Below are 144179 nucleotides of genomic sequence, written 5' to 3'. Positions count from 1 at the left end.
CATGCACCTCAAACCCCCTGCTTTATATATTTTTGAAGGTGCATTAGTAACATGACATGGATGTTTTTCTACAGGTGAAGTTGAAGTGACATCAGCATTTGATACATCTGTTTTCGTCAGCCATTCCTGTATCTTCTCTTTTGTGGTATGCCAACTTGTATGCAACCTTTCAGTTACAACAACAAGGCCCCTTGTGAAACATAGATTCACAAAATTGCTGATTCCTGAAGACTGAAACCATGTAATTGAAGATTATTTGAGTTTTCAAACGTATCTTTACTTGACTGTGTTTTCCCCCAAAAAGTTTTGAAAGCCAAAATCAAGAGAAAAAGATACATTTTAATAGCAAACATTGTCTAACCCGCTAACCCCCTCTCCCCTTCCTCTCTGCAGCAACTCTCCCCTCCCTACAACACTCTCCTGTTGATGGGAGTGATCTTGCATGTGGTGAGTGAAGAGAGCAAGGACACCATGTGGTTTTCTCTTGTGTAACACACACACACACACCAACTGCACATACACACATTTATGTACACACGACCCCATTACCCACCACCTCCACCTCCGCAACTGCCCCACATGACCCTTCATGCTCCTCTGAGCTGTAGCAGAGCGCCCATACACATCAGCAGGCTTCTGATTGACAGGCCGTGAAGATACACCAACATGGTCTCCATTTAGCTCAAGTACCGCACCGCCATCACCTCAGAAACCCCCACCCACCCTCCTCTCGTGTCCCAGGAGAAAACACACTTGAGCCAAAGTGTTTCAGAGCAGGATGTTTCCTGGGGAGAAAAGGTTTCGTCTCGGGTCAGCGTACACTGCTGTGATGGAGGGTGCTTTTTCACGAGGGTGTGGGAGGGGGGCGGTCAGCTTATGGTGAGAGGGGGGGAGGGAGGGAGGAGGGGTTGTGAGAAATGGAAACAAGGAGTGTGGATGTTTGAAGAAGCAAACCATGGCGTGTGTGTGTGTGTGTGTGTGTGTGTGTGTGTGTGTGTGTGTGTGTGTGTGTGTGTGTGTGTGTGTGTGTGTGTGTGTGTGTGTGTGTGTGTGTGTGTGTGTGTGTGTGTGTGTGTGTGTGTGTGTGTGGAAGTTGGGTGAGTGGGGTAGCTGCTGGGTGTCTGGGGGTTAGAGAGTTTGGAGAGGTGATGTGGTGGAGGGGGTGTTTAGTCCTGAGAGGAAACATTAGCAAAGCGAGGAGGAAAAGCTGCCAAATTAACTTCTCACCCTTTCAATCACACCCCTGAGAGTTCCTGCCCCACTTTACTTCTGTCGATCTGGCTCCACTCTTGAAGGATGAAGGAGTTGTAGTTCTTGCTGTCCATTTTTTCTCTTTTAAAAAAAAAAACCCCTGCAGCGTAGAGAAACATGGCACCCTCCAAGTTCACCCTTACGACCCTCTACACCCTTCACCATGCATCTTGTTCTCCCTGTTGAACCCCCGTTTCATCCACCGGCCAAAACGCACTACAAACACCAGCACCACAGCCAATCAGCTTGCAGGATCTCCCCCTGCCTCCGCGCCTTGTTCTGCAGCAGCGGAAGGGCTTCAAACATGCCTGTCCCAAATAACAGCAATGTGTGAGAAATCAAACTCATACCTTGTTAAACATTCACTCTCAACACTGGCCAACACAATTAATCGAGCCCCAGAGAAAATAAAAAATCGCTCAATCTATCACATTATCCTGGGAAGAGAGTAAACTGCATTTATGTGGGTTTAAAAGATCACCAGAGGAGTGGAGCAGATGGTCTTTCATGACTGGTGCTTTTGTAAAGCCATCCATGTGCATTCGGCTCAACCCGCTCCAGCCTGAGAAACATGGTCTGAAGTGTGTGGTAATACAGTTCAGACCTCTCTCCTCCTCTCTATCGTTCTCCACCGCCCTCCCTGACATTCCTACACAGAGACGTTCTGCCCTAATTTGTTTGTATTTGTGCATTTTTTCAATGTTCTGCTTTGCCTTCCTTCTTTCCTCGCTCCCTCTCTATCATGTACCAGATTAGGTGGTTGGTCCCTCCTCTTTAGGGCCCTTTCAATCTAAAATAGATGATTAGAGTCATTCTGCAAGACAAATGTAACTTTTCTGGACGCTCTAAATCTGTTTAGGCACATTTAATAGTGTCAATTATTGTGGGGCCAGACGGGGGACTTGGGCCTTTCTGTAGTCAGGGCCCTTAATAACATTGGCTACAATGAGAAGCAGATGCTGACCCGCTTGGTCCCTTTGAAAAAAGACATTTGAGTAGCTCTGCTTCTAATTTATGAGCCCCCCTCCACATCTGGAATTCTTTATAATTAAAACATAAACCCCAAAGTTCTACTTCCACCTGTCAAACGTTGAGAAGATGAACATAGTAATGGGCTTCTCCTGCATTGGTGGAGATGGAGAGACTGGTTTTGCTTTTTAAAGGAGGGAAAGGGGCAATAGGGGGGTGCAAAGAGAGGCCTTATTTTGTGATTGTTTTGCTTTATGGCAAGGTCTAGTGCACTGCATGATTCTCAGCTCTGCAAGTTTAACCCAAGCCACTACAAATACACCCACGAAAGTGAGCCGGAAGTCACATGTTCATTGTAGAAGTATACAAGTCAAACCATTTCTGGGTGTATCGGGAAACGAAAACATGAACAAAAATGCTATCATTTTGTATTTCTTTCTCTCAAGAACCAGGTTAAATCAGTGAGAAACAAAAGCAATATAGCGAGAGGGAAATAAAGATTTCCGATCTCACACTCGAACAGGACGCATTACGTTCAAGCAGATTTCCTTTCCATGTATTAGCAAGTTATCAAAGCAAAGAAATGGATTTGCCATGGCTGCTGAATAACATAATTGCCTATAATAGGGTTTGTTCCAACAGATCAATAGGACCTATACATGTGTGTGTGTGTGTGTGTGTGTGTGTGTGTGTGTGTGTGTGTGTGTGTGTGTGTGTGTGTGTGTGTGTGTGTGTGTGTGTGTGTGTGTGTGTGTGTGTGTGTGTGTGTGTGTGTGTGTGTGTGTGTGTGTGTGTGTGTGTGTGTGTGTGTGTACTTGCTTGTGTAGGTGTGTGAGTGTAAAGCCCCTCAGACTTAAAGCTCCCTTCATTAAATCGAATTAAGATCCTGCACCCAGCAGATTAATTTTTTTTGTCTTTCTTCTTCTCTTTTCTTCCTCTCCTCCCTCCTCCTCACACCCTTCTTCCAAGACAAAAGCAGCTGTGAGAGGGGTCGAACTTGTGGAGGTTGGAGAGTGCAGCTCTTGCAGTTAATCCTGCTGTGAGTATGGCCATGAGGACGGCATTCCTTCCTCTTTCTCCACTACTGCCAGACCACTCTTATTAAACCTTTAGTATTAACATCCATAGAAGTCTATGCAGAGACCTGATCTACAGCGGCTTCCTGTGGCTTCTGCTAGAAATGAAGAGGGGGTCCCACATGCTGAGCACTGGTGGAACGGGGTGTCTGAGAATTCACTCCCAAATGCACACCTGTAACACCTGCAAAAAGACTCATGGACATATGAGCCAACATGAAAACACAGACATAGTTTGTATTCCCAAAGTGAAAGTCAGCATCCTGTAGGTATCATGCTCCTGATGGGGTCCTCGCAAATCTTCCTCATCACCCGCCTACAGACAACTGCCCTCCGCTGCTACTGTCAGCTGTGATGGAGAGAGACAACATTGTCTGCAGGTGTGAGGCCGTTAAAACCAGACCAAAGAAGTTCCCAACAACGACATAAAATGCACGTGGAGGCGGAGAGGTTTTAAAAAGGAGGAGGTTTTGCTGTTGTCCTGGGGGAGAGAAATGAGCACAGTGTGTGAGTGGGGCAGCAGGGAGGAGAAAATGAGCTAAACAAGGTGGATGGAGAAAGAGAGGGCAGGCTGTGAGCTGCACAAGATAAAAGGGGGAAAAGTGGCATAAAAATAGGGTGAAAGGAGGGGAAGGGGAAGCAGGGTGAGCTACTACGCAGGGAGGGAGAGAGAGAGAGAGGAGGGCCTCTTTGTGGATCATTGACAGATAATGGGCTCATTAGGCCAAACGTAGCTTAAAAAGGCTGTGGCTCTCTAAACAAACAGAACAGGCGCTGAGGAGACGGACTTAAGGGCCCGACATGGATAGAGATATAATGAGGCCCTCCGCCCCCGCCCGGCAGAGCAAAGGGAACCAACTGCCCGCCCGCTCAAATTCCCCAACCATCAGCCAACCTGCCTCAACCCCAGTTGCCCTCAGCTCCCTCACAAATGAACCTCTATGATTCTCTGTTACGCTTTGTCTCTATGCCTCTAGTTTTTTTCTTATTCTTTTTATTCATGACAATTAGAGTAAATAGAAATATTTTCTTTCAAGTAAACATTTAAAAAATGCAAACTTTTGTCTCACAGTTTGGCACTCTTTCCACATTTAGCTTTTGAAAAATCTCCAAAGTAAATCTTTGCGAAAACGCACCCTTGCTCTCGTGGTTTGGGTAAGGCCTTTGGTTCGTTTAGAGTTGCATTGCAGAGATAACTGGTTAAGCACCACAGAAAATACCTTGTCGGTTTTAGAGTAAAATGTAGCCTCAAGGAAGAGGAATACAGAAATCTATTGGGAAAACATATTTTAAATGTTTAACTCCACTCTTGTGTCATCAATTATTCTACACTTGAATATGCCTCTGTATTTGTGATTAATAGCTTCACAATAATAGAGCTTTGATGCGATCTTATCAAAGCAGTGCAAAAAATACTTTTCACCTGCTTAACAGCCGCATCAAACATACTCTTTTTTTGACACCAAATAAATTATTCAAGTGGAACAAAATCAACCTTTTTTACCTGTTGTTTTTGATATTGGGGTGGATTTTCCATAAAACCTGGAAAAACTATTGTGGATTTGAGTTTGTTTTGACACACAAAATATGTTTTTGGGTAAAGCCTGCTCAGTGTGGACAACGTCATGATCTCACACAAACAAAACTACACTTCTCAACTCCCCTTGCTCCACTTAATGGGCTTGCCCACACATCAGCCACCCAAGTCTTACTCACTGCGAGCAAGCTTGTTTGTTGACTGTAGTGGGATACTCATTTTGACTCATGCATTAGATGGGTCCTTCTTTAGAAAACACCTGGCGTTGTTTATTTTCCATCACCTTGTAAACAGCAGCAGTCAACATCATACAGTTTGCCATTGTGCTGTATTATTCACTCATTAGTCTAAGCAACCCAGCACTGTCCTCATCCCCAGCTCTCCCAGAGGAGCAATATTGCAGAGAAAGCCTCTCAGCTCATGCAAAGAAAATGTTACTGTGAAGGCAGAAGAAATGTGAGCCGCAGTATTAAACGCTTGTGGTAAAAGGATGCTGCTCCAACAAAGAAGTTTGTGGGAAACTTGAATTCCCATTAAGCAATTTGGATGTGATTTGCCAAGCCAGAAGGGAATTGGCCTTCAGTTGTGTTCACTCAGAAGCCATTACTGTAAAGAATAATCTCTACGCAGCAATAGTTTTGGTGAATAACAAATTCCTTTAGAGATCCAAATTGATATTGTATGACAGCGCATGCGATTGAAGTGCTCCACTGTAGCATACTATAAGGTACGATGACTGTAAGCAATAACAGAGCCGTTTGCCTTGAACTCCTTTGTAATCAACTCAGGGAAACGTTAACACAGTGCATGGTCATCCAACCATTGAAACTGCCACGAGATTTATAGTGAGAAAAAGTTAAGAGGCTGCAGTCTCCAGGAAACAAAAACATCTTCCTCTCTTCTCCCATTACAGAATGTTTGCCTTGGTTTCCCTTTATTAATACCAATATATTACACTGGGAAAAGCAGGAGAGCATTACTTAAAAAGGACAGAAGGAAAAAATGGAGGTATTGTAAAGGAGGCCGGGGCAGTTTCTGTTCATCTCCAGCTGCTTCCCTGCTCATCACGCTGAGAACTAACATGAAACACACTCACGCTACGGCCTCCTCTCACACACATCTGACATCCATTAAGGATACTGATGGAGGACCAAGCCTCTGAGGGGACTTGCGGTCCCATCTCCCAGCTCCTCTCCTAGAAAATAAATGATAGGAAGGGGGAGAGGAAAGAGATTGAAAAAAGGGGATATATCTATACATTGATCCAAATAGGCTATATAAATCATTTTTTTTCCAATTGTTCTGGCAACCAGAATGTTCAGAAGTATATATGAGCATACACTTTTTAGCAAAGGGCAACACTTTCCATGCAAAACACCACATTTGACGTGTTTGACTCCCAGGGAGATTGAAGGAATACTATCACAGTCAATCAATTTAACAAAACACAGCTAAGTGTCCACTACACAGGAGGAAGCATTACCAGGAAAGGTTGTGAAAAGGAAATATGTACAGATGGGGCCCTAGAAGAGCAACATAAAATGACTTAAGTGCCACAGGGTTTTGTGGTATGTCTTTCTACTTTACCAGCCATCACGGTATATAACCAAACACCACAGAGGCCCCTACTCTACTTGGGAATAAAAGTACAAAATATGAAATGGTCATTAAAACAAATAGATTAATAGAAAATAAAAAGTAATTGCAATTCCGACAGTACTTACACAACAAACAAGAAGATATGAATATGTCTTGCTCTACTTACCACAGAGGCAGTTTTGCAGAGTATACCCGTCTTTAAGGGTCCCCGCGCTGTTCTGTAAAAACATTCCAAAGCTGTCTGTGGGATAAGTCTATTCCCTGGGAACTTTTCCCCACTCAGATAAGTCAACCCTGACAGTGTGAAACATCATCTGAAAACATTGAGAATCGGCCGAACACATGTAGGTCTCCATGCAGGGCCACAGGGGTCCTGAGGGCAGAACACTCACCTTGTAAATGACAGGCAGATCTAAAAGAGAAGAAGTTCTCAGGGACAATGGAATAGACATGATCCTTCTGCTTATATAGGGATTTGAAATCTGTACTAGAAGAAAGGCTAAAAGGCAGAACTTCTGAAAGCAGTGCAGCAAAGACTTTCTTGCAAGAGAGAATGGAAAATAATGTTTGTTTTTTTGCTGATCTGTCTGTTAAATTACTTAAATAGCTTGACTTACTGGAAGCAGTTAGCCAGTAACCAAACCCACATACAATCTCTAAAGCTCATCGATTAATGTTATATCTCATTTGCTTAATCCCTACCAGTCCCTATCTTCAGACAGATCCATGCTAGTGTTCCCCTGATTCCAAGTGTTATCCTAAGCTAAACTACCAGCCTATTTTCTGTAGCCCTTCCATTAATAGACATATTATAGGCTATACACACAGTATGTGAGATTGGCCTCTCATCAAGAAAGCAAAGTTCTGCTGGGAAAAACGAATGATGAATACCAAGTGTGTATTAAAGTGGCTAGCATTGGGATAAAATGAGCTGGAGAAGGTGTCTGTCCAAACAAGCCAACACTAGCTCCCTGTTTGATGTGTATAGAGCTGAGTGAGAGGAACGTCACCCTGCTGTCTACTTTACTTGTTTACCTCAGCATGTTACCCAATCGGGCCACCCCACATGGACCCCCACACATGGACCCACAGCCCACACAGGCAAACAGAGGGATAAAGAGAGGGATGGTGTGAAAGAGGAAAGACACACCTCATTAATCTTCCTGGGTCTTTCCACTCCACGGCTGTCTGTTTCCCCAGCAAGTTTACTTTTACATGGAGGTGAAAGTGACTGATACCCGAACAGCCGACTTAAAAGGCTAAATGTTCAACGTCACCCACAAGTCATCATTTACACAGTCTATAATTTGAACTCTGTGCTATTTTCTGAACTCGCTCATGCTTTCTGCACTGCTCATCTCTTAACATGGAATTCCAAAATGTGTTTTGACAAATACTTTCTTCTCCTGCCTGGCATGTTAAGAAGTGGGGCTGCTCTATTATGACGGGTCGAAGAGAGCACATCAAAACTTACATGTACAGTTACTGAGTTCTCCTGATAAGGTTTATGGTCTAAAGATGGCCCTCGTGAAGTGCTCTGATTCACTCACACCAAGTTTTTTTACTAAAATGAAAGACTACTACCTGCCGACAGAAACCAGGCAGGCAGACTTGTCCACCTTTTGAAACATTGCAGCATCCTTTTGTTCTATTAAAGCAGTCAACAATACATTTTTCACGGAAGACGAGAAGTTCACAGTGACCCTTTCTTGTCTTCACTGTGAGGCCGCGGTAACCATCGGAAACTGCAGGAAATCACTGTTTCTGGCCAACAAATACTCTGGAACCTAACACTGAAACCAAAATATGTAATTTTCAAACTTTGTTTTTTCAATGGAATGAATGATGAAAATGCAGCATGATAGCGAAGTTTAAAGGTGAAGTGGACTTAGAAAAGCCAAGCTAGCTGTTTCCATTAGTTGTAAGTCTTAATGCTAAGCTAAGCTAATGATCTCCTGGACCCAACTTCAAATTAAATACTCAAATATGACAGTAGTATCAATCCTCATTTAAATCTTCCAAAATGTCCCGCTATTTATTAAGGTTACTTGAATGCTTGAACTGTAACCTGTTTCAGGTCAAAAAGCAAAAGAGACGGCAACACACACAACCCTAACCCTAACCCCAATAACAAACAATAGACTCCATTATTAGGTCTCACCCATTGTAATGAAAAACCACCACATATAAAGACTTGTTATTCTTGTCAAACTCAAATTCTCTCACACAAACAAACATGGGGAAAGCAGTCAGGCAGCCCATCCCAGGCCAGGCTCCAGCGCGGAGGGAGACTTGAGAATTGTAGCAGGGAGTCTGAATGACAATGGGTCTGGGAGCCCTGGAGGAGATCGTTACGGGCAACAGGACCAGGCAGCGGCTGCCGTATGCTGAAGTCAACAGCCCCAATCACCCACCTGGAACCTGGAGCCCAGACAGCCGGGGGGAGGTGGAGCCGCTGGCCTGACCCCGGCTACAGGCTGCAGGGACAGAGGAGCCCCAGCCCAGACTGATCAACCACGACTGTGACGTCTCTCTGCTCTTAGTCCCGCCCTGTTGGTGACCTGCATGCACCCCTCCCTTCCATTATATTTGCCCAAAACCAGCCTTGTTAAATTCCCCTCCATTTCCCTACCTCTTTTATGACCACACCCAGCTATCCCCACCTAAAACTGCTGTGCTACAGTTTAATCACCTCTGGATGTGGGTGGAGGTGGCTGGTGGGGGCTTTGGGGGGGTGGAGGCGAAAACCACACATTACATCATGTATTTACTTATCCAGGGTTGCTAGCAAGTGACATGGAGAGTGGAGCTGGGGGTGAAAGGTGAAGGATTCGGGAGTAAATGAGTCATGACCAAAACCAAAGGGTCGGATCCTGAGGGCAAGGTTGCTTAAACACCAAAAGGTACACAACACCTCCACAAAGACACTCACATATCTGTGGTTGGAGCGTAAAAGTCCTTAAACCTTCACATGAACACCTGGGGTTCGTGTGATTGCTACAGACAAATGTCCAACCTAATCCTCAGAGGCTTCCCAGATGTACATGTCTTGAACATAACACCATAATGTTTCCCAGCATACCGAGTAAGCACTTTGAGATTATTTGCTATTAATGAAAACAATTAGGGGCTCAGGCTTTTGGTAGCCTGCCAACTACTGTTTCAACAATTTTCCTTCCTTGAAAGTGGAATTTGAACTCCCTAAATTGCTTCCCTTTAGTAACAATGCCGTAAACACCCTCCAATCCCCTCTCAAGCATCTGCCCATGGTCAACATCACCTCGGTAACTGCTAGTGACATGTGCCGCAGATCGGCCTTGTAGTGCGTCCAACCACCCAACCTTAGCGAGGTGGTGCAGCTCAGAGAGACCAAACAGACCCAGGGAAGTCAATCAGCAGACTGTTCCATTTACTGTGAGTGTGGGATTTCTTTATTTCAATTCAGGGATCCTCCAGCCTGAGAAAATGGACCACTGAGAGGGTGAAACAGAGGTAAAAAGCATGATAGAGGAGGTAAGGAAGAAAAGGAAAGCAAAATAAAACAGAATAAGGGTGTTGGATGGACTTCCACTAATTCATCTCCCGTCCCAGAAACCCCTTGCCTGTCTGTTGGAGCGGCAATGGCCCGCGCGGAGACATCAAGCGCATTCCAAGAGTCGGCCCAATTACGGGCAGATGAGGGGCAGTTCTCTTTGTTTAAGAACAAAGCCAGAAGTGACACAACTGGTCTTTAAAGGGAGCTCTCACAGCCGTGGCTGAGGAGAGGGGGCCCAGTGGGTGGGGGAGGTGACCAGCTGGTTATAAATATCTATTTGGTCAGTTACTGGAAGGAAAATGTGCAGTTTGTTTGTCATCCACTCATCCAGGTGGTGGGCCTATAGTGGTTGCAAAACATCAGAGCAGAGAGAGAGAAGCCAACCTGTTTCAATTTGACTGCCAGAGATGAGGAATTTGACTAATTCTTATATGAAAGCCACATGTCATTCTCCTGTGTAAACCTGCAGTGAGAGAAAGCTCCCATTGCATTTAACCCAGTAATTATTCTGGCCATTCAAATGAGATATTACAGCAATATGAATTAGTCTTGAACTCATAATTATGCAACGCTTCAGCATGTTTTAATGACTCTCATCTGGAAAATACCAATATTGGAACGTCTGTGTTGAGTTGAGTGGGATTGCGGAACACTCCTGGTTAGGCAATTTATAACTAATCAGGGAAAAACAAGTGCTGCTTCTTTTTTCAGGTTTTGTCCGCAGTGTTTGGTACTAAAACTATGAGATGCTGTTATAGGACTCTGTGTGCTATGGACACAGTGAGATTGTCTCAATATGTCCTGTTCTAATCATTGAACATTACAAACTAAATCCCCATTGGCTAGAAAGGTGCCTGTAAAAAGTTTCTATGTTGATGATGGTTGTTTTCAAAAGTATTCAAGGATGGCAAAAACTCAGAAGCTGTGTTTTACTACAACCTTCAAAGCCAATAGGGGTGTGAATTTGATACTAAAAAGCCTTATCTTTGATGGGGAAACACTTTGATTATGCACATTGTGCAAGTGGTTGTTTATGGCCAGGAGCATGCAGAACTGGACTGCAGAGGGGCGGGATGAGTTTAAAGTTTAATTCCCACTCTTCAGTAAATTAGAACACAGCAGGGTAATGTCTGTTTATCCCAAATACAGCTGCCTGGGCCTCTCTGCGATCCCTCTCCTTCTCTCCCCACAGACCACACCACGGCCCCAGGATCACCTGGACAGGCAGAACACACACAAATGGCACTACACAAAACACACTTTATGCAAACATATGCACTTGCATAAACAAACAAACCAGCACATGCATGCATGCACACAGATACAAACACAGGCTCACACTGTACTCATGCAAGCACACACAGAAATGTAAACACGTTGGTGCTCTATAACAGATACATTACAAATAGATTTTGGAGTTCAATGACACCAGTGGCTAGTGGGCTGAACCTTATTACTTTGTGACTACATGCCTTTTTATTTTGATTATTGATTTTAATTTGAAATGTTGTGGCTGCTGCAAAGTTTGCAGTGATTTTATTTTGTACAACCACGTCATTGCAAACGCGACAAACGTGGTAGTTTATAATTATGTTTAAAGGGAGTCAAATGCACTGTAATCCTTCCAAAAGTGCAAGACTGATGCGATTTGCTTTATTATGAGTAGGTATTTGCTGCTCTCTAGTGGAAGGTCAAGTCATTGCATGTTGTAAGCCATACGTCTATGGCCATACATTCAGACTAAACAAACATTACTGGGCGTTTGTCTCCAACTAGTGGGCCAGTTTTAATATTGCATGTTGTGAAAAAGGATAACAAGAGTTATATTGGTAGCTTAAGGTATGGAGAACCTATTAAATTAGTTGTGTAAGTGCAGCCTTGACATGTTCATAATTTAACTGTAATGTGTATTTTCTAAGTGTAATAATAATTATTGTTGTAATGTTTCATGCGTGCAATATTTCGTCTTTTATTTTGAAGTCCAAGCTCACGTCTCGTTATGCTGTTCTCGCGTGAGTTAGAGAGCGAGTACATGAGAAGCACCCTCAGAGTAAGATGCACGGATACTTAAAGCTCCGTTAGTTTTGTATTCTTATACATATAAGTTGTGAAGAGAACTGAAGAATACTTCCCTCTGTTTACAGAGCATGCAGCGCAACGAGGTATGTTGTTGTGTTTGTATTACTTTTATGTTTATTATCTCACATGCTGTGCATGTTATTGTGTGTCTAACACGGAACTATGTTTGTCATTTATACTGTTTGTTTGTGTAGTTTTCACGGTGGATTCGGAGGAATAAACCCGTTATGAGAAAGCCACTTGTGTCTGCCTGTGCTTCGAGGGAATTACAGTGAAAACTCGACTGTCCATCGACGCGAGTGTGTCTTAATTGACGAAGCGGCAACTTCAGAGGATCACGGACTGAGCACTAGGCTGTCTTCAAATGGCCGCCGGAGGAGGAGAAACTACGCATGCACACACAGAAGTGGACGACGCGCGCAGTTCTTAAAAGAGCAACGCTTCAAGACAGAGCCATAAAGAACTTGGACACTAAGAAATCAATAGTGATCCGAATAAAGGGCTTCTGTAAAGGTTTGCTAAACCATTATTACCGTGAGTGCCAACTATAGTAGCGTGTGTGGTTAGCGTTTTGACTTATTTGCTCATGTCATTTTATTAAGGCTTGTTAATTAAGGCGTAAAGTTAAAGGGAACACAAGTGTTTTTATTTCCAATTTCTAATTCAAAGTGTGTTTTTGGGGATAATAAGTGAAAGTTATTTCATTGAAGTTCTGAAGTCTTATTTTTGAGTCTATTTTTGAAAGGTGTAAAGTTCAATTAAGCTGTTTTTTGCACATTTTCTATTTTAAGTGCATTTCTACCTCTATTGAAGTCTTATAGGGTACATTTAAGTCACACTTACATTTGAGTAAGTGTTGAAAGTTCATTAAAAGGTTTAACTGCATTTTGCTGTTTATAAAAGTGAGTCACTTTAAAGTAGTGATTACTAATGTCTAAGTCTAGTGAGCCTACAATTCAGGTTAGGGAAAGTGCAGAGTCCCAATACGAAGCTGTGGATAACACTGAAGCACAGCAGCTAAGAAGAGGTCAAAGAACTAAAACTCCTACAGAAAAGGGTAGAGAAATGCAAGAAGAACAAATGAAAACGCTCCTACAAAAGTTCAACTACAATTATGAGAAATGGAGAACACAAGTGAAAACAGCTAAGCGGCCATTATCTCAAACAACAGAGTCTTTGTCTGAGGATTTGCTTAATGACATAATTCATGATGTCACAAGTTTGTCAGAAGATGTCAAACATGTTTATGAGGATCTGCGTACAATCTCAACTCCAGACCAGGACACGCGTCGAAGAGTGGATCTGTGTGCAGAGATTTCTAAGTTTGTCATCATCAGAGCCTCAAGTCTCCTCGATGGAAAGGTTCCAGAAGGAGAAAAGAAAGATTGGCCTGAAGCAGGTTCTCTCTTTAACTCAAGCACCTACACTTCTTCTTCGAAAAGCAACTCCAAGCAATCGAACCAGTCTTCTGTGAAACGACAAGAAGCTGCTGCTGAGGCTGCTGCAAGCCAAGCTGTTCTGAAAGTGTTACAAGAACAAGAAAGAGAACATTTGGAGATTCAGTGCCTGGAAGCAGAAGCTAAAAGAAAGATAGCTGATCAAGAGACTGCAGCCATGAGGCGTCGTTCAGAAAGAGAATCAGAAGAGTTAAGACATCGTTCAGAAAGAGAATCAGAAGAGTTAAGACATCGTTCAGAAAGCGAGGAAGAGAAAGCTAAAATTAAAGCTTGTCTAGAAGAAGAGCATGTAGCTCTACAACAGACTCTGGATGACAAACGGAGAAAAATACAGCATTTGGAAGCAGTAAAAGATTTAAATGCAGCACGAGCAAGAATGCAAGTGTATGACCAAGAAGAGTCCATTAAAGAAGAATGGAAAGACGTGCTAGAGAGGGATCTGGTAAGTAACCCAGTGCCTGCTCCCACAAGTCCTCAACGACAGGTTATCACTACTTCCTCAAGTGAAAGTACAGCAGAGCTTGTTAAGGTGCTAGCTGGTGCCTTAACTGCCAACAGAATTCCAGTTCCTGAACCCTCAGTATTCAGTGGGGATGCATTGAAATACAATTACTGGAAACTTTCATTTGAAATACTGATTGACCAGAAGAACATCCAAGACAAAGAAAATATATACTACTTAAGGAGATATGTTGGTGGACAAGCTAAGAAAGCACTTGATGGTTATTTCCTGCTCGGAACCAAATCTGCCTATGTTGCAGCATGGGAGATTTTGGAGGAGAGATATGGGAATCCATTTACAATTGCAAAAGCCTATAGAGACAAGCTTCAATCGTGGCCCAAGATAGGATCTAAGGACAGCTTTGAGCTCAGAGATTTTGCAGACTTTCTCCGTAGTTGCGAGGCTGCCATGGTCCATATCAAGGCATTAGAGATCTTGAATGACTGTAATGAAAACAGGCAAATACTTTCAAAATTACCAGATTGGCTAACTGCAAGCTGGAATCGGAAGGTTACTGAAGTCCAAGAAGACAGTAAACAATTTCCCTCCTTCAGCCAATTTGTAAAGTTTTTGACAAGAGAAGCAAAGATTGCCTGTAACCCTGTCACATCATTGCAATCACTGAAGCAAGGTGAAGCTGAAAACACCAAATCTCAAAGACAACAAAGCTTTGCAGCAAAGACACTGACCACAAGTTCAGACGAAAACACTGTCTTAACATGTATTCTCTGTAAGAAGAATTGGCATTCCTTGCACAATTGCAGGAAGTTCATGGAGCAAGCTGTCCCAGACAGAATCAAGTACATTCAAGCTCAGAAGCTATGCTTTGGATGTCTCGAGACTGGCCATCAGTCAAGGAGCTGCCACAGTAGGAGTGTATGTGAAGTGTGCAAGAAGCAACATCCTACCTGTCTGCATGAAGAGCGTACAAATCGAGAAAGATACAAAGAAAGACTTCAACCAACACAACAAGAAGAAAGAACCACAGCGGCTATTTCCAACAGAGTAATACTTGGTGAAGGTAATACACAAACAGCTGCTATAATTCCAGTCTGGCTTTCATCCACATGTCAACCAGCAGAAGAAATCCTTGTATACGCTCTGTTGGATTCTCAAAGTGACACAACATTTGTGCTAAGTGAAGTAGCTGAGGCTTTGGAAGCAAGTAAACAACAAGTCAAGCTCAAGCTATATAAGCCAAACGACTCGTTGCGCCCTCGCTGCGAGGGGGACCCAAGTTCCCATCGGCGAAAACACGTGGGTTTGCTGTCCTGGCTCCAAGATGGTGGAATGAGCTCCCCATTGACATCAGGACGGCAGATAGCTTGCACATCTTCCGGCGCAAACTGAAAACTCATCTCTTTCGACTCCACTTCGAGCGTTAGAACGATTAACGAAGCACTTTTATACTAATAAAGGACTGGATTACCTAAAGCCAGTTGAGTAGCACTTGAAATGTTTGGCTCTATGAAACCTGATATACTTATATGATTCTGTTTTCTTCAAGGTTGTGTCTTCCTGGTCGAATGTACTTATTGTAAGTCACTTTGGATAAAAGCGTCAGCTAAATGCAATGTAATGTAATCTACTATGACCTCAAGAACCACAGTTGTAAGCGCTCAAAGAGTGAACAACTTACAAGTCAGAGGCTTTTACTCCGGTAAAAAGATTCCCTTACCACCAGTCTATACACGTGACTTCATTCCAGCCAACAGAACTCACATACCAACAGATGAAACTGCAAAAGCTTGGTCTCATCTCGAGCACCTCCAAGGAGAGATTGCACCTCTGCAAGACTGTGAAGTGGGTCTGCTCATAGGGTACAACTACTCACAAGCTTTACTTCCAAGAGAAGTTGTGTCTGGTAAAGAAAATCAACCTTACGCACAACGTACAGACCTTGGATGGAGTATTGTTGGAAACATGAATCCCTGTCTAGATTATGGAGACGCCATCGCATAGTAGTAAGACAAGTGACACCAGGTGTAGAACCTTCTCTCAGTCTCAAAAATGAAGTACACTATGTGAGCCGAACCAAAGTTAAAGACAATCCAGCAGATCATGCCTCAAGGTTTAACTGCAGAGCAACTGAAGACTTCAAACTGGTTCACAGGACCAAAGTTTATTTGGCAAAAGGACCTACCTGTAAGAGAATGCAAGGTGGGAGAAATCAATAAGGATGATCCTGAACTTCGCAAGGAAGACGGGTCATTATTGGATCGCTTACAGAAATGCTCTGATTGGTCAAGAGCAGTTGCAAGACTGAAACGACATGCCAAAGAACACCAAGGTGTGAAACAAAGAACCAATGAATGTACAACCATTCAAAGGCGAAAGACCAAAGTTACCTGACAACAAGACGTGTGCAGTACACCGCCTAAATTGTCTTGAAAGAAGACTAAAGAAGTCTTTCCAGGGTCAGATAGTAGGGTCAGAAAACTTAAATTACTGGTTAGCCAAAGCACATTTGACAAAAAGGGTAAACCCACAATTAGGACTGTGTTCCTTGAAAGACCTGCACACAAGGTTGTTACTCTGCTTGAGGCAGAATAAGGTGTTTAATGTGTTGCCTGAGATTCCATGTTAAGTTGTTATCTACAGGTAATGTCTATTTCAAAGGGTAAAGCATGTACTTTGTACAATAATCTTTTGTGTGAAATCTCACGAGTAATGTGTGATTTGGTGGGAGTGTAAGTGCAGCCTTGACATGTTCATAATTTAACTGTAATGTGTATTTTCTAAGTGTAATAATAATTATTGTTGTAATGTTTCATGCGTGCAATATTTCGTCTTTTATTTTGAAGTCCAAGCTCACATCTCGTTATGCTGTTCTCGCGTGAGTTAGAGAGCGAGTACATGAGAAGCACCCTCAGAGTAAGATGCACGGATACTTAAAGCTCCGTTAGTTTTGTATTCTTATACATATAAGTTGTGAAGAGAACTGAAGAATACTTCCCTCTGTTTACAGAGCATGCAGCCCAACGAGGTATGTTGTTGTGTTTGTATTACTTTTATTATCTCACATGCTGTGCATGTTATTGTGTGTCTAACACGGAACTATGTTTGTCATTTATACTGTTTGTTTGTGTAGTTTTCACGGTGGATTCGGAGGAATAAACCCGTTATGAGAAAGCCACTTGTGTCTGCCTGTGCTTCGAGGGAATTACAAGTTGTGTCTTTAAGTTTTCCATCCATCAAAAAATTGAAAAGGATATTGGCAGGATAAATGGGGCACTCGTAGAAATATAAAATTAAAATAAAAACGTAGGGTTCTCTGGCCAACTGTCCCTCGAAGTCCACAATAAAATCATTATTAAATGGGTAAAATAGTTGTTTAAGTAGCATTATAGAGAAACAGTTTAGGCATTTGGTGTGGTAACTTGTCACCTCATAAGACCCTGAAAGCATGAAAGCAAAGGAGTGGGACTAAATATGTGTCTCCGGTGTGTCGGGGAGCTCACGCAGCGTCAGAAAATAAAACCCTCTCTCTTTTCCTCCGTACCCAAATCTCTAAAAACGGGGCTACAACGGAGCTGATCCAGATTTGCGTCCGATATGACGTAATATCGGAAATGTAGTCTGGCTTTACACCCACGGCCCTATCAGAAACGTTGCTATCAGAAACAATGCCCGACTGTTTTGGACGTAACATGGTCAGTGCATGTTTACATTAGCATCGCTAACACTTAGAGCTAACCTGTACTGGAGAGCATGTGTGTGAAGAAGCAGGAAATAAAAAGGAACTCACCTTGTGGTATAACCGGCAAGAGAGAAAGCCTTTGAGCTCCATACTGTTTCAGAAATAATCCTTGATAATCCATGATATGGCGTTTCATCACCGCAGTATCTGCCGGTAGAATCTCCCGCATGAGCTCAGACCCCTTTTTTTTTTATCAATTTTTTTTTGTATAGCTTTATAGAGAGGCGAAGTCACGCCCATCTACTTCCGGTCCATGGGACCTTATTTCGGAAAAATTATGTATTGAAGTCAATGGAGAGAGAAAACGAATCTTTCGATCCCGTTTGAATTGTGCCGTGAATTACACATATGATGTTTGTGACTTTTTTGACATGGAAATGATTTTTTTAAGATTGATAGTTTGTCTTAAAACTGTTGAAATATAAGACTATGAAAAATATGCAACTAGAGACTACAAATCCCGGTCCCGCATGCTGGCTCTTACGGAACCGACTAACTCCCCTTTTGCGTATGTACAGCTCTCAACAATCTCAGACTTGTAGTGATTTTCACCTCTTTTAATACTTTCCGCCTCATTCTGAAAGAAAGAAGTGAAATGTGCCAACGTGACGGCCGTTTTGGTGTGTGGTGCGAGACGGGAGATGTAGTTCATTGAGCGGTTCCACAAAAAAAAAGTGTTACTTCACAGTTTTACGACACATTTTAATTGTTTTGACTTGCAAAATTATCTTTTAAATTGACAAACATCATATGTGTGGCACAATTCAAACGGGATCGAAAGATAATCTTTCTCTCTCCATTGACTTCAATACATACTTTTTCCGAAATCGGGGTTGCGTTCCGATAATCCAAAAATCAGCTCCTAAATTCTAACCCTATCTCCTATTCCTTGACCTCTGCGTGAAACGTCACAGGGTTAAGGGATAGTGGATAGGAGAATTCAAAAGGACTTAGGAGAAGAGACTGCGGTACTTTAGAGCAGTAGTTCTCAAAGGGGGGTACGCGGACCCCTAGGGGTACGTTGGAGTACTGCAGGGGGTACGTGAGACTTATTTTATGTTAATGAAAAACAAATTAATGCATTTAAACAAACTACTAATAGTAGATTAACTATTTTCTTCAAAGGTTTACAGTCATTCTGGATAATAAAATGGGAAAAATAAACGGGGTGCTCTCTTTTCCTCTCCCTCGATCTCCTGACAGCTCGTCAGGCTCGTGCAGCTCGCTGAACCTGTAAGTGACCCGACAGTAAAGAATAAATATATGTATAACTAGTGTAGCTAGTTCCAGAGTAGATGAAATAGCTAAGTGTGTTAGGTCTAACTCTTAGTGTATTTTGCTCCGCTCAACGGTCTGTCACAGCGGACGGAGCTGTGATCATGCAGAGCTGCTTGTTCTCCGTCAGCAGCAGCTGATCTGCTCTCTCTCTCTCTCTCGCATCCGGTTAGACTTCACTCGCGTTTATGTCCAAATCTATCAGATCTAGCTAGTTCTAGTCAGCGCTGCTAACTTGCTTCGGTATCCTAGCTTAATCTGTTATCTGTAAACGTTCCCTAAATCTACTAATTTAGGGATAATCCACTGACATACACATGTTAATTTGAATCAGATGTACTGATAATATCCGCAATATAAATCTTTAAACTTGTTCTTACCTTTAAAAGTCCGTCACGAACGGTCTATTATGCTGCAACTCTATAGCTCTGCTAGCCTTGGCGCTAACTTCCGGGGAACGATTGAGAGGCTCCACGATCCGCCATTACTGTAAAAAAGTGGTCCATTAGAGTGAACGGAGATGACATAACTCTCAGTCTATATGGCGCTGGTTCTAGTTAATGATATGACTGCCTGCTTATCAAAGGACCTAAACAATAAGCGTTGCTTGGCAACGGCGTGTGGCCGCAAAGTATAGCATTATGCAATGTTAATGCTGTTTAACAAGGTTGTTGTTTTAATAAATCAGACACTGATGGTGCAGTGCTGTAGTAGGCTACTGTACCTCTTTATATAGGCATTTTTTCCCTAACAATTTTGTTTGCGCTGATCAGGGGGTAGGCCTACTTGGCTGAATATTTTTTTCAAAGGGGGTACATTATTGAAAAAAGTTTGAGAACCACTGCTTTAGAGAATCCGAATGCACTTTATCCGACGTGTTTATGATGCGCCAGCGGACGTCATGAATGTGCGTCTGCTGCTGTGGGTAGGGTTGCCAACCGTCCCGTATTAGCCGGGACGTCCCGTATTTGAGCCAAAAGGGGCGTGTCCCGTACGGGACATTGTTTGTCCCGGACTCCCGTGTAAAGGGAAAAATAAAAAATATGTTTCTGTTTGCGCGCAATGCAGTGTGTCTGGCTGCGTGCCTGTGTGTTTGTGTGCTGTATAAGAAGGGCACTAGGACCGCTCAGTTGACAGGGCAGGTACAATGCTGGCACGTGTGTGTGAGAGATTTTCTCCGGTGGGCCGCGGGTGCGGCATCATTGTTTGTGTGGCATGTCAGCCTGTTCAGTCGTGTGGGAAAATGAGCGCTGCCGGTGGAGGAGGTGATAATGAAAGAGGAGAAGAGAGAGAGGATGTGGTTCTGGGCCCTGGCACTTCTAAAAAGAAAAGACTTGTGTCTTACAACAAACAGTGGAAGATACACACAGTTGTGTGTGTGTGTGTGTGTGTGTGTGTGTGTGTGTGTGTGTGTGTGTGTGTGTGTGTGTGTGTGTGTGTGTGTGTGTGTGTGTGTGTGTGTGTGTGTGTGTGTGTGTGTGTGTGTGTGTGTGTGTGTGTGTGTGTGTGTGTGTGTGTGTGTGTGTGTGTGTGTGTGTGTGTGTGTGTGTGTGTGTGTGTGTGTGTGTGTGTGTGTGTGTGTGTGTGTGTGTGTGTGTGTGTGTGTGTGTGTGTGTGTGTGCCAGTTGATTGATGGGGAAATGCTGGGAAAATGGTTGGTTGAAGAATACAATTAAGTCTAATAATGATGTACCGTGCATGTTCACATCATGTATACTTTGCATTACTTAATACCATTTTTCAAATATTTTATTTTTAAACATTTTGGACAAAATTTAACCAAGGGACTGCTAGCCAGGGAAAAGTCGATAAAGCCATTGCACGGTATGTTGTAGAACACATGCAGGCTATTGCTACAGTGGAGTCACCCGCTTTCAGGGAGCTAGTTAGCATGATAGCATGTCCGGGCGGCACACGGCATATGGGACGGAAAACTTTTTCCAACTACCTGGAGAAAGAATATACAAAAATGGAAAGCCAGCTAATATCGATGCAATCCAGATTGCATATAATGCATGTCAAGTTGATCAACAGATTGTATTATTCTCCAATGCAATAACAGTCAGTGCTTGAATTGGAATGAAAAAGGTGCCAGTACTCTAAAATCAGCAACTTTTTCAAGTCAATTTTATATATACAGCCCACAAACAAGAATGTGGCTACTATAATGCTGGTGGGTTTGTCTCTTTACTACTGTATATTTTAGAAAGGTTCACTGTACTTAACATTTTTTATGATAGGCAGCGGATATGGCTAAAGCTCAGTAAGGTCAATATTAACTGAAAATATAGCAATCAAAGTCTAGATCTTCTGCTGAAGACACATGAAGCAGAGACCTTTCAGGTGAGAGCCCCTCTGGTGGTGTTCAACATTAACAAGGAAACAAAGCTCTGGTCAGAAGCATTTTTTATAAAAAGCTTTAACAAAATTAAGTATTTCTGTACATTTTGAATGCAATCTAACTTTCCAACTCAGAAAACGAAAAACAAAAAAGTGCCAAAAGTCTTCTCACATGGCTGAGCTGCTTTGCAATATACTTCACCACTGAAGAATACAAATATGTATAAAGTAAACTATGATGCAATCTAACTTTCCAACTCAGAAAAATGATAAAGAGCATGAACAAAGAACATGTAAAAACAAATGCAAAATTTGCACAATCTAAAATGAGAAACTGTAACTGCAAGTAACAAAGTCTGAGCCATGGTAAAGAGTTACATTGAACACCAAGCTGATCAGATAACTCCCTGGTTGGTCTGAAGTCCTTCTATCTCCAGGATCTGTACAAATCGGCACATTATGCCAAAAGTCTTCTCACTGGGTGAGTTGCTTTGCAATATACTTCACATTGTTAGAAAAGGCTCCAGAAGGCCTTGGGGACATCAGTATCAGGGGCTGGAGCTGGACAGGCTCTTTCATCAGCACTTCTCCTTCCCTTTGCCAGCCAGGACCTCACATACTGTTCCGGATTGAACTGTCCTAGTGATGGTCCATTACATTTAATGAAAACCAGGCTGGACAGTCGGCTGACAGAGAGAGCATTCCTTTTTGCATTAAGGATATCGTTCATGCAGCTGAATGCCCGCTCACACTCACTAGTGGAGACAGCGATGGTTCGGACTGCTTTCAGTAGAGGCTCCATGGCAGCAGGTGTACGGGATGCCCTGGTTTCCTTGTATTCGCGAAAGCCCTGAACAGTCTCTCTTCTGTCCACTTTCAGCACTTCGCACAAACGTAGCACCTCTACGTCCCCATACTGTACGTCTAACTCCTCTTCAGGCCAACTTCCAGGATGGATAACTTTCATGTCCTGGATTAGCTGATTGTCCCGGGCCTCCCGGCCATGTAATGGGATTTCTCTTGTGCTGACATGAGAGGAGGTTGTGGAAGTCATTCTGTGTCTCAGATTCTCTACCATACTGCGGAAAAACTGACCTGCATGAATCTGTACAAGCCTGCCATTCTCACGCAGGGCAACACCCTTGAAGGACTTCTCAGCTAGAGCTGTATGAACTGTAGTCATGTGTGGGCCAGGCATGGTGATCATGGATTCAAAAACTCGTATTTCTCGAGTTAAGAGCCTATCTGCTGTAGGCAGTGTCATCTCTCTTTTTTGGAGTTGCCGAGAGAGGTCGCTGAGCTCTGTGAGCGCATCGTACATCAGTCCCAGATTGCTGACAAACGTTGCAGATGTGAGCACATCATCCAGGCCCTTGTACTTTGCTCTGTCTCTGGAATCCCTGCTCGTGTCGTTTGCAGCATTTGTGAAGTGATCATGAAGCACTCTGTAGTTTTCCCAGACTGCTCTGACGCTCCTTTCACTTGAAGCCACCCAGCGGATGGACAAAACACGCCCTATCACCAGGAGACGCTGTCCGACTGCTTGCGCACACTGCGCTAACTGCCTCTGATTTTTGGGGGAGGCATGGAACAAGGAATAGAGTTTGTCAAAAAAGATCTGGAAATGATTGAGCCCTGAGACCTCCTTGACCACATCCCCAACTGCCAGCTCTAGACGATGCCACACAAACAGGCTTGGGAATTTACTACACAACTGGGTAGCAACGCCTGTTCTCTTCCCTAGCATGACTGAAGCCCCATCACATGCAAAAGAAACGAAACACTGACCTAAAAAGTCCTCGTTAAAATCTCTTCCAAGACACTCCATTAACGCCTTTGTGATGTCATCAGCCGTTGTTCCATCCAACTCGATCAGCTCCCAAAAAAACGTTTCGGGCTCAGCATCAGCTAATGCTGATCGTAGACACACAACAAGCACCGTTTTACCACTAATAGTGGTAGATTCATCGACCAAAACACAGAGTTTTCTTTGGTTTTCTGTAATGTCTTTTGCCATTTTTTTCTTCAGCTCATGAGCTATGTGGTCGATGATTTCGCCACAGGTTTTATTGGAGTGCAAAACCCTGCCCACGTTCAGCCCATTCAGTTTCTGTACATTCAAATCAATTGGCATGTCTGTGAATGGCCGGCTATCTTTGCCAATTGTATATGCCGTTCGAAAAACTCTGATAGTGGTGTCTAATTCAGATGTATGCATAGACTGCACTTGATGTTGAATAGTTTCACGTGAAGCAGATGTAAGGATGTCAGCAGCTTTTACATGGGCTTGTGATTCTTTATGTTCTTTGATTTTTTTTCTCAGGCTAGCTTGTTGTTTGCCCTTGTCAACACCGAAATGAGACACTGCACACTCACCCCATTCAGTTGACAGTTTCAGTCCTTGTCCAGTGTGTATTCCCAAAGATTTGACATCTCTGCATATCCGACATCCTAGCTTCTTATCTTTAAGAAGGAGCCATGCATTGGTCTTGCAAAAATATTGCACCTGGTCCGTTGTCCAGCAGTCAGGTGCATCGCTTTGCCCGGTGTTGGTGGTGGCAGTTGCGCCAGCAGCAGCTAACGTTAGAGGCTCTGGAGGAGGCGGCGGAGCTAGTGCTAATGCTAATGCACTAGAACTTGGAGCAGGAGGATCAACCAAAGAAAGCTCCCCATCAGACACAATTTCCAACACAGGCACAGCATTCTCTGTATTTGAAGTTTCTTCCGGCGACAACCGCTGTCTTTTTGCACTTTTATTAATCCACGCTAACATTTTAGAAATGCTAATTTGTGACGTGACTTGCTTTCCTTCTCTCGGGGGCGTGCCTGCTCTGTTCTATCACTCTACATGGAGAGGCGAAGTCACGCCCATCTACTTCCGGACCATGGGACCCCGGAAGCGAAAAATGTACATTGAATTCAATGGAGAGAGAACACGTATCTTTTGATCCCGTTTGAATTGTGCCACGAACTACACATATGATGTTTGTCAATCTTAAACAATCATTTCCATGTCAAAAAAGTCACATTTTGTCGTAAAACTGCTGAAATATAAGACTATGAATAATACGCTACTACAAAGACTACAAATCCCAAATCCCATTCTGGGTCGCGTAAGTGATGTCACAGGCATGCTCGGTGATTTATAATAAGACTCGTAATTAAAGCGAAGAAGAAGAAGATCTCATAACTGATTTATTCCCTCCAATAAATTATAGATAGCTAAAAATAAATTCACTTTTACAAGATGCCTGTGTGCTTTGTACCAGGTTGTAGTCATAAAAGTGATCATACCACTTGCTCCTTCTATCGATTCCCGTCTGATGAAAGGACCAGGAGTCGCTGGATCAGACATATCAGGTAATATAATAGGTAATATACATGTTGTGCATGGAACATAGTCAAGTTAGCTACCTAGCTAGTAGCGACGAGTAGCGAGCACGTTAGTTAGCATTACATTACTTAGCCTTGTCATTTTTAGTAGCCTTACCATGAAGTTATTATTTTATTACATGAGGTAAACCAAAATGTTAAACAGTAACCAAACATGATGGTAAGTATTTCGTGAAACTTTTGAAGAGTAGCCTACTGCGCCCTCCACCGGGTGCTAAGGAAGCAGTTCAGGGAGAGTCGAAGGCAGGCAGGGAGCTTTGCATGACATTCTTCTGGACGTGTTTCATTGTGATGACAATCTGTTTGTTGGAAAGACAGTCGTTGTGTGCTTATTGAGAGAAAATTGTTAGAAGAGATAATTATTCAAAGTGTTGTTACTTTAAAGTGTTGTTACTGACCTTTTTCTCTTATTTTCTTTACCTCACCTGTAACTGCTGAGACGTTGAGGAACATGCACACTGACCTGCTCTGGCAACCTGATTTCCACTGTACGTAATAGTATTTGGTTATGGTATATTATTTATATACATCAAAGGCACAATGCACCCCCCAGAGACACACATGTATTGAGTGTGATATTTTGCATAGGTCGAAAGGAGCCAGTTGAGGTGGTTCGGGCACCTAGTTAGGATGCCACCTGGGCGCCTCCCTAGGGAGGTGTTCCAGGCACGTCCAGCTGGGAAGAGACCAAGGGGTAGACCTAGGACCAGGTGGAGGGATTATATCTCTTCGCTGGCCTGGGAGCGCCTTGGGATCCCCCAGTCAGAGCTGGTTGATGTCGCCAGGGAAAAGAAAGTTTGGGGCTCTCTGCTGGAACTGCTACCCCCGCGACCCGACCACGGATAAGCGGGAGAAGATGGATGGATGGATGGATGTGAAATCATCTTTACATACTAGAAAACTGTAGGAGCGGCAACTTGTTTTGAAATTGAATTTTTAATATCCGATAATAAAGTTGATCTGTTTTCTTTATTCTTCTCTCTTCCCAACTCCATCACCATTCTCTGTTCCTGCAGGTCCTGCTTGCTAATCAATGCTCATATTTTTTTACACAATTACAAATAAAGTCATTGCATTGTATGACATGAAGTTGTGCTTCATTCGGAGTCAATAATAAATTCATTCTGCCTTCAACTGCGCAATGATTGTGGACTGCACCGACATCCATGTAGCTGCCCCCCAGTAAGATGAACCAAGCAAAGAGGGTCCCCATCATGCCCAAGGACATCCAGCTGGCCCGCCGCATCCGCGGAGAGAGGGCTTAGACTGACCTGAGACCAGCACACCCAAACACAACAGCTCTTTTAAGAGCCACATACATTTTCAAAGAGTTGCAATCCTACGTTATTATAATGATTAAACTGGTTCATGTATCACTTAGTTTACTGAACCGTGATGAATGAAAGAAATTAGTGAGGTAGTGGTTTACTGAAGTTACAAAGACATTAATATATGAGTAACAGGTCAGTGTAAACACAAGCTTCTGTCAATTATGGATCATTCAAACTATTTATATAAAAATATGTAATAAAGTTCTAAAACAAGTATTCGGTATATTCCTTGATAGCTTTTGGAGAAGGTTGTTTTTAAGTTTACTAAAATCTATCGTTTCAACTGTTTCACTTTATAAAAAGGGAACAGGTGAGTAGAGCATCATTGAGTTTCTTATTCTGTCAGTAAATTATCCAAATGAATGTTTTTCATTATTTTAGTCAACCCTAAACAAATTGATTGTACCTTTTAATGATGACCTTACATGGTCGGCAAAGTTAAATTAACTTCAGAAAATCAAATCTGTTCTGAGAAAAAACTAATAAATGTTTAAAGATAGGAACTTGCCATCCCACTGAAAAACAGTCCGTAGAGATTTAAAGGCGTAGTTGTAGTTCAGTTCAACGTTTCATTTGGATTCATTTGACAACAGTCAACTATTTTCATAAAGAATATATATATTTTTCAAAGTCAACTTTATTGTCAATCTTACTCAGTTTGAGAGATCAAAAAGACGTTTAAATAAAATTATACAATTTACAGATATGTATACAAATATATATATCCTATATACACCATCATGTATAATGATGGTGTATGATGTAGAAGGAAGTGTGGTAGATAACAAGTAAATATAGAGTTACATACAGATCCATGTTACAGCAAAAGATGGAATAACTAAGAAGCACGCAGTATAATAATAATTACATGCAACAATTAAATAACTGCTCAGCATCTCCACCACAATCCCAATCTGCTGTGTCCTGTTTTCCTCCCCTCTGCATAACACCCCATCACACATACGAAACACAACGCAGAGTCCGAGGGTGTTAAGAGTATGTTTATTGTTTTAACTGGGTTTTCTCCGGAAGTTTTTCCTTGTACGATGTGAGGGTCTAAGGACAGAGGGTGTCGTATTGTCATACTGATATTTTGTACAAACTGTAAAGTCCACTGAGACAAATGTAACATTTGTGATATTGGGCTATATAAATAAACATTGATTGATTGATTGATTGAAATGTCCTCCTCTCTACTGGCCAACACAGGGAGCATATGCTGGGTGTAGAATTGTTCCAGGAGGAGGAGATTTCCATGCCATGCAGGGTCTTTGGGGATGGGGATGATGATCGCCTCCTTCGTGGTCCACACAACAAAGTAGCAGAGACTCCGGTCTGTGATATGCAGCTGCCCTTGGACTGGTGCCAGTATGGGTGATTCTCCTTGAGAATATATGACCCACCCTCCTCACGGAGACAGAAGGATGGTAACTGGACTGCCTCCATGATGGTCATGTTCCTCTGGCTGTGTGGACACTTCACCTCCAGCAGGGCAGGTGGCTGCACAAGTCCATCGGGTGATGCTCCCAGAACACCCGACTCACTCACAAAGAGACCAGACTCGATTCGAACACTGTCACTTGATAGGCCTCCACAAAAGCCTTCACCCCTTCGGCCTCGTTTACAACCCCCCAGTTGACAGTTGGCGATGTCTCTGGCCAGTGGGTTGTATGTCTCCTCTCGCTGTTGGTAAAGTTGAGACACCGGCTGGACTACTTTGGAAGTGCCAGGCTTCCTCCACTGGCACTCAACATCTGTGGAGCTGATCTGCCACATGGCAAATATTGCCAATGCTGCAGCGTGGCTGCATTTGTACATCTCCTGTGCACAATCACAGACAGCGCTCTGCATCGCGCCATCGTCTCCCATGCAGATCTGTAAAAATAAAGTAAGTACCATTTGTTAGCATGCTATAATAGATTGAATGAGCAATAATACAAGGATGGTCCGGATCTGGGGGTGGGAGGGTTTATGTTTCCATAGTTTTGTCCTCTTGTCTGTTGTTATTGTTTGTTTTTTCTGTATTTTTTGTAATTTGTGTTGTATTGGTTGTGATTGTACATTGTATTTTTCTAAATGTGTATGAATACATTTTTGAAAAACATTTGATCAACAATAAAAAAGGATTTGGTCAGGATCTAGACTCAGTGTGTAGTTTATTAATTAATCAATGCTCTCTACATTAGGAAAACACATACCGGTGTACCAGAGGGAGTCACACACAGCTGTGACTAGATAACCAAAATCCTTGAATCGACACACAGCAAATAAACTCAAATGACACAACGAGAAAAAGGAGATCACACATACAGTATAGTCGATATAAAACTGGCCGCTTCAATCTGAAGAGCAACTAAAACAAAACACGGGAGTGTACCTTGTTCTTGTGAACACTAATGTTATCCACAGCATACACAGAGACCACGAAGTTCTTAAGGAGAAAACTAGTTGCTAAAACAAAACACGTTAGTGTACCTTGTTAGCTAATGTTAGCTAGCTGACATTAACGTTACACATTGCACTCATATTACTCACCGAAACCTTGTAAAGCCGGTCCCGCATGCTGGCTCTTACAGAACCGACTAACTCCCCTTTCATATAGGTACAGCTCTCAACGTGCCCAGACTTGTAGTGATTTTCACCTCGTAAAATACTTTTATTCTCATTCTGAAAGAATGTGGTGAAATGTGCTAACGAGACGGCCATCTTTATGTTGGTGACGCGTATTGTGCGAGACGAGAGACCTGTAGTTCACTGAGCGGTTTCACACGAAAAAATGTGTAACTTCACAGTTTTACGACACATTTTTATTTTTTTGACTTGCAAAATGTTCTTTTAAATTGACAAACATCATATGTGTCATTCGTGGCACAATTCAAACGGGATCAAAAGATAACCTTTCTCTCTCCATTGACTTCAATGTATAATTTTCCGCTTCCGGGGTCCCATGGAGGCTTTCGGAAGGGGAGGGACTTCGCCTCTCTATAGCCACCCACTGGGTGGGAGTTGCACTGCATAAACACAACACACGTGCATCTAGGTATGTAAATTGTAAAGCATTAAAACATGGTTTACTAACAGTTTTCAGTATGTTGTTACTTCGGCATTATTATTATTATTATTATTTTGAAACGTGTATTACTATTAAATCACGGTCAAATAGGTTAATTTTGACATAGTCGTTTCCACCACAGTATTTACATGGAGAAGATAAGCCCCGCCCCCTCTCCAGCACGTTCTGTTTGAATGACAGGAGTAAACAGCTGACAGCCGCTGTGAAACTCCTGCGGTTAGAGCGATGAGAATGTCCGTTCGGCACCTCATGACGCATCTACTGAGTACCGGGCGGCAGGGTTTCCGTTAGCCGGTAATTACCGGTTTTTAGCTGGTAAAATGTATTAAAAACCGGTAAATTCAAAACCTGCCGGTCAAAATGTCTGGTAATAATTAGAGAGGCTCCGATAGATCGGCCGCCGGTCATTATCGGCCGATATTCACTCTTAATAGTTTGATCGGTGCTCTCTATAAAGGCCGATCAGGAGAACTGGATCTGATCGATATGGACATAAACGCGAGTGAAGTATAACCTGACACGCGAGAGAGATCAGATCAGCTGCTGAGTCAGACCGAGTCACGCAGCTCTGCATAATCACCTGAAGCCCCGCCCTCTGTTTAGCGAGCTGCAGGAGCTGCATGAGAAACTGACGGGCTGTCAGGAGAGAGGGAGGGAGGAAGAGGGGAAAAGAGAGGATCCGTTTCTCCCGTGTTATTATTCAAAGTTAATGTAAACTTTTGAATAATATACGTTATCTACTACAAGTAGTTTGTTTGAATGTAATAATTATGTTGTTTGTTGTTTGTGGAATAATTTATTGAAAAATGAATCTGAATTTTTCGATCTGTTACGATTATAAACTGAAGCAATATAAAAATGAGCCCCGTGAACTGAGTTTTAAACTGAAGCATATCTGCTCATAGTCCGGTAATTACCTGCTAACGGAAACTCTGCTACACAACTCTTATTATTATTATTGAAATATGACCGGTAATTTTCAAATGTGTCCGGTAAAATAAATTCTGCCCGGACATTTGACCGGCGAGAAAAAATCCTAGCGGAAACCCTGCCGGGCGGCTGTATATATATATATGGATGTATAATAAGAACGGCGGGAGAGTGTTGAGTACTGGCACGGTGCATGAGTACCGGAGTACCGCCAGCATGCCGGTACTGAGCAAGAAGTGCCGGTACTCCATGGGTCAGAACCAGAAGTGCCGGTACTGCGTACCGGTGAGTACCGGCCCAATTCCAGCACTGATAACAGTGCTGAAATGAAGGCTATAAGGGCATTAATGGGAGCCCTTTCATAAACGAACGAAAACGTTACTTTTCACAGTAACGCATTACTTTTGTGTGTAAGTAACTAGTAAAGTAACTGAGTTACTTTTGACATGAAGTAACTAGTAATGGTAACTAGTTACTGGTTTTCAGTAACTAGCACAACACTGGTTATAGGTATGCATAGTTTTCTGCATTTTGAGGGTTTTGGGGGGTTTGACCCCTCGAACCCTAGGGTGCTGGCTCCCCCAAAATAATTAAATAACCTAACCCTAAAACCGAAATAAAGTAACAAAAAAAAGCAACTAAATCCGCCAGAAACCCGAAAATATTCGCGCGCGCGCGGGGGACACATGCATGTGTCCCGTTTTTCCATTTCTGGAAGTTGGCAACCCTAGCTGTGGGGAAACTATGGAAACTACAGTTTTCTATACAGCGGACTACAACATGGATGTAAGAACGAGGGACTACTGTAAACTCATCTAGAGACTCTGCACCGTGCTCTGGTGCTGTTGTTTTATGCTTTATGAACGTGGACAACAGAGAAACATGTTCTTCATGACCAAAGTTGGAATTGAAATAAAAAAGGAAAGTGAAACTTATGCTCTTCACCCTCTCCCTCCGGTCCACATTAATACAAATGATCCCAATACGTATTATTGTATGAACTAAAGATCTTAAAATCAATACAAATGTATTTATTATAAACGTTAGTCCTTAACATCTATCACTGTGGATATCACCATTCAAACATCTTTTAAAAGTTGAACAAACTCCACACAGCTCAGTAAAGACTGTGAAATGTTGACTTTATTTGATCATTTCAGTCAAAACTAACGTTCATAGTTCTCTTTTTGATTATAATACTGATGAACGTTCAGAACAAAGCACTTTGGCAACTTACCACATACTTTTTAAAATGCTTAATAAGCCTCGTAACTTTCATGATATCATTTATCGGTCATAATCGGTTGTTTCCGTGAACGGCCGACTGTTGAGTGACGGCCATGGTGATGGCAAATGCTGTGGCTGCAATGCATTGTGGGGCAGCATTTTCTCCTCTCCTTTCGTCAAGGGAGGTCCAGTGGTTCCTAAGCTAAAGGAGGTTATAAACAGGGGTGCACATAACTTTTTTGCCCTGGTTCTCAAAGGAGCACCTGGAGATGTTGCTTGGTGCTCATCCTTAAAATGAAATAAACCGTAACTTTTGAGGGGGTCTTGACTTTATTTGCCAGACACACGCGCTGAACACAAAGGCAGAGGTGAACACAGAACACACATGCAGAGGTGAACACAAGACAACATTAGCACGACCAGTAATCCTACAAGCTGTCATCACTACCCTCCTGACTGTTCTCCTCACTGTCTTCCTCTCTGTCAAACATGGTAGCTGATGATGTAGGCCTACTACTTCCTCTCTGGTTGAGTTTGCGATTAGCTGCTTGTTTTGGGTTGAAAGTCTGTTGTCATCTTAGACAAGTGGATGTAATCAAATAAGTATGTGAACATAACCAATAACCTACCATAGCCAATAACAAATTAATGTAACTTATTTTATTTGTGTTGTTCATTCATATCTTATTTTACCTTAACATTTATTTATTTATGCATTTTTTTTTTATCTCCAGTTTTAAAGGATATTTTTGGTTACTGTCCTATAGTATACATTGGAATGATTTAAAACCTGTTTATCCCAATAATTACAAAGGAGTGCCTTGGAAATATGTGTTTACATAAATTGTGACCAAACCGTTTGAATTTAGACTAAGAGTCCTTTACCTCACTGAGCTGTAGTTAACTTATCAGCCTCTCAGTCTGACTGGAGAGGACTCTCCCTCCACATTATTGTAGAAACATCTTCTTCTTATCTCCGTTAGAGCAGCTAGCACGGCACCAGATTATAATAACAACAGCGCTGGTACCACCCTCCCTCTCTCCCTCGCATTTTGGCTGTGAGCTGCGGGCGCCAGATAAGCCAACATCCCCCATTTTCATCACTTACAGCGCCCATCGTACAGGGCAAATGAAAGGTGGAACCGGGGTGAAAAGGGTGTTACATTTACTTAATTGTGAATATTGTTACATCAAGGCCGAAAATTAGGATGAGCCCCAACGGTCAAAATGTTTTTTTTCCTCCCAGAACTGCCAGCGCAGCACCTCCCCAGATCTGGCGCCCTAGGCGAACATCTAGCCAGAGCTACGGGCCGGCCCTGAGTTCATATCATGGTTCATATGCAACTCGCAAATATCTTTCTCTCTCTCTCTCTCTTCTCTCTCTCATCTCTCATCTCTCCTCTATTTTCTCTTTTCTCTTCTCTCTCTCCCTCTCAATGTTGGTACGCAAATGCGCTTTGTTTCAAATGACCCGGTGCTCTTTTTTTGGCGGAGGTGCGCATGCGCACCTGCGCACCAGTTATGTGCAGCCCTGGTTATAAAGGAAGTTTGAAACCTCCTTTCCTTTCATTTAGAGAATTGGAACGGCACTTAACATGGCTGCCACTGACGTACTTCCGGGTCATTTCACTTGGTTAGGAAGGTTCCTAAGCTAAATGGACTATTGGAAAGCAACCCTCGGAACGCAACCCTGCTGTGGGTCTCCGCATATTTGAGTAGAGGGCAATAACGGTCCCTGGTGGGGCGGCTAAGAACATAATGTAGGTATAGTGCAGAGGACCAGGTCCCATTTAGCTGGAGGTAGGGTTGCAGCATTATCACTGAAGGACTGAGTGATCAATAGCAGGATGCAGACAGATGAGGAAGAGTGTTGCAAACCACTCAACCATCAGTGAACCTTGCATTAGGGAACATGCATCTGAAGGATGAGATAAAATGCACTTTATTTGAGTGGGAGATGACAATTGTGAACCTGGAGTCTGTACAATATGTCCCCAAACATTGAACACTGTATAGCAATGCAGTGGAAGAGATTATTAGACTATATTCATAGTTCTATGAAGTAGACAAGTAACCTAAGTAAACACACTGGGACTAAATACATGTTTACCTTAGATCACTACTTGACTAGATGTCTCACCAAAAAAAAGCGAGAGCTAGGAGAATACTAACATTCTTCAATAGCACATTATTTAAATCGCAAGCCATAATTATGTCAGAGGATAAAAACAGCAAGTTTTTTTCGAAGCCAATAGGAGGCAACATTGCACTGAAATCAAAATGGGCCAGAGAGGAGAAGAAGAAGAAAGATGTCGTCATGTTCGCGCAGCTTCTACGTGCGCGTTCACGATGGAATCCTGTGATCTATGCGTCAGCTGTCAAGCTATACGCACGCATACTACAGGTCTGTCTCTATGCAAGGTTTGTTTGGACAACGAATGAATCAGAAATACCACAGAGACGGGAACACACTCAAAGTACGGTGACTGCACTATTCCGCCTATCAAGTTGGACGAAAACGACCCGTTGACAGGAAAGTGGTTTCATAGGGGATTATTTTAGTTACGAGGAGGAGAAAAAGAGTGAACAGGTTTTCCGGTTGCAACGTTGCAGGCATGCTAATAAGCTAGCATCGGAGTTCTAAAACCGGCTTCATTAGCTTAGCTTGCTAATTTAGCAGGCTAAAGCTTCGGGGCATTCAGGGAAATGCATCGAGAGCTTGTCTGGAGGTCTTTGGTTTTGTTTAGAAATGTAATTGTAACACTGTCCAGTATGACATATTGCGATAGCTGTTGGCAAGTAAAAGTGAGAGCTTCGTTGGTGTGAAGTGGCAGACTGGGGGGTAGTTTGGTTGCTCAGTTAGTTATGAGCAGTTTTAACATTACAACCAAAACATCCGCTTTTAGCTCCGACGGTAAGGGCTTGCCGGGCAACAACAAGGAGTGGGATTTGGGGAGCGATGTGTTTTCGTACTGTCATGCGATGAGTCCCATGGGCGACACGATGCAGGCGGGGATGTCTTCAGTGCAGTCGGGACTGGACGGACACCTGCCGCTCCTGCACGCCAGGCACCACGGCTCCCAGGACCGGTTGTTGTTGGACCTGAGCTCCCCGACAGCCTTCCTCGACACCAGCTCTCTGGACTACAGCGACAACGATGGGAGCAACGTGGGTCCGTTGTTCGAGAGGAGGAAGAGGTCGCGGTCCAACAGCTCCAGACACCGCTTCAATGAGGTGGTCACGGAGCTCGGTCCCGAGGAGGTGCGCTGGTTTTACAAGGAGGACAAGAAAACGTGGAAGCCCTTTGTCGGGCATGACTCGCTTAACATTGAGTTAAGGTATCGGAAGTACTGTGAACTGAACCCCGTTGCTGCATGCTCCCAGGGCAGCGGTGGGGAGGAAGAGTGCGGGAATAACGGTGTGGAGAGCAGGGGACTGAACGGTGCTGTACCGGGGGAGACGAGGACCAGCAGTGTGCACTTAGGCCGGGTGTCCCTGGACACATCCACCGTGTCCTCTGAAGAGAGGGACCCTGTCAGCAATGAATTCAACGTCTGTGTCCGGGGAGGTCTCTATGAGGTGGATGTTAAGGAGAGGGAATGCACTCCAGTTTATTGGAAGCGTGAGTATCAAAACAAATCATCCCTGATAAAACTGTAAAATCATATTTTTGCATCAGTCCCACTATGTAGTATTTTCTGGTGGCAGGTTTCAAACGCATCACTGATTGCATCTCTATAGGCACTAATTCATGTTGTGTTCCTATACCTATGGCTGACAACTTGAAGATTAACGACTCACATCCACTCATAAGTCTGGTGCTTATCAGAGACACATTGCAGCATCCATTGCTGCTCCTTTTAAAAGACACAAACTAGCATTTGATCATCCATTCATTTTAGTTACCGAGTCCTGCATTGTTGTGCCGTTCTCTTTTCACTGTGCTCAGTAATTACTAAGCCCTGTTGGGACATTTGAGCAACTCAGGAAGGAAGTCAGTCTATGCATGGATATTTCCAGGAAAAGGCAGGGAACAAATGTAGGCGGTTACTGTAAAGCCTCTGCAAAACTGACCCCAATGATAGGGTTCATGGGTAGCTGGTTCTTTTTAAAGGTTTACTCCAAGTGACTTTTAGAGAATCAGTTATTTTTGCTCAATGTTCACGCTGTGGATGCAAGTCCTTTTGTACTTATCTCAGATTCTCGCTGTGCGTTTTCAGCTTGTCCTGGCCATACACCACTGCAAACACAGTGTCATGTTAACATTAAAGCACCCCGTGCACTACATGTGAGATGGAAGTAAGAGGGGATTATTTAAGAAGTGATCAAAAGCTTATGAGTTAGGTTAAGAGACCACAGGTCATGTAATCAGACGTTGAGAAAAGGGGAAGATGATCTAATGTAATCCAATAAATAAAACCTCCAGAAAATAATTAAGACTTTTGCAATAGTTTATGTTCCATCAAGGTCACTTAAATGGAAGCCTCAAGTTATGTGAGGCGTGAAGTCTTATCTTATGTAACCAGACATAAACCACCTTAACATATAAGTGGACATGTATACTGATAAAGGCTCTCTACTGTGAGCCTCAGTATGTATTTTTTTAGTCAGTACATTTGAGTATGCTCACTTGTTTTTAAATGTGTCCACATTAGCAGTCTATCTCTGTACAGATATGCTCCTTTCTATTGCGAAGAAGCCTACATTCAGAACTTTGTTTACAGTCTTATTCACCACCAGAGGATCCGTTAATAATGTCACTAGACTGTAATCAAAACTGGCCTCGCTGCACAAGCCACTGAGACTTGGCCCTCCTGGATTTCGCCAGACTTGTTGAGTGAAATGGAAATCAGTTTACGTCATCCAAAACACCCACTGTCATGCACACAGTTACTTAAAAGAGACTATGGTTAGGTATTTTTAAAGCAGTGTTGTTTACAGTTCTGCTTACTCTATTGCAGTTGTCCTCCTCCCTGCCTTTGTAGACACAATCACCTTTAGATTAGTACCTGTGATTTATAGTGCGAAACCTTTGGCAGTAGGGCTGCTCGATTATGGCAAAAATCATAATCTCGATTATTTGGGTCAATAATTGTAATTGCGATTATTCATTGACTTTGAAAACATCCATTTATTGGAGACAAAAAATGTGAACAGTATGTTTTTAACAGTTGATTACCCTGAACTTTCAGTATAACTCAACTGAAAAACCAATAAAAAAATAATCGTTTTATTTTGATTACGTTGTTTTCGTAATTGTTGCAAGCGATTAAAATACGATTTAATTGAGCAGCCCTAGCAAGAGGTGTCATTCACACACGGCGCCATAAAAAGCAAATTAAAATGTTAAATGATGTACATTTAAATGTTCCAAAAGATTTGTTTACAGATATGCTGGCTCCCATCCCTTTCTTTTGTCTCTAAATCCACGCTATCTTTACTGTCCTACAGAGCAAGATCATATTCCAGTCATGAGAGGTCAGTGGTTTATTGATGGCACCTGGTTACCGTTGGAGGAAGAGGAAAGTGATCTCATGGAACACGAGCACCTGAACCATTTCCGCGGGCAACAAATGCAGGACACCTTCGAGACGGATTTGGTGGTCAGGACCGTCGACAGCAAAGATGGTGAGCGAACGGGAGGGTGTATAGTAGTAGAAGAATAATGATAATGTTGTATGATTTAAGGAATATGTGGGAGAGGCCCCTACATCTAAAAAGCTTATTTTTTGTTGCACTGAATCATCCTTTCTGGTAATGAAAGTCTGAATGAAATAGAGCTAGATTTTAGAGAGAATGCTGTAGAGAGTCAGCATGTGGTTTGGGAGTAGCAACATAAGGTCAAACACATTATTGCTCACTCACCATTACTCTGCTACTCTTCACCAACCCTGCAGTATTTTGTATTCCAGGCAGGCAGGCAGTATCTCGTACAAAAACCTATGTAGAGTTTAGTTGAGGACAGTGAATTAATGTAATGCTATCTTAAGAAAAAGTCATCCTTTTTACCAATAAAACCAGCATAAAAGCATTGAGTCATACATAGTGAGTGATGTGACAGGCCTGCTGTAGCATTGTCTCATAGTCAGGAGAACTGAATGGAGCAGGTGCTTCCAATGAAGGGAGTGTAGGTCTAGTCATGTCACACTCCCAATGCAAATCATGTGCAGCTCAAACTTTCTGGCACGTCTCTCCTCCCTGACTGAGGAGTGCTTTAGCTGCGAGAGGCAATAAGAAAGAGGTTCATTGATTCAGCAGTCTCCTTACGGCAGCCAGATCTAAAGGACCCTCACTGGTGATTAATGCGGGGGTGTGTGAATGTGGCCGATAAATAGAGAGAAGCAGACAGAGAAAAACTGCAGCCACTATTAAAGCGAGAGTGAACATGTTAAATGTGCAGCATTAAAACTGTGTGAGAGACATCACAAATGTAATCTGGGACATTAATGCTAATCCTTTACCCTCAACTAATTAATAGCAGTTAATCATCAAATGACCCCTTATTTCCTGTAACCTTGCTTACATTTGAATAACAACTGCATAATGACTCTGTGAAATTGCAATTAATCATGCAAAACCTCAGTAATGTATTCTTGGCTTTTTTGTTTCTTACCCACTGCACTGCACTGGAGCTGGCCTGTCGAGATATTGTCACTCTCCCCTACTCAGAATAAATTAAGGGCTATAAATAAAAATATCAACCGAGCAGAAGAAAGTGACTTCAATAGGTCGCCCGCCGTGTTGCACAGTCACTCTTCGTGTCATGTGCTCGTAGCAACTGGCACAATCCTGAGCTGAATCACAGACGTTTTTTAATCAGAACTAGAAGGTCACTCCTGGTCCACAACTATTCGTACAAACAGATCTGTACGAGGAAACCGGCATATCAGATTATCTGCAAGCCAGGTGTGTGAAATATAAAGGAAGGGCACACTCGTCATTGCACAACACGCAGATCATATGACCTTAGCTTATCTAGTGGGTGATCTACTGCAAGGGTGAACGAGGCAGTACAACTATAATCACCTTTTAATATAGTGTAAAAATAACTACACACCGTTATAGAATTAATGTTGTTAAACTCAATGCTGGCTGTTTTCCTACATGTTATATCATTTCACAGTGAGCATCTGTTTGAAACCCCCCTGCTGCCTTTGTTGGCAGGTTGTTTCCCACTCCTATATTTAGCTGAGTGTGAAAGCAAAGTGAGTGATAGATCCAGTTAATTCACCTGTTTGGGTCTTTATTACAGGGAGCCTTTACAGTAGAGTCTTCCATCTAGAAACTAATAATCTCAAGCACTTGGAGTCGTAAGCGGGCTACCTTGAACTGCAGTGCAATTGATACATGGACCATAAAGCCAGAGAGCGGACATAACTGCAGCACATACATTCCCCCGGCTATCTCGCGCCTCCCTGTCTCCACTCTCTCTTCCCTTCTTTGGTCTCTTTGTGTCTGAGTAGCTAGCTGAGACTAAAGGTTAGTAAAGCAGAAGAGATATGGTAGACATACCAGCGTGCGATGCTGGCATAACATCATAATGTGGGCAGGGCTACTGCTAGGTACAAACAGTGCTTGAATGTCCTGACCCCACATTATATAAATGTACTTTTCCCCTGCTTAAAGGAAAAGGAGGAAGACAGAATCAGAGACAGAATCAGAGACAGAATCAGAGACAGAATCAGAGACAGAATCAGAGACAGAATCGGAGACAGAATCAGAGACAGCGCTGTTTGAGTGCAGAGAGAAGCAGACAGTTGACTGAAAATGGCAACAAGGGTATTACAGTTGATGGATTCTTTTAATGTTCGATTTCCATTGGCTAACTTTGATAACCATCTTTTCAATGTTATTTTACAAACCTTATTTAGCTAAATGTTATTTGTTTTTGCCAGAGAACTGAATATAAACCGAATGACGATAAAGAAAATATTGAATTAGAACAGGATCCCATCCATTAGCTTGAAGCTATATGGGTGTAGAGGAAGAGTTATCTATTGTGGAAACTACAGGGTGTGTCCCAGTCTGTCGGGCCTCTCCGACGTCAAAGGGCTGAGCATAACGCTTCTGCTATGTTTAAGGAAAGAACAGCCCACACGTCCATTGTGTACACCACATATCAGCTACTGTAGCACACGCCACAAGATAGCTGACGGACACATGCTTAACATATTTGGAACTTGCTCATGTAATAACAAGCACCTGGGCATTATAAAATGTTTTATCTATTTACTTATTATTGGAAGTCGGGTTAGATTTGGTCTTCATTTGTGTTTAAATATGTTTGAAATCATCAGTTGGCAACTGTTCTTTTTCCTTTTAATGAAAAGGAGTTCATCTACAGTGCCTTTTACTCAAAAGAAATATAGTGTGGTATAAATCTAAAGGACAAACACTGCAAACTACCACAGAATTCAAATGTTCTTATTGCATCCATATGAGGATTCCACATATAGTAGATATTCCTGATTGATGGATCCATCAGTGCTGTAATGCCCACATGGACTTCACTGATCGCTTTTACAGCAAACTAGCTTCCTGTGCACTCAGCAGGTCTCTCCTCCTCCTCAGCCTTTCACCTCTGTAAAGGGAGACACTGCTGACATGTGCAAGTCTAATGTCTGTGTTATCACGGGAGGATCGATTTAGTCAGATGTGACTTTCGTAGACATGCTGATTTGATTAACAAATGCAGAGAAGCTCTTTTTTAAATGTCAGATCACGAAATCTGATTACAAGCCATTCAGGGATGAATGAACACAGAGCAGCAGTACCATCCACTCTTACAGATCTATTTGTATGTATGTTGTCAGTATGAATTCAACATCAATTCCTTAAAAATGCAACATATTCAATATTAACATACTATTTGTTGTCCTAAGTGGAAAACTCAGTACTTCCAGAGGCCTGTACTACGAAGCCGGTTCAACCTATCCTGGATATGTTTGAGTTACCCGGCTTACCTAATCCAAAACAAACGCGCTCTCGCTAAACTGTCCTACAACGCTGGTTATCAACTCGTTAACGCAAGCCAGCTTTAGCCTGTCTATTTAGGTGCGCGTTCACATGAAAGGGGTGGTATTTGGAGCATTCGACCAATCACAAACATGGACAAGCGTACTGACAGCGCAGCGTCATACTTCCTGAATGAAAAGTCAACTATAATTAGACAAATATGAAGACGTTAAACTTTAAACATCCATGACTTAAACACTTTATCCAGGATCAAAGCCACAGAGCTGCACCTGCAAGGTGAATACAGCTGGTAAAAGAAAAAGTGTTTGAATGCGTACATTAACAGGTTTATGATATCACTGCCCCGTCTAAAACACGAGTGGATCTGACTTTAATTACATTTGTCTCGAGTGTTTCGTCAACTTAATGTGTTGCTTAAAATAATACTTCTGCATACAGTATGAGACACTGTGAGTGTTGCACAGCCAGATACGGCTCAGCTGACTCAGATAAGGAAATATATGATACATTATGATGTGATATGAATGATAATGGAACACACACATCGACGTCTGCACTCACTGTGCCGCGGACTGTACGTTACTCTGATCCGGTTACTTATGTTGTGGCAGATATTTAAGTAAGCTTTCTGAACGCTTATAATAGTCAGATTGCTCTGAAGATGGGAGGTGATATTCTATACATTTTCACATTCACACAGTTAGTTGATTTTTGCCGGCCGTCTTTCCTGCGACGGCAGCTTTTCTGTATTTCCTTTCTCCTGTAATATGACTTGATAGCTTTAAACTCCGCACACTGAGCTCTGATTGGTCAGCAGGCGGTGCTTTCACTGAGTTGATCTCTTATCCTGGAACCGAACGTGCTCCGGACCAGGCTAGCCGTTCAGCATAAGTTGCCATGGAGATCTAGCCCGCTAAGAAGTGAACCAGCGTCGTGGGACCGGAAACCCAGAGTTTTCCCTGAAGTTAGCCGGCTAAGCGAAAATCCGGCTTCGTAGTACAGGCCTCAGGTGCTGTCTGGAACATTTAATGATTTGTGTTTATTTTTTGTGTTTCCCTACTTTGCAAAAAAGGTCTTGAAATGTTATCTAATTTGTGGTCATTGTGCAGTTAATATACAATAATTATAGTTGTTTTGTTTACATAAGGAACTCCACATATTATGTTAAAAACGTTTTCCATTAAACTGCCTTTTTTAGTCAAGTAGCTGTGTCATACACTACACAAAATGATTTGTAACCTTAATGACATGTCGATGACAGTGAAGGCAGCAGGTAGTCTGTATTGAGTGTAAAACAGATACTACCTCAGTCATCTTGGCCAGTATGTCAAACAGCGCTGCTACCACTATTACTAAGGCTGAATGTCCAGGGCCTTAAGGTGCTAACCTGATAGCAGTGCTCCTTGATAGATTGGCCTGTTAAAGAGTGATGACAGCTGTAGCCTGTGACTGACACCAGGGTAACGGCCATTATTCACTCTCTTTTGGTTGTTAGTTCTCTCCCACCTGCCCCCTTTCTACCTCCCTTTTCTGTTCAAATGGAGTGGATATCAGACGAGTGCTAAAACTACATGTCACAAGCGCAAACGCTGCCAAGGTACTGTAACATGCCAAGTTATTTTTGTTTTTTTACTTCTGCTGTGTTAGATCTGCTAGCTTGTTTCCTCTATCCTAGTCAATCCTAGGACCTAGTTTCTCATTGATGTTGTGGTTCAGACCTGTTTAATCAAATTGTTAGAACTAGACCTAGGCTCAGTTATAAATGGTTGTTTTAAAATGGACTTTGGCTGCTCTCATAGTTCTCCATTGCAGCCTTAACTGGGCCTAGTTGCTAGAACTTCTCCCTTTGTGCTGTGACCCAACGTTTGGTAGCGCTGTTGCTGCTTTTTGAGGAACCTTTTGTATCTGTCCCTCAGCTCATTGCTTTGATAGTAAGTAGGCAGCATGGTTCACTCAACTGCTAGGGCAAGTCCCCTTAAACCAGTGGATGTTAAATAAATGATCTGGTCCTCAAAAAGCCACCCTTCTTTACCCTTTTTTATCTCTCCAGCCCCTCTCCCCATTCTCTCATCACTTTCCTACTCTCATCCCTTCTGGCAGTGAAACTGTCATTAATGAACCACCAGCTCTCGCTCTGAGAGCGATGGACAAAGCTCTCTGAGAGCCAAACACAAGTGATGAGCTGAACAGTGCCATTGTGGCTCTTTACTATAGACCCTCTTAGAGGTCCATCACTGTCCTAGTTCTGGGTGTATTGACCTTCAAAAAAATGCTTCACAGGGGTTTGGGGGTCTGACTCCTCATTTTGTAGTAATTCTAAGTGACCATTGACCTGCGATTTGACAACATAACGCCTCCTAGGATGAGAGGTTATTAAAGCACTGCAGTAAGTAAATGTTTTACTAACATTAAATACATATTCTTTAACAATAAATGGTCTATACAAGAGGTAATAAAACCTCATTGGGTGAAAGTAACTAGAAGAAAGCATCATGGTATATTTTACAAGTGATTAGTTTGAGAAGCATTTCCGAACAGTGTGCTTCCTGCAGATTTCACAAACTCTCCCTAACAAAATGTCCCTGTGTCTCTTTTATCTCAACACTTTACCCAGTTCCTCACATTCTCTGGCCCTCAATTCTTCCGTTTGAACCTCCCCCCATCCTGTGTCCCTCAGTAACTCCCCTCAGCAGCGTTGGAGAACTCCCTCAATGAACCCTTTTAACCTTTCTTGGTTGACCGCCAGTTTCTCTGAACACTTTGATCCCCTGCCTTTCCATTCCTTTCGCAATACATAACCTTTCCTTGTAAAACAGGATGTAACGTTGTACAACCCCAAAGTAAATGTTTTGAATTGATAAAGTCACTTAGCTGGATAAGGTTACTATACAGTAATTTATATGATATAGACTAATACCTCCTGTTTTACAGTGGACTCAGCTGCCAATACTGCTTAACAGTCTGGAGTGGCTTGACCCACCCTAACCGTGTGTAGGTCTCATGACAACTGCCCCGTCCTTTTTCTATGTTGACCTAGCTTATGAGTCCATGAGGTAAATAAGGGAAGAAAGCCACTCTAAATTGTTTGGGATGAAGCCAAGCCAAATGGTGAAACGTTCTCTATACTGCTGCTGTCATAGAGTGGTTTAGCTATCTTCTGTGTGGGGGTGCAGGTTAAGCCTATGTTTGCTTTGCTGTTGAGTAGTTTTATTTGACAATTTGCAAAGATAAATGGAAACGTGTGACAGAGGAAACTGTATTTCTCGCCTCTGGTTCCTTAGGACATGAGTTTTATAGTTGTATCTGGCTAGGAAAAGCAATTACCTATCTTTTTGTTATTATACATGTCATAGCGCCCTTTACTCCAACACTTCTGTTGCTTGTGGTAAACTCCTTTTTTAGTCCTTTCTTGTCCTTCTCCCTTAGAGGCAGCCATTCCTTTTAACACTGTTTGCCCTCAGAGTAAACGACAAAGGTGCAATAACTGTTTGGCCTTGCATTACCCACCAGTCATACTTGTCCAATGAAGAAATTAGCCTTCCAGGCTACTGAGGCCTAGCTTTACTCCATCATGAGACTCACAAACACATAGGCTCTGTTTAATATACAGTGTATCTTGTTGCTTGTCACATGATCATATTTAATCATTCCTGGGCAAGGAATTATGAATAAATATGGAATGATTGAGAAAGAAAACACTATGGAAAGGCTACTCAGATCTGAAACATGGCCAAGTCATTCTTTTGGTCATTTTCTTACTTGAATGGTAAAATACATCCAGTTAGTTTTCAGTGTGCTTCTTGAAACTTCATATCATTATAACTTGTGGGACTATACTGTTAAAAGTGTGTTAGTACTTTACCACTTCCTTAATGGTTTCAATCCTCAGATTGACTTCTGTACAAAGAGCCATGACTATGCACTGGACTTACGCCAAACTCTTCCACCAATTTCATCCAGATGAACTTGACTGCTCAGGACATTTAAAGGACATACTAGAGACATAAATAACTCAAGTCAACCAATTTAATTTATCGCTCTGAGCTTCTCTAGCAAATGGTGTCTCCTCCCTAGCCATACCTCTGCTCTTACTTGCACTTGTCACTGCATTACAGTTTGAAGCATCAACACAGAGAGGAATTAAAATCAACTGAAATTAAATTCGATATTTCATCAAAAATATATCATATAATATCTTCAGTCTGATGACGCTAAAGCAGGACAGTCAAGCAAGAGCTGGAGTATGCAATCATGGTGTGTGGTAGTTTGATGTGTTTTTCTTTCCTGCATTTGATTGAGCTGTGTAATTAGATCAATCCTAGACTTCTGCTTTTTGTAACTGCATTTAAGAAAATCGCAACTTGGGGGAAGTTCTTACAATGTCTTCGATCTCTGTCCCTTGAAATCTGTAATCACAATCCTTTGTGTCAGTGAACCTTTTTTCCTGCACCCTTCTGCCCTGATTTTTGCCTATCCGCTTTGCCCAATTTACCACACCATAAACCAATATGTTTCTCTCTGTCCATTCATTTACTCACTCGTCTCTCACTGCCCCCCCCTACAGCCATCCACAGCCTGCAGCTGAGTCGGACACATGTGGATTGGCACAGCGTGGATGAGGTTTACCTCTACAGCGATGCCACTACTTCCAAAATTGCACGCACCGTCACCCAGAAACTGGGCTTCTCAAAAGGTCTGTATTGTACACACTCTTTATATTTCCATATAATAATGTATAGAAACGATCTGTCCATACTTATATTTTTACTGAATTGATTTGAACCCCCCTGTTAATGAACCATTACCTACCGAAGCTAGCCACTATATATTAGATGTAAGTAGATCATAGCAATATTTACACATATGACCTACAAAATATAGATGATGCAACCTGAAATAGTACATTATATAATACAAAATGACGGAGTATTAAAGAAAAAAATATTGGACCAAATTCCTGCCACACATTTGGAAATATAAACTGTGTATTTGTCTTTCTATAATTTTGACAAAGGCTGTGTTCCAAATCAAATACTTAGTATACACTCATAGCTGCATTCACACTGCTGCCATTTTCTATTATTCAACCGCTGTTAATACATGGCTGGGTACAGTTCAGTCTCTTAACTGGATTAGCCCAGAAAATCTCGCAGTGTCCATCTGCTAATCCCAGGGGCTCGGTTTGATCAAATGGCCCAAGTGTCACTGAAAAGAGGGCAACTGCTGTTTGACCCTATGTCCGCTGTTTGATCTGGTTGCACGAATGTAATCTGATCTACAGTTCTCTCAGCTCTACGGTGCATTTCATCTCCTGATGGCAGATAATGAAAGCAGGAGTTGGCTCTGGTCATGTCAATCTCCTCTGACACACAAATGCTCAGTAATGACAAATCTCCTTAGTGCTATCTAGATAGCAGGAAATTCCATTGGCTTTGCCGCACCGCACATGACTGGAGTACACTATAGGATTTAACTGAGAACACACACTCTACAGGCTTTACACACGCTGGCACAGAGTCTTGGGCCACTGTCACAGCAGACTTTTGTGTCTCACCTACTGGCCTCTCTGGGCTCAGGAAGCACGTTACTTAATTACCATCACTATGATATTTATAGCCTCTGTACACAGTTGCGTGGGAATGTTTGTGTTTAGCAATAGTGGTGCAGGGATGACGTATTTACCCGGAAGTAAACTGCGCATGGGTTCCCTCGACAACAAAGCAATGGGATTTCTCCATAGGATTTTGGAAAATAGCTCGAAATAAGGTCTGTGGAAAACGAACCTGTTTGATAAATGCACGTTTTGTTCAGCCGGATAATATCCACACGTCTGCCCTACTTTTATAAAAATAAGTCGCACGACTTCGACGTCACGCCAACTTAAGATCCATATTCAAAAATACTGATTCAAAATGGTACAAGTTGAAGTGTTTGTTTTAACAGTTTGCAGGAGGCAGGTACTTGCTTTCAAGCAGAACAGGGGCAAACAAACTTAGCGGGAGTGTTTACGTGTTCGGCGTAATGACGTACAGCGTCCTTGACAACTTCTGTAGTCCTATTCAGCCACTTGTTAACAACCATCGTTTTTCAGACATGTAAACTTCAAAAAATCACCATCTCCACTGCTGATGGATTTAATGTCGTAGAACAAAACGTGATCCGTGTCTTAAATGTGTGACAACCACAGACCTTATTTCCAGCTATTTTCCCAAATCCTATGGAGAAATCCCATTGACTCTGAGACGAGGGAACCGGTAGTGGTAAAATGCTAACTCACTTCCGGGTTTTAGGACTTGTCACTGCACCACTCTATACAGAACAGAAAATACTGTCGAAATGTTTTGCTTTTCCCAAGTGTACTAAAATCAAAAGCAATCAATAATAGTCCGTCTCTGTCCTCCTCCAGCCTCCAGCAGCGGCACACGACTGCATCGGGGTTGGGTTGAGGAGGCGTCACCTGAGGACAGACCCCCCCAGACTACACACATTGTCTTTGTGGTTCATGGGATTGGACAGAAGATGGACCAGGGACGCATTATTAAAAACACTGGGATGTGAGTGATTACAAACATAATTCTATTACGTTTTTTCTTATGCACATGTTGATTAATGTCAGATTCTCAAACTGTAGCCAAATGTATTTGCACACAAATCAAATCCAGTTATAAAATGTGGTCTAGGTTGATGTTTGTATTGCTGTTCCCTTTGTCTTCTTTGTCTATCCCTTAAACTTCTCTTACTGTCATCGATTAACACATCTCACTTCTTCTTTCTTTAAACTTTGCATCTCTGTGCGTGATGAATTATTAACTGATGAAGAACCTGTCTGGCAGGTTCATGTGATATCAGATCACTTTTTTTGACTACCACCATAGTTACATTTTCAACATTTGTGTATAGATTGCACAACAGAAAAATGTGTGCACTGCTCATCAGATGTTAAGAGCTGTTGTTTAAGCATTTGAATAAAAGTGGTATAACTATTGCAACTAGACTCAATTATATTGGAGAGGCCATACTAGGGTTACATGCAATTTGTGGCTTACAGAATATATTATGATATATATATTATATTATAACTGTTGCATACCACCGCCACCACCATAGGTTCTCCAAAAGTCTTAACAATTTACATATCCCAATAAAACGAGAACATTGATTCAGTGTTAACGTACATGTTTACATTTATCACTGCACATCAATAATAACAATTTCTTCACTCTGCTGATAAATGTTGGTTAAAAAAATTACCAAAAATATGTGCTATAGTTAGGCGGCCAGAGGGGGGTCCAGGCTTAATATAACAGGGGCAATGACCCCCTCCTTGGAACCGTTGTCTGCTTTGTTAATCCATGGCCACCCTTAGTGGGAGTTATTTCAAGCATTTCCTTTTGATAACACTGCAGCAGCAGCAGCTTGTGTTATTGGTCCCCCCACTCTTCTCATCTGTTTCACCCCCTTTGTCTTTTTCTGCTGTTCTCAAACTTTGTACCTAGTATTCCAAGAGTGCCTTTGGAACTGTGGCCAAGAAAGCACAATGCATCGGAACTGGAGAAAATACAAAGGAGCAGGGAAAGATTTTAGACAATGCATGTCATGAGGCTCTGCAGCAAGATACAGAAGCAGCCAACACAACAATAGAGAAATATTTGATGGGAAACATAATGTTTGTTCACATCTTAATTTTGTGCAAAAATCTAAACAAATTGTTTGTATAATCCGGGGACTAAATGATATTAAAATAATGTTCATGCTTAGGGCATCATATATTCCATTTCTTTCCATGTTATTGGTGTTCTGGGAAAATATGGATATCCTACAACCTTTGCACTTTGAACCAAAATGATTAGCATGGCCTGTTCTGTAGACAGTAGATATTTGCGTAGAGGCCACTGTGTGGAAGTTACAATAATGACTTCAGCCTCAGGAGACCTGATGGAGGAAATGATAGCTGTGTTTTTCCTTTTTAAGTGTCTTCTGCAGCTCAGTAGCGTATAGGCTCTTGATCAGTTTTGAAAAGCTCACTTAAGCTAGCTACAACCCTGTGTCTTTGTGTGATTAACTGTACAAGGACACATCTCTGTCCCTAAACTATGAGCATTACAGGCAGTAGTACAGAATGTGTTGACTAGAGCAGTGCTTCTCAAACTTGTTTCAGTAATGTACCCCCTTTGAAACATTTTCTCAGCCAAGTACCCCCTGACCGATCCCGAACATTTTTGATCGAAAAAGCTATGAATAATTACAATATAGTGATGTTCCCTCAGTGTGTGATGTATTAACTCCTTCGTGGTATGCATTACAACAAACTAAAGATATTTTCATTTTATGCATGGGAAAAAAACAACATAACACTTTTATAAAACAGATTTTTCCAAGGAGTTTTTCAATTTAAGTAATATGTTATTTTGAAAAACTATAAAATACAATACACACATTTGACATGTTTATATGAGGACCCCCTTGGTGGTTCTAGGAATGTTTTATATACAATTGTGTTTTCTATTTAACTTATTTTACTAAGATTATTTTTTTAATTAACCTTTTTTTTTTTTTTTTTAAATCTCACGTACCCCCTGCAGTACCCCCAGGGGTCCGCGTACCCCCATTTGAGAATCACTGGACTAGAGCAATATTTGTCTCTGTGCCGCTAAGTTACGCTGGGCCTCTGGCTGCAGCTTAGGGCAGGTAAGTAGACCAAATCAAGCTGCAGAGCACTCTAAGCTTCATTCCCAGCTCCCTGTGGATTACAGCATACACACTTTCCTCAGCCAAGAGGAAAGATCAACCCGACACGTCTAGCCAGTTCTTTTTTATTTTTCAACCTAAATTAATTTCATCTCTGTGCCTCTCTGAGTGTCATCGGCAGCAGTGAATTTAGGGTATTATTATGTTCTAAAACTGTATTCTTTTTCAAATCTATTTTAGATTAAAAGGACTGTCAAATCTCACAGTCCAATCTAAAAGCTAGGGCTTCATTGTGGGTGCAGCTCGGTAATGCAGTGCTGTGCTTTTAAGATCCCCTGCAGACAGTCCTGTCAAAACCTGCATTAGGTGCTCCATTCACAGAGCAGTCACGTAATAGCCTCCATTAACCCATGCAAACAACTTACCTCACCCTGTTTCTCCATCTCTGTGTATTTAGAGTTTCCTGTGAGCTAATGTTGCCCCATTTAGGACTAGGAGCATTGCAGCCATTGTTTGTGTGCTGCATCAGGGAGAAGCAAAATGAGCCTCATTCTTCGCTTGCCGACATTCATTAAAGTCGAGAACAAGTGCAAACACAGACTCCATCTTCAGTCTGTCGCATGGCCAGATATACATTGCTGCTACCGTGACAATCTGATCATCACTATTTTCAAGCAATCTTCTGCTTTTTGTATTTGAAGGTTTTGGCATAACACTCCACACAATCCCAAATGCACTCTTAAGGAATACAGATCTCAGTGTGCGATGTCCTCATGTGTCCTATGCTCTTTGTTGTAATGTCTCTATTCAGGCTGAGGGAGGGGGTGAGGAAGATGGAGGAGAAGCACTTTTCAGACCAAAATGACGAGCATGTGGAGTTCTTGCCTGTCGAGTGGCGCTCTAAACTTGCACTGGATGGAGGTTTGTGTGTGTTTTTGAGACTGTGCATGCCTGTATGCATACGTTTGTGTATTCTGGTAGATGTATGCTGGTAGTGTGAGCAGTTTAACTGTGTTTTTGTTAACTCTTGATGTATTTTACTGGTACATTTGTTGTATCCTAATGAGAAAGGGTTATGAAGCAAAGCTGTACTCATCCCTTAAGTGTTTTGACAGCAGGACGCATTCACCATTACTGCTATAACCATTGTCCCTGTGCAAATGCAGGCTGTATGTTGCATCATTTACTTAATGTGTATGAAGGAGGGTGCTGAGATCAGATAACATGAGCACTTACCTGAATAAATAAAACGTTTTTTTTTAATTGTATTGTGTTCTCCAGATACACTCAGTAGTCACTTAATTGATTTAATATAGTCCAGTAAAACACAAGCTAAAACCTCGATAACAAACATAAACTATAGTTGACTAAATACCCCTCTGACCGAAAACATTATCTTTCTGAAGGCAGAATTAATGTATGAGCTGATGTATACGATTGCATTAGAGTGCATGAATTCAGGCTCCATTGTGTTGCATTAAAGCCAATATAATGGTTATTTTCTGTAGATACGGTAGACTCGATCACACCAGACAAAGTGAGAGGACTGAGAGACCTTCTCAACAGCAGTGCCATGGACATCATGTACTACAACAGCCCCCTTTACCGGGATGAGGTGAGAGTCGCACACATCCAGAAACCGTAAATCACAAGTCTCTTTGACCTAGTGTTTCTACTCAAAACTTCTCCCCTCCATGTTTCTCCAGATTACAAAGGGCCTAACACAGGAGCTAAACAGACTGTACACTCTTTTCTGCTCCCGGAACCCTGAGTTTGAGGAGCGGGGGGGCAAAGTGTCCATTGTGTCGCACTCCCTCGGCTGCGTCATCACCTACGACATCATGACGGGGTGGGATCCTGTGCGCTTCTGTCAGCAGGAGCATCACGGCGTGGAGGAGGAGCTGGACCTGCGCTGGATCTCCTGCGAGGAGAAGCATGTTGTAGAGCAGCTACGGCTCACCAGGAACAGGTACAGCTTGATAATGTAGATAATTGCATGGGTCGTGGATCTGTTACCTTAACACCAAGAACAATAGAATATAACACAGTAGAAACACAGACACACTGGTGATTTCATTTAAAGATTATGATGTATGATTATAAGAGACGCCATACTTGCGTAAAGTAAGTATGTTTCGGAAAGCTGAGTATGTGTTTAAAGACTTAGAGCAGCGGTTCCCAACCTGTGGGCCGCGGCCCGAACTCATTGCAAGTGGGCCGCCAAATAATTTGCATAATATTCTGATATGTGTGGAAACATTTCATTATTAAGATTTCTTTTTTATTTTGAACCTCTTCCTTTCTCTGTCTTGATCCTCCTTAGCAACGGTCATTACAGTCCTTGACAGCGGTCTGTTCTACTGGATTAACAACGTGTCACATGTTCTAAATGGACCAATCAGAACTTTATTTAGCCTCCATATTGTTTATGGTTGAATGTGGGGCGTGAACATTTTTTTTATTGAATGAGTTGAAAAAGGTTGGGAACCGCTGCCTTAGAGGATATTACAGGTTTTATATATATACTCTTACACAAAGTACACATTCACATTTGGCACTGGACATTTGGACCATCAATGGTTACATTTTTTAATTTTTAATTTAGCCTTTATTTATACAGGTGTAAAATCTTTAGAGGCAACACTAAAATACAACACGTAAAAAAGTAGTCATTGAAATCCATATACAGTAGTCAGATATAGCAGGTGCAAACACCCACAGATGATTTCTCCAGCTTTTTTTAAATTAATTTAAAATCCGTGATGGGTATCAAAGTGCTCAGCTTAAGTTCCTGCTGAAGTGTGTTCCAGGTCGAGGGGGCAGAGTATGATATGGCTTTTTTCCCAAGCACCGGGCGTACTGAGGGGACGGACAGAGTGATGTAATTTTGAGATCGTAGTCTATAGCTGTACTGTTTGTGTGATATGTAAGTGGACATGTAGAGGGGCAGCAGTCCAAGCATAGCGGTATAGATGAGTTTGTACCAGTGCAGTGATCTGCGCATTGATAATGATGTCCAGTTAAAGAGTACAGCGTGCGAGGGGTTTACAGTTGGTTATGAACCTCAGAGCCCCATGGTAGACGGCGTCCAGCAGATGAAGGGAGTGAGCTGAGGCGTTCATGTACACAACATCCCCGTAGTCCAAGAGCGGCAAAAATGTGGCAGCTACAAGCCGTTTCCTCGCACTTGTGGAGAAGCAGGTCTTATTTCTAAAAATGAATCCCAGTTTTAATTTCAATTTCCTTCAGAGATTGTCAATGTGTGGTTTGAAGCAGAGATTTTCATCTATAGTGATGCCTAAGTATCTATAGGTGTTAATAGCTTCAATGGGGTTATGCTGTGCAGACATGATGCAGGGAAGAACAGTTGGTAACTTTTTCTTATTGGAAAACAACATGGCTTTTGTCTTATCTGAATTTAACACCAACCTAAGGTGGAACAGATGTGACCGAAAAGTGTCAAAAGCAGACGTTCAAATGCAAGGGCAACAGTGCTAGCACAACAGTATCATCTGCATATAGATGTACATAGGCTTCAACACTTTGACCCACATCATTTATATAAATAGTAAAAAGGGTCGGTCCCAACCGAACCTTGAGGAACGCCTCTGGGCACGTTAAGAAAGCTTGAGGAGAGACCGCTGAATTGTACACATTGCTTGCGATTTGAAAGATAGTTTGCAAACCAACCAACAGCTTGGTCAGACAGGCCTATATGAGATAACTTCTGGCATAGAATGCCATGGTCCACACTCCACAGTATCACATGTCATCCTTCTGTGTAAATGTACTAAATGCTGCTCATGTGTGTTCAAGTTGGCGAAGATTTTTACATGTTTTGGCCCATTTATGCGTCTTCTTATTTGCATCGTTTTTGAAAGTGCGGCGCAATTCTCAGAATAGAAGATTTTTTGGCCGTGGTACGGCGTTTGCACCTGTTAGCCACCGTTGGGAAACACTGCTAGTAGAAAGTCATTGTACATTATACAATTATAGGTAAAGCTTATGAGAAATGATTATATAAAACAGCAAAGATAATCAACTATTGATTAAATCGTCAGTTTAAGATTGCCTTTAAAATGTTTTCTCAAAGCTGTAAGGAGTTATTTTGGGAGAAAGTGGTCAGACAAGTAGGAAGGATTGAGATATTCAGTACATGTTTTCATAATCCTTTAGGGAAGTATTAAATGCTTAGCAGCAGAATCCCAAACAATTAACAACTTGGAGGTGTAGCTTGGACTTTATTCTGAAAATTATTTCTAATTTATCTTCAGCTCCCTAATTATTACAACACAAACTATTCATCTCTTTCAAACAATTCTTTACTCCAAATTCAATATCCAATCTAGCATTTGTCTTTTTAGTGTGCTGCTCATCAAATCTCCTTTTTCAGTGGCATGTTGTTGTTTCTTGTTGTTGTTCGTGCAGCAGCAGGGTATTGTGACAACTCATGATCAAATGGAAGGGAAGAGGCTTTTAATATATCTGCTCTGCACCACCATCGCCCTGTGTGTGCAATGTCAGTTAGAGTGCGCACCATTACCTCAGTGAAACGAGAAGCCTCTGGGATATAATGTTGTCGATCTCAGTGCTACTGAGATTGCTTTTTGGGAGAATCGGTATGTGTGTGCCAGGGTAGCTCGAGGTGATAATAATGCACAAATGGATCTAAGGAGTGTATTGAGAGTGATTTCAAGCTACAGCGACAGAAACATGTCTTGTTTATGTTCTGGTTTATGACAATGTGTCACTTTTCTGTTTCCAACAGGTTACAAGAGCTGGAGAATCAACTCCTCACACTGGAGGCATCAAAACCCCCAGCCCGTCCTTCTCTCAAATTTAATGTAAAATATTCATTTATTATTTGTACGCTTTAAAAACATGATTGCTATTACAGACTAATAATACAACTAATGTTATTATTTGTAAAACCTTTTGAATGCATGTCATTTAAGACAAACCTAAAATCATTATATCAGCAGCATTGAACAATTGCTATTTGTGTAAATACCAGAGACTTCCTTTTTAAAATGTATTATTTATTCTACGATTTCAACACTTTAGACAGTTTATACATCTAAAACACAAACAAAATTAATAGAAGCGGGAGGGCAGAAAGCATAGCTCATACAGAAGTAGCCCTCCTGTTAGTCATCCTGTTGCACGGTAAAGTAAATAAAAGATAATTCTGTAATTAAATACTCACACAGATAAACAGAATTCTATATATATGTACACCAGATTTCCCGTTAGAATATTTTTTCGCCGGTCAACATGTCCGTTAAAGTTTAAATCTTCCGGACAAAATGAGAAAAGTGCCGGTCAAAGGTCTTCTTTGTTATTTATTGAGCTTTAAAACAAATTGATATGATTCGATATTAAACAAACTAATTATAGTAGATTAACTACATTATTCAAAAGTGTACAGTAACTTACAATAACACGGGAATAATAAACGGAGCGCTCTCTCCCTCTCCTGACAGCTCGCCAGTATCATGCAGCTCGCGGATCAGTAATGAGTGACCCGACAGTAAAACTAAACATATCTATAACTAGTTTAGGTAGTTTGAGAGGTAATTAAAATAGCTATGTGTGCTATTCTAACCTGAAGTGTGTTTTGTTCCGCTCACTGCTGCATGTGATCATGCAGAGCTGCGTGTCGACTCGCAGCAGCAGCTGATCTCTCTCTCCCGTCAGATTAGACTTCACTCGCGTTTATGTCCATATCGATCAGATCCAGCTAGTTCTAGCTAATGATATGACTACCTGCTTATTAAAAGACACCTAAACAATAAGCGTCGCTATGCAACCGGGTTAGGCCGCAAAGTATAGCGCAGCATTATGCATTTGTTTACATGCCCACCGGAACCCCGAGGCATTACCAACAGATCAACGCACAATCAACCCATACAGGACATCTCTTTCTCCACATTAAGTGTTAGACATTAGAATTGACTATTCTTGTCTGTCACATAGCCTACTCTTTTGTCTGTCACATAAATGGCGCAAGTTGCGCAACTGATGTGGTATTGCGCTAAGCGGAAATTATTTTGAACGGACACTTTGACCGGAGAGATTTAGATTTGCCGGTCTTCAGCATATTTTAGCGGTCGTAGTCCGGTAATTACCGGCTAACGGGAACTCTGATGTACACATATACATACCTTCATTACATTGATATCATCTCTGCACCTTTTGTCTCTCAGGTGGAGAACTTCTTCTGCATGGGCTCTCCTCTGGCGGTGTTCTTGGCTCTGAGGGGGATCCGCCCTGGGACCAGCTGCCACCAGGACCACATCCTGCCCACCTCCATCTGCAGCCGGCTCTTCAACGTCTTCCATCCCACAGACCCTGTGGTCAGTTTCCATGGATTCCCCAACCTAATACACACACTCGCTCTCTCTCTCTCTCTCAACAAACCCTGATTAAGAGAGAGAGCGTCTGTATATGAGTGTATATATATATATGGAGTCAATATTTCCTTTTCTTCATTATTTTTGACTCCACCCACACACATTTATGGCGTGATTAAGTATTAGTTTAATTTATTTGTTTATAGTGTTGTGGACAGTCCCCTTTGATCAACTGTCACACAAAACAGTAAATGGGGCAGCTTTAGCCAACATTGCTCATTTCCAGCTGTTGTCCCCGGCCAGATGATAATGGACACTGTTACGTCCCAACTAGGGGAAGAGGAATGCAACACACACCAGTATGTAATTGGTAATAATTATAAATGGTTTTATTATAACAGGGTGAAACAAAATGGCAGGCAGGCAGCCTGAAACAAACAAAGTGGCCAAAAGGGCACAGGTTGACAAATAACCGAACAAAAGGAGGACTCTAAAAAAGGAGTCTAATGGCATACAGAAGAAAGAAATACTAATATAGAGAACGAAACAAAACCTCACTTTAAAAAGTGGTACAACTAAATAAAGGAAGCTGTAAAAAAAATACAGCTGAGGCAAAGTACAACAATCACAAACTAACCAAACAATACTAACCTAATCGAGACACAACTACTCACAATAACACTGTTCCACACGGACCACACAAGTTAACCACTGGTTACACATTTGCACACAAACGAGAGCAACAAGTGAGAGGCCTCTGCTCACACAGCAGAGCCTCCAGAGTGATGATTGTCCCCCAGGCTTTGTATTCATCTCCAGCAGGAGTGCGTGGCCCGGCGTGCTCCAATCGCAATCTTCAGGGGCGGACCAGGAGATGGCAGCCAATGACGGGAGGGCAACCGCACAGCTCATTTACATGGAACACACACACGCACAACAGAATTAATAGCACCAGGAAAACAGCAGCCGTAACAGACACCCTTAAAATCACAATACATCAACAGCATTAGTTGTAGAGAAAGGCTGAAAGACAACGCTCAGGACTGTGAAGACTGGGTGATGAATCCTTAATTTAGATGATAAAAAAGTAAGACTAGGACAGCACTTAATAGCCAGGATGCACGTTGTAGAACGGTGTTTTGCCCATAAGGTCCCTGTGGCAATATTAAAAAGTCAAATTACAGTATGTCCTTGTTATTACTTTTTTGTGACTCATAACTAATATTTGCTGTGTTTTTTTGATTGGTTTTCAAGGTCTGTTTTACTCTACTCGCAACACTAAAACCAACATTTTACAACTTGAAATAGTTACGGCGTTTCTCTGTACTTCAAGCTAACTGAAGTTGTGTTTCTCTGTTCAGGCCTACAGACTGGAGCCTCTCATCCTAAAACATTTCAGCAACGTTTCACCTGTTCAGATACACTGGTAAGAGCTTTAGTCATGTATCTTATATCACTCTGTTATTCCTTGTCTAACACAAGATGTTTCCAGTACGTATCTTCTGAGTTTTTGTATTTTCTTTTTTAGGTGCAGTGCCATTAGTCCCACACACTATGATGGGATCAGGCCAACCTACTTGAATCCAGTGAAAGACCCGGCGTCTGACACTGAGAGCCTCCCCAGCCCGAGCACCTCACCTGTTCTCGCCCGCAGACACTACGGAGAGTCCATCACCAACCTGGGCAAGGCCAGCATACTGGGTAAGACACTACCCTCGCTTCAAATTCTGCTCTAAAATGAGTTCTGATCACTTCAATGAAATCCTAAAAGGAGCATTTGTATATCAGGTACTCATCCTGCATTACCTTGAATTCTTGAAACCACATTCCTCCACTTTGAACAAACAATCAAAAAACAGAAAGGTCTTGATGTATTGAAGTAAATATAAGCCACGTTTTAAAAATAGCAAAACTATATAAAAACATCTGTTTACAAACTTTCACACAACCTGTGCAATATAACCCAAGGCTGGTGTGCTCACTACTTCCCAAAAACGTAAATAAATAATACGCAAATAGTAATTTTGGTGGGTGAAGTATTATTTTAAAACAACCTTATGTAAAGGAAATCAGCTCTTAATATAATTAAGTTTGTTATCTAGATGATGAATGCCATACTAAGCCAGAAGAGATGTAAAATGGTTGAATAAGACTACAATAAAACCATATTCTACTACTTAAATGTCTGAGGAGAGACAACTAGGAGCAAACAGTCTGGGTGGAGAATAAAGAACAAACCATTTTTCTACAACTGGAATTAATAAATAATTTGAGTTCTGACAACACATTTAAATCCAGAGAAAAGTTGAGCAAAAATACAACATTTGAGGTTGACTACTTGTGTAATGTGAAAGGCTCAATGACTACATCAACAGTGCCATCCTGTGGGGAGATTGAGAATGTCTTAATAGACAATAATTAAGGATTCCTCTATACTTCAAAATAAATTGAATTAAAATGATAAGGAAGTAAGGCCTCACTACTATTATTTTCGTCTCGATCTAAACCACATTCCAACATGCATCTCTCTTTTTGTTTCTCTCTTTCTTCCATACATAACATAGGTGCGGCGAGCATAGGGAAGGGCATCGGAGGAATCCTCTTCTCACGTTTCTCCCGCTCCAACAGCCAGCCCTCGGTGTCTCTGGGACTGGAGGGGGGGGCGAACACTGAGGAAGAGGAGCAGAAGAGAACAGAAAGCCATTCAGCATACGGCCTCTCCACCTTGATCCGGCCCACCTCCCCCATTACTGACACATCATGTTAGTTCACAAACACACATAACATTTGTGTCTGGGTTGGGAAGGTTCAAATCCATCCTAAAGTCTCTGTTTGTGTATTTCAGTGGAGCTGGAGCGGCGCATCGACTTTGAGCTCCGGGAGGGCCTGGTGGAGAGTCGCTATTGGTCAGCGGTGACCTCACACACAGGTTACTGGTGCTCACATGACATAGCACTCTTCATGCTGACCTTCATATACAAGCAGAAGATAGCCCCCCCTGACCCAGCGGAAGATAATCTGGAGCCAGACTGACACACGCACACATTATCGGTGTCTTATAACTCTGCAGGGGGTGTGTCACCTTCTCAACAAGGCATACAAATAAACCTCATTCTTTTATTTTTCATGCACACAAACTGCTCGATACACTAATTGTTCCTCTATCTCCGTCTGATCCAGCTCTGTAACACATTGGAGTCATTGCTGACGAACAGACTCTACTCCACGATGTGCATTTTTGTCTCGTTTTGCGTAGTTTGTACACATTTGCGCACCCTAAGGGTGACCATGTTGGACTAGGAACCCCTAAGGAGGTGCACCCTTTGCCAGTATGACCACGAGTTACATTAAACATGGAATAAGAGTCTAAGGAGATTGTTTTACTAAGAGGAAGAGAGTTCTTTCTTTTCTCACATCTTTAACCTTAAACAGCTGCAGTCTGTTGATAAAGTGTCCATATGTTTCCTGTCAATCAAAGCTTAAGTCCCGCCTCTGTCCCGCACTCATTCTCCAGCCTTGTCACAGACTTGCCTGACCCGGTCCCTTTGTGTTCTCCGTCTGTCCCTTTTTACCTTTTTTTTTTTTTTTACACCAAGACAAATATAATTTTAAAAAAATGTTTAGTTTATCTTTGAAATAAACCTTTAGCTTTCTTCATCTCAAAAACGAAATGCCTTTCAAAATTAGCCAAATAATACTACTCGTGTAGAACAATATTGTTGAATTTTTCCTAACTTAACCTTAGGACACTATCCCTTTAAGAATGTTTTGAAAATATTAAGAAAGACATAACAATAATTATATATTGAAATGTTCCTTTATCTGATATCTTTTTTATGTTTTGCTTCTTTTAAAAAAATGTTGACTTTTGAAATAGATGCACCAAAAAAACAGAAACAAAGCGCCACTTTTTATAAAATCACACAAATAATAATTATCTTGTATGTTTTGTTTTCTGCAACAGTTGGAGTACTAGGGACAAAATGTTACTTAACACAACAGATACAGCTGAACTTCGTGCAGGACATCAGTAGATCCCATATGGAGGTTTACAACCAATTGAGGCTTGTTTCATGGCATGAGTATCCATGCTCTTAAACAATGTATCATTATTTTCTTAACCTGAGTTTATTTTTCAAAATATCTCAATACAAAAGTCCAAAAACTCTCACAGCCATTCAAACCAATGCGTCTTTATGAATAAGTTATGAAGAGAAAAGTCAGAGGTATATCTTTATATTTAAATCCAGTGGCACTAGATGTATTTTTTCGTAAAAAATAAATATTTTTCCTAGTCATTTTCAGGCTCTCATCAAAATAGAATTCAAACGTATGGCCAAATAACATTACGTGTCTAGTGTGTTAGCCGCTTGGCGTTAGGAACTGTAAGGCATACTCAATGAAAACTGGCCTAGATTAAAAATAACTTATATTTTAGCTCAAGGCTTTTGTGATGAATTGCAAACAAAAGTTAATTTTGCCTTTTTCTTGACCAATCTACACATTACTCTTCATCAATGGATTTGTCAGTTTGTCCTTTTATTTGTGTGAAAGAAGGATTTATTTAGCCTAAAAATGTTTGTCATTCACTAACTGACGATAAAAAATGTAATTCAAGAAAATATAAAATGTGGACGACTGGAAACTTTTGGTTTTCTAAAAACGACTTTTTCTACTTATCGTTACTCTTGCCTTAGGTTTGTCAGAGCAGCTTTGAAAAAAATGTCCCCATTAATGTTGGATCTGTCGAATGTGGTCCTTTGAAAAACACGCCCAATAATGATCATGCCAAAGTTCAAAAACATACTTCCTTTGCATGGTGTCATGTTATTGGATGCTGGAAAAAGACAGTGCCAACACACATCTAAGAAACTACATTGCATTCTTTAATAAGTAGAAAACAACTCGTGATTGTTAATGGTCTTGTAATTAAATCATTTATAAGACATTTTCAATGGATGAAGAAATGGAATAACACTCAGATTGGAATTAGTGGTATGTGACAGACTTGATTATTGTCTCTCAAATGTTTAATTTGCTATGGTACAAGCTGCTGATTTACTGTTCCACACAATCAAGGGCTGACTGGTCCACCATTGAATGGCATTTTATTTGTTGGTTTTTAATGTCTGTTATTTATGCAAAGGCCTACTGACTGAAACCAGGCTGCCTCTCGTGACCAGTTCAGTAACAGAGAAGTAGAGACAAATAAGGGAGAGCGAAAGTGTTGAAAGTGTTTCTATATTTAATGAATTGCACAGAAATTATGTAGAAAAACAGCCTGTCGTTGATGTTTATTTTTTCCTCAGCATGTGTGACATTGCAGCAGTGGTTGCAGAAAGCGATGTTAACATGTTACTCTGACAATAGGCTTCGATCACCTTGGAGACCTTAGACAGGTAACAAAAAAAGTCATTTCTATTGTTGCCTCTGTATCTGTAGGTCAGATTGTGGACTGGCCATTGTAAAAATGACGACAATGTTCCTGTCAGTGTTTCAAAGATGTTTGTGAACTTTGCACATTCTAGCAATTTCTGAATCAAGCACAGATTTTTAACTTTGTTCACACTACTTGAAAAAGCATCCAAGCATTAGGAAAAAGCTATTTTTGAGGTACTTTGACAATATGAGCATTTAATGCAGCATTTTGAATGTTCACAGCATTTTGATTTTCTTGTTAAAGGCACCAAGCATCAGGGAAATGTTTTGTCGATTCAACACTGCTGTTGACACCTGTTTGAAGCCATTATTAAGTACAAAAAGGAAGAGTGTTCACAGATGTGTTGTCTTTAAAATGTTCAGAGATAAAGAAGAAAGGGCCTGCACCATATGTAAACAGTCAGTGGGAGTGAAAGAGAAAACAACACATTGGAATTTCTTGTAGGTAATCTGACTGAAATGTTTTAAATGTGTGTCGGGTACCACTGTCACTCTAACTTTTAACGGATGTCCTGAAAGTGTTTTTGTCTTTCCTTAGAGCTGTGCAATAACCCATGCCTGTAATGGATTCTAACTGCCATCCAAAGCACTGTATTTATTTCCTTTTATTAAAGCATTCCTTTTTTGGATACAAAGACTTCTTCTTCTCAATCTGTTATATCCCACAGATGATAGCACAGAAAACATTTTGCGTAGGAGGAGGAAGTCAGAATCACCAGAGGAAGATGGTCGCTCATTTCCAGACGGACAATAGAGCTGTTTGTTGGCCTGAAACTCAGATCAGATTCTTTCCAAGGCGACCCATGGTGTGAGTAACAAAGCTGACTGATCGTGAATAGGCTGCTTTGTATTTCACGAGCAGTCCTGGCTTCCACATGGGTTAATGCCGTTTAGAAACATCTGCAAAGGCTCACAGATGGTACTGTTTAGCAGAGATGATTCTCATAAATAATGCATGGCCCTGCTGTTCTGAGTTTGGCCAGAAGAGGTCAGTCATTTATAGGTAATACTGGAACAAAGACCGCCATTGACCATCTGTTGTCCAGCGACCCTTCTCCATTCCTACTTCAATGTTTTGCCCTTAAATAATTGAGCTATTTCATCTGTTGTTAATGGTCTCAATATTGATTTTGTGGCTAAATAAATTACATCTTTAGGATGAAAATGTTGCATTGGCATACAATAAACACAAAGTTTTATCTACGGGAAATATCAATTTAAATATTTAAAGGCTATATTGATTTGTGCACAATAGCTAAAGGGCAATATTTGGCAATGTCAATTCTAAGTCTCAGACTCCTGACCTTCAACAATGCAACACTATATCCATAATAAAAAAAGAACAAGAGGCATCATGATGCAAATAAAATTCAGGAATAAGAAAAGCATATACATACAAAATGAAATATAAGAAACCAAATGTAATATATAAATGTGGATCTGTAAATTAAACAGATGTCTAAGTCAAGATACTTTTATCATTAACTACATCCAAATGCTTATAAACCTTTATTGTTTTCCCCCCAACTGATGCAGAGAGTAATCTTTTTGAAGCCCTCCCCTCACATCCCCTTCCTCTCCTTCCTCCTCGTCCTCACCTCCTCCCTCCACATCAGCCAAGCCATCTCTCCTCTCCATCTGACTCCCCTGCTCTGCATCGGACTGACTCAAATGTTTACTCTGCAATTAAAACACAGCCTATAAAAGGCAATGGGTCTGCTGCCAGACACTGACGAGGGGGTCCGAGCTGCAGGGAGAGACGTTATAAATCGCTTTGATGCAGACCGTGGTCTGAAGACCCAGATTCCTGAGCTGCAGGGCTGGAGCTGAGCGAGTTCACCGGGAAGCCGAGCCAGCAACGATGATGATTCATGAGTGTTCACTGCAGACCACTTGGAGAGCGTGCGCTGGAGAGTGCATTGTGCTTTGGAAAGAAATGAGACGGGAGCCTTTCTTTATCCTCAATCCCCAACTGATCATTTGTTAGAATGCACTCGTAAAACTCAATTTTTCATCTGCTGCAGTTTAGACGTGAGCAACAACCAGATGATCTTCAGTGTGGTGCATTTGTCTTTTAGGAAAGCTACACACTGATGATATGCTATTGTATTCTTTTGCAATGATCCATGATGTGTGATGTTGACCTGCACAAGATTATATTCTCATAGTAACAGGGCTATATTTGGGAGACTGCTGCAGATGGTTTTAGGTGTCTAAAGTCTATAGCAAATCAAAATAAACTCTTATAACATTTCAGTAATTTAATAACTTCCTGATACACTGTGATGACTCACCTTGTGTGAAAGTGAAATATGCAGGACACAAATAAACTGATATCAGGGGAAGTAACTCTATTTATAATAGAGTATACTAATGTACCTTCTATCTTTCAATTTTCTCATATCTTTCTGCTGTTGTATGTTCTTGTTTCGCTCCAGAATAAACATTTGTGTTAGATTAAATAATGAATTAGGAACATATTTCTTTACCTTAACCGAAATAGTTTGTTAAGTAGTTTGACAGACCTCCACATGCCAGCTACTTAATGCTGCTTAATGTAATGTGTCAGGAATAAAAGCAGATATCTGTATACCTTGGCTTATTTCTACACTTCACAGTCTTCCACTGCGGCTTTTAGTTTCAATAAATGAGTCCCTACTGGAAACCAACATTGAGAAACACTTAAAGAGAGACCTCGGAGAAACGTTTTAGTTATTAAAACTCTTAAAGGGACAAAGTCAACATGCCTTGTGTTGTGCTGTTACTCCCTGGGCTAAAGACCCAAAGGTCCCTGGATGCTGCTGCAGGCTCAGCAGCATTATTGCCATAAAAGGCAGCTTGAGGTCTTCACTGCATGTCCATTATCACGCAGCGTTGAATGTTGTACTGCAGAGGGCTGCAGTTTGACAGAATCTGTAATAAAAACAAAATACAAACACTTATTCTGTTCACATTAACATACTGTATTGCTGATATTTATTTGTATTTGTATTTCGAAAGGCACTCTTTGTGTGATATTGATGCTAAAACTCACATGAATACTTGATTTTTGGTAGATAGTTTCAAAAGTATGCCATTATTATATGTCAAAAGTGAAATATTGTTTGTATTACTTGCCAGCACCATAACACCAGTTAAGGGGAAGAATATTCACAGATTAAAGATAAATATTACATTTTCAGTTCAATTATGAAATATTAATGGTTCCTTTCTTTAATAGTTCAAACCCTTCTACAGCAAGTGAAGTATAAGAACAGGAAAGTGCATTTAAATGACATAAATAAATAGTAAATCAATTCACATGATTTTTTCCCCAGTGAATTAGCTTACTGAAGGGGAACATTGTGTCAGATTTTGCTTGACTGTTATAAAATGTGTAAAAGGTGAATATCAGACCAAACTGATGGTCAAAAATAATCATACAAAGCATGACTTGTATTTCTACAAAGTGTGAACAAAACAGGTAAAAAAGGGAGAACACACTCACGGGTCCTGTACAATTCCTGAGTGTGTGTGTGTGTGTGTGTGTGTGTGTGTGTGTGTGTGTGTGTGTGTGTGTGTGTGTGTGGTGTGTGTGTGTGTGTGTGTGTGTGTGTGTGTGTGTGTGTGTGTGTGTGTGTGTGTGTGTGTGTGTGTGTGTGTGTGTGTGTGTGTGAGGTGACAGGGGGCCAGTAGGCGACCAGGACAGCTCCCAGTATGAAAGGAAAAGTGGGATTGGAGCAGTGACGTTATCCGCTGCTGGAAAGAGGGAGGGGGAAAGAGGGACGGCTGGACTCCATTAAGCCGAAGCCTGCAGGAAAACTGTTTGGGATACTTCACTTCTCCAGCGACTTCTTCGGGGATTCTTTCTGTTTTTATTGTCTTAAAAACCCTCCATACATGATTTAAAGAGGGGGAACTTGTTTTGCACCGTTTAGTCGACTGTTTTAGTGTCTTTTTTCCGTCTTTGTGAAGGTGAGTGCCCAGATTTAATGTTCGTCCTCAAAGCTCTGCTCGTTGCCGCTATGAAATATGTTTTTTCGTTGACGTGGTTTACTGCTTATGTTACACTACTGCGCTTCAAGTAACAACTCTTTTGCTAATGTTAGCACTTTGTCTGCGTTAAAACACACTTTCTACTTAACTTACTGCCTTAAAACCAGCCTGACTGACTCAGTAAGTGTGCATGTAGCCGCGGAGCTGTGGTAGGCTACAGACTGTGCTTACATAATTACCCTCTGCTATTTGAGAGAGCATTTACCGTTATTTTTTAACAGGTGAACCGCCACTTTTGCGGGGATAATAGCTCCTAAAGGTCTTTATTGAACTTGTAGCCGCGGGTCTTTAGCCTTTGTTCTGCGGTGTTTATCGATTAGACGGCTGTTTTGATCGCCAGGCCACTCTCTACTGGACAACCTCACATCAAAGAATGACAGATAGGCTATAATATTACTTTCTGGCAGTGACTTCATACAACAGGGCGAGTCTGATCTCAGTGATGATTTATTCACCTTCATCACTTTCTAATTCATCCTGTAGGCTCAAATGAGTGTGAGCTAAAATACCTGCTATCATTGTAGCTTTTCTTATTCTAACGTTGGGAGAAGATACTTTATGAAATGTGTATAAATATAAGTATTCTAGTAAGTATTCAATGGTTTACTGAACTATAGAAAGTTAAAGTGCTCAAAATGAAGATGAACCCTGTTAGAGGAGGGTTATATGAAAGCCTCTATCACAGTAGGCTATATGCAAATTAATATTCTGATTTGTATCTATATCAACTTAAAAGCAATTGAAACACTTTATTTAAAAAGGTATTAAGATGAAAATGTCTTTTTCTTAAATCCAATGTTTTGCATTCTGACAAATCGAGAAATGTTATAATTTTGATGAAACAATTACTCTATTAACAATAGCCTACCATTTTTAGTTTTGTACTTTGTCTGAGAAATGCTTACATTCTTCCAATTCCAATTTCCAGTGTGTATCGTAGGCTTTTTGTTTTTATTATACATCTGTAATCCCAGTTCAAGATGATACTGTACAGAAACCCTGATGACATCACTATGACTTCATCAGGGAAACTTTTTCCAGACGTAATAAAACTGTTGTTAATGGATGAGAAGTGCCAAGCTAGATATCACTGGAGGCCCCCTTTTAAAATGTTTTGCCTATCATCATGCTATAATATTATGGTATGTCAAAATCTCCAATGGTATACACATTTTGTCCACCCTTAGACCCTGTCATAGTGTTGGAAAGTGTTGTTGCTCTTCCGAGTTAAGGATAATTTAATGGCAAAGAAAGTCCAGGTGATAGCCAATCCAATGCAGTAACATGCTACTGCACAAGTGCACATACTCAGAAATATCAGCCTTGTATGTTTGAACATATCTAGCAGGGAAAGGTTATTTCTCAAGACCTTTTTATGCATGGGCTTTGCACCAGATTTATTCCTCTCCAAAGGGTCAAAAGGTTTATTTTCCCTCCAGTGTGACAGAACCTTAGCTGGATCTTCTCCCTTGCTTACTGTGGGTTTGTTTGGCAGGATGGCGCTGGACGGGATCCGGATGCCCGATGGCCACTACGCCGACGGGACGTGGGAACTGAAGATGCATGTCACCGACCTCAAGAGGGACGTGTCGCTGAGGGTGACTGGAGAAATCCACATTGGCGGAGTCATGCTCAAACTCGTGGAGAAACTAGGTATGCACGCTGCTGTCATGCAGGGCAGTTTACTGTGGCTTTCCAAAGCAGTTTTTCTAAAGTGTAATCAACAGGCTTAAGCTTAGTTTCAATTGACTCCATTTGACATATGATAAAATGACAGTGTATATTGTTGGTGGTTCTGAACGCCCTTTCTTTTCTCCTCTGACCCTGTACCAACATGCCAAAGCGAAACCTCTGTTTGCGTCTATGGCTGACTTCTTATTTGTTGGGCAATAAATACCTCATCTTTTAAAAATAGTTGCCATTCGGAGAATTGAGATTCTACTTAGTGAACCCTAATGTTCTATGCAAGCGTACAAATTGTTTCTCAATACTGGCCAAAGATAAAAACTGAAATGTTCCAACAAGACTGGGAACTTAAACGTATGCTTTCTGCCAATAACTCTGAGATGAAATCTGAAGTTGGGAACAAGCTACACTATTGTATTTGTAGATAAAACTGAACTTTTTGTTTGAAAAAAAATCTTATTGTGCTGGGCATTTTTGCATAGTGTATGGAGATGTATCTGTCTTTGTTGCATGAAGTTCAAACGCCTCTTTCAAGATAGTGAACGTGCCTTTCATGGGTTAATATTCCTCTTTGTCACCCCGCTGTATATATGGGTCAGTAACCCAAGGTATAAAGAAAACCATACACAGCTTTCCTCCCCCAGCTGTATCATGCACTGTTCTGTAACTGCAGTCACGCACAAGTTTGGGTATAAGTAAGCATAAGAGTCCTCTGTTCCAGACACTTGAACACTGCCCTGTTTCATGCCGGCTGGAGAAAGTTCAGTGACGGTGGCAGCAGGGTTTGGGAGTGACAGTGTGTTGTGTGTTGATGGGGCTCGAACGCTCAGCATTCCTGCAGCGCTCCAAGGTTTTTTACTCCCTGCCTATGGTCCCATTTTTAGCTCTCCTGTTAGAGCTCCACATAATTGAGGTCTTTGTTCTCTGTGGTCGTCTGTTCTAAGCAGCATCTATGCTAGGCGAGTGCAATGTGGCTGCTGCGTGTGGGACGACATTAATTCATTGGTCCGCCACTCAAGTCCCGGCATTATCCGTTGTTTGAGTTGTATTTGCACTTTTTGTCAAGGTCAGGGTGAAGGGTAGTATGACCTTACTCAATGTGACAGCTTTCTGAAGTGTTGTGTGGGGAAGGTCTTTTAATGGTGGCTATTTTTTAAAGTTGGATAAATGAGGCATAACAGTGGCAAAACGTTGTCATGAATTGTTATTGTAATAGATATTCTGTCTTTCCTTTTTTAAAGGATATAGCTATTTCACTGTCCTATTTTTATCTGTTGGGGACACTGGTGGTTGAAGACTTTGAGCTCTAGAGTTGACAATGGTTTTGATTTGTTGACTTTTGATTTGGTTGGTTATTGGTTGATGGTGAGCCTGTAAAATAACAGAAGGTGGGTTTGCATAGTTGTTCGACTGTCTTATAACAAAAGTACCATCTTTCCAGCTATGGTTACTTTTCTCAAACATCACCTTCATATTATTCTACTATTACAACCATTACTGCAGTTAAAAAAGCTTACTGTAGTTTGCTTAAAGGTAATATACCCTCTTTCAGTATCACTGAAAATGTACTGCTGTGTGTTTCGGTCTATTTGTACTCCTCGACTGGTTTCACAAAGTGAATTTGGGGACATTTGATTTGGCTGCTATCTCCCTCCTACCCTGAGTCAACAGGTTGTTTTCCATTGTAATCATTAACCTGCCAACCACATGGTTTTCCACATGGCCACACACTGCAGGAAACTGAGTACTATTTATGTTTGGAACAGGCAATGTAGCTACGCTTTGGTATCCATGAAAATATACATTGTCTTATTGATCATTTGGGGCAGTTTGTACATGTTCTTGATTAAAAAGGTTCTTAAATTTGAGTGGATCTGGAGTGAGATTAAACAATCCGTGCAAGTTAATAAGTACTGAAATCAAGGAATTAGTAAGCAAAATGTTATTCTGTGACACCCGTCTGTGGGAAAGATCTTCAGGTCTTTCTTTTGTCACCAACCTACCTCAGTGCTGCACAGTCTTTACTGAACACCTCTGAAGTGCTGCCACATACCCACTTTTGGATTTGATGATTGCTTGGTTGTGGTGGTTAAACATAGACACTGTACATGTGAACATGCACATACGCCTAGCCTGACTTGTAGATAGCACATCACTTTGGCAGCTATTGCATCACTCTTACATTGAAAGGACATCTTAGTCCAATGACAAATCCCTCTGTCCTTCCCTGCTCTTCCTCAGTCTCTCTCTCTGACAATCCAAAATAAAGGATATCTTGTGATTCTGTAATTGCTGACCGTCCTGCTCTGGTTTATTTTTCACCGCAAACATTTGTAATGCAAAAATGTCACGTCAGCTATCTTCTGTATCAGTGGTTCCCAACCTGGGGGGCGCGCCAAAGATCGCAGGGGGGGCGCCAGGCCTCAGACTATTTGAGGCCAAATATCATATTTAGACTTTTTCTTTTTCTTTTTTTCTTTACATATAATTGTAAAGCAATACATGATTGTCACTAAAAGCCTTGTCTCTACATTACAATAAAATATAAAAAATAATTGATTAATTGATTTCAATAACAATTCAAGTTAGTAGCTAAAGGTATAAAAAGACAGAAATGTATAATTCTTTCTTTAATAGAAATGTTTCTTCTGTCCGTAAAGTGTCCAAACCAGGCTTTTCTGGATAAGCGCATTTTTAAAACATAGTCATTGTCCATGCCGGTTTCAGTTGGATTATTTGTCACAGTTGGTCCAATCAGATCGGTCTCCTCCATTTTGTAGTTTATTTTGATTGACTTTTCCAACAGGAGTCATTTGGGGGGGCTCTTGGGGAAAAAAGGTTGGGAACCACTGTTCTGTATGATGGCCAGTGTTCTCATTAGTAGTATTTGTGCGGGGTTATTCCACACGTGAGCAGGATTGCGGGGGTGTGTCGCTCACATGTATCCTGCATCCATCTATCACCCCCTGTGAGCTGAGGGTCTTACGCCACATGGCTCAAATGGCCTTCGATAATGGATTAAATAGACAAATGCCAGGAAGGCACTTAGCTATTGATCACAGTAGCAAAACGCTGCTTCCATTTCCCCTGCAGCCCTCCAGGACAGCAGTATTTAAAGCCAGCTGATTCACCACCCCCTGGTCCCCCCCCACTACAAATCCTTTCATCCCCCCCTTGCTTACCATCACCGCTGCTTTCTCCGACTTTGTTGATGTTCTCCAAAAGTGGAGCCCTCCTCTCTAAAAGCTAATCTTGCAATTTAGAGAGGAAAGCAAACATCTCACAAACAACATTAGCAGGCGGCAGATGTATTGGATTTAAAAACGTACAGTAAGTGCTTAAGCTATCAGTGTTTTACACAAATGCATTGCTGTTTTGCACAGGCTTGAGGTGGAAAGGCTATTTTCTTGTGATAATGGTTCTTCCTTGTCTCTCGAGTCAGACAGTTAAGCTTGCTGTTATAAAAGAAAGACACATTTAAGCTTTGTCATGCAAACTCTTGAAAAAGAAAGTATTGGAATGAGTAGCTAGCAAAGGATTTGTAAGAATGTTGTTGCACTCTTAGATGTTACCAGTTGCATTTGCTCTGCTTAGCCTCACAAAAGACAGCTGAGGGTAGAGGATTCGAAGGAGAAGAAAATGGGAGGGAAGAAGGGAGTGAGCTTTTTCTCTCTCCCTCTGGCTTTCCTTCTCGTTGTGACGTTAGCCATGCTGCTAGAATTCCATAAAAGTCTTCGATGAAGCAGGAAATGACTCCCGGAGTTTGGCATGTTGTTCTCTGGTCGCTGCCGTCATTGCTAGATTCTCTTCTGCCTTCTTCATCCTCCTCCCTCTCCCTCTGTCAACTCCCTATTTCCCTTCTTTCCGTTCCCCCCCCCCCCCCATCTGTAACTCCCTTTTTCATCCAAATATATTCTGTGGAAAATATTTGTATTATATCATCTTACTTTTTTAAAAGTATTGGCATCCACTTCTTGACTTCTGACACCACCCACTCCTCCAGCCACGTGGCAAGGCTTTGAGAGAAGAAAAGAACCCATTGAAGCACACATTGTTCACTTTCTAATGGTTCATGTACGCCGAGTGTTCAAAGTTCCATAAATAGAACTTGAACAAACTAATTGGTGTAGTGTGACTCCGATAGTGCTGTGGTTGTTTCCAGTGAGAGGCCTTCAGTTCTTTCCGTCTGCTGAGCCAGCAAACCCCAGCAAACTTCCCGGGTGTCAAATAAAATGTGTGTTTTGTATTTGCCGTGACCTACATTCACATCAATAGGGAATTGGGGAAATGTCGTCATCCCACATTTGCTAGAAAGTAATCTACCCCTCTATTTGGATTATACAGTTCAATTAGAATTGACTTAGAAGTGTGAACAACTTTTAATCTTTTAGTTGCTCAGCTGTTTGAGTTGTGTGTCCTTTCTGTGATAATGCAGGCTGTGGTGACCAGAGGGAGATGGCTTCGGTTTGACAATGGGCTGCAGGTTTCATTAGGAAACAGACGTGATTTAACACAGGATGCTGAACTTCCTCTGGGCTTTTTTTGGGCTCCTTCTCCCATGTCCCTTCCTTGCATTCCTGCCTTTTCTGCCCTCTCGTTTTTTTTGAGGATTGTGTTAGGGTAAGGGGAAATAAGGGGTCCTGCGAAGGGTGAGATGAAGTGTTTAGATACCATAGTCATATCTCTCCTGATGATTAGAGCTGTGAATATGTCTTTACATTCGATATTGCACACCAGGAGAGTGGGAGATTTCTTTGAGAGATGGCTATAACCACTCTCCCTCTCCTCGTATCAGCTTGCCGTGACACCGGTTCAGATATATCACTATGTGTAATGAGACTTATTGAATGCGATGGTGGAGCCATCCTAAACGTTTGGCGTTACGAAGTGAGAAACGGCCTGGCAGCCTGTGGGATCATCCTGCTCTCTAATCTCTCTGACAGGAAGTAGTTAGCATAAGTAGCGGTCCTGCCCAGGCCAGAGCTTTCCTGTTTCACCAGCAAGATGCTACAGTGATTGTGCTGTTCTGTGCTCAGACTTAGGTATGTGCTCACACATCTGGCCTATCGTATACACACTCATGTTTTCCATATTTAGATTACTATTAGCAGGACACACAAAGTATAACGATTTGAAAAAAAAAGTTATTATTAACTCTTGTCAATTTACGCTTGGCAGTGCAGAGAGGATTGAAGGTTAAATCATGTGCTACCCCGTGAATTGGAAAAAATGACTCTCCCTATGAGCAGTCCTTGACTAATGCTTTCCTTATATGATAGAGGACTTAAATGACCAAACAAGCTGTAGTAAACATGGGCTATTTATTCAAGATTCAAAGGTTTTTATTGTCATATGCACAAAGCTATAGTGTGGAAATGGCAATGTAATTCTTCTGACCAGGGCTCCTCCAACAATGCAACAAGATCGTACAAGCAAAGGTTTCCGATAAGAGTGATAAACTTAACCTAAAGAAACGTGACTTTGACAGCTGTTAGGATTGATGAAGTCTTTTGACGAAAGGTCAACAGTATCAGCGGCTTAATGTTCCAAATATCACACGATGCATTCATTTGAACACAATCCACTTTTCAACTCAATTGGCCGTATTAAATATCTCAATTGTTTTATGATCATTCTTTGTTTACGGCCATGGAAGGACTGCTGTGCTTGTTAAGGATCATCTAATTAGTTATGTTTGGAATCTCAAACATGCAGCTGAACAGCCTTTCATGGTTCCTCTGGGAATCTGAAGCCTGTTGCTTTTTGTCCCTCTCACCTTCCTGTAGAGGCAGTAGATCAACTGGAAGGAAATGTTAGAGCGGCACATTGTTGTTGTAACACCACCCACCTGTGTGTGAATAGAGTAAACCGATATGGAGGTTTTGTCGTGGTTCTCAGACCACATTTCATTCAATTAAACCTGTTCCCGCCTCACAAGCTGCTCTCTCCCTTTTACAGAGAAAAAGATAGAGGTGTTTGGTTTAATAACTAGGGCATGAGGCTTTATTCAAGTAATTATGACGGAGCACAATTCTTTTAAAATTATTTACTACTATAGTTTATACATGAATAACATGGCAGCTAATTGTCAAGTCGAACCCCTTTCTTTTCTTATTTGCTCCACAGCAGGTGCTTTTGCTTGAAAAAGAACATTAAAAAAGTAAGCATTCAGGTTGATTATGTTGCCTTACCAACAGTCAAACACTAAATATACAATGCATGATCAAATAAAAGGGGAAAAGGCATCAATTTCACAATTTAATAGCTGTACCTAGAATCATTTTTGTATTTGTACTTGGAAGGGATTCATTGATTATCAGAGTAGTCTGTTCTTTAATGAACTGATCAGCTTTTGTTTTAGTGCCCTTGTGGATATTTTACAAATATTCAACCGGGAAACAATTGTGGTTGGCAGCCTGAAGTATTCACAGGCGGTACTTCAATATTTTAGTTCTCCTCAGAGCCGAGGGAGCTTCATGTTCATCTGAGCTCACATGGGCATCAGTGGGGGGGGGGGGGGGCTCATCCCCGTCCTGAGGGGCCGTCTGGCAGGATGCATAAATGGATAGGACAGATGAATATTGCATATTATCTGCTGCATTGATCTTTGTCCCAGAGTTTCTTTGTAATGTTATTATTCCACCGGGTCCCTGGACATCTAATTGTATAAAGCTGTGTCAGGGCGGGGGGGGGAGTGGGGGGAGTAACCCCACTGTTTTGTTGTGTTTGTATTATGACACAAATGGATACAAACTATCTGTCTCTAAGGAGGTTTCCTCTAATAGCCATTCGGCCTCTCCTAATGCATCAAAGCCAATTCTGTTGCACTCTCTTCTTATTCTCACTGGTTGGACGCTCCCAGATTTCCTGTTAAGATTTTGGGCTCACGACATTCACTTTTACTGAGTGTTGGCGCTGGGTTTGTCCTCCTCCACTTCACCTGGAGACCTCAGTTCTAGCAAATCAGCTTACTCTCATCTTCTGGAGATGTCTGAGACCTGAACCGTGATGCACCGAAGGTTGGTTACCATCCAATCTAAGATGGAAAGCATTAATGTTCCCAGCGCTTGGCAGGGCTCCTCCTGAAGCATAGCCATGGTTTATCCTGTATCCTTTAGGCCCCAAAGCTATAGAGCGGGGGTGTCCAAACTACAGCCCGGAGGCCAAATGGGGCCCGCGCACCATTTTGAATCGGCCCTCAGCAAATGAAAAAAGTATAATGGAATATGGCCCACAAATGAAACTTGTGCTTGTCTTCTATTGCACTTCTTAAATATAAATGTAAAAATGTATTACACAGTAGTATTCATGTGTTAATAAGACCACTTTTCAAATAAATTCAGTCAATTAAAGTTGGAAACATTTTCTAACATATCTTAGTTGATAAGAAAAGCCCAATGACTTATTTACGTAACAAGCTTGAAATACACCTACATTTTGTTTGATTTAGCTAATTTATAACTGAATGTATGGGGCAATATACCTCTAGTAAGTGGCCCAGGCCCTTTGTATATCTTTCTGTATGTAGCCCTCAGTGAAAAAAGTTTGGACACCCCTGCTATAGAGAGATGAGCACGTTTTGGATTTGTGTGTGCCTGTTGTCTATTTCTAGTTATCCAGATTTTGACCGGTGTGTATGTGATGAAGCAGTAGTGGCAGTACAACACTATGTAATCAATATCTGCCACTGTGTCTCCTGTCTGCATTTAGGCAGCCATAACCTTGAAGGATCTCTCACTTGTGAGCTGTCTATCACTGACACAGGGCCCAACATCGATGAACTCTTTGTTTTTTATTTCTGCAGCCTAAAAAGCTTTAATGGCACCACTAAGTGTTCCCTGTCTCAATGCTTTGTCAGGTGAACTTTGACAGTTTGAAAGGTTTTAGGCATGTTTTGCATATTTAATGACTTTGATAAATGGCTTGCATTGGCAGGAGGCTGAGCTGTATTTTAAGAACGGTCTGAAATAAGCTGCAGCTAAACTGGTTGAACTCAGGTTGTCAATGGAAAGCGCTTAAGTTTCTCTGCTATTGATTATTGAATACTCAAAGGACACAGCTTGAATAGATCCAAATAGTAACTACCAGCGATGTCACCTTGCCGGTGTCAGAGTAATGATGTGTTGCCAATATACACACACTCTTGGTTGAGTACCAGATAGAACAGACGCATCAAGAGTAAGGTTTCTGGGTTCACCTTACTCTCTGTTAGAGATGTCCCGATCCGATCACGTGATCGGGGATCGGAGCCGATCACGTGATTTTCAAAAGATCGGGATCGGGAGAAAAAAATCGGGGATCGGGAATTTTTTTTTTTTTTTTTTTTATAAACTATTTTCATTTTATTTAATTTATTTAATGTTACAAAACAAAAATGACCACGTTCACGTCTTAAAGTCATCCTGAGGCCTTAGTTTTGGTTTAAAATTACACAACATCATGTATGTGTTGCTTCTTTTGTGCTTGTTTTCATAGACCTGTTATTTCTCTCAAATCTGGCAATAGAGTGAGCAGGGCACATAGTAGCAGTAAGCTAACAAGAGGCTACGTTCAGCTGGTGACTCGGGAGTCGGGACAGAGAAAATGTCAGGAGTTTGGAAGTCTTATAAAATTGAAAGCGAAGGCAGTGTAACAGCCAGATGCAATGTTTGCAAGGCGGAGGTTCCGCGTGGTGGAAAGAACAGAGCTACGTTCAACACGACCAATCCAACACGCCACCTGAGAAACAAACACCAACAACAACGTAACGGCACTGAAAACAACCGACACTTTCAGAGACTTTTAAAAGAAAGAGAAACTGCCCCAGAACAGTGAAAAGGCCAAACAAATAACAGCCAAGATAGCTGAATTCATCTTCTTGGATGACCAGCCGTTATCTGTTACCTTTTTCTCTTAATGCATTGCATAAAGATCGGATCGGGAAAAATCGGTATCAGCAGATTGTCAAAATCAAATGATCGGAATCGGATCGGGAGCAAAAAAAGGTGATCGGGACATCCCTCTGTTGATCGTTCGTCACAAATCCAGAAACACGTTTGTCTGCTCGTCTGTCTCTGACGCATGCTGATAATCTGCTGTTGTTCTCCCGTGTGACGCCTGTCTACTCTCATGTCTGCCATACATATATATTGTCACCACCTGTCTCTATCAACCTTGTTGTATACATGTTGGGTATCTAATGTTGATACTATCTTGCACAAGCGAGTGAGTGCCGAAAGGTCATTTACAGCCGATCTAATTCAAGGACAGCGCTGGACAGTTGCTTCCTTTATCTTTGCTTGTCAATACCGACCTTCACCCTGCCTCAGATGTGGAATATTTTTAGAAGGAGAATGGCTTTTACATTGTAAAAGGGGATAAAGTGTGTAGAAGAGAGACTGTGTCTTTGTTGTGTATAGAAACAAGTTGTCTCCTCATCCACTGCCCCAGTGGCGTCAGTGAGGAGTCGCCAAGGAGACGGCATGACCCGCCTCGCACAGTGTGGCCATGGTTATTACTGATGGCTTACTGCTTGGCACTGACGGATAGAAATGAGCCTGCATTTTCATTAGGCGTCAACCTGCTCTGTTTTGCTAGTAGGAGCAAAAGACAAAGTAAATATGAGTTAATATGCAACAGCAAGGATATTTTGTTTTCTTTCTCTAAAGCCCAGTGTCAAACAGAGTCTTAACTAAATAACATTCATTATAAGTGTTTAAATGAATTGGAATCAACCCACAAGTTAGTGGGTATGGTACCCAATTGTGTTTAGTCCCACACAACTTTTTCTATGTTATGATATTATCCAAACATTATCATCTAATGAAAAGCAAAATAAATGTATAAAAGATAATCAACTGGCAAAATAAAAGAAACCATCAAATATAACCAAGTATAGTTTAAAGAACCATAAACCTACAATTCTATGTAATAGCTGTACATGCATAGTGTGTTGGCAACAAGTAAATGCGGTACTTTTACAATTTTATTCATTATTTTGGAGATGCAATTTGCATGTTAAGCAGTTCCGACTCTTAAACTTTAATTGTGACTTTCCTCTTGTCCTCACGTTTGCTCTGTCTGATAATGCTGTGGTGTCCCCACGTAGAGCTCCTCCCTTGTCCTCTGCTCATCCTCCCCATCTCTCCTTCTCATGCCCTTTCTACTGTTGCTTCTTTCTCATCCTCCCCCCCCCCCCCCCCCCCCCCCCACAGGCCTCCATAAACATAGCTGCCCCTTAATGTAAACACTACATATACTCTGACTAGCAGAGGAGTGATGGGAAGGAGGGAATAGTGTCCTGTATCATTCTGATAAAAGCCCTTGCCTATATATATATATATATATATATATATATATTGCAATATCCATCTTTGCTCGTTGCATTATTCCTGAATTGCTTTGCAGAACACTTACTGTATCTTTAAATCTCACTTTGGTATCTGGGCCACAGAGGAAGTGCTCTCGTTTTGGAGCTGCTGTGGTGAGGATGGTGAATGAAAATAAATCAGTTTGACATAATTTATGGATTAATTTAGCTTGTTAATGCACACACATGCACCAACACGCAGAGCTAATGTAGTTAATGGATGGATAAGAACACACGCCCCCCCCTTTTGACAAAAAAGACGTGCGCATACACGCAATCTGTATCATCTTTCAGATCCTGCAGAGGTCATAAAACATGGTTTTCTCATTTGGTTTCCCCTCCCCTTGTCTTTCAAGCCCTCCTTGTACACACACACATACACACACGCACACACATCACTCTACGGAGGGGTTGTGGGTCCACATTGAATGCACCCAATTACTTAGGCCCCCGCTCCTCTGGCTGCTGCATTACGTCAGGCTTGGCAGGCTGTATTTTTAGCTTGTAGATGCCATTGGCCCTCCCTCCCGCTCTCTCAGTGGATTGAGTTACCACCTTGTTGCTGAAAGAACCCAATGGACGCTTGTGGGAGCTGCCCTCGTCCAATCACAACACATCGAACCACTGCGTAATGACACAAGCGAGCAGAAGGAAAAGCTATGTCCATTAAAGTTTTGGCTGTGGGCGGGGACAAGGAAACAGTGAAGCAGGGGCCATTGAGGGAAAGTGAGCCCAGCAGCCACAGACTGCACGGTGGGCACGCACGCCGAGTCTGAAGACGTTTCTATAGAACATGGGCCCCGTCTCAGGTCGGTTAAATGAAATCCTTGCTTCCCTCACTTGCGTCGTTTCCCTGCGTCTAGTCCCTCCCACCAGGGAAGCATGGAGGGACGCAAGGAAACCACGAGAAGCAGGGAAATGAGTTTTAAGAGCAATGGGACGTCCTTTCCTCCAGAGCGTCACGTGAAGCGACATCCGTTTGTGATGACGCCGCACATCTGTTCGTCTGACAGCAGCTCTGGCCCCGTTATTTTCACAAACACCCCCGCCTATACATTTACTGACACAAACATTTGTATCATCTGTTGTAGAACCCAATAAATAAAAGAAAATAAGAACTCATTCTCAAAAAAGATAAACGCCATTCTTAAAATGTATAAACGAACAACAGTTTGATTAATATTGATTAGAGTGCACAAAATAAATAAAATAATTGAGAGAAGAAAAAGAGATATGCTATCTATCAAAACCCAGTTAGATTAACATTCATTGGACTGCACACTTTGTTTGTTTGGATATGTAGCAAATTAATATTTTAATAGCCCATAATGACTGACTGAATGGAAATGACAATAAATGAAAATATAAAACGAAAAAAGCGATCATGAAAAGGTTTCCAATAAATGAATAAAATGATTTTTGACCACTTTGTTGTTCAGATATATCACATATTTGTAACTAAATGATACTTGAATTGAAACAAAACACAGTTTAAACTGAGGAGTGACTCTCGTGAGTTTCATTTATTTTCTTCACTCTGGGAAACTGCTCTCATGTCAAGAAGCATGAGATCAGTGCATGCACTGCATCGTCCAATCAGTGAGCGATACACAGTAAGGGGGCGGGGCGAGTGTCTGAGGATTTCATCGGAGGATGGTCTGGTGGTTCCTCGATTATCGCTCCTCCATTATCGCTCCTCGCTCCTCCGGCAGAAATAAGAGCCATGGGACGGTACTCAAGATGGCGCAGACAAATCAACTTCCTGTGAGACCGAGGAGCGAGGAAATGAAAATAGTCGACCTGAGACAGGGCCATGGTCTGTGGTGCAGGCCTGAGAGCCAAATGTTAATGCTAGCAGTTTTGCATTTCTCCCAGACACCAGAAATGACCGGGTTGTAAGAGGAAAATCTGTGTGCAGAGTTATGAAAATATATTCCGGTCTATTTTCAATTTTCCTCTCCTCGCTCCCTCTCATTATTTCGACCTTTAATAGCTGCAGAGCACTTAAGGGAACCGTTTCTCTGATGGTAGCAATGAAGCTGTGTTCTGCACAGCTGAGGCATCAGAAGGCAGCGATGACAGCTAGACACCCCCCCCCCCCCCACACACAGGGTCTCAGAAAGAAAGCTTGGAATGTTTTCTCTCAAGCACCAAGTGTTGTTTATCCCCCCCGCAGTAAACAGTAAAAAAAACAACAGCTTGACAAACAACTCCTCCCCGAATCAATTCACACACTCCTGGGCCTCCACAATGGCATCTGCATTAAGATGCTGGGGGCCTCTCTTCTACTTTAAACTTTCCCCCCCGTCCTAATCACCAGTGTAATCTCTTCCTCATCCCCGTTTGCTTTCCTCACATCACAGCAGTCTTGTTTCCTGGTTTCAAGCAACCAATCTCATCCACTAATCCCTTCATTCAGTTGGAGACGGGATCAGCGGGAGAGTGTCAACAATGCACATGGAGCCCCTAAGCAAAGATAAGGTCAGGGAAAACAATGGCAGCACAAAAAAAAAACAAAAAACGGAGGGTCACTCAAGCTTTAGGTTACCATGGTGCCAAGCTGGTTGACAGATGGAGGAGGTCCACGTTAGCTTTTACGTTTTTTGACATTGTTGCCATCAGAATGAGAAGAAGCAATATGCATCAACCGCCATGTTGGTGTTGCATTCCTATAACAGCCGTGTATCAGAAAGTGATTGTTGTCCATTAGTTGCTTTGACCATGCTCGCTCATGTAACCCATGAATGTGATGTGTCGGAGATGCATTTAGATAATGTGCGCCCAGTCTTGAATACAAAGTAGATTTGTTTTTAATTAGACCCTTGGCCTGTTTTAAACCTCAGCAAGGCTCGGCATACATTTACACTTAATCAATTATTTGTAGACCTAAGCCATGGATATTTCTGTCATAAATTGGAAGATTGCCAAAAAGTTTGATAAATCGAGTACGGTAGTTATTTATTGTGTTATCTGGTTTAAGCCGCTCAAACATGAATGCTGTTTTCTCAGTTTTTCACAGTATATTAAATATTTTTAGGTTTTGGATGGTTGGTCAATATTCTCTTGTCATTTTGAGTGTTCAAAACATGTGATGGGTGTATTGCACTAATTCCTTTTCTAGCCCTACAGCAAAGTCCTACTGTAGGGTTGTTGACCTAATACATTTGAAGTATGAAGTCATGCCGAGATATAGCATTGAACTACTCAATACAGGCACATGTATACAACTTGCCTAAAGTTTGTAGTGGCTAACCCAGAAATATCATGTGCTATATATGGCATACAATGCGTTAAGTACATACAGTGTATATATACCATTATTGTCATTAGCTCACTGCTAATGTCAACCTTTTATTCTAAATCAGATGAAATGCCTTTAAAGACTCGTGCTGACACAGCAATATACACGTAGGTTGAAACAGTTCAGATAGAGTGCTTTTGTCTAAAGAATGACCGAGCAAACTGACATCTGGGCGCAGCGAGAGACCCAGATTGAGACGGAGGACAGGCTGGAGAAGCGATGAAGGGGTGTGTGGGAGGAGGAAATGAGACACCGCTTTGGGAAGTGCCTTCCAAGACTAATGCCGGAGTAAGGACGTCACTGCCCAAGGGGGGGGGGGGGGGGTTTGTTTGAAAGTATAATGGGCTAAAAACTCAACTATTATAGACTGCCAATGCCCATTACAATTGTAAACAGTATGGGGTTACAACAACAGTCAGATTTATATTCCTAACACAATCTCAAAAGTCAAGAGTCAAGTCTTTCAGCTGCTATTCATTTTGACCTGATTCAATATTTGGTTAGTTTTGAAATGTATGATACATACATAAGAAGTACGTGCTAAGGACATCTCTCTCTTTAAGTGTGTGAGATGATCCCTTTAAACTTTTGCTTTTGAAGGTATTGGCTTCTCTGCATTGCTCTTGTGATCTAGTGATCTGCAGAAACAGCTGCTTCTTGTTCCCTTAAATCCCTGTGGTTTTCACCTTCCCCTTGAAGTCAGACACATACACCATGAGACCACAGGTCCGTCCCCATTGTTTCAGAGCCCTGTGGGTCGAGAGCCTTGGACCTATGTGGGGTTTTGGGTGGCTTGTGTCTGCTTTAGAGGGATCACAGTAAGACTTTTGAACAAAGAGGGAGGTATGAACCTGATATCCCCAGAGTGTCACACAAACAGCCACGTCTTTCACACACACTGTCGTCTCCTCCCTCTCACTTTGACTTCACCGCCCCTGTGCAAACCTTTTTTGTCCCTCCCTAGCACCCCAAATGTGACCCTTTGCCCTAGAGGGACAGGTTTAGTGACCTCAGGTCAGTACAGTGTGATGGATACAGACGGAGTGCTCTAGTTACATTGGCCACAATATCTTCACCTTGCTGTAAATGGATACAGATTGTTACTAATATGGCAAAGATTCAAAGGTTTAAAGCATGGTTTAAAGGCGTTGTTGTCATATGCACAGTAACTACAATGTAGTCCCAGGCTCCTCCAATAATGCCACATGAATATATATAAGACATAAAAACAATAAAACTAAATGAAAAAACAATAAAAGTAGTGCAAGAGAGAATAATAAAATGTTGCAAGTTATACAGAAGTAATAAACTCTATACATGTCAAAAAAGCTATGATAAGCTGAATGTTGCAGAGAATGTTGTCAGTGACCAAGTAAATGCAGTACATGTAAATATAATATGATAAACAAGAACATAATGAAATACTGTACAGTCAAATGAAATACTGTTGCTAATGTAGTTATCCAATATAATGCAAGTAAAACACTGCTTTGTTATTTTCTGTCTTTCTATTTGAGACTTTGCATTACCAAAACTCATCCGCTCCACTCTTTTCTTCCCCTGTGTAGACGTGAAGAAGGACTGGTCAGACCATGCTTTGTGGTGGGAGAAGAAGAAGACATGGCTGTTGAAAACCCACTGGACGTTGGACAAGTACGGCATCCAGGCCGACGCCAGGCTGCTTTTCACGCCGCAGCACAAGCTTCTGCGCCTCCAGCTGCCCAACATGAAGCACATGAAGGTCAAGGTCAACTTCTCCGACCGCGTCTTCAAGGCCGTGTCCGACATCTGCAAAACCTTCAGTAAGTGGAACGACTGACACATTCACAGGACATCTGGCGAGTAACTTTAATAACTTTAGCTGAGATGTGGAAAACAGTCATGAAGTCAATGAGAGATGAGGTGTGACGGATTGGCAAAAGGTTATGGGAAAGAGTGTAGAATAAGTGTTCAGTTTACTAGGCGCTACTGAAGGTGCCCACCCTGCTCAACCAAAAACATCTCCTGCAAGACTATTTTTGGAAATGTTCTACATCAAACATGGCTAATCATGTCCTTCCCCTCACTTTGTTTTTATCCCTGGCAATTTGCTGTTTATTAAACACTGAGCTCAGCAGGCTGGAGTCACGTCTCCTGGCTGGCAGTCCTCTGTTAGGAGTCGTGTTCTTTGGACCTGGGCTCCATCAGTCTTACAGTAGTGTTTAGTAAACAGAGATTATCAATCTGTCTCAGACTTACAACAAAAGCAGACTCCAAAATACAACTTGATGTGTATGTAAATAATATGGGCTATCTTCACAATGCAAGCCCGAGTTCTCAATTCTATCTATTGCTTGGATCCAAACAGAACCTGAACTGACCCTCCTGTGCAAAACAGCAATAACACAGATGCCACAGCCACGCTACCCTTTGGATTGTCAGTGCTTACGGTTTCAGTTGTATTTGATGTGCAGTAAAAGTCAGTGTATTTGTGAGCAGATGTTGACAAGGATGAGGAAAAAGTGCCTTTTTTGTAAGGGACCGTGTGGATACAGAGTCAGAGCCAGGATTGGTTGGACCTTACTTATTCAGGATGTCAAGGGCTACTTTTACTGCATTGGTCTGTGTCTCACAGAGGTGGCGCTAGACTTTTTCGCTGTCCGTCCTTTTGACGGACAGGATCGTAACATTTCCGTCAAAATCCATTATTACCCGTCGGTCTGTACACAACTCTGGCGGGGGCTTGTGAACTGTCAACGGAGGGAGGGGGGGGGGCGCGCGCGCTCACGCTCACTCGCTCGTGAACTGTTAGCGCCGTGTTATGCATGCCCACTGCACCTCGCGGGAGACCGCACAGCGTAAAGCAAAAACTCAGACATTTCAATGATTCGTACGGGAAAGTACGGTTTGGAAACGATATCATTTCCTTTTTGGCGGGCATGCATAACACGGCATAACACCGGAGCCTCGCTGCGGGGACATTTTGGCGCTGTTCCGAGTTTGTTCTAATCTGTCAAAATGAAGGACTGCTTTCAGATTTTTCCGTCACTGTTAAAAAAGATCCGTCATAGACGGAAAATATTCGGTTAACGCGACCACTGGTGCCTCATCACAAGAGACTCCCGCCAGCATTCAACAATTGTAACAGATCTTGACCTAAAATACATAAAAGTAACATTAATTCCAACATGACTGGTCAAACTGAGATTGCATTGCAAAAGCTGATAACCAACCTGTATCTGATTTAAATCATTTGAAAATATCAGATTTACACATCATGCTGCGTTTTTGGCTAACTTTTGCCTGCAGGCTCTACATAGTTATACTCTTTGCTCTCTGTCTTGCTTACCCAGCATCTCTCCACTAATAACACGTCCAAATGTAACTGTCCCCTAATGTGTAAGTAGGGTGACATACACACCATCGATACCTACCATCACTGGCACCACGAAGCCCAGTCGACGTGTCAGGTCACACACACCGTGACCTCTGAACTCTTCCTCGGCTCAGACTGTGACCCTTGCCCTGCCTTCACTGTCTCCAGTAGAGTTGGCAGATTTGGAGAAGCGACACCAATATAAATCCCTGCAGGGTCATAGCACACCTGTTGTCTTTTTCACTGGTCTGGGTTCAGCAGGCAGGACCAGAAGCTCCAGTGGTTTTTCATTTTTCCAGAAGGATTCTTGGGTCAAAAGACTAAATTCTATGAAATAAAAAGAGCAAATAGCACATTTAATTTAGTGTAAATATACAAAGAGACTGTTTTTGAAATCTAAGACAGGGAGGTGAGGGAGAAATTGGCATGCAGTCTTTCATTCCTTGTTAGGAATGTGTCTGATTCTTCTGGAATAAATCAATTTTTAATCTTTGTAGAAATTCAGGACAAATTGCTTTTAGCTGACATGGCACGTGCACAGAAGTTGTGAGATGTACGGTGGCAGTAAATGACCCATTAGTTTGACATGCTTTAACTGTTGTGTTTCTATATCACTGTGCACTAATGCATGCCTAAAGCAGAACCGGAAAGTTCTTTACTGTAACTGTTCGTATGACAGCTGACATATAGCCGCTCTGACCTGGAAGCATTCATCGTTATCTGGGAAACTTTGAGTTGTACAATTGCCTGTGCATTTTTCTTCTGCCGAATCCCTGAGAGCTGCACTGCATAGAAAATCAGACGGGACAGGAAGAGACGAGGCCTGTCACCCTGGCCTTCGCTCCAGACAGCAGAAAGGGAGGGGCGGAGATACTGAGAGATAGGAACAGAAAGAGAATGTCAGTGGAGATTTTGTTTTTAGTGACGTGCAACTCACCTTTGGCCCAGTCTTTTTCCCCATACTAATTTATTTGGATGTATTTTTAATTTTGCTGTGGCGTGTCCGGTCTGATAGTAACATAGAAGCTATTTCCTGTTCCAAGTTTAGTTCTCATTATAGTTTATAGCTGTCTTTGTCCTCACCCCTGCATAGTTAAGAATGATAGCCCTTAAACATCTCTCTGCTCTTTTTTATATTACAGTATGCTTTTCCTTTTCTACTTTGTCTGCTTTTCTATCTCTTTAGCACAACTCCAACCCTTGACAGTACATACAGTACAGTGGAAAAGCATAGAAAATCAACATAACACCCCAAGTTAAAAGTATAAAACCGATTATCTCCGCTGTACTTTTCCCATGTCCACGGCAGCTGTGTCCTGACACAGACTCAGTCCATCAGGCTGGGAACCGAGAGGACTCAGCAAAAAGCCGTTGTACTGAATGGAAATCACTCAGTTTCACTCCTGTTATGACCCTTGAGTACATTTGGCAGCTCATACATCCTATGCTGCACTGCTCATTTGATAGTGAAGCAAAAGCATTTGGGATTTTTCCACTTTTAGTTGCAAGAAAACCTTTTTAACTGCGTCAACAACTCTCTGAACACCAGCATTGTAGTTCCTTTCTTTGTGTTAAGGATGTATCAACTATAGTGATGAAATGTGTTTTGTAGTGAAACGGCAATTAACAATACAGTTTTTTCGCAGTATGCTTTAGGGCTACAAGTGATTATTTTCCTTTTAACGATTAGGCTTTGTCAGAAAATTATGAAAAATGCCTGTTAAATTCTCTATAAATGATCTTTTAATGGCTGGCTATCCAACCGACAGTTGAAAGCCCAAATAAATTAAGTTCCAGACATGAGCTTGTCCCGTCTAGACAACCTGGACTCACTTCCAACACATTAAACACACTCGTACACCTCCTCCCTCTGTTTCTGTTTTACTCTTCTTGCAAAGCCAGCACACAAAATGTACTTTTCACAAGTGACTAACACATGATCGTGGGACGGTGGGCCTGAGGTGGGACAAAAAGTAGGCTGCAGCACTTCAGGGTAACCAGAGTCAGGCTGAGCCACTGTGGTTTTTTTTAGTAAGCACTCCTTTGCTACCATGTGTGGGAGTCCAACATTCTCTGGAATATGCAGCAATGTAACTGTTGCCATTTGTTAGCACCGAAACCCTAGAATGAGTCAAATACATAACTAATGGATGCCCAGACAGGAAAGGAAAGTGGCTGAGAGGATGTATGTCAATAAGGCGGGACATAAGTAAGTACAACTTTATTTATATAGCACCCTTCTCAACACGGATGTACAAAGTGCTTTACAGTACAGTACACAATTCAAATTACAACTATACAATGTAGAATAAAAGGCATAAAACAGCAGCAGGTAATACATAGGAGAAAACATACGATAAAACACCAATAAAAGACAGCTACTAACTCACCTCCCCCGACGACCCAAAGGCCTGTCGGAAAAGGTGGGTCTTTAACTGCCCCTTAAAAATCTCTATTGAGGCAGAGGTTTTTATTATCTGGGGGAGTTTGTTCCAAAACCTTGGGGCCACCACCTCAAAGGCACGGTCCCCCTTAGTCTTTAGCCTGGTTCGGGGCACCCTCAGGAGGCCTTGCTCAGAGGACCTCAGGGCCCGGTTTGTGATGTGAGGGTGGATCAGGGGCCTCATTTATAACGCCATGTGTATGATTCACGTGGGAAGGTTGTTTACGTAGTAGAAATCCAAAAAATAGGTACAGAAATGTTCCGACATTTTCCGATTCACCAAACATTGGTACCGGCGAGGAAAGTGCGTACAGCACTTCCTATGCCGGTTTCCCTTTATAAATCACAATCGCCACGAAATGCGGTGCAGCTTTTGCGGGCTTCACGTAACACCCATATTTGCCTATAAATAGTCAAAGAAACGCCCATTCATTCATTCATTTTGACTGACTTTATGAAGAAGATCGCAGGAAATGACGACAGAACAGCTAAAAAAGACATCTCACACCGTGTCAGATTTTGGTTATTGTGGGGAGGTCGAGATAAATCATATTGTTTGGTGGATGCAGTTTGAACCAGAGTAGCAGCATGGAGGTCGGATCGTCACCAAAATAAATAAATAAGTGGTCCGAAAAAGGTTAATGACAAAAAAAATACACATGGCCTTCCTCAGGCAGTGTGTTTGTACCGGGGACAGGAGACACCCCCTTGATGAGAAACTGTAAGAAGTGAACGGGGAATCCCTCCGGAGTGGAGTCATGACGACTGGATCTGAATTATGTTTTTGTATTTGGTGGTTTGTGTTCCAGCTGTCGATCAGCTGTGCGCAGCGTCTCCACTGCAGCAACTCTATATCCACCAGTTAAAGGAAATACAACTAATGTGTTGTGTTATATTAGCTGTACAATTTACCACATGTGGTGTTCTTAGTTTCCATACCTCCTGTGTTTTATGAGCGACTTATCAAGTCTTAGCAAACGGCATAAAACATGATTAAACATGGTAGTATATAAAACCATGCTCGTACAATCTATAGAAATGCAAAACCGCATCATTTATGAGAAAACATTTCATAACATTAACACAACATATTCGAGGTGGTTTTAAATAACATATCCGTATTTATTTATTTCTCCAAGTTATGTTTTTGTGTGCACTGAGGAGTCTCAAACAGGCTTTTGTTTAATCATTTTAAGATTGGCTTTAATCAATGTTTGAAAATGAATTCTTCATATATGATAAATGAGAGGTAACATTTTATTTATGGTATTATTTCCACATATTTCTCTCCATTCTTCCTTCTGCCAACGGTGTCGCAGTTTCTCGTCTCTCCCGTTTTTGTGCTTAGTGCGTACGCATGGGTTAGAGTTTGCGTGGAGGACCGCACATTTTCCCGTCAAATTAGTATTTTATAAATCGCAAACATAGCGTAGAAACTGGCGTACGCCATTTTTTGAGCGTATATCCCTTTATAAATGAGGCCCCTGGTCATCGATGTAGGCTGGGGCTTGGCCATGGACAGCTCTATATGTGAAGACCAATACTTTGAATTGGGTTCTGAGATGGACAGGGAGCCAGTGCAGGGCAGAAAGAATCCGAGTGATGTGGCATGTTTCTTTGGACCGAGTGAGTAATCTGGCTGCAGCATTTTGGACCTGTTGTAACCGGTTTATTGATGTTTTGTTGAGGCAGGAGAACAGAGCATTACACTAATCAAGCCGGGATGAAATAAAGGCATGGATAGCCATCTCCATTTCTGCGTTGGATAGAACCCCCCTGAGCTTGGCAATATACATACAGAACTCAGGAGTTTGCTGACGGTTGAGAATCGCAGAGACATGTTTTGTCTTTGTTCTCGAGAACGATTTTTCGATTTGTGTGGGACTGTTTCTTCATCATTTTGGTCCAGCAGAGTTATGGCACATCAACCTGTGGTCTGCCTGGCTGGCCCCGAGTGAGCTGGCCCCTGTTGTCATAACACATGAGGAGTCTCTGCCTCAGCGCCAACCCTTCAATTGAAGCACAACTTTTGCCTTTTTGAGTATCCTTTTAGCACCTTTTAGCCCCCTGTCTGATTGGTGAAAAGGACCCCTTGACACTAAGCAGATAAGGTCAACTTATGAGTTGTTTCTTTTGAGTTATAGCCAGAAATAGTAACTCTAGTGTATCTAATTGACAATCCTAACTTTTTTGAAGGCTACAAATCAAACTCATCTCTCAAATAAAATTCATAAAGCGCAGAATATCCACACCATGTACTCCACTTGATGAAACACAGATAGAACTGTGTTTTTAAATGTTTGTTTTACTATTATGTATGCACCACAACATCAAGTCAGATTCCTCGTACCTGGTAATGAACCTGTTTCTGATTCTGATTCATATTATTTTCTGTTTCCCATCAGACTGAGAGTGAGTTACCGCTTGTTTTAATTAGTCCGAACAACTACTTGATTTATTGCTCTTGACTATTGATCCGTCAGCCTCACTAGATCTATTCATCACATTAAGAAAAATGCAGGGGGAAACTGAAGGTGAAATCCTTCATCTTTCATTTGTTTTGTCCATGTAGGGTCTCAAAGTGTTTGTACGGTAAACTTTAGCGCTGTAAAATTAGACTGTGACGGTGTTTGTGATTCTTCTGCGGCTGGCCTTACTCACTGCAGTGAATCATGTGTTCCAAGGAGTGGATCTGGAGCCCAGCTGGCTCCCAGTCAACACCTCTCCTCTGGCTCCGTTCCTGGATCCTGCCACATGTCTGCAGGATGGAGGATTGGGGTCTTTTTGTCTAAGGTGTCATTTCTAATGGAAATAAACCAGGATTGTGTAAGCACTCCATCCATCACTCACCCTTCCTCCTCCCCCCTGACACCGGCCACAAGTATGTGGTGAGTGGAGGAGCAGTCTCTCCCACCAGATCATGATTCTTAAATGATCACCATAAACATCCACTTCAACACTCAATTCAAGTATGTTAGTATAAATTGACTTTAACACTTTTCCATCTGAAAAATACTGGTGGAGCATTTTTTTGTATTTCCCCTTAGCCTGATTTCTTCACACTTATCTCAATGTTTGCTGTTATTCATACTTTAGCAGACATGGAATCTCTATCATATTGACTACACCTCTACTCCCTTCATAGGAATGATACAAAACAGTCAACTCATTAAAGCCACCAGCCCTTTTCCCACGCCTCTGCTTTCCAGGCAATTCAGTAGAGAAAAAATGCTACCTTTTTAACGAGAAAAATTCCCTCTAATGTATGAGAACGTAGCTTTTTACCTTATTGAATTGTGGTGTCATGGAGATTTTGTGACAAACCATTGTCTTTTGCGCCAAAATGTTGATATATAGAGGGTTTTATACATTATTCGTAGATATTGAAGCAGAAAAGTGCCATTGTAGTTAAACGCCACATGCCTCTACGGCAGTAGTGTGACAGTTTGATACTCACTCTCTGTGTGTATTGGCCTCCTCTCGCAGCTCAGTGGGGTTAAAGCTCGGCAGCACGCCTGCTACTCACATGGCTGTATAAGGGCACAGGGATTGCGCCTCACCGCTGCAGCAGAGCGAGAACGAAGTCAAACTGAGGCAGGCAGAGAGAGAGAAGGAGAGAGGGTGAGCTCCCATCTGGTAGTTCTTAAAACTCCTGGAATGCTTTTGCTTTAGTTACACAAACCAAACAAGCTTTCTCACCAAGCGAGTACGTTCTCCCCCCCCCCGAGAGTGCTTGTGCTCCCCTCAACACCATCAGCTACCTCTTCAATCAGTCTGCAACACCTTTCAAATCCTTCATCTTTAAAATGATTTAATGCAGGGGATATGAATAAATGAAAAAAGTAATGTCAGCAGATGTGCTCGAAACAAAGTGAGATTAATATATAAAAAAGGCCTTCAAATATCATTTAGCTTAATTGATTTATGTAGAATCTGCATAGCTGGATTGAAAACCGTATCCAGCTGAGGATCCAGATGTGCTTCCAGACCGATCCCATCCATTGTGCTCCCGACACATCCTGGCCGTCTCACCGCTACGTCAGAACCATCCCAAGCCCATCTTAAAACATCAGTGCTGCCGAGTGATGGTTCCCTGGCCTCCGAGCCCCAGGGATGGAGGGGAGAGAGCCGCTCTGCTTTACTCATTATATCCACTGTACTGTATCTTACTGTCTGATTGAGACCTTGCTCACGGCACACACAATGTTAGGGAGTGGTTCTTTATTTCATTTACAGTAGCATTATCTTCACTTTTGGTGTTTTTGTGAGAGCTGTGCAATCCTAATACCCGCCAGAAGCAGCTGAAAAGTGTTTTTATGTGGGAGAGGAATGGTAGGAGGGAGGCGGGTGATATGGAGATAGAGGTAATGTCTGCCCTGTCTCAGTTTGGGATTACAGTTAAAGCAAGATTTGTTGGGGCCCTGAGAAAAGGGATCTGCAATGTTCCACCACTCGTGTGCACAGCTGTCTACAATTCATTTCTGACACATCTCCTCAGTCCCTTTGCTTTTTCTCCCCCTTTTCCATGAAGTCACTTTATCGGCTTATATTCTACGCATCATTTGTGAGGTTTTATTGGAATTCTATAGTTGAAACGACACAAATTACTGTATGTTTTTGGTGTGTTAGTGTTGTCCTTAGCGGCTTGGCTTTGTTGTGAGGCAAGCTTATGTTTATCTGACATCAAACAAACCTTCTTGCTCTCCTTCCCTCCAGATATCCGCCACCCAGAGGAGCTATCTCTACTGCGTAAGCCCCGTGATCCCAAGAAGAAGAAGAAAAAGTTGGAGGAGGCAGAGGAGGACGATCTGGAGCTGGAGGGTCCGCTGTTAACCCCTGGATCAGGTGAGCAGTGACTCTTACATGGTCTCATAATCTTTGTTGAAATATAAAAGATTTAACCAAGGAGTTGAAATTCTGCAAACTAAAGTCAGTTCCTTTTAGGTTAAAGGTGAACTTTGGAGTAGCTATGGAGCACTGGGTTTTATTTGTATACATTGTCAAAAGCAATAATTTAGTTTCCCTCAAGCAGCAGGTTGATAACAGGTTCTTCTGGCTGCTATGGAGCGTCCTCCAGTCTTTTTTCTTCATGTCTAATTGCGCCGGTGGTTTAGAAAAACCCACTAAGATAACTCCAGTTTGCTGCACCCTGCCTGAAGTGACCAAATATGAATGTGTGAGTTTACACGCCTGCTTGGGATCCACAGCCCTGGCTTCCAATTCCTTGGCAGGGAGGACGAAGAATGGTTGAGATTCCACACATAGTTGGTCACGCTGCCATTTTAAACCCAAACCAGGCAACACGACTACCGTTAGAGCAGCCCTCCTCCCTCCTCCACAGATGGGAGAGCCATGTGAGCAGGAAGGAACAGAACAGGCTGTGCTCCTGTCACACAGTTAGCATTACCCAAAAACTGCTAACGCTAAGAGACAGGATGAATGGGACCCATTGTGTGGATCGAGTCTCTTCTGCCCCGGCCTCTGTCTGTCCGTCCACTGGCTCCTTAGACTCCGTTCAACATGCGTATACACACTGATGTGAGTGGAAAGAAAGCAGAACATCGTTGTGGACTTGTTGAAGCGTTCTCACAACAAAGAAAGTGTAAATCTTCTCATTTGCTTCACTGTGTATCTAACAGCAGATGATGTATTCGCCGTATTTGTCGTGACAAACGCACCCAAAGTTGCATCATCACATTTCAAGGGCGTGCCACATTACCGCCTCCAGTACAGATGTGTTTTGTATTCAGCGGGTCACACTGTTGTGCAGAGAAACGGTTTCAACAGGAATGTGCAGAATCTGTTGACTGTCACCAGTCTCTCGTGTGTCTCCCTTGTGAGTAAGTGCACACACACACACTTACTTCCTGTATCCTCCCTATCGGATCAGATCACATGCTACAGTCAGAGAGGGTAGTTCATGGCCAAGTTGTAAGACGTTATTCCGTCCCATGTGGGGAAGGGCTGCTGGGTCATATCTCCTGATAGGAATCACAAGGTTTTCAGAGAGGAAGCGATGCAATCAGAATCAAAGCGTTCTCATGTGCAGCTAACTGAGGGGAGGAGTCACTACATCTCACCATGGTCTAATGAGTTATTTTCATAATTGTTAAGGTTACTTTTATAAGCACATATTGGCCAAACTTTCCCCGAATCGAGATTTTCAAATGAGAATAAGATTCAACACTTTTAGTGTGATAGTAAACTCAATCTCAGTTGTTGGTGGGATTAGTCATTTGAAAACATCCGCTTAGATATTACAATCCGCTAATATTGTATAGACTAAATGATTGAGTATATAGTTAGTAGATTATTCCATCAGGAAAAGAATTGTCAGCGGTTTACCTCAGCTTTTAAGGGGCCTTTTGCATTTGCGTCACCATCTTTGGAATAGATAATACTTTTAAAATACATTTAAAACGTATTCCTTGTATAGTAGCTTAGACACACGCAGTATGTATTCTCTACAGTCAGGTCCACACTGACCTCAGAAGCAAATAACATGGTGAACACCAAGGTTATACGAGTACATGACGACCAATTATTTTTATTTAAAGGCTGACAATCTTTTTCCAAAACCTCAACCTCTATCTTTAAATATATCATTTAGGAAACTCCACGTCCCCTGTCTGTCGGGACATATATGCAAAGTGCCTCACAAAGTTGCTCATTTAATCCTTTACTGCTGTCATGACTCAGAGAAAGAGCCATGGTGATGCCATCATGCCAGTCCACGAGTCCCCTCGGGGCCCTCCACAAGTTGAAGTGCATGCTGTATCTAATTATGCATCCTGTCCACGTGGAGAACATACCTCAGAGAGCCAGTACTTTAAGATATGTGCTGCAGACTATACATGCATGGCTGGGTCACGTTGACCCGCGCCTAGTGCTGCACGATTCTTGCTCAAATGTGAATCACGATTTTCCTCCATAAGAATTGAGATCACGATTCTCATCGTTTCAATGAAAATATTTATTGCACTCTTACTCTTAGACGTCACGTGAGTACAATGAATTTAAACAGACAACATTTGTCTCTCTTGTAACAAAAACATAACTTTGTCTTTAGTCTGTAGTTGCTGAATACTGAACAAACATTACTACATTCAAAATGTGGCACCTGGAGCCAACTATTGTGGCTTTAAACAGACACCATCAACATCAAAGTGCTTGACTTAAATCCAAGTCTCAGTTTCTTGTATCAAAAACATAGAGTAACTAAAATGAATTTGACAGCCAACTACTGTGGCTTTAAACAAAGTGCTTGACTTAAACTCAAGTCTCTCTGGTAACAAAACATACAGTAACTAAAATAAAGATATTGCTGCTGCCTGAGTGCTGAACATAAAAAATTGAATTTTTGCAGCTTTATAATAACAAAATGTAAACTTTGCAGTAGCACCTGTCCACAGTGACAGGACACCCAACTACTGTACAACAACACCAACCTGTTTGTTACAGGGAGGAATGCACTTAAGTTACTCAAAATACCTCACCACGGTGCTGAATATAAAAACAAAACAGTCACAGCTTTAGAATAATAATATTTAAAAAAGCCTAGCCGGCTAGCACCCAGTTCAACTACTGCACTTAAAGGTTCTTGTACTGAAAAAAACATAAACTTAAACAAAGTGCTAGACTCCACTGAGTAGTAATGTCACTGAATCAAAAGGATTAACTTAAATACTGCAGTCAGTACTGAATATAAAAACGGAACAGAACATAAAGTTACAGCTTCAGAATAAATGTAAATAAAGCCTAGCTGCCTAGCTACTAGCACAGTCCATCTACTTTTTTCGGCACAAGCACAACTTTCCTCTCACTCTTGCCAGAGTCGCCACCGGGATTTTCATCGGTGTTGTTGTCATTGTCCTCGACCTCCTCGTCACTCATTTCTGTTTTTCTTGTACTACTAGTCGCTCTCGTCACTCTTTGCTAATCAGTGCTAATGCTAACGCTTCTGTAAACATACTGCCGGCTCCTGCCCTCACGTGCTGCATGCAGTCAGTGAGTGTTGCCAGGTATACTTATTATAAGCCACATTGGGCTTATTTTTCTGTAAAGTTGCTTGGTAGTAAGTAATAATGGTTGTGAGCTTGTAGATAGGTTATTTTCAAATAGCCGACCCGACATATATAGGTTTAAAGTGCTCATGTTCTTTTGCGCTTGTTTTCATAGACCTGGTTGCTTATTCCTTTCGCAAAAACTGGCAACACTAGTGGCTGCAGCGTTAACACTGTATGAGAGGAGGAGAGACAGAACACTACCATTTGCATGCGATCATGGTACTTTAATGTTAAATGTATAGAGTATATTTGCTTTACATCGTTTAAGTATGATTGACATTGCAAGTTGGTATTATTCAGAAGCAAAAAAAAAAAAAATCAAAAAAATAATATCAGCATGACGTCATAGGATCGCCGTAATTTAGAAATGAGATCGCATAGGTGTCTGAATCGAGATCACGATCTTTTTTCGATTAATCGTGCAGCACTACCCGCGCCTTGCCTGGGTTTTCAATCAGTCATGCTGTGTCAGAAGGCTATGAATAGGATGGAAACGACTGAACCTCACTAGTCATTTCAGGGTGATCCACTCTGCAAAGAGGGTAAACTGAGTCATCCACTCTGTGGCTAACAGCTGGCAGTAACCATGGAAATGCCCCGGATCTCCCCAGTTTTGAATGTCTTTACTTTTGTCTTTTCTTTTCTGTTTCCTCCTGTCCTTGTTTGGTTTTAACTATCTGTCCACTTTATGTTGTTTGTTCCCATTCCACTTCTTCCCTCTACCTCTTTCCTGTCTTTCTTCCTCTTACTATTTTTCTTTTCATCCTAGCCTCTGAGGTAATATACATCGGACCTGTCAAAGGTAAGCTTTCCTCTTCCTCTGTCCTTTACTCTTCAGCACCGCTCACCCTCGCCTTCCCCTTCCTCTTTACCCCCCACGGCTGGAGTGTTGAGGCCACATGAGATCTGTAACCTTTTGAACCAGCAACCAAGTCACCTGACTGCTCTTCCAGAGGAAGTCAGCTGATTTGTGCAGTCACATGATCAAGGCTTTGCCTCTCATTAGAAATTAGCTCAAAGCTCACTTTTTATTTCAGCTTCCCCAGGCCTGCTCACACTGTGTCTGCTGACTGTTTTTAATAGCAGTATTGCTGATCACTTTTAGCCCTTTAATGAGATAGTCATGATGAGTTATATGATATGATATTATTTGTAGTGTTTTTTTGTTCTTTTTCAAAATCAGAACAGTGATGATTATTGGGCAATGATACAACATACATGCCACAACCAACAGCCCACACAGAAACTTTGTGTAAGTATCAAATCCACAAGAGACATTTTTATTTATTGACAAACCTCTCCTGGTCTACTTCTAGTCTTAACAGCCCATGGTGGTCCAGCTCCATCTATATAAGCCCTATGAATCCCTAGTGTGGGAGCATTAGGGAGTACAGCCATGTTAACATTCTTCGTGCCTTTTCGCCTGCGTTGGAGAGTCCATAAACAGGATGGAGGAAGCCTAGCTGTATTTTTAATGGGCTGCCAGCTTTCACCTTATACATGGTCTCTCTGGATATTTGGGATTCCTCTGGAGACCCCTTGGGAGACGGAAGTACTCTCTCTGACCTGATGCACTCTGCATTATGGAAAAACCGTGAAAGAAACCCTGAATAACCCCCTCCCCCACAAGGGATGCATGGCCATAGCCTGCACCCCGTTCTCATGACCTCAGCTCGCAAACACAAACATTCACGCGCACACTCACACACTTCCTGATTTCAGACGGGATTTAGTGGTTTAGCCAGTGTTGCTTCTTGACCTAGGCCACACAGAAGGAGAGAGAGAATGCGAGGGTAAGGGGCCAAAAATACTCCCACAAGGCCAGCCAACAGGAAATGCAAACAGCTTCACTCTGGAGCCAAAACTCAGACTAATTAAAGACTAATAGGAAAAATCCAAAATATACAAATATATTAACATTTCAATAATTGAGAGTGGAAAAAAAACAATGATGTGGCTGATTATTTTACAATCTTACATGTTTTTGTTATTATCCATGTATCCTCCCATATCTTAGCTTCCCCTCTCTCCTCTCTGTGGTCATTTGTGCAGTAGTTTGCTGTGTGCAGTGCATTCCTGCAAGTTTTTAAACTGTGAGTAAGTGGGTGACCCTGAACAAGGTCTGCGTCATCTGCATGCTGGTCCACATCAACCATCAGCAGGAGAACATGGTTGAAGCCACTCATCTGCAGAGTGTGGGCTGGTAGTCACATGGTGTGTTGACCGCTAGCTGGCCTCGCTAGGCTGCAAGTGTGTGTGCTTTTTGAAAAGTGTTCACTCCTTTTCCATCTGATGCTTTTGTTGTTGATGTACAGTATTTGTGAATGTGCAATTTGTGCTTTGACATGGGAGTGTTCATTAGTGTCAGTGTGAGACAACAGTTTTATTAGTTATATTTGAATGAAAATGTGCTATAAGGGACTAACTGATGACTGTGTGTTTTCAGGGAGCATCTACTCCAGCCCAGGCCTGTACAGTAAGACGATGACCCCCACCTATGACTCCAGAGACGGCAGCCCGCTGTCGCCCACCACCGCCTGGTTTGGGGACAGCCCCCTCTCTGAGGGAAACCCCAGCATCCTCGCTGTGAGCCAGCCCATCTCCTCACCAGACATCCTGGCCAAACTCTACAAGCACCAGTCTCTGCTGGATAAAGCCAAAATCAACCAGGGGTGAGAGGACTGTCTGTAGTGGTTGGGGGGCTTGGTTACATTTAATATAGTCAGAACTGCTATGTCAGCTCATTCAAATAGTCCAAAGATGTCTAAAACAACATGTTTCACTCTGTACAGGTGGTTGGACTCATCCAGGTCTCTGATGGAGCAGGATGTAAAGGAGAATGAGGTGCTGCTGCTGAGGTTTAAATACCACAGTTTCTTTGACCTCAACCCTAAGGTACGTCCCAAAGACAATGAAGTCCAATTTTACCTTATTGACAGAATCCCTGAGGACATTTAAAAAGGGCATGGTGTGCCAGAAAGATGATATCTTGTCATGAGTGGAAAGCAGACATGTTCCCATTTACCACATACATTTTCTCTTTGGTTGGTTCACAAAAATCCTGTTGTGTCCTCTGTGTATCAGAGAGTGAAAGAGCTTGCGAGTGTGTTTCCCTACTGTTAGTTTATATGCATGTGTTAACCTCTGTGACAAACCTCTCCACAGTATGATGCCATCCGAGTGAACCAGCTCTATGAACAGTCTAAGTGGGCCATCCTGCTGGAGGAAATTGAGTGCACAGAGGAGGAAATGATGATGTTTGCTGCCCTGCAGGTAAATAGGCTGTTTGTTTACATGTGTGTGTTTCTGTGTGTGTGCCTCATTTACATGTTTCCCGTTTCAGCATTTGTTGGAAAGGGTCTGAAATCTGAAGACCTGCAGTCCTCTTTTCATTGGGAAATGGGCACATTGCCTACTCAACCGCACGCTAATGAATTGCATGGGCTTCCACCCAAAGTTGAGACATATGGCTACCAGTTCTGCTGCACGCACACAAAAACTTGGCTATTGCACAATGGTGCAGAATGAGTTCATGGGGGCCGTATCTTCACACATATTCCCACTGCGCTTCTCTGTATGCCTCAATACTAATTAATTCCCTTTATCAATTACTCATAGTTCATAAAGAACATTTAATTATTAGGCTTTGAACCCTCCTGTTGACTGGGAACACCAAAGTAAGGGGGGCAAAACAAACACAACAGGAGGGTTAAACTAAAAAAATCTCTCGTGATGGGAAACTATAATTAACTTGAAAGACCTTAATGCATAACCCTTGCTTGACTTAACAGAATTAAATGTCACCTAGCAACAAGGTCAGGTGAGGAATGAAACAAAATGTGATTTTTAAATATCATATTTCTTTTTTTTCAATTTTCATAAATGTTCTTGTCAATAAACAATCACCTAATGAAGCCCCAAAAATATATTCTTCCAACACTGAATCTTCTCTCTCATACTAAGGGATTTCAAGCGTGTTTGTATTCTGGGCCAGCTTTATGTGACTGAGTAACCTTGAGGCCACTTGCTGCAGCCTCTCACACAGAGCTGATATGGCCTGGACTTTAGAGCCTCTGAAAGCCTCAGACTCACACTTATCACTCTTTTAAACGTAGATCAAGAGGAGGATAAATGTGGATCAGTGGGAGTGATATACAGATGTGAGCCCCTTTTAGTCAGGTATCCCCTGTAGTCTGGGGGTGGTGGCCCTGCTATTTCTGACCCTCATAAACTGTGTGTGCCGAGACCTGAGGACGCCACCCTGTCCTCACCCCCAGGGTAATTATAGAGCCTCTTGGGCCACAGGACCCAGGCCCAGACCACCCACCCCCAGCAAGACACCACCTCATAGACCTGCTCACATTCCTCTAAAAGCCGTGTTACACTGTGAGGTGTTAGGTGTGTCATCAGATCGGATATAATTACACTTAACTGGTTTCTTGTTACTCTTCCTGACAGAGATGCTAATCCGAGTTGGGTGTTTAGACTGGAAGCTACTCTGTCGCTACCTGTCTGTTAGCACTACTATGTTTCAGCTGGGCAGCATGAGCTCAGGGCTTTTGGCTATGGTTTCACCGGGGAGAGTGGATAGACAGGGTCTAAAAAAAGAGCAATGATTGTCCACATCCAGTATGTTACTGGCTTGTGTTAGCATGCCATCACCTGGACGTTTTGCTTTGGCCGTACTTAGAAATGACATCATCAGGATTCAAGAACGGTAACAAACTTCAGTGTCACCAAATTTGGGCACAGGTTGTACTTTTTTCCTCAGCAGATAAACACGTACACTCGTCACACAAACCCGAAACCAGCTCCAAAGCGAAGCAGATTTTTAAAAAGGATGTCGGTGCGAAAGAGGAGAAGAAACAGAGTGTCATGGCGAGCCCTTTGTCCCACATTCTGTAACCTTAGCTCAGCTAAAGCCTCACATATCTCTCCCAAACTCTGCTTCTGTATCACCCACTCTCTCTGCAGCTGTTCATTCATATATTGGTGGGGGGTTGGTGATGGGTTGACATTATAAATACCATTTGTCAACAAGTTGTATTTAGTGTCTCTGACTCACACTGAGAGGTAAACATAGTCTGGTTTTCAGTAATGGCCCCATCCGGAAGAATTGGTGTTCCCAATGTTCTTTTGTCTTTATTGTCTCACATATGTTTCCTGTAAAACATTTGATTTGGCCAGTTTGCAGTTCAAAGACAGACTCAGAAACTATTGTACCAGCACAATAACCATTGTTTCTCTCAGTGACAAATCATCATGAACCACTTCATCTGTTTCTCATCCTGAAACTAGTCTCTTCATTTTCAACATCTTCAAAGAGAAAAGTCATTGTTTCATCCCCGGTGAACTCAATGGTGCATGCTGGCAGCACTTGCTAACATAAATGCCCGAGACTTCTTATAAAGAATGTATGTGGCTATTATCACAGTCCAATTCAATTTTATTAGACACAGTTGGAGGGTTTGTACACCAGTAGCACTGACGACGAAGTTGTTGGAGATAAACTTTGTAGGTGTTTGTTAATTCTTTATTTGACTTTATCTCTGTACTAGCTTTTGTTGACCGAAACTGCTGGGAAAGTCCATATCGTAAATGTGGGCCTAAAAGGAGGATGTCAATAAAAACATTTCTGCGCGAGGAAATCTAGGATAGTATTTGCTGATTTCTAGACCCTGAAAGGTCTGAAGTTGAAGTTAGATATTAAAGGTCTGGATATATCATGTAAACTCCAATTATAAAATGCTTAGAAACCTTGGTTAACCCAGAACAAGTGCTCCAAATGATTTTAAAAATGGTTCTACTTTCCCTGTCTTTTCCTCAGTACCACATCAACAAGCTGTCAATCATGTCTTCAGACAACCACATGAATAACAGTGAGAAGGAGGTGGACGAGGTGGACGCAGCCCTGTCAGACCTGGAAATCACCTTGGAAGGAGGGAAGACGTCCAACATACTGGTATGACGACACTCCCACATCTTCACATTCGTTACAGGAAATGGCTTTTGTTTGTGGATTACGTGTACTGGGCTCCAAACTCATTATGTGGATTTATTTTCCCAATTACAGAAGCTTGGCTCTGTTTGGTTTTGTCCTTTGTTTCTCTACTGTATTCTGAAAAAAGTGTCCTTTCATCAGCCCTGTTAAACCGGAGCGGAACCCTACATACAGTAGACTCTGTACACTCGCCGGGGGACGGGAAATGACAATTAATTTTTACTGGAAGGGCTACATTTGGCAGTTTTTTATGAGCTCTGCTACTGAAAGATTTGACACTTGAACAAACCCAACAAAGGGTGCATGTTAAATGGATATGAAACAAATATGTGTCTATTATTACAGCAGCCCTGCCTCAAGAATGTGTTACAGCTTATCAGAGGAAACTGAACTTTGAGATGTTACATAAGAATCTACAGCATACTGTACCGAGCAATGACATTGGAACTGTACAAAGTTGAGCTTGAGGTCATTCTTTTGTTTACACATAATATTAAAATCTTCCAAGTTTATACTAACAATGTTTTTTCTTTTTTTACTTCTTCCTAGGGTGACATCACATCTATTCCTGAGCTAGCAGACTATGTCAAAGTCTTCAAGTAAGTACATATACAGAGCTGCCTGATCCCATAAGAACTCCTGCACTGTCACAAAAGAAAATGGTCTATGAGTGGGTGCAGTGTCTCAGAGTACCAGGAAATAACATTTTCTGGATAAATGAGAAAGCTGTTTCCAATCAGCGTAATTGGTTGCATTGTTTGCCAAAGGACATTTACAAGCTGAGCTTTCAGTTTAGCTTTTCAAAGTGACTGCAGTTGGACCAAGCATACTTTTGAACCATATTCTCTTTTGGCTTTGAGCCTTTGCTGACAAGCAGGTGGCCCCTGGGGTGATTGTCTCATAAAATGTATAAACTATAAAGGGTGGGGTTTGGGGGCAGGGGGGGGATATCAAGAGGCATTTCTTCTTCTAATGGTTTGCCATTAATGCTCATGTCCAATGCTGGCTCCTTTCCTATTCTCCCTGCTGACTTTACCTTTTTTCCTCCTCTCTTTTTTGTACTCATTGTGTCCTCTCCTCCCCCACCCTGTTTCTTGAATAATAATAATAATAATAATAAAGAAAATGGGTGTTTTTTATTTTCCAGGCCCAAGAAACTGACACTGAAGGGCTATAAGCAGTACTGGTGCACGTTCAAGGATATCACCATTTCCTGTTACAAGAGTAAAGAGGAGTCACATGGGACACCTGCTCTCCAAATGAATCTCCGAGGTAGACACACGAAAGATGTCATGTCATGCCTATGCAAGAATGCAATGCTTTATTTTTCTGTCTAATGAATGGGTGTGACCTTTGAACTCTTCTTCCGCTCCGCTCAATGCTTAGGTTGTGAGGTAACTCCAGATGTTAACATCTCGGGTCAGAAATTCAACATCAAGCTGCTCATCCCTGTGGCGGATGGCATGAATGAGATCTGGCTTCGGTGCGACATGGTAAGACTAACTTGAACTCACAATATCTGATCATTTCCTGTCTTCTTCAACACCGTTTTTAATCATCAGCTTGTGACTCTCTTCTCCAGGAGAAACAGTACGCCCACTGGATGGCTGCATGTCGCTTGGCCTCCAAAGGAAAGACCATGGCCGACAGCTCTTACAACCTGGAGGTCCAGAACATTCTGTCCTTCCTCAAGATGCAACACATGAACCCTGACCCTCAGTTAATCGAGCCAATCACCACAGATATCAACCCAGAATGCCTGGTGTCCCCGCGCTATCTCAAGAAGTACAAGAACAAGCAGGTAAGCCAAGCAGTCTGTGGAGCTTAAACTCACAACCTCTGAAGTGATGAAGGTAGTTACAAAGAGACAGACATACGGAAGTCTACTATCTGTTCTAATGTGTGTTATTCGCGAGGTTGTTTACTTGTTTACTCGTCTCGCACTGGAATGTATCCTCCCTTTACTCCCCCTCCTAAACTCTCCTCCTCTTCCCCCCTCTGTCCGAGGGGAAACCAGGACAGCAGACGTCCAAACCACTCGACGTGTGTTACAGTAAAGATCCTCATGTCCGACTGTAATGGAGAATTTCTCTGCTCTTGTGGACAAAAGTCTCGAGATCTCAGCTGCTGCACTGCTTAATTAATCGGGCTATAAAACACGGTCGCTTCTAAACGTTATTATCGGCAAACATCTTATAACCAGGTGTGGAATGTACACACTAATAAGGATTGGACTATCTTCTAAGCGTTAGGGAAATGTTACAATGTGCCCAGCAGATTTGCATGTAAGCAACAGGCTGGTGTGTGTACATGGGACCAGCTGAGTACACGGCTGCCATGGCTGTGTTAATGGGGATTGGTGAGGAGGGTGAGGGGTGGGAGATGCTTCCTATTGCTTAGTCACTCAGTCTGGATTTGTTTAAATTGTAGCAGAAAAGTGGGGGGTTGATACGGTAAGTGATGACTCAGAAATGGTCTGGAATAACCTGGGTGTCTAAGGAGAGAGGTAGAGGGACAGATGCACACTTGTGCTTCATTTATTGTATACTTCTGTTATCCAGGAAACATGAGTATGACACCATTCTACTGAGCTCATGTTTAAACCATTCCCATGGGAGTGCTGTTTCAGGTTAATCTGAAGTCCACTTCCTAGAACATAACTGCTACAAATAAAGATGAACTCAAAGTTACACAAGTATCAAATAAAGTTTCACTTCTCTTTCTCATATTTCAAATGTTCTCTCTTTTATAGTAGTCAGGAAATCCCTTGTATATTTTGTTCAATAACATAAAATGAATTCAACATCCGTTACAAATGAGAGACCAATCCATGTTCAAGTGGCCATGAAACCAGGTCATGATGATGCACATCGAATCATTCAGACCAGCCAAGCCGTAGATTATTTTGGTGTGTTTTGGTCCTTGTTAACTTCTTACTGAGCTTCTGTTACATTAGTCTTTGGGTTTTTAATAAACCTCACTTTGATAAGTTGTATTTTATCTGGACAACTCATAATACTAATGTTTCCTTACCGTATTCTACTCTAAAAGACAGTGATCCTATAGCAGCTCATTAATGAAATCAAGATAAAAGAATAGGTATTTGCATGTAAGAACTGCTGCTGCCATGAACCACAGGCTTGCTATGAAAACCTCATGGGAGGTGTAGTTCACATAATATCTTCTTTTTTTTAATCTTTTCTAAATCATGAGCTGTTAGAATTTCACTGACCCATTTTCTTTAAATGTTCTTTTACAGACATTTTTTAGAACATAGGCAGATCATGTCTGTTTTTTGTTTCAAAATATCTCCATGGCTGGATTTGAGGCTCGCTCAGACGGAGAGCAGCAGGGTGTGTGTCCATCGGGGGGCCGGGGGTCTTTCTGCTCCGGCTCCAGTCTCACCCTTAATCCCAGTCTGATATGGGGTATCCCCAGGCACACAACATGAAAGAGCAGTGTTACATTTACAGTGTGTGTATGTACCTGTGCACACACACACACACACACACACACACACACACACACACACACACACACACACACACACACACACACACACACACACACACACACACACACACAGGTACTACTGTAGTGGGCGTGGGGCATCAGGAAATGAGCCGTGCCTGGGAATGCTGCGCGGGAAAACTGTCTGGGAAAAGCCCAGTTTGCTCTCAGTCAGCTGCTATAAACTTGACTTCCTGTTGCGAGACTGAACCCCGGAGACTTCCGTGCTGAAGCTCCCAGCGGATACACTTAGGAATCTTTAGAGTACATATCTATACAATTACACAAATAAACAGAGGATTAAAGACACAAGAATAAACTCCTGGAGTATGGAGATGTGGTAGTTTTACATTTTGGTGATTCTAATGTTCCTGCTTGGTGCATATGGCCATCCTGTGGATTAAAAGGGAGTTACAGGGAAGATGTGGTATTGTTTTATTAAACTATTCTGAAAATATGTTTCTAAAAAAAAAAACAGCCATTATGAAATGTACTGTTTCAACGGCTACTTCCCTGATGTCGAAACACACATGTTGTGTTCTCTCCTTTTTTCTCCTTTAAAATAAAAAAATCAACTGCTGCTGTTCTCTCTCCATCTTGTGGCTGAATTCTGCATGACCTCCACAGCCCACCTCTTTACTTTATTGCTTTTATTACAATTACAGCCTCCGACTTTATTGTTTTTGGATCTTTCCTCCCTGACATTGATCTTACTTGCTTGTTCTCTTTGTCTTATTTTTTTTCTTTCTTTTCTCTCTCCTTGTATGCTTCTCCTTCGTTCCTCTTTGCCTTCTCCCACCCCCTCCTCCCATCTCCAGCCAGGCTCTATCAGGGACTTGGTAAGTTGAGCTGTGTGTCCACTGGGTGCCTTTTGAGCTGTAGATACCTGTATGTGCATGTTTTGTAGAAGCTAAACACTTTTGTGTCCGTGTCTCCTCACCTAACCAAAAGTAGTGCAGCTGTCTAACATGTCTTAGTGGCTGGTACTTACAGTAGAATAGTTATAACCCTTAGATTATTTGTTTTGTCGTAACCTCTAATGTTTTCAGGGTGCCATAAAACAAGGAAATAACACATAATTGTATTGATATAATATATTTTGTATCAATCTGCATCCATGCATCTGAATTGTTTCCATCTTTCTTTAAATTACCAGTGAGTGATGTTGAAAAAACATAAACACGATTCAGTCAAATAAACGGACCGCACAGGTGCTTTTGCATGTTTTAGCCCATTTAACACCAGTGTTGTATAGCTAATATCCACCGTTTATCAAAACAGGTCATTTCTATATTAAGGGAAGCTTTACTGTGTTGTGGGTTATGCATTTCGCTCCATCTGTAAAATATGGAAACCAGAAACTTGCTGAATTCATTTATTTTGCATTTATTCTATTTGATGCAGTTGAAGTGGGACTGCTAAATGAAAGTTGCTTCTGAACACAAACAAAAAGATTCACCTCATCAATAATTCCTGACATTCAGGCAATCTATAGTTTGTTCTTCCAACTTTGCATTTGTCTAATGAAGCTCAACAGCATCATGGTAATTAGCAGATGACTGTAACAGGAGGGAGGTTCACTTTGATTGATTTAGGGCTGCACCAATTACTGCACTAATAGATTAGCTGAATGAAAAGGCTGTCCTTTTGATTTCATATGAAATAAATACCTTCGGGTTTGGACTGACAAAACAAGACATCAACACATCGCCTTGGGCTTTGCAAAATCAATCGAGACATTTAGCTTCTTTCTTACATTTCATTTTAAATGTATAGACCAAACAATTAATAGATTCATCTAGATAACGATCGATAGGTGCAGCCCTGACACTGATGTAGGGACAGTAGGGGAATACACACATGCATGCACACACTCACACACACACATTAACCTCAGCCTGGCTCCTCGGGGGGCTTGTTTTGTTTGTCTGTCATCTTGTAGCTGTGTGAAGTCCATTTTACTGTGACAGACCTCTTCTGATTGGCTGACACTGTGTGTGCTGCTGGCTTCATGGAATGAGCCACAGCTTGTTTACACACTGGGTGTTAGAGGATGTGGTTTAAGTGCAGTGATGGGATGCATTTGGCTGCTAAAATGGTGAGCTAGCTGAACTGTCTTGTGTGTGACGTGTGTGTGTGTGATTGTGTATTTGTCAGATTTCCACCCGGATCCTTGAAGCCCACCAGAACGTAGCCCAGATGAGTCTCATCGAGGCCAAGATGCGCTTCATCCAGGCGTGGCAGTCCCTTCCTGAGTTTGGAATGACTCATTTCCTTGCCAAGTAAGCTGACACCTAAATCTCCGTCCCCCCCTCTCTGTTTTATTAGCTGACAGTGACTCGTATTGTCATTTGATCTACACATTTTGATTTCACCGTGTTATCTCTCCTTCTTCTCTGCAGGTTCCAGGGGGGGAAGCGGGAGGAGCTGATCGGCATCACTTATAACCGTCTGATCCGCATGGATGCTAGCACTGGAGATGCTATTAAGACCTGGCGCTTCAGCAACATGAAGCAGTGGAACGTCAACTGGGAGATCAAGATGGTAGGAAACACATTGAATATGACCGGTTTATTGTAATGGGTTATTTTCACTGTTATTTGCAGCCGGTTCTCACTCAGTGTTGGCAGTAAATGTTTTCTCTTACGGGAAAGAGACAATATGTTCATTAATTTACTGTACATCATATTCATGTCTCCTCGCCAACCTAGGTCTATTATGTTTCAGCTCTGTCAGTCTGTACCATTAGCATCAAGGTCAACTCTCAGGAAGCTCTGGAGGGAATACAAAAAACAAACAATGGGACTTGGACCCAAGGGTGAACGACGTCTTAAAGTATTTCTGATTCTACTTTCGTGGCCAAAGTCACTGTGAGCTCACAAAACGCTGCATTAGCCACAACTCAATAATTCAAATGTCAATTAGGACAATTTTAGACTAATGTTTAATAGGATCTTGAGTGGTTCCTGGCGACATTATTTTATGTTGTAGTCCAGAATTTTAACATTTTGTACTGTTAGTGAAGCAAATAAGATATTTTAATTAAACCTAAAAGTGGACAAAGTCACTGTAAGCTCACAAAATGCTGCATTAGCCACAACTCAATAATTCAAATGTCAATTAGGACAATTTTAGAGAAATGTTTAATTCGATAAAATGAGAAAATCATGACATTTGGAGATAAATACATGTAAACTGCAACTTGAGTGGTTGCTGGAGGGACTACTTTTTTTAAGGTTTTGGACTGTTGGTGAAGTAGTTTTGCATGTTTTCATTGTAGCCTGACTGATGTGTTTGCTCTGTGCTCAGGTGACGGTGGAGTTTGCAGACGAGCCCAGTCTGTCCTTCATCTGCGCCGAGGTGGACTGCAAGGTGGTGCACGAGTTCATCGGGGGCTACATCTTCCTGTCCACACGCGCCAAGGACCAGAACGAGTCTCTAGACGAGGAGATGTTCTATAAGCTGACCAGCGGCTGGGTCTGAGCGGCCCCCAACCACCAGGCCAGGGGCCAACCATTGTAGGTCAGGGGCCAGGAGGGGAGTGGCTGGGGGGGAACCACAGTGTATGGGGTTTATTTTAATTCTAACTATTTCTCAGTCTGTTTGAATGTTTGGAGCTGTGCTGGAGAGTCCAGAACAGCGCCAACATTGCCACGGCTGATTTTATTGTTATAGTGTTTCTTTGCATAAACGCTGACCAGGGCTTTGTTACAACACTAACTCTCTGGTGAACGCAGGCCAGATTATAAACGTTTGAAGGTAACCTCCAGTGGTTGAGCGGTAGCCTTACACACACCTGAAGCAGGAAGTGTTCTCCTCTCCTCCTGGACTGACGGCCATCAACATTACGTCCATGACAACCCTTTAAAGCCAATCAAACGCCACATTGAATCCCAAAGATGTTTTTTTCTCTTCACTTTTTCTCTCCCTGCCTTTTCTCCTAATAACTGAGCTAAAGAAGCTGACATCAGACTGTCATTAAAACATTTGTAATCCTAGTGCCACAGATAGCTACAGTTATATCGAATTATTTATCCTAAAAGACGGACTTCTTCTAAGTCCGAACAAAAGGCACTACATGTCCATCCTATCACTCTACGAAGGGTTAATCTCTTTAAGTCACATTTAAGCACTTCTACAGTATACAGTCCTGTTCATGAATAAGCTGTTGTTGAATTTCTTTTTGCTTTTGATGTCCTTGTGTTTGTTTTTGAACTCGCCCAGAGGGTCGAGTCTCTGTAATGAATTCTTGTTGTATTAGCTGACAGGTGTGACATTGAGAGGTTTGTTTTGTATTTAATAAACTGCTAATAGTGAGCATGTCTGGAGACACACTACAGTACAGCGCACTGGGATGAGGGTCCTGTGGGTTTAGAAATCTTTAAAGAGATGTAAATGTCCTAAAATTCACTTTAGTGTTCAGTAAATCTAAAAGTTTTCTGAAAACAAGCTTTTAAACAAATGTGTTAGTCGGTATGTTGAGCTAAGGTAGATTACTAAAGGTTGTGTATTTCAAATGTGTCTCTTGCTCATGTTTTAAAAAATATTGGAAGGCTCAACATGAAGCTACATGACCTGAAGATATTAATTATCATTTAAGGCAGACCCCTTTTTTTAAATTAAGGAGTTTTCTTATGACCTGGCATGAAAAAAAACAATATGGCGTCTACATTTTGCCACATCTCAACATCCTGTTTTGAATTGTATCCAGATTTCTAAACCCCTGGCATCTCATCACGTGCACTACATAACAGGAGGAATCATAACTCCCTTTACCACCTTTTACCTTATTGCCATTTTGTCTCTCACACCATATAGTATTATTATCATTACACACCAGCAACAGGTCACAGAGTTTGAAGAGTGAATATGCAACGCTTTCTTTTCTTCTGTCCTCAGTATGAAGGATCGGTAAATGAAGTATTATTTTTTTGTAACTAATGTAAAAACACAAACATTTTATAGAATTGTACAGTTTGTTTCTGCTGTGGGGGGTTTGGAAGTCTTTCCTTTCAGAGATGAGGGGGAAAGCCGCCCGTCAACATGTGTAGTATTCAGAATTGTGCCTACTTACGTTGTGTCCTTACTGAGTATCCAGATGAAGATAAATATGAATATATATGAAGATAACACTAGTCTCAAACTCCAGGTTTGATTAAAATATTTGTCAAGTACATATTATAATTTTTTTTTAAACAAATACGTATGCCTTTTCAATGTGCTCTTCATTTCTTGCATTTCTGCTTCATTTTTATTGATTTTCTGCTTTTCGTTTCTGTCCATTTGCAGCCCTGGGTTGTGTTTTTAGCTCATTCTTTAGACTAACCGTGATACTTATATCGTGCAAATTAAGTTTTCTCAGCGCCTTTTTAAAACACTTCACTTATTCGTCTGTTTTCGTCACAACTGAAGTGTGCCATTTAATAATGTCCATATGAAGGAGACCCTGGAGTTTGAGACAAATCAGCATAAGTGAACAGAGGTAAGAGAAAAGCAAGCCTAGTCTGTTTTTATTTTCTCTGATGTTGTTTTAGTTTGCCTCCAGTGTCGGCAGCAGCGGTGCATGTCCTGCTGCTCTGTTTTCTGACTGTAAAAAATGCATTTATTTTAAAAAATAAAGTAATTTTTATTTAATTAGTGTTTCTACTTTTCATTTACCCTTACAAAGAACAATGTGTCAGTGTTGTGACACCCAAACGCATTCCCAGTAAATCCTGAAAAAGGCGGGTTTTTTAGGCTTGGTAATTTCTTTAAAGGAATAGGCACTGGGGTTTGGGGCAAATGTTACTGTTACATTTGTTGTGGTGTATTTTTGCCTCGATACATATTTGGTGTGCTAGTGAGTTATGGCAGTGGGTGAGTGTGGGTGTCCATAAAGGGACAACCAGAGCAACGCTGGGTTTTTTTGGGACACAGTTTAAAGTAATTTGTGGGATCACTTTATTGTTGGATTTGGTCTTTTCATGGGTTTTGTTAACTGTAGGAAATCCCTAATGGCCAGCCTCTTCCTTTATAAGGTTCTCTTCAAGCTCATGGTTTATTAGGAGGAAGTGTAATGTGACTCAACACCTTGGTCTCGAAGGCCTCTTCAGTGTGGAGGAAATGAGAAGCCTGTGGAAAAAGTGCTCATATCTCCTAAGGGTCCTTAGTGCTCTTCTGAGATTTTGAAATGCGTCATCAGATCTACCGCAGTAAAACTCTCAGAAGTGTAGTAACTGCACTGAATCTGATACTAAACAAGAAGCTAACACATTTACAAACAAATGAACACTTATGCTACAGATTTACCTTGTATGATTATTCAGCCTTACATTAAGTCTGCATATGGTAGCAATGTAGGCTAACATCAAGAATGGTTAGAGATTCATAACATACAGTAATGACGAACAACTATTAACCAGCAGGCTGATAGGTTTGTAATGTTTACACAAATTAAAAGACCTTACCAAAGGAAAATAAATGAAGTGTTGGAATGTGCACTGGTTCTGCTTCCCCACTAGAGGGCAGTGCCCAACCACCTGTCCTCCCTAACTCTCCACCGCAGTCGCCTGCTCAGTGCATCACAAACTTTTCAAAGATGTTTCCATTCCCAAATCTGACAAGTTTACCCAGCATCCCAGCAGAAAACCGAGTGGCAGACTGAGGAGGAGATTAGATGAGAGAACGCCTGCAGAAAGTCTGTTTTCTTTGGAGACACGTCCATCTGTCACCTGCCGAGCAGCTGGGGGACGGAGGTGTTGGTGGCTATGATGACAGCTTTGGAGCTGCTCACACCACCTGATGTCCACAGTATGCACCAGGAGGGAGGCAATGGGAAGATGATGATAGTGAGCACAGACCATAAGGTGACAGTTTAAAGGTCCCCTATTATAATGTTTTTTTATCAATATATTATAGGTCTCAGATATATATATAAAAAAAACATGTCTCTGAAGTGTTTGGCTCGAAATACCAAACAGATCATGCATTGTAGCATCCCATAAACCCCTCTGTTTCAGCCCTGTTTCAAAAGTGCTGGAGAGAGGTCTGTTACTTTAGATGAAAAGAAGGAGCCACTCCCCACGCCCGTCTGAGAGCTATTTGGTTAAAAAGAACACAATGGTGCTCTAGGTTTAGCATGGTTTAGGCCCAAAATACATTTCTGACCTCCTGCTAAATGATGAACCATCCAGATCTCTCAGGTCTTCAGGGACTGGTCAGCTTTCTGTCCCCAGAGTCAGAACTAAATATGGAGAAGCAGCGTTCAGTTATTATGCTCCAAATATCTGGAACCAACTCCCAGAAACCTGCAGGTCAGCTGCAACTCTGACTACTTTTAAATCCAGGCTGAAGACTTTTCTTTTTGTCTCTGCTTTTAATTGAACTATTCATATCTTAGACTGCACTGTAACTTTTATCCATGTACTTTTTCTTTTAATGTTTAATTGAACTATTCATATCTTAGACTGCACTGTAACTTTTATCCATGTATTTTTTTCTTTTAATGTTTATTTTATTAGCTTTTCTTTTTAATGACTGATTTTAAATGCCATTTTCCTAATGTCTTTCATTTTTTGTAAAGCACTTTGAATTGCCTTGTGTTGAAAAGTGCTATATAAATAGCCTTGCCTTGCCTTGCCTTGCCTTGCCTAGCCTAGCCTAGGAAGAGATTCAGGTGATAAGGTGGTGGTGGTGGTGTGGGGGGGTACCTTGGTTGGTGATTGGCTAATGGTTACACAAGCCAAAAAAATCGTGATGACATAAAGTGGCCAAAATCTGATCATCTTATTTTCAGACAGGTTTTTATATAAATGGATCAGGACAAAAAGTGAGTGAATCTTTTATTCCTGAAACGTTCCGAATCTCTTTACACAGAGGGGACACGTGTTTATGTATACAAGACATGAAAAAGTGGATTTTGCACAATAGGTGACCTTTAAAGGTGGGACAATTGCTTGATGAGGTTAGAAAGAAGAAACAAAGCAACTATAAGGCATAATCAAACAGTTTTTCATTGCAATCGAAATATAATGTAGTGCAATACAATCATCTCGTCTCTGGTTGGTGCGATAAAAACCTTCAGACCCTCCAGCTTTGATGATATATTCTTTAAATCGGAAATCTCTATCTAATAATTCAGCTTTACAGTAGATCTCTATAGCAATCAACCCTGAAGTATCGTAGCATTAGTCTGACGCTGCATTTCAACAGCCCATGAGCCTGAATCCACCCTCAAGTCAATTGTGTGATCAGATGAGGTGTGCAGCATGCAGTGGGAACAATGAATCAAATCCTGCTAGGACATCCTGTTCTGGTACATTATCGTCACAATCCAACGCTTATCTTACAGTTTTAAATGCACTAACTTCCACAAAAGCTTCTGAAGCACTCACAGGATCATGTAGATGGGTTTCAAACATGGAAGCATACCCTTATATAACTATTCTAATGCGGCCTCTGATGTTCCCCATATAGCTCATATCCAAGAGGGATCTGGGCTATTGTGTTCGATGTGAGTATGGGAAGTAATGACGTCTAAAAGCTCCACTTAGTGACGTGGAATTCCTCCGAACCCTTGGGAGGATGAGTTGGATGACTTGAGGATGACATTTATAGATTGTGCTTCAAGCAAACAATTGATATAAAGGAAGTGTAAACTTAAAAGAAGTAGAGCAATGGAAATGTGAGGAGTTGCACCTGTTGCCATTCAACACGGCAGCTTCCTGCTTGAGCCAGCAAAGTTCAGTTTCAAGGGAGGACTGCTCTGCTTTCCTCATTCCTGAAGTTCACAGCTGGTAAAAGTCATTCTTAATGGCATTTCTTTAAAGGAGAGTGGTTCTGACATTCACTCCCATCGCCTGCGGTAGGCGCTACAGAGAATGTCAGCCATGACAGCACAGGTGTTGATAAGCTGTTTTCAGGTATGCCTTGAAATATTCTTGAAGGAAACTCTTTGTTCTCTTCAGGCCTGTGTGTTGACCTTGTCTAGATCCATTGTGTTATCTCTTTTTCTAAATGCTGAGGACAGCTGTCAAGAAGTAATTGTCATGATGGTGGCTGGAGGTTAAACTACTTTCTGCCAAGATGATAGAAAGTGAGGAGTTTCGCAGGCCACGCCATGAATGGTTATTCTTTGTCACAAGAAGATAAATGATACTGACTTTTCCTTTCCCCTGACTTTTAATCCAGCGCAATAAACAGATCGACATGTCCCGACCACTGTTTTGAGTTTTTTTACAGACATTCATTGTCCCAAGAGGATACATCCTAGTGGACTTTGAGTTTTCATCTAGTGCCATCAGCATCAGGACTGAGTTTTCATGTATCCAGTGAAATATCTCATTTTACGTACATGTGCCCCCGATGATAAATCCTCATAATGTTGGTAAACCCCTGACCTTACCTCCTACGGCACCATTCGATTTTTTGTGAAAACAGGATTGGATGTTGACATTTAGTACCCCTCCCAAACTAAGATCACAATAGCATTTCATTGTTAACATGTTGGCATTTAGCTCAAGGCCCAACACTGGGCTTATATAAAGCCTCACAGAGCAGTTAGCATGGCTCTGAACGTGTAGTCTTGAAAAACATGTTCATAATATATTCTCATATATTTTTTAATCAAAGCCATACATTAACTTTGCATAATTGAGAGCCTTGAATATTTGGGATGTAAATCAACAAAATATGGCTTAATCTTTAATCACTAAGCAGTCTGATGTGTTTCCACTGTGTGTGCTGCATTCCCTTCTGCGATGTATGCAAGCCAAACCATTTTATAAACCCACACCGCACAGCAACACTATTTTCCCTCTTTGCTCAGCATAATGAAAAGTACTTCTCCTTAAAAAGAAGAAGGGATGCAAACAATGTATAATTCATATGTTTCATTTCTCCTTTTCATAAATGTATACTATGCAAAACAACACAGAAGTGGCCTTTATTGGTTTATATGCTTTTGGATTCACATATTAAAACATGAAATCCCCCCTAAAAAGAACTCACATGTTATTCCCATTAACTGGAACGCTTCAGTCTACATACGTTTCCATGGAAAAGGCCCGGTCTGAGCTAAACACTGAAGTGCCAAGACTTTTATCTTGATGTCATCAATTACACTCTGCTAAACTCAGTTTAAAGGCTCTAGAACAGGGGTGTCAAACTCAAATACACAGTGGGCCAAAATTATAAAATGGGTACTAGTCGAGGGCCGGACTGGTTCAATGTTTATTGCAAAGCGTATTGAAATGAACTTATTGCACATATTAAACCTGGAACTAACAAAGCTTAAATTATTGCCTATAAAAACAACATTAAACATTAAATAATCAGTTGCATTCATTTCTTATGGCTCTATCTACAGAGTCATTTCTTATGACTACATTTTTCTACAGGCCAACAACAGCTTCAAAAAAACTATTCCCCTCAAAGAAAAACCCAAACATGCCCTGTTGTTGCAGAAGGAAACATCCATTGAAACTCAGTTTGCTGCTCTGTGATGCCAGTTCAAGCCAGACACTTGGCATCTCATCTTGGGTACAAGTTCGTCAATGTTTGGGGTCAGGCTCTGAGCTGAGGAAACCCTTAGGGTTGAGTGAAGGTGTGCGTGCAATATACCGGTGGGCCAGATCTAATAGTAATTAGAATTTATCCAGCGGGACGAAATTAAATCCACCAAGGGCCTGATTTGGCCCCCGGGCCTTGAGTTTGACACATGTGCTCTAGAAAAACACATGTTGTAGTCAGAGCTGTTTGTGGTTCAAAGGTTAAAACATCAAATCAAAGGTATTAATTTCATGCTTATTGTCACCATGAATAAGGGGAAGACTGTCGGATTCAGATTGGATTCTTGCTGTTAACAGATTGAACACGACATCCAGATACCTTGGGGTGTTCTATTTTAGGGAGTTTTTATGGAAAGAAGTGTTTATATATTGGTGATTTTTGTGAAGTCATACACTAGAAGTTGTCTGATTTATTGCTAAAAAAACAGATTATCAATGTTCTGTTCTTCCTTAATGAATACATGGTAACAGCCTTTTCCACAAACAACATTTGACACCGCTGTATCTCATCTGTTGGCCTCAGGTCATCCACCTTGTTAGTCTTGCTTTGAAGTCCAGGACATCATGCAGGCAGTTGTAGAAATTATAAGCATGCCATTAGAGTCTCAGAGTGGATCCGGAGGGTGTCCTCTCAGCGCATGAGGTCATGTCACATGGTGTTTATAGAGATGAGATGAGGCTGTTGTGAGCCAAGGCGCTTGCATCATCACTTTCTGAAGCACGCAAGAAGTTTATGGTCATACATACATCACACAAGTATACATAATTTGTGGGCAACAAATTACAACTAAAGCTACAGATCTTGTGTATTCCAGCTGAGGAAACATTCCAAGGTTAATGTGTTCCCGGGCAATTTGCTGTAGGAGTCTTTTTTCTAAAGTAATACACTTTTGGCTGCACTGTTGCACACAATTGGCTAATTTGCATCGCCTCACTCACTGAAACCTGTTTTGTTTGGGCTAAATCTTGTTTTAATGCAAGGGGCTGTTGTTAGGGATTACGTTTGGGACCAACAGACAAGTGTCGGATTCCCCTTTTTCTCCCTTTTTAATGCTAATGGAGAACCTGTCTTTGCCTGGGGCATGATGGGAGTGTTCCTCTGCTGACAAGGAAGAAACAAAGGTTTCCTAGGAGCAATTTGGTCAAAATCATAACAGTGCAAGAATCAATAGGACACCTGCATTGGAAAGAACAAGCCAAAGTATAGGAGGTCAATAGAGAGGCACAAATGGAAAACGAAGGTCATTTTTTTCTTTAATACAGGCAGGCATTTAATGAACTTGGCCTCAAAGCAACATCATGAGATCATTCAGGTGTTTTGAAATCAATCCCCGTGAATCGATAGTATTAAAATTGACCCTCACTCGCTCTCACTCATTATCTTCTCGGACCTCACACCAATTTCATCCCCTTTTTATTACCTTTATGCTAGGATATAATATGAAAGAGGTCAGTCAGTGCGCTGTGTATCTCCATCATTATCTCACAGTGGTGTCACGGCCATGACAGCGTCTCCAAGGAGCAACTGCCAACCATAAAGACTAAATTGAACTTGCAAAATGAAATTGGATCCTTGGCTCTCCGTGTTACCCAGCGGGCTTTGTTTATTGATCGGCTAAATTAGCTGCTTTTAACTGATTAGGATGTGGCACAGACAGAGGAGAGACGACTCAGACACACTTGTGGATGTGACAGACTGAATGAAACCATAAACTACAAAAACCTGTCTCAATAAAATAATTTCCAAGATACGGGGTGTATAAGAGACATAAGGGATTATACTGAAAGACTTCTTCAATATTGTGTAGTTAAGGAGACTCCAATAAGGCTTCCAGGTGCCGAAATTGTTCTAATGTAAGAGGTGACTTGGAGTTTTGAAGAGCACCACTCACTCTCCACACATCTATCATTCAATTGTCTGCCTGCCATGATGGAGATGGATGTGTTTGTGGTGTTTAATGGTGCGTGGCTCCATTGCAGAGTCTCTTGCCCAGTGACTTGATCAGAAATCTAGCTTCAGCACACACGGGAGTATACACTTTGGTTCAGGATGCATTTTCCTTCTGGAAATCCTGTTTTCACTCCTGAGTTAAGCTGCTGCCTCCGGGAAAAGTGAGATTAAATGTTTCTCCAGTGTTGGCACGATGCACGATTGCAGGCAAGGGAAAACAGACTCTGACAGAAACAAATCTCACAGTTGAATTGAGTCACGGTGTTTTGCATTTCACATTGTACTCCCTTTGTGTTGAGAATTAGCAAAACAATCAACAATTTGTATGTGATTTTAAATGCGTATACACTGCTTTTCATATTGTAAAGCCAATCTGAAATAATTGCGAATCACATTGGATCTGTTCTGGTATTAAGAAAGTGAAATCCTGTGTGACCAATTCTGTGATGTGAATTATTATAAGACCTTTTTTTCTCTCCTGAATCCACAGTCGGAATTTAATTAGAAATGGATTTTTCTTATATTAAAACTAAATATGTCATTGATTGGACAGCCAGCTTATTATTAGTAATGCAGAATTCAGAACAGGGACTCATTATCTTTAATGTTTTATAAAGCGACAAAGCAGCTATGATTGATCTGAGCATGAAAGTCATTACTTGCGGCTAGTCAGGGCATTCAGATGATGACATCTAATTAAAGTGGCTGTCTTTGGCAAAGTTTGCGCTTAAAAAGGCAAACACGGTGTCAAAAATGACATCACTGTGAGCAGTTGTAAGAATAAGTGTTTGGATAATTATAAATAAGTGCCAGGTCTGACTGTTCCATGCCTGTCGGGCCAAATGGATCAGTCCTCTAATCTGACAGATGTTCTAGACAAATCAGAAGAACCCTCTTGACAACCATTGCCCTGGAATGACTCTCTGTAAAACAAAGACAGATATGCCTCTAGAAGTGAAGACTGCCATGAAAGTGGTTCTGCTCAACACAGAGTTATTTATGAAAGCAGAAAGACTAAACAACAACGCATACAAATGTTTTAAAAGCAACATTGAATTCAGATTTCATACATAAATTGGGTTCTTTCGCATCTAATGTGATTGATTAGCGGCAGGCACAAGAAAGTCAAATCAATACCAAAAGCAAGATCTAATATTTTTCTTATTTCACACCTAAAGATTAGCAAAGCTGATTGTGCACTTGACCTGATTTGATGTTATGAAATGTGCTCATGCAGGACACTCACTTACTGTATACACATACTGATTCAGACGCCCCTCCTCACATACACACACAGTCCAACTCCCTGAATGTGGCCAGTTCCACAAAGTTACCAAGAAGCACGTAAACAACTGAGATGAAAGAAGTGAAACATGTCCTCCTGTATGTCTCTGTTTAAAACATACACATTCAGTGAAAGCATGCAACAACTCACACACTCTGCATGCAAGCTCACACTTTTTGAAGTAATGAATGCATGAGTTCGACATGTTTTTCTCTCTAGTGAGTGCTCATGCAGCTCTGTAACCAGTTTCTGATGCCGCACACTGTGAAGAGTAAACAACAAACCACATGAATTCAGTGTCTGATTAGTGCAGCAGCAAGACTGAGGCTGCGTTTCACTTCTCTTATTTTTCATTTCCTCGCTCCTCCATCTCGGTCTCACCGGAAGTTGATTTGTCTGCGCCATCTTGAGTAGCGTCCCAATGGCCTTATTTTTGCCGGAGGAGCGATAATAGAGGAGCTATAATCGAGGAACCACCAGACCATCCTTCGATGAAATTCTCAGACACTCGCCCCGCCCCCCTTACTGTGTATCGCTCACTGATTGGACGATGCAGTGCATGCACTGATCTGATGCTTCTTGACATGAGAGCAGTAGCCTACCCCAGCGGAGTGAAGAAAATACATGAACCTCACGGGAGTCACTCCTCAGTTTATACCGTGTTTTGTTTCAATTCCTGTTTCATTTAGTTACACATATGTGATATATCTGAACAACAAAGTGGTCAAAAATAATTTTATTCATTTGTTGGAAACATTTTCATGATCGCTTTTTTCGTCTTACATTTTCATTTATTGTCATTTCCATTCAGTCAGTCATATGCCGAATTGACATGAAAGCACTAATAAATGTAGTTTAATCCACTTGAGTTTACCACTACAAAAATAATCATATCATAAGCAGTGGTGTAGTGGGGATTTTTTTACTGGGAGGACGCTATTTTAATTAGGTAATCCGAAACAATGCCACACAAGTGCGCACGCGCGCAGTGCACTCACAAAACGGGCAGACAGGTCCACAGAAACTACCGGTATGCTTAGTCCTACTTTAGTTACTGTACTGCAAAAAGCAGACGGCGCTGCGCTCAACACACATACAGACTCAAAACCATGGACACACTGGCACATAAGTTATACATAAACAATGTATAGGCCTAAATTGCATAAGCACACCCCCAGCGGGGTCACGAGCGTAATGACGAATCATAATTCTTTAATTTCGTATTATAATTACTGTGAGATTTATTATGTTTTTGTCATTATTAAAACAAATACAAACTTGCAACTGATAACACTGGCAATGATTTTATATTTATTAGACTATTAAAAAAAAGATCATGCTCCAAATAAGTGGGGGTACGGCGTACCCCCGCGTCCAACGCCCACTACACCACTGACCATAAGCTAAACAGTCTGTATATTGCACTACATTTGTATAATGTAAGCTTTGTTGCATAGCCGTGGGAACATGTTTCAAATGGGGGGTGCTATGGGGATGACACCAGGGGCCTCATTTATAAAGGGATATACGCTCAAAAAATGGCGTACGCCAGTTTCTACGCAATGTTTGCGATTTATAAAATACTAACTTGACGGGAAAATGTGCGGTCCTCCACGCAAACTCTAACCCATGCGTACGCACTAAGCACAAAAACGGGAGAGACGAGAAACTAAGACACCGCGTTGGCAGAAGGAAGAATGGAGAGAAATATGTGGAAATAATACCATAAATAAAATGTTACCTCTCATTTATCATATATGAAGAATTCATTTTCAAACATTGATTAAAGCCAATCTTAAAATGATTAAACAAACGCCTGTTTGAGACTCCTCAGTGCACACAAAAACATAACTTGGAGAAATAAATAAATACGGATAGGCCTATGTTATTTAAAACCACCTCGAAATGTTGTGTTAATGTGATTAAATGTTTTCTCATAAATGATGCGGTAAGCAGGAGGACAGCATTACTTTAAAGAGCCTGTGACACGAGTTTCCCCCATCATCCAAACCCATCAATTTGAGTAAATATTGTCCCCTTGAAAACCGTTACTGAACTGATTTTGGATATTTGTACTTTGATAACCATTAATCTGCCCTTCAATGTTGACCATATCCTGGATCTGCTCGGGGATTCTTCAAGTCCCGCCAAATTATGTGTGACGTCATTGCGGGCACAGCGCTCCAGCTGCACCATTCAGGATCCCAGCATCTGCATGTAAACGCACGATGGCGCACACAGCAGCAAGCGATGACAGCGATGACAGTTTCATTTTGAACGTGTCTGAGAGCTCATATGAGGCTGAAGGATCGCTTTATGTTGTATCTGTTTGAAGTTTAGGAATTAGGTGCGTCAATATGGGCGATCATACGGTCATGTAGCCAGTGGTGGACTGGGACTAAAAATCATCCCGGGACTCTCGACCGGCCCACTTCGGTACCGCTAGTAAATTGTCAACGGGGGGAGTGGGGGATGTGCTAGTAATTTATCCGACCGGCCCACTTCGGTACCGGCCCATCGGGATTCGTCCCGATGGCCAGTCCGCCACTGCACCCAGCCCAGCCCACGTAAACTGTCAACGGGGGGAGCCTCGCTGCGGGGAAACGGTGGACCGAGTGTCCCGATCGGAGTGGGAATAATAATAATAATTAAAACTGCGGTCGCACTTGTGCGCGCAGTGATGAGCGGGCCCTCGCGTCCGTGCGCCTGTCGGGGAGGGCGGCAGGTCGTCCCGGCGTCAAGCAGACGTGCGCGAGTCCTGGGAAATGAGCCGTTTGTCATTTATCTAATTTTCGCGTCCCAGACTCCCAGGCGCTCCGGCAGCGACCCGGAAACGGATGTCGAAGGAAAACAAATTTCTCTAAAGGGTCGTCGAGGATCGAATATCGAGTCAGGCTGTCTGGAGGAGCCGTAACCGAGGATACACTGATTTAGAGGAGAGAGGAGTGTCTCTGGAGGAGCTATAACCGAGGGTACACTGAAGTATTCTCCTGAGACGATTTCAGCCAACAGTGATGTTTAAAAGAGGCGTGACGCATGGCTGGACTTCTGTCAAATGAAGCACAGCTCTGCAAACTGTTCCCGTTGTGATTATAAGTGATTTGAGATGATCAAATGTGCATCAGACTTTCTGCCCTTTACCATTTGTTTACTCACTAATCACATGTCCCCTGGATGTTAGGTGATGTTACAGTGAGAACAGCTGCTGAGGTCAGTGCAGAAAGCAGAACAGTGTGTATAATATATATCGCTAAATAACAAATGTAACAGGCCTACATGTCACACTTTATTTGTAGGCTTTAGGAGATATCTACAAATAAACATTAGGGTTAGGGTTAGGGTTAGGGAGTCCATCCATCCATCTTCTCCCGCTTATCCGTGGTCGGGTCGCGGGTTAGGGAGTGTCTTTTGTAATGAATATGCCGCCAGCAAAGGGCGTTGTTGGACTAACAGTGTGTGTGTGTGTGTGTGTGTGTGTGTGTGTGTGTGTGGTGTGTGTGTGTGTGTGTGTGTGTGTGTGTGTGTGTGTGTGTGTGTGTGTGTGTGTGTGTGTGTGTGTGTGTTGATGTACCAGACAGGCAGGTCTCAGTAGCTTATCTGACATATAATAGGTCAAAAAGGTACATTCTCCGTTAGCCTACGAGCTCCCCGTTTGAGCGAAGGACTATTACTTCTCAATGTAGCATGAGATTGGATATGCGCTGAAGTTGTCCTGGATTGGAATTGTTCCGATCATTCCCCTATGAGGAGTTTGCAGAAATTTCCTTAAAATGCATGAAAAACGCACATTTTTGTAAATGGCCGACTTCCTGGGGGGCGGGGCTAATGGAAGGCAATTTGAAATATGTGTGCAATCATAATAGCAATATGTATACAGCGTTTCGTGAATATTGGAAAAAGTATACGCGAGTAGTTTGGAGTAATTTGGAGTAATTTGTGACATGTAAATCGTAATAAATGGTGTATTCGCTGTTAGCTTACGACCTCCACGAGTGATTTTTAAAAAATGTGCTCCTCAATTAAGTATCATATTGGATAGGGGCTAAACCTGTCCTGGATTGGAATTGTTCCGATCATTCCCCTATGAGGAGTTTGCAGAAATGTCCTTAAAATGCATGAAAAATGGCCATTTTTCAAAATGGCTGACTTTCTGGTGGGCGGGGCTAATGGAAGGCAATTTGAAATATGTGTGCAATCATAATAGCAATATGTATACAGCGTTTCGTGAATATCGGAAAAACTATATGCGACCAGTTCGGAGCAATTTGCGCCATGTGAATAGTCAAAAATGGTGTATTCGCTGTTAGCCTACGACCTCCACGAGTAATTTTTCAAAAATGTGCTCCTGAATTAAGTATCCTATTGGATAGGGGCTAAACCTGTCCTGCATTGGAATTTTTCTGATCATTTCCCTAGGAGGAGTTTGCAAGAACGTGCGTAAAATGGCTGAAAACCGCACATTTTTCAAAATGGCCGACTTTATGGGGGGTGGGGCTAATGGAAGGCAATTTGAAATATATGTGCAATCATAATAGCAATATGTATACAGCGTTTCGTGAATATCGGAACAACTATATCCGAGTAGTTTGGAGTAATTTGCAACATGTAAATCGTAAAAAAGGGTATATTCGCTGTTAGCCTACGACCTCCACGAGTAATTTTTCAAAAATGTGCTCCTGAATTTAGTATGATATTGGATAGGGGCTAAACCTGTCCTGCATTGGAATTTTTCTGATCATTCCCCTAGGAGGAGTTTGCAAGAACGTGCGTAAAATGGCTGAAAAACGCACATTTTTCAAAATGGCCGACTTTCTGGGGGGCGGGGCTAATGGAAGGCAATGTGAAATATGTGTGCAATCATAATAGCAATATGTATACAGCGTTTCGTGAATATCGGAATAACTATATCCGAGAAGTTTGGAGTAATTTGCGACATGTAAATCGTCAAAAATGGTGTATTCGCTGTTAGCTTACGACCTCCACGAGTAATTTTTCAAAAATGTGCTCCTCAATTAAGTTTCATATTGGATAGGGGCTGAACGTGTCCTGGATTGGAATTTTTCCGATCATTCCCCTAGGAGAAGTGTGCAAGAATGTGCTTAAAATGGCTGAAAAACGCACATATTTCAAAATGGCCGACTTGTTGGGGGGCGGGGCTAATGGAATGTATGTACAAATATGTCTTCAATTCCATGAGGAATGTCTGTGCCAAAATTCGTGAAGTTCTGAGAAACTATGAGACTACCACACAATAGGGGGCGCTAGTGAGCAGTTTTTTTGAAAAATTACGTATTTTTTTTACATTCTACAAAAGGTCGTGGGCTGTGACGTGTGTACCAAGTTTTGAGTACCGAAACATATTTTAGCACATCGTCATAAAAAAAAACGTACAGGCCACGCCCACATTTGTCATTCGTCGTGACACTTTAAATATAAGTGCATACTTATCCCCAGAGTATGTCTAAAAAAAAAAAAAAAGATTTTGTCCATCAGTTCATGAGTTATACATTTGTCATGTTTTTGGCGCCCCCTATAGTCCAAAATGGAAATTACTTTTTGTGCCTATTCCCCAATACAGAATGAACCTTCCCACCAAAATGTGTGGTTTTGTTGTACATTGTTGATGAGTTATGAGCATTTGAAATGTGAAAAACTAAGCCCCGCCTTTTGCAAACACGTTTAGAGTAATGAGGGCCACATTTATCGACTGAACATGCTCATTTCCTACGATAATGTGTCTGACCCTCCGGCGATACTGTATACTGAGTTTGGTGTTGAAAAACCAAAATTTGAAATTTAAGTGAATATTTAACTGTTTTTCAAATTATGCTAATTTAAAAAAAAAAAAAGTAGGCGGAGCTTACGGGTACTTGGACATTATATGTAGAGCAGGTCCACCCGAGTAAGTGTGAAAAATTTCAGGTCATTTGGAGTTACGGTGCGACTTTGTACATCTTTCCAAAAACGGAAATGGCCATAGGTGGCGCTAGAGAGCATGTTGGACAATTTGAACACATTGACTCCAGAATATCAAATTTTTCACCGATTCTGGAATCTGTGCAAAATTATACAACTTTCTCAGCATCCTAAAGGCCTGAAAATAAGCATTGAAATATGGAATAATAATAATAATACCACGAATAACAATAGGTATCCTTGCACTTCGTGCTAGGACGCCGTTGGGTCCTAGCACTCTCGTGCTCGGGCCCTAATAATCCGTGCATTTTATCCATTAATTTCCCCAACATTGTGGTAAAAAAAACACACGTTTAATCCATGTTGGTGTACTACGACTACAAAAAGCATCGGTTTGTTTTCTCATCAGGAAATGCAGACCGGCTCAAACAAACGATTTTTAAATCATCATCCTCACGATCATTTAATGTATCATATGACTATATCAATTTCATGAATTCTTCATATATGATAAATGAGAGGTAACATTTTATTTATGGTATTATTTCCACATATTTCTCTCCATTCTTCCTTCTGCCAACGCGGTGTCTTAGTTTCTCGTCTCTCCCGTTTTTGTGCTTAGTGCGTACGCATGGGTTAGAGTTTGCGTGGAGGACCGCACATTTTCCCGTCAAGTTAGTATTTTATAAATCGCAAACATTGCGTAGAAACTGGCGTACGCCATTTTTTGAGCGTATATCCCTTTATAAATGAGGCCCCTGGTGTCATCCCCATAGCACCCCCCATTTGAAACATGTTCCCACGGCTATGCAACAAAGCTTACATTATACAAATGTAGTGCAATATACAGACTGTTTAGCTTATGGTCAGTGGTGTAGTGGGCGTTGGACGCGGGGGTACGCCGTACCCCCACTTATTTGGAGCATGATCTTTTTTTTAATAGTCTAATAAATATAAAATCATTGCCAGTGTTATCAGTTGCAAGTTTGTATTTGTTTTAATAATGACAAAAACATAATAAATCTCACAGTAATTATAATACGAAATTAAAGAATTATGATTCGTCATTACGCTCGTGACCCCGCTGGGGGTGTGCTTATGCAATTTAGGCCTATACATTGTTTATGTATAACTTATGTGCCAGTGTGTCCATGGTTTTGAGTCTGTATGTGTGTTGAGCGCAGCGCCGTCTGCTTTTTGCAGTACAGTAACTAAAGTAGGACTAAGCATACCGGTAGTTTCTGTGGACCTGTCTGCCCGTTTTGTGAGTGCACTGCGCGCGTGCGCACTTGTGTGGCATTGTTTCGGATTACCTAATTAAAATAGCGTCCTCCCAGTAAAAAAATCCCCACTACACCACTGCTTATGGTGATCAGCACCCCTATGAGCTCATTATCTCAGTGTATCATCAGGAAAACAGAGACACACACATCATTTAAATAAGAGTTTTTAAATTAAATTATTGGTTAAGAATAAACGTCTTAAAGTAAATAACAATGCTGTTGCTTTATGCTTTATGAACGTGGACAACAGAGAAACATATTCTTCATGACCAAAGTTGGAATTGAAATAAAAAAGTGAAACTTATGCTCGTCACCCTCTCCCTCCGGTCCACATTAATACAAATGATCCCAATACGTATGATTGTATGAACTATGAAAAGATCTTAAAATCAATACAAATGTATTTATTATAAACGTTAGTCCTTAACATCTATCACTGTGTATATCACCATTCAAACATCTTTTAAAAGTTGAACAAACCCCACACAGCTCAGTGAAATGTTGACTTTATTTGATCATTTCAGTAAAAACTAACATTCATATTTCTCTTTTTGATTATAATACTGATGAACGTTCAAAACAAAGCACTTTGGCAACTTACCACATACGTTTTAAAATGCTTAATAAGCACCGTAACTTTCATGATATAATTTCTCTGTCATAATCGGTTGTTTCCGTGAACGGCCGACTGTTGTGATGGCAAATGCTGCGGCTGCAATGCATTGTGGGGCAGCATTTTCTCCTCTCCTTTCGGTTAGGGAGGTCCAGTGGTTCCTAAACTAAAGGAGGTTATAAAGGAAGTTTGAAACCTCCTTTCCTTTAATTTGGAGAATTGGAACGGCACTTATCATGGGTGCCAGTGACGTACTTCCGGATCATTTCACTCCGTTAGGAAGGTTCCTAAGCTAAATGGACTATTGGAATGCAACCCTGCTGTCAGACGAACAGCTGTGTGGCGTCATCACAAACGGACTTCGCTTCACGTGACGCTCCGGAGGAAAGGACGTCCCATTGCTCTTAAAACTAATTTCCCTGGCCCTGTCTCAGGTCGACTATTTTCATTTCCTCGCTCCTCGGTCTCACCGGAAGTTGATTTGTCTGCACCATCTTGAGTACCGTCCCATGGCTCTTATTTCTACCGGAGGACCGAGGATCGAGGAGCGAGGAGCGATCATGGAGGAGCGATAATCGAGGAACCACCAGTCCATCCTCCGATGAAATCCTCAGATACTCGCCCCGCCCCCTTACTGTGTATCGCTCACTGATTGGACGATGCAGTGCATGTACTGATCTCATGCTTCTTGACATGAGAGCAGTTTCCCAGCGGAGTGAAGAAAATAAATGAAACTCACGAGAGTCACTCCTCAGTTTATACCGTGTTTTGTTTCAATTAATTGATCATTTAGTTACAAATATGTGATATATCTGAACAACAAAGTGGTCAAAAATAATTGTATTCATTTGTTGGAAACATTTTCATGATCGCTTTTTTCGTTTTACATTTTCATTTATTGTCATTTCCATTCAGTCAGTCATTAAGTGTTATTAAAATGTTAATGTGCTACATATCCACACAAACAAACAACGTGTGCAACCCAATGAATGTTAATCTAACTGGGTTTTGATAGATAATATATCTCTTTTTCTTCTCTCAATTATTTTATTTCTATTGTGCACTCTTTTAATCAAACTATTGTTCGTTTATACATTTTAAGAATGGCATTTATCTTTTTTGAGAATGAGTTCTTATTTTATTTTATTTATTGGGGTCTGCAACAGATGATACAAATGTTTGTCAGTAAATGTGTACTAACAGAGGCGGGGGTGTGTGTGGAAATAACGGGGTCTACGGTGGCCCTGAAGTGCAAGACACCACAGCATTTCAGAAACACAACAGCATTTCAGAAAACACAACAGCATTTCACAAAACACTACAGCATTTCACAAAACGCCACAGCATTTCAGAAAACACCACAGCATTTCAGAAAACACCACAGCCAGAGCCATATAATAGAAGAGTTATGACATCTCTAGGCTAGCAGAGCTGTGGAGTTGCAGCATAATAGACCGTTCGTGACGGACTTTTAAAGGTAAGAAGAAGTTTAAAGATTTATATTGCGGATATTATCAGTATACATCTGATTCAAATGAACATGTGTATTAAAGGATGTCAGTGGATTATCCCTAAATTAGTAGATTTAGGGAACGTTTACAGATAACTGATCAAGCTAGGATACCGAAGCAAGTTAGCAACACTCGTTGAACAGCCTTTTAATTGTAAATTCCGTTCTCTTAATGTCTATTTGGTCCAACGTTGTTGAATTAGAGAAGAGGGCTTCTAAACGGGATTGTATGCGGGGGTGGAGGGAGTTAAATATTAGATAAATATAACTTTGGTGCGTGTAAGAGTGAGTGTTTTTAGCAGAGCCATATTGTGTCCTTGTGATTATGTTGATTATTACCTGTGTGTATAATGTTGCAGCTCAGCTGATTTTGGATTGATGGCAAAGGGAGAGGAACTTAAGTGAGAGTGAACACACAAGGTAAGTTTAATACTACTGTTTTATATAAGTAAGCATACTAAACATGTATTATATCACTGTATTATATAAGTAATCTTGTTAGTAACCTACTGTATGGCAGGTGGAGGGGCAGTGATGTTACAGGTGGAGGAGCAAAACTGCAAGACTGCAAACTCACAAGACAGAGAAATCGAAGTTTGTTCTCCAGAGATGAGGTTGATTTCACTTCAATTTTTTCATATTTTCTAAAGATGTGGAAATGGCACAAAAAAAAACTTGAGAGCTGTAACCAAGACAACTGTAACAACATGAGTAGACAGCCACCAAGGTTTTTCAAGTCCCTCTCTTAGTCCATTTTGCCAACCCAAACTTCCAGGTACATGACAGGACACCTTGCTTGTTTTTGTTGTTTGCGCTCCTCTGGCAGGTGGAGGGCAGTGATCCCTTCCCTTCTTCCCTCAATCTTTGAGACTAATGTAAGTAGAAGACATGGCACTGTAAATGTTCGAACATTTAAAAATATTATACCACTTAAAAATAAGAAATATTACTTTTGTTACTAAGAGTTCATACTTATTATACCTGTGTCACCTTTCACACTATCGCTGTGATCATGAGCTATGGGCTTTGTAGATACAGGTCCCGGGGTGAATCGTGGTGCAGGGGCTCTTCTCTTTTTGACCACAGGGCGATGCACGAAGATGGTGGGTATAGCCTCTGCTCTCAGCCTAGTCTTGCCCTTTTTTGTCTTGACAAACTGGTCTGCATCAAAATGTGCCTGCGGAGTGACTTGAGGTTACTTCACACACAGAACAACTCAGTTTTGTCTGCCCACATACATATTCCATAGTGGTTGAATACACAGTATTAGGAAACACTTTATACTTACTGGACATATTATACTCATTACATACTGTATATACAATATGACCAAGAATGTGAGACAACTTTATAGAAATTCATATCACATATGTTACTGATGCCATTTGTCATACTTTGTTAAACTCACAAATAATAAAGTTCCATAACTTAAGTTGGGAACAAAGACCACACCTTATCTCCCCAAGGCAATTTCCCATCCAATAGGTGTGCTATATAGGTGTGTATAACCCTTTCTCCCTCTTTCAGCACAAGAACCAGAGGGGGATTCAATGGAGCCTGAATACCTGCACTGAGACCCTCACCCTGCACCCTGAGTCTCAACTCTGTGTTTTTCAAGCCTTTCCCTGTTTTTTGTATTAAACAAAACATTAAGCTTTCCCAATGGTGTGGTTTTCGTTTTGTGAAAAAGTGCAAATGCAGTGTTTGTATATAAATCACATATTTGTTTGCTGTTGGTCGTGAAATTGCTCCTGCTTCCTCCGCTCTGTGTCAGTGGGGAAGCTGTACATTCGTACTCCTTTCTCTGAGCGATTGGAGCATCCCCAGGCAGCACAGCAAACCATGGTGACGACTAGGAGGCAGCACAGCAAACCAGGACAACACGGAGGAAAAGGCACAGACAAACTGCATGATATGCAAATGGAGCTTTTCCCTCTTCAAGCTACCTAACTTTACTCCTTCCACCTTTGAGTTCCATGCCGTCACAGTAACCCATCCTATACAGTTAACCATTGTTGTTCTCTACCGTCCACCAGGCGCCTTGGGGGACTTCTTGGAGGAATTAGATCATCTCCTCTCACACATCCCTGAAACTGGCCCTCCCGCTGTACTTCTCGGAGACTTCAACCTCCAGATGGGGAAGATAGACGAACTAACATCTCTGTTAACCGCCTTTGCTTTCTCACTCTCTCCGTCCCCACCGACTCATAAAGCTGGCAATGTCCTTGATCTCATATTCTCAAGGAACTGCGCTACTTCTAACCTCTCTGTAAACCCGCTCCACACATCCGATCACTTCTTCATTTCATTCTCTCTATCCCTTTCCAAACATAACAAACTAATCTCTTCCCATCCTACACTTGTCCGCCGTAACCTTCGCTCCCTCTCTCCCTCTACCTTTGCCTCGTCGGTGCTCTCAGCCCTCCCTTCCTCTGATTCGTTCCAACTACTGCCTCCAAACTCTGCTGCAGAAACTCTCCTCTCTACTCTCTCATCCACTCTGGACTCGCTCTGTCCTCTGACATCTCGGCAGGCTCGTCAGTCCCCTCCGGCTCCCTGGCTAAATGATGCACTGCGTGCTAATAGAACCGTCCTTAGGGCAGCAGAGCGGAAATGGTGGAAATCCAAACACCGTGACGACCTCCTAACCTATCAAGCTCTCCTCTCCTCTTTCTCTGCTTCGATCTCTCAGGCAAAAAGCACTTTCTTTCAAGATAAGATCCAATCTTCCTATTCCAATCCTAAAAAACTATTTTCCATCTTCTCCACCCTCTTGGACCCTCCAAAAGCTCCTCCCCCCTCCTCACTTCTGTCAAGCGACTTTGTTACCCACTTTGAAAAAAAGGTTAATGATATTCGCTCTTCTTTTTCTGACTCACCTTTACTCACCGCTGGGTCACCAGACCTTCCTTCCACCAACACACTAACCTCCTTTTCCCCTCTCTCTCCAAGTGAGGTTCTTACCCTCATTACCTCTGCCCGCCCTACCACCTGTCCTCTGGACCCTATCCCTTCAAACCTCCTTCAGACTATCGCTCCTGATATTCTACCGTTTCTCACCCATTTCATCAACACTTCTCTAACTTCTGGTCACTTTCCAAACAGTCTCAAGGAGGCAAGAGTAAACCCTCTCCTAAAGAAACCCACTCTCAACCCGTCTGATGTTATAAACTACAGGCCTGTCTCTCTCCTCCCGTTCCTGTCTAAATCACTTGAACGCGCTGTCTTTAAACAACTCTCCTGTTATCTCAATCAGAACCAACTTCTGGATCTGCACCAGTCTGGTTTCAAGGCAGGTCACTCCACAGAAACTGCTCTCATTGCTGTCACGGAGGAACTGCACACTGCCAAAACTGCATCCCTCTCCTCTGTCATCATCCTGTTGGACCTGTCTGCTGCATTCGACACGGTGAATCATCAGATCCTCCTTCGCACTCTCCAAAAACTTGGAGTTTCTGGCTCTGCACTTTCCCTCCTCACCTCATACCTGAAAGACCGTACCTACAGGGTGACTTGGAGAGGGTCTGAGTCCGACCCTTGTCAATTAACTACGGGGGTCCCTCAGGGCTCTGTTCTTGGTCCCCTCCTCTTCTCCTTGTACACAAACTCGCTCGGATCAGTCATTAGCCCGCATGGTTTTTCTTACCACTGCTACGCTGACGACACCCAATTAATTCTGTCCTTTCCCCGCTCAGAGACCCAGGTCGTCGCACGCATCTCTGCTTGTCTAGCTGACATCTCTCAGTGGATGTCTGCTCACCACCTCAAGCTCAACCTTGACAAGACTGAGCTGCTCTTCCTCCCGGGAAAAGATTGTCCAACTCTTGACCTGACAATCAACATCGGCACCTCAGTTGTTTCCCCGACTCAGACTGCAAGGAATCTGGGTGTGACCCTAGATAACAACCTGTCCTTCACTGCAAACATCGCTGCTACAACCCGCTGCTGCAGATACACGCTTTACAACATCAGGAAGATACGTCCCCAGCTGACTCAGAAAGCGACTCAGGTTCTGGTCCAGGCTCTCGTCATCTCACGCCTAGACTACTGCAACTCCCTCCTGGCTGGTCTACCTGCATGTGCCATCCGACCTCTGCAGCTCATCCAGAATGCAGCGGCTCGTCTGGTTTTCAACCTTCCTAAATTCTCCCACACCACTCCGCTCCTCCGCTCCCTTCACTGGCTTCCGGTAACTGCTAGAATCCACTTCAAGACACTGGTACTTGCTTACCGTGCTGCGAATGGATCTGGCCCTTCCTACATCCAGGACATGGTTAAACCGTACACCCCAGCGCGTGCACTACGCTCTGCATCAGCCAAACGACTCGTTGCGCCCTCGCTGCGAGGGGGACCCAAGTTCCCATCGGCGAAAACACGTGGGTTTGCTATCCTGGCTCCAAGATGGTGGAATGAGCTCCCCATTGACATCAGGACGGCAGATAGCTTGCACATCTTCCGGCGCAAACTGAAAACTCATCTCTTTCGACTCCACTTCGAGCGTTAGAACGATTAACGAAGCACTTTTATACCAATAAAGGACTGGATTACCTAAAGCCAGTTGAGTAGCACTTGAAATGTTTGGCTCTATGAAACCTGATATACTTATATGATTCTGTTTTCTTCAAGGTTGTGTCTTCCTGGTCGAATGTACTTATTGTAAGTCGCTTTGGACAAAAGCGTCAGCTAAATGCAATGTAATGTAATGTAATGTAATATGCTATTCAATGTTTATTGAATTCCATGTATTTGCAATGGATGTTCCTAAAACAACACATTTAACATCATCATCATGCTGCTGCTGCTAGTCCTTTGATAGTCACCTGTCGGTCTCCTGTCCTTTCTGAAAGCCATAAAGATGACATTAGTCATTTAGATAACTTGTGTCCTCAATTACCATGAGATTACTGAAACTACCATGAATTTAAGAAAATGGTAGACATTAATCTAATCTGAATTTTAAAGCATTACTTTAGATCCCCTCCCTCTAAATATATCAATAAACATTAGAAAGTGATGCTCCTGACTACCATACAGGTTTAAGAAGATAATATTGGTTTTAAAGAATTCAAAGCTATAAATAAACAGCAACAGGCTCTTTAACCAAGGCACTGTTAGCCTAACATGTAAACTAGTTGTTCACACTAATCCTAATATTATCACTTAATATTAGCAAATTCTATTTTATTTTTTAAAACATATTGATGTAAATACATACACATATCGATTTGTTGTATAAATATTGCAAATCAAAACCTTTATTCACTAATAATTACCAAAAATCGTAGTTCTATCTCCTGTTATCAATGCATTCACATTGCCCGCCATGAACTTCCGGGGAACGATCCTCTTCTACATGAACCACGTGACGATAACCGTTTTTGGACTTCCGTTGTCGTAACTCTTCTATCATATGGCTCTGACCACAGCATTTCACATTGGACGGAAAGGGTATTCCTTAGGGAGAACACTTTTTGTTTGTGATTGGACAGAGCCAGCCATAGAAGCACTGCTGTGATTGGTTGTTTTTGCTGCCAGTCAAGAAATGACGCTGCGTGATTGGCCCAACACGTCAGCCGTTAGCTGTTAGCACACACTCAGAGCTCACAGCTCCTCATATCTGTTCAGAAACTGGACAAAAGTTAAAGATATACAAAACACAGACTGTCTGTCATTTCGAATACAGTCGCTGCTTTATTTATGTCTGTATGACGTTGTTGTGAGTGTGGAAGGAGCAGCTACTGGTTAGTTTAGCCTGATCGATCCGATTCCGATAGGATTTACATGGAGATACGGCCCGCCCCCTCCCCAGCGTCTTGTTTGAATGACAGCAGTAAACACAGAATTAATGCTTTATTAATTCATGGTTTTTAAGGGGCTTATCTCCATGTAAATACTATGGTAGACAGATGCCTTGAAACTGCTCTGCCCTGAGATGTAGCTGACCAGATCCTCTGACAGAAAATTAGGACCTAAGCCTAATAAAAAAAATAATAAAATAAAAATTACCTCCACTTGTGCCTGTTTTATCAACATCACACAGGAATTTGATGTCCTTGCCACATGAACAGCAAAAGGCTGATTTAGAAGCCTGCTGCTGTCCACAAAAAGGACAATACATTATGACCTGCAACAAAACAAATAAAGTATCATTAGGTTGCTTTGCGCTTCAATTGCATGAACATCTATCTATCTATCTATCTATCTATCTATAAAGCAAGAAATGTCTGTGTGTGTGTCTGTGTCTCGCATATCTCTCTGACTGTTTGTCAGATCGATCTAAACTTTCGTATATGGCTTGCGGATTGCACGATGATGTGCATCCTTCATTTAGAATTTTTTGGGATTAATTTTTCTAAACCTTTATTTTTGACGAATCTACGCGCTCCGATCGGGTACGCCCCCCGGACAACATTGCAAGCAGCAATTATGGGAGCCAAACAATCGGTCCGTTTAGTACGGGCACAAGCTCTGAACGGCCATGCCCCGAACGGGCACTGCACTAGTTTGTAAATAACACGAACACATTTGGAAAGACTAATCAGTACTACTTTCAACGCTGGCTTAATACAAGGAATATCCCAACATGGATTGCAAGTGTGTCTTAATCACGACATTCCCCACTGACAAGGGCAAGACAAGCCTCAGGCAGTTAAACATGCAATAATACTGTGTGTGTGTGTGTGTGTGTGTGTGTGTGTGTGTGTGTGTGTGTGTGTGTGTGTGTGTGTGTGTGTGTGTGTGTGTGTGTGTGTGTGTGTGTGTGTGTGGTAGTCTAGATTTAAAACGGTTCAAGCTGCACGGATAAATCGAGCAGAATCAGAATCAGTTTTCACAGACAAGTAAACAACTTCAAAATAGCTTTCTGCAGTTTTGATCAAAGCTATGTTCTACTAACATTATACACTACACACATAATCTGCTCCCACACACAAAATAACGTCATTTAAAGTCATAAATACGGCAGCGACAGATATTATCTACATCCTGTGTAACTTTAACATTATAAACTTACCCAAGAGATGTTTCCTGGAGATCCCCCAGACTTCTTCTTCTCTCGCATAAAAAACCGCATGTGCATCAGCAATAATAGTCCCCGGTAATTCACTTCCGTTGTGGCTTTTTTATTTGCATCGCGGCGTTTTTATTTGCACGGCGTTTCTGTTTCTTTTTATTTGCAGCGGTTTTTTAATTTGCAGCGTTCTTTTATTTGCAGCACCCTGGCCTCTCAGGGCCACCGTATGCGTGTGCGTGTTGTAGGTGCGTGTGGTACAGTGTGTGCGTAGATGCAGCGGACAGACAGGTTGGTTTGGTGTCATCTGCTTACTTTCAATACTTGTAAATAAAACTTTTGGCCCGTAATTTATTTTCCTCATTGTAGCGACCAGAGAGTGGAGGGGGTGGTATATCCAGTTGGTTTGGTGTCATCTGCTTACTTTCAATACTTGTAAATAAAACTTTTGGCCCGTAATTTATTTTCCTCATTGTAGCGACCAGAGAGTGGAGGGGGTGGTATATCCAGTCTCTGATAGTGTTACGTTATTATGAGGGTGCTCTGTTTGAATTGTATATATTTATATACAAATATACATAGGCCTATATATATATATGTGTGTGTGTAAGTGTGTGTGTCCCCGCATCTGTAGCCTGTTATTGTCTCATTATACCGCACTGTGAATGAATCAAAGTAAATATATAAGTGGTCATGAACACATCTGTCCATCAGACAGATGGCTGCTGTGCCTCCTGACATCATTAATGGACGTCTCTTTAAAATGACCGCTCAGAGGAGAGGAGTTCTCATTTCTCTAACCGCCTGCTGCTTCCCCTCCTCTCTCCTCGGTTCCCCTCCTCGGCTCGCATCTCCTGTGGGCCTAAGTCTCGAGGATAGGAGTCGAAGGAGGGGAGTCGAGGAGGGGAGTTAGAGAAATGAGAAAGGGCCATTCTGTGGTTTGTACATGTTTAACTCGTGTCCAGTTTCTGAACAGATATGAGGAGCTGTGAGCTCTGAGTGTGTGCTCACGGCTGATGTGTTGTTGGGACATATTTCGCTGTCGGGTGTTGACCAATCACGAAGCGTCATTTCTTGACTGGCAGCAAAAACAACCAATCACAGCAGTGCTTCTCTTGCTGGCTCTGTCCAATCACAAACAAGAAGTGTTCTCCCTAAAGGAATACCCTTTCCGTCCAATGTGAAATGCTGTGGTGTTTTCTGAAATGCTGTGGTGTTTTCTGAAATGTTGTTGTGTTTTCTGAAATGCTGTCGCGTTTTGTGAAATGCTGTCGCGTTTTCTGAAATGCTGTGGCGTTTCTGAAATACTGCGGCGTTTTCCGAAATGCTGTAGTGTTTTCTGAAATGCTGTGGTGTCTTGCACTTCAGGGCCACCGTAGGGGACAGAGCTGGCTGCTGTCAGACGTGATCAGCTGTGCAGCGTCATCACAAACGGACGTCGCTTCACGTGACGCTCCGGAGGAAAGGACGTCCCATTGCTCTTAAAACTAATTTCCCTGCTTCTCGTGGTTTCCTTGCGTCCCTCCATGCTTCCCTGGTGGGAGAGACGCAGGGAAACGACGCAAGTGAGGGAAGCAAGCATTTCATTTAACCGACCTGAGACGGGGCCCCTGCCTCTCGTGGTTTCCTAACTTTCCTTGCGTCCCTCCATGCTTCCCTGTTGGGAGGGACTAAACGCAGGGAAACGACGCAAGTGAGGGAAGCAAGGATTTCATTTAACCGACCTGAGACGGGAGAGGCTTCTCAATACTCAAATTTCCCCTCCTCGACTCCCCTCCTCGGTTCCCCTCCTCGAGACTTAGACCCGCCCACAGGAGATGCGAGCGGAGGACCGAGGAGGGGAACCGAGGAGAGAGGAGGGGAAGCAGCAGACGTTTAAAGAAATGAGAACTCCTCTCCTCTGAGCGGTCATTTTAAAGAGACGTCCGTTCATTATTACGTGGCAACAGCTGCATAGCTGTCGAGTGTTTTGTCATAGCGCTGTATCTCTGTTAGATCAGCTGAACATTGTTCCCCCACATATTTACTTTGAATTCATTGAGAGTGCGGTATAATGAGACAATAACAGGCTACAGATGCGGACACACACACACAAATATATTTATATAAATATATACAATTTAAAGTATGAGAGCACTCTCATAATAACGTAACACAATCAGAGACTGGATATATTCCCCCCTCTCTCTGGTCGCTGAAATGGGGAATTGAAATTACGGGCCAAAAGTTGTATTTACAAGTAGCCTATTAAAAGTAAGCAGATGACACCAAACCAACTGAGACCCGTCTGTCCGCCGCATTTACGCACTGTACAACACACACCTACACACTGTACCACACACCTACAGCTCCTAAAGCATAAGCCGTTGTGTATTTTATTATGTGAAGCAATGGTCTTAGAAAAATATCGACTCTTTGTTTGTAGATATCTACTAAACTACAGCAAATAAAGAGCCTGTTATACTGAGTGATATATATTATACACACTGCTCTGCTTTCTGCATGGACCTTACAGCTGTTCTCTCTGGAAACATTGCGACGCGATGAAAGCAGTTTCTAAAATAATATCCAGGGGATGCATGCATAGCTGTCATTGGCTGAGATAAGTCCGGCCGTGCGTCACGCCTCCACCGTTCCCGGAAATGCATCCGTGGAGGAGCCGTGGAGGAACCATGGCTGCTTCTCAGGTCGATTAAATGAAATCCTTGCTTCCCTCACTTGCGTCGTTTCCCTGCGTTTAGTCCATCCCACCAGGGAAGCATGGAGAGACGCAAGGAAACCACGAGAAGCAGGGAAATGAGTTTTAAGAGCAATGGGACGTCCTTTCCTCCGGAGCGTCAAGTGAAGCGACGTCCGTTTGTGATGACGCTGCACAGCTGTTCGTCTGGCAGCAGCCAGCTCTGTACCCGTTATTTCCACAAACACCCCCGCCTCTGTTAGTGCACATTTACTGACATAAACCAGGGTTGCCAACTCTCACGCATCTGGCGTGTGACACACGCTTTCACTCTCAATCTCACGCTCTCACGCTGCCCAAACTATTCTCACGCCAAAAACAAGAATACCGAAGACTAGAAACGGTTTTGAAAACTTTTGTCAGGTAGTGATCGTCTTCTCAATAGAACATCTTTGATAATGTCTTCTGGCCAATCAGAATCAAGATAACGGCGTGGTGTTGTTGCAGGAAGTCCCGACGGAGAATACTGTTGCTGTAGTACATCTCTACATCGATACAACATTACGTGTTGATAGAAATCAACACGTAATGAAATAAGACCCCACGGTTTGATGATTGCGCTGGCAGCTCTGGGAGGGAAAAAAACATTTTTACTGTTTGCGCTCATCCTAATTTTCGGCCTTGATGTAACAACATTCATAATTAAGTCAAGGTAACACCCTTTTCACCCCGGTTACACTTTTAATTTGCCCTGTACGATGGACGCTTTAAGTGATGAAAGTGGGGGGTGTTGGCTTATCAGGCGTCCGCAGCTCACAGCCAAAGTGGGTGTGGGATCGAGCGAGAGAGATAAATGCAATTTATGTAAACAAATATTTCCAAGGCACTCTTTTATAATTATTGGGGTAAACAGGTTTGAAATCATTTCAATGTATACTATAGGACAGAAAACCAAAAATATCGTTTCAAACTTGAGAGATACAAAAATATGCATAAATAAACGTTAACTAGGTAAAATAAGATATGAATGAACAACAAAAATAAAATAAGTTGCATTTATTTGCTATTGGCTATGGTAGGTTATTGGTTATGTTCAAATACTTATTTGATTATTAAAATGTAAACCAATCTTTTTCATATGGGTGTTTAGAGTTGTACCCCCTAGGTCAGGTCTCTAGTAATGTGTGCTCAAAGTGCACCCGATTGAAGCATTTTACTTTAAATGTTCAAACATTTCTTCCTGGGGGGGCATACCCCCGGTCCCCGCTAGAGGATGTGACGTCCACACCCCAATTCAAACATGTTCATACAATACCGAATACATTTGAAGCCTTTTTGATGTATATTACCAACATGTCAATACGTTTCTGTTTTTGTAGTATATTGGTCTTTTGTAGAGATTTTTCATTTATTTTTTATATATTCTATTGTGTATTCCTTGGGTACTTTTAGCTTTTCTATTGTACGATTGAAGTAAATGTGGGAAGCGTTTAACAACAGCCATTTACTTCAAAGATAGTTCGCAATGTTATTCTTATTTTTGTTAATCCTGGAAGAATGCCAGAAAAAAAGACATTTTCTTCAAGAATAAAAAAAAACATGACATTAGTAATTGTGAAAACAAATTAAATAAGTTGTTAGGTTAAGTCGGGGCCGGTTTTTGGCATAGGCGACATAGGTGGTCGCCTAGGGCGCCAGATCTGGGGGGAGCGCTGCGCTGGCAGCTCTGGGAGGGAAAAAAACATTTTGACTGTTTGCGCTCATCCTAATTTTCGGCCTTGATGTAACAGCATTCATAATTAAGTCAAGGTAACACCCTTTTCACCCCGGTTACACTTTTAATTTGCCCTGTACGATGGGCGCTGTAATTGATGAAAGTGGGGGGTGTTGGCTTATCAGGCGTCCGCAGCTCACAGCCAAAGTGGGTGTGGGATCGAGCGAGAGAGATAAATGCAATTTATGTAAACACATATTTCCAAGGCACTCTTTTATAATTATTGGGGTAAACAGGTTTGAAATCATTTCAATGTATACTATAGGACAGTAAACCAAAAATATTGTTTAAAACTTGAGAGATACAAAAATATGCATAAATAAATGTTAACTAGGTAAAATAAGATATGAATGAACAACAAAAATAAAATAAGTTGCATTTATTTGCTATTGGTTATGTTCACATACCTATTTGATTATTCAAATGTAAACCAATCTTTTTCATATGGGTGTTTTACGGCCCGTCCATACAGCAGCGTGCGTTGAAAGCTTCACCATTCACTTTGAATGGGGTGACGTCACTTTGCTGGCGTGGCTCGCTTCAAAAGTTGAGCAATGTTCAAGTTTTGAAGCCACGGCAGAAGCGTCAGCCAATCGAATCATATGCCAGTACAAGCTCTAGCCAATCAAACCGCTGCTTGTATGTCAGGGGCGGGAGATTCATGTGATTGGTTGTTGGTCGAGTTTCAGACACGCCCGCCGGCAAGCTTCAACGCACGCCGCTGTGTGGACGGGCCGTTAGAGTTGTACCCCCTAGATCAGGTCTCTAGTAATGTGTGCTCTAAGTGCACCAGATTGAAGAATTTTACTTTAAATGTTCAAACATTTCTTCCCGGGGGGGCATACCCCCGGACCCCCCTAGAGGATGTGATGTCCTCACCCCAATTAAAACATATTCATATAATACTGAATACATTTGAAGCCTTTGATGTATATGACTTATGTCAATACGTTTCTGTTTTTGTAGTGCATTGGTCTTTTGTAGAGATTTTTCATTTATTTTTTATATATTCTATTGTGTATTCCTTGGATACTTTTATTTGTTCTACTGAACAATTTTCTGGCAGGGGGGGGCGCCAGCTAAAATCTCGCCTAGGGCAACAAATTGGTTAGAACCGGCCCTGATGGTGTAGGAAACGGGCTCCGTGTTACAAGACGGGTCGGGGGTTTGGCGGTACCACTGCAGACTCTCTGCACACACACACACACCGCTGCAGACTCTCTGCACGAAGGAGCCACGGTGCTGCAGCTCCTGATCGGAGCAGAGACACACGTTCACTCAGCGGAAAAACGATATCCTGTCACAGAGATCTGCTATTTTAAATTTTAAAGTCAACACATATCGACCCTAAATAAAGTATATATTAAGAACGAGAGATGTTTTGACATTATGGCTTAAACAAATGACAAATGAGCGAGGGCGATGACGTCAGAGCATCGTCCTATGTGCCGGGGCTGAGCCCCGGACAGCCCTGGACAGCCCCGGCCCAATTTAACCCCTGGTTAGAGGCCCTATTTTATCAGTATGTCTGGACTGCACAGCAGTTACAATGGTCAAACTACATTAGAACAGAATTGTCCCCATTTTGTCTTTAATAGTTACTAACATTAGATATTTTAATGAGATATGGACCGCAAAACAAAAAATGTCCCTGATTTTCATTTTTTAAATTAAGTCACCGAATGCAAGTAGTCGCCTTAGCTTATTTTGTTATGAGATGTGAATTACTGTTCAATTTAGTTGATGTAATAATCATTTGGTTTATTTTACATTAAAAAAAGGTCTTATTTTTTTTTTTTTTCGGGGGGAGGCCCTTTTTCCAGTTTAGAGCAATAGCCGCTCCAAATGTCTGTGCACGTCCCTGGATAGGTGTGTGGGCTGTCTTTCATTTTGACACAAAGAACTATGGGGCCTATCCATCCTTATCCACAATGTAAAGTAATTCACACAGCCTCTTCCCTCTTCTCTCTGTGAGGAGCAGCAGGTTCAGCTTTCAGAACAAAGTAACAAAAAACTAAAATGGCATTACTTTTTTAAATATGTCGTGTAGTAATAGATTTATTTATTTTTCTTCTCAAGAGAGTAGGCTACCAGAATGTGTATTTTATGTTAGTAACCTATTTCAAAACTAAAACAAAAAAAATCTCCTGGGGGAGAATCCCACCAGACCCCCCTGCAGGGGTTGGGTTTTCGGCATGTCAACTCTTTCACCTGTGGAGAGATTGCAGGATTGGCTCCAGGTCGCCCTTTTTATTTACTACAAGACAAATGTGCCTTTTTATTTCATACAGTTCAATTTGGATTGAGACAGGGAAATAATCTAAACCTCACGCGTGGCGTTTCACTGTCAAGGGGAGCGTGTATGTAATTACATTGCAAATACTGACATGAGCCCCACCACTGTATGGGTTAGCCCTACCATAGATTACCCAACACAAATACTCTCTCGCAACTGCCGACCCGTATTGTGCATGCTCAGATCTAAGAACCAGTAGAAATGATAAAAAAGTAAAAGTCTGCTGCTTATTGTTCTACTAGGCCAAAATAGAGTCAAAGAGTATATGAGAGTGAGAGTGTGTTAATTAATATATTTGGCAGTTTGGAGTAAGTCTGTAGATTTGTTTGTGTGTGTGTGTTTCATGTATAGCTCTCACGATAATTAATTTTGTTGGATACATTTTCCCGGAATTTATTGCGATAAACGATAATATTGTCGGCACCGTTGTATGACCATTTTAGACCACTGACATAATGATAATATATAATAATAATTCAAGTACATCCTTTCAAACTGCTAGTCACATCCTCATGTAAATGGCAATTTATCGAGTTCATTTTTATTTATCGTACGATACGTCAATTCATTGCTTATCGCGACAGGCACACAATAAAACAGTGGAAACAAACATGTGTTTGACTTTCATTAGTGAATGAAACTTTGTGCCTTTTATAGTCTGTGTCCAATATTGTGTATTTGTATATATTGTATATATATCCTATATATAGGCTATGCTAAGGTCCTGCTGCTGACACGATAGCAGTCATTTCGTGCGCATATGTAATTAAACCCATGATATCAAAATCTCACTCCAGCCAGGTACCCAAAGTTGGCAACCCTGCATAAACATTAGTATCATCTGTTGTAGATCCAAATACATGAAATAAAATAAGAAGTCATTCTTAAAATGTATTTAAACGAACAATAGTTTGATTAATATTGATTAGAGTGCACAATAGGAATACAATTATTCAGAGAACAAAAACAGATATGTTATATCAAAACCCAGTTAGATTAACATTCATTGGATTTCACACTTTGTTTGTTTGGATATGTAGCACATTAACATTGTAATAGCACTTAATGACTGACTGAATGGAAATGACAATAAATGGAAATGTAAAACGAAAAAAACGATCATGAAAATGTTTCCAAAAAATGAATAAAATGATTTTTGACCACTTTGTTGTTCAGATATATCACATATTTGTAACTAAATGATACATTGATTGAAACAAAACACGGTATAAACTGAGGAGTGAGTCCCGTGAGGTTCATGTATTTTCTTCACTCCGCTGGGGTACTGCTCTCATGTCAAGAAGCATCAGATCAGTGCATGCACTGCCTCGTCCAATCAGTGAGCGATACACAGTAAGGGGGGCGGGGCGAGTATCTGAGGATTTCATCGGAGGATGGTCTGGTGGTTCCTCGGTTATCGCTCCTCCATGATCGCTGCTCGCTCCTCGATCCTCGGTCCTCCGGCAGAAATAAGAGCCATGGGACGGTACTCAAGATGGCGCAGGCAAATCAACTTCCGGTGAGACCAAGGACCGAGGAGCGAGGAAATGAAAATAGTCGACCTGAGAAGCAGCCCATCAGTGTATCCTCGGTTAGAGCTCCTCCAGAGAGCCTCCTCGATGCTCGATCCTCGGTCCTCGGTGTGCATTTAGAGAAATGAGATGTCCTTCAAATGGCGCGCTGAAATTCATTTCCGGGTCACCACCGGAGGACCGAGGAGTCGAGGAGAGGAAATTTGAGTACTGAGAAGCCTCTGGGGCCCTTGCGTCTGCTTCCCTGGTGGGAGGGACTAGTCGCAGGGAAACGACAAGTGAGGGATGCAAGGAATCCATTTAACCGAAGTGAAACGCAGCCAGAGTATGAAGGTAGGCCTATATATGGTGCAAAATGTGAGAGCGTGTAAAACCTGATGTGAGCACTTGCAGAAATAAATCTGAGTTTGTGTGCATACATTTACACTTGTATACAAATATCCACGTAACTGTGAACCAAATTTACACTTGTATAAAATATCCACGTAACTGTGAACCAAATTTGAAGTCACAGAAGAAAAAAAAGAAGTTTTGTAGCTTGTAGAAAAAAAATGAACTTAGTGATGAAATGTTCACTTGCAGAAAAATACATATTTTTTAAATATATTTTCCATTCTCTCGCGCCATGTCAGCGGACTGGTAGCGACACGAACCGTTAGCCCCGCAGTCTCCAGTCACCCAGCCTCGTCCTTCTGATAGCTCCGCCCCTTTGCTCCAACCCCCCTCCCTCCCCCCACATATACAGGTGAAAATTACTTTTGCAACACATTTATCGCAAGAAGTGTAGCAAAAGTCAAGACGCAGATTCGTCGATTTATACTGCCACAGAGCAGATTCGTCAAGTTGTAATGACTGATTTGAGAGGTTGTAATAACCAAGTTGCAGTTGTAATGGAAAATATATTTAAAAAATATGTATTATTCTGCAAGTGAACATTTCATCACTAAGTTCATTTTTTTTCTACAAGCTACATAACTTTTTTTTTTCTTCTGTGACTTCAAATTTGGTTCACCGTTAACGTGGATATTTTATACAAGTGTAAATTTGGTTCACAGTTACGTGGATATTTTTATACAAGTGTAAATGTATGCACACAAACTCAGATTTATTTCTGCAAGTGCTCAGGTTTTACACACTCTCGCATTTTGCACCATATCTACCTTCATACAGAGAATGAAAAAAAAAGAATTCAGACTGCATTAGAGAGTGTATTGGAGAGTGTGTGAGTTTATAGCAGCCATCTGGTCGTGTGTGGAGATGAGATGCAGGTGGAGGGTCGGAGCAGAGGGTCTCTCTCATTCCTCTACCGTCAGATCTCCATGTTTACCCTCCGCACCACGTGGACTGAGGCACCCCATTCTCCGTAATCCAGCCAGCCTGCACAGATCCTTGTCTAACGTCACAGGCAGGGAAGGATGTTTATGTTTTCCAGGGTTTTTCGGATGAGGGATGTAGAGAGTGTAGAAAGAGGGTCGATGGAGAAGGAGTGCCAGGTAGAGCTCTGGCTGTAGCTCCTTCCCTCCTGTGGGAGTGCTTTTGATGGAAATGTATTCATTCAAGGAGTCACTCAAGCCCACACAATCTCTTCACAAATTCTAATGTTTTTAATCAAAGCAATTACTTAATACAGAATTAAAAGGATAAAAGGTATCAAATTAGGCAGAAGGTATCAAGGATACAACTGTGAGTGTGTGATATGCCAGCCTGCTAAAATACGAGTAGTACAAGTAATGCATTTGAGCCAAAGATTGTAACTTAAATTAGATAATTGTTATATAGGGATTTGATTAACCACTTAAAATAACTAATCTGTAATGCTACTTCATGGAAAATCTAAGGTGAATATTGGAAGAGTAGTTTCTAACTGGTTAAACTGCAGTCAGGTCAGTAAAGCCCAGCTGCTTAAGAAGATGACTCACGTAAAGTAAACAATTAATTCCTTGTAAATTCCCTCAGTAGGCTATGTAGGGGCCACGTAAGCAAAACCTAAACCATGTTCCAGCCTCTGTGGTGTGTCATGCATCCAAAAGCTAACCTCAGCTTTGAATTGAGCAACAAGCAGTATCAATATTTCAACATGTTTTTTGGGCAATCATTCTTCAGACTGTTATTGAGACTGGTAGAGCCAAATAGTTCTCAACTTTAATTTGTTTCCGTGTTTTGCTTCTTTCATCAGAGCAATCACCTGCCATGTCCAGGGACCCAGCTGTCTAAATTCCCAAACTAACTAACAGGAAACAGCTAATGCCCTTTTAGCCCTCTCGGCTTGTGTGCACCATATGTGTATATGCGCTATTTTTTCCCCTTTTGG

At 41.8% G+C, this 144179-nt stretch overlaps 3 protein-coding genes across 7 annotated transcripts; all 3 read left to right on the top strand.

Annotated features, from left to right (window-relative positions):
* Window positions 1-12786: 12786 nt before the first annotated feature.
* Window positions 12787-16807, top strand: LOC117534101. Its single transcript, XM_034198524.1, has 2 exons — window positions 12787-15197; window positions 15591-16807. The coding sequence occupies exons 1-2, from the start codon at window positions 12977-12979 to the stop codon at window positions 15965-15967; spliced, it is 2598 nt and encodes an 865-aa protein (XP_034054415.1). The 5' UTR covers window positions 12787-12976; the 3' UTR covers window positions 15968-16807.
* A 16826-nt stretch (window positions 16808-33633) lies between these two features.
* On the top strand, window positions 33634-61367 carry ddhd1a (DDHD domain containing 1a). 2 transcript variants are annotated; one of them, XM_034219583.1, is made up of 14 exons: window positions 33634-34896; window positions 36726-36902; window positions 41746-41847; window positions 44815-44943; window positions 46657-46804; window positions 49750-49859; window positions 50447-50553; window positions 50645-50907; window positions 53707-53782; window positions 55145-55294; window positions 56653-56717; window positions 56820-56992; window positions 57856-58053; window positions 58137-61367. In XM_034219583.1, exons 1-14 carry the CDS (start codon window positions 34140-34142, stop codon window positions 58322-58324), a joined length of 2643 nt encoding a protein of 880 aa, XP_034075474.1. In that variant the 5' UTR covers window positions 33634-34139; the 3' UTR covers window positions 58325-61367. The 2 variants fall into 2 exon arrangements, with proteins under 2 accessions (XP_034075474.1, XP_034076262.1); XM_034220371.1 differs by lacking the exon at window positions 41746-41847.
* A 3047-nt stretch (window positions 61368-64414) lies between these two features.
* On the top strand, window positions 64415-109109 carry fermt2 (fermitin family member 2). 4 transcript variants are annotated; one of them, XM_034216318.1, is made up of 17 exons: window positions 64415-64684; window positions 66261-66418; window positions 81669-81902; window positions 90615-90743; window positions 94734-94766; window positions 96411-96636; window positions 96757-96859; window positions 97130-97237; window positions 99792-99926; window positions 100515-100564; window positions 101113-101237; window positions 101352-101458; window positions 101548-101766; window positions 104294-104314; window positions 105633-105757; window positions 105878-106019; window positions 106785-109109. In XM_034216318.1, exons 2-17 carry the CDS (start codon window positions 66262-66264, stop codon window positions 106956-106958), a joined length of 2088 nt encoding a protein of 695 aa, XP_034072209.1. In that variant the 5' UTR covers window positions 64415-64684; window position 66261; the 3' UTR covers window positions 106959-109109. The 4 variants fall into 4 exon arrangements, with proteins under 4 accessions (XP_034072209.1, XP_034073613.1, XP_034072892.1 ...); XM_034217722.1 differs by lacking the exon at window positions 94734-94766; XM_034217001.1 differs by lacking the exon at window positions 104294-104314.
* The last annotated feature ends 35070 nt before the right edge of the window (window positions 109110-144179 follow it).

This window comes from Gymnodraco acuticeps, unplaced genomic scaffold (genome assembly GCF_902827175.1).
Source record: "Gymnodraco acuticeps unplaced genomic scaffold, fGymAcu1.1, whole genome shotgun sequence".
Taxonomy (NCBI): domain Eukaryota; kingdom Metazoa; phylum Chordata; class Actinopteri; order Perciformes; family Bathydraconidae; genus Gymnodraco; species Gymnodraco acuticeps.
This window is presented reverse-complemented; position numbering and strand designations above follow the sequence as displayed.

Bases quoted from the DNA above. Each gene is read 5' to 3' on its own strand.
- LOC117534101 (XM_034198524.1), top strand. From the start codon at position 12,977: ATGTCTAAGTCTAGTGAGCCTACAATTCAGGTTAGGGAAAGTGCAGAG. The intron at 15,198-15,590 runs ATAAGCCAAACG...ATGTAATGTAAT, and splicing joins ACAAGTCAAGCTCAAGCTAT to CTACTATGACCTCAAGAACC.
- ddhd1a (XM_034219583.1), top strand. From the start codon at position 34,140: ATGAGCAGTTTTAACATTACAACCAAAACATCCGCTTTTAGCTCCGAC. The intron at 34,897-36,725 runs GTGAGTATCAAA...ACTGTCCTACAG, and splicing joins CACTCCAGTTTATTGGAAGC to AGCAAGATCATATTCCAGTC. The intron at 55,295-56,652 runs GTCAGTTTCCAT...TTCTCTGTTCAG, and splicing joins TCCATCCCACAGACCCTGTG to GCCTACAGACTGGAGCCTCT.
- fermt2 (XM_034216318.1), top strand. From the start codon at position 66,262: ATGGCGCTGGACGGGATCCGGATGCCCGATGGCCACTACGCCGACGGG. The intron at 90,744-94,733 runs GTGAGCAGTGAC...TTTTCATCCTAG, and splicing joins GCTGTTAACCCCTGGATCAG to CCTCTGAGGTAATATACATC. The intron at 104,315-105,632 runs GTAAGTTGAGCT...TGTATTTGTCAG, and splicing joins CAGGCTCTATCAGGGACTTG to ATTTCCACCCGGATCCTTGA.